Consider the following 117,761-nt stretch of genomic DNA (forward strand, 5'->3'; position numbering starts at 1 on the left):
CCCACCCCCCCGGAACCTGGTGCGCCCCCACTGCCTTATATAAACTTAGCCCCACCCACCGACCAATCAGCAGAGGCTGACGGCCCTTCTCCTGGGCTCTCATTGGCTACCGACCGGGGCTAGGCCACCTCGCCCTCCCCGCCCCCTTCACAGTCCTTCACGCAGTGAGCACGCGGGCGCCCCCTATCTTCCTTTATGCGTCGGGGCTCCGCCCACCGGCCAATTCGCGAAGGCTGGCGGCACGCTCCCGGGCTTTTATTGGCCGTCCCGCGGGAGGCCCCGCCCCGGACGGCGCGTTACGTAGCGCGGCGGTTGGCGGCGGCGGCCTGTCGGTGGAGTAGCGACGCGTTTGGGGACTGGGAGGTGCCGGGCGAGCCCGGTAAGTGCGCGGCTCGCGTTCCTTCTTCCCCCCCCCTCCCCTCCCGGTTCCCACTGCGTCCCTGCATTGCCTTCTGCCTCGGGCCGGAACTGGCTTGGTTGCGCGCTGCCAGCAGGCCCGGGGCGCGGCCCGGCCCGGTCCGGCCCGGCCCACCGGGCCTGGCCTGGTCTCATAGCCGCCTCGCCTCACGGCCCGCGCCTCTGGCCCGCAGGTTCTGCGACGTCAGAATGTCGGAGGGTGATTCCAAGCAGGTGCCGAGTAGCGGCTCCGACTCGAAGCCGGAGTCTTCATCATCTGGCCCAGGACTGACCTCGGTGTCTGCGCCGGTGACTTCTGCCGCGCCGCCGGAGGAGGAGGAGGAGGAGGAAAGTGAGGATGAGTCTGAGATCCTCGAGGAGTCGCCGTGCGGCCGCTGGCAAAAGCGGCGTGAGGAGGTGGGTGCAGGGGGCCCGTTCCCGGGGCTCGGGTGCGCAGGGGAGCCCTGACCAAGCCGGGCCGAGTGTGGGACCTACGCGGCCTCTTGTCCCGCCCCACCGGCTGTCCTCTTTCCACTCGTCCCCGGGCCAGCCCGGGCCTGGGTGGTGAGGGCCCATCTTGCTCCCGGGGTGGGAAGGAGATGAATGGCCCTTTGCAAGCTGCGCGGCCATCGTTCCTCGGACTTGGGAATGTCGAGACCGGAGTGCGGCCTGCTTTTCTCCCTGCACATTCACAATGCTACAGGCTCATCTGTACGGGTGGTGTCAGGGCCAGCTGTTGCTGCTGTGTTGAGCAGGGAGTGTCTCCAGCACTCCTACATGCACCTTGTCTTGCAGATCTTTTGCTCTGGGGATAAAGAAGAGTGGCGACTAGATAGCCCACGGTGGTTGCTTGGGAGCATGGGGTTGAACAGTACCTGCTGCGGAGGCAGCTAGTTACCCACTATTGTCAGCTTTTGTATTATTCCTTAGTTTTGGTTTGCTTTGAAATCTTCAATTAGGATAAAGCGTAGCCAGTTTGTGCAGACTTCTTTCTTGGCTTCTCCTATTCACATCCAATTCTCAGTACATGTATTGGAATTGCCCTTTATGAAAACACAAGTAGGTTAGATCTTATTGTTTGGACCTATCCCTTTTTCCACTCATTGCTGTGCGCTGTTTATCTTGTTGGGGGCTGTCTCCCCAAACTGGTTTCTGCTTCATGTTGGCTTAGTGAAACCTGTTCTGGCTGGGCAAGCTCTATAGCTGTGGTAGTTGCTGAAAGACAGAAAATGTTCACTCCAGTACTGTGGCACAAATGCTGATGCTGCTTTTCTCAGCCAAGTTAGGGCTGAGCATAGAGGTTTGTCTATTTTACCCTTTATTGTAGTCACAGAGTAGTTCAGGCTCTGATGGTGGTGAAAGAATCATTTATTCTGATGTAAATTTGGAGGTCAAAGTAAGGTCAAGGATTCCCTGCTGTTCCTTACCTTTGCTTGCTTGGAAGCTGTCTTGATTTTGTTAATGTAAGCTGAATTCTAGCATGGTGTAGTAACAATGTACTTTCTTTGGTGAAGCTATGTGGTTGGGGTTGCAGTGGGGGAGGGTACCTGTATGAAGCTTTAATTCTGTCCTCCACAACATATTGCTTACGATAACCTGACGTTGGGGAACAAAACTGATGTTCAGTTTGTGTATTCTTTTCAGTATGTTTTAATACTGATCATTCTGACACAGAAAGATAAAATTTGCTTCCAGGCTTTTCTGTACTCTCCTACATAAAAAGTAGGATTTGGTAGGCTCTAGTATTTTCTTTGGATTTCAGTTTCCCCATCTGCAGACAAACTAAGGCCCAAACATAAGTTCCCTAACATTTTGGCACGGCTAAGTTACTGTCTTCTGGCTTCAGAATGAGAGTGGCTGGTTGGTTTGAAGGCAAACTGCCTCTATATGTTAGATGTCTGAGCTTTGTTCCACCTTATAGGTAGAGGAATGACTGTTCAAGGCCACAAAAGAAATTGACTGACCTGGGGTAAACGTGGGGCCTCTGATTCTCAAGCCTTCATCCGTCAAGGTTGCACCACCTCCTCACAGGAACTGCTGATTTGGTGTCTAACTGATACCAGCCGCAGTTGCCTGCATGGGGGCCTTATGACTTGTGCATATGAAAAACACGCAGCTTCTAGTGATCAGGCAGTTAGATTATGTTTTATATCTTAATTTTGCATGTAAATTTGTGGCTTGATTAGACCTGAGCTTGTGTGGAGTGACATTCATTCATTTTAAGTGTATGATCTCACACTCTTTTTGCTGTCTTCAGCTTTTGGACTGATCCATTCCCTGGAGTTAACTTTCCCACTGCAGTTGTTCCAGCATGAAATTTATTTTGGAATAACAGCTTTGCTTTCTGAGCATCTTGGCATACTGAACTGTCTCTTGTGCTAGTGGAGTCACTGTAAAGGGCTGTCAGCATCAGGGCCCAGTCATCACTGGTTATTCCGGTCAGTGCAGCCGCAGGGACAGGCTCATACTTGCTCCCCCTCAGCAGTGAGGAGGTGTTACCCCACGGAAAAGGATGTGCTGCCCTCTGCTGCAGTGATGCAATCCTGATTCTTAATCTCAGCAATATCTTTGGATACTGAATTAGGCAGCCACCTTGGAAGCAACATGAGATGACCTGGGGAGAAAACGGCACATGTGATCGCAGGAGGAGTAGGATTGTGTGCACTGCGTGTAGTCTGGCATTCCCTGGGTGTTATGTTCTTTACTGCTTCCTTTGAGTTGTGTATGTGGATGTACATTTGGAAATGCAATAACCTCACTTTATCTTTTATATTTATTATTTTTGAATAGCTATAGGCTCCTCATAACCCACTTCCTAGAGCAGAGGTGATGTCCTCGTTGTGGTTTAACTCCAGCTGGCACCTAAGCCGGTGAAAGGGACTGTGTGGAGAGGGGCCCCGTGAACCCGAGGGAGCAGGCTCTGTCTCTATGGACGGGAGGGGCGTACGTGCTCAGGCTGTTCACCGTGAGGCAGCAGATTTCAGGGGAACGAGCCGCGGGGGGTCCTTGCGCATCTCTGCCTCTCGCCGGTGCCTCCGCGGCAGGTTCTGGGTACAAAATGGTCGTGGGGCGGTGGAACGGCCTGCGGTGGCTGTGGCAGCTCCCCTGCTGACCCGCCGCCTTCCGCCGGGCGCACAGACGCGTTTCTCCACCGGGGGCAGCCGTCCCGGCACACCCCCCCCTCGCCGAACGCGCCCTTCCCCCGCTGGCTCTTAGCGGGGCTGGGGCGGGCCGCGGCAGCGGTGGGGCGGGGCGGGGCGTCTCTCGAAGTACGGGTGCTCCAGCCAATGGCAGGGGGCGAGAAGCGTTACATCACCAGCGCCGGCTGCCATAGGCTGCTCACCGCCCTGGCCACGCCCAGCACCGCCTTAGCTCCGGCGGCGTTGGGCTCCCGGTGAGGGCAGAGCGCCCCCCGCTGCCCGCCCCTGCCCCCCTCCCCCCCCCACCTCCCGCTGCCCGCTCTGCGCCCTCCTAGTTCCGCCGCAGTGATCCGAGTCACGCAGCAGCCCCGACCCGTGCCCGGGTTCTCTGGTACCCGGGGCCTGCCCGCGCGCATCGGGCTCAGTGCGCTCGGTGTGTGTGCAGGGTGAGGCAGCAAGTCAGCAGGGGCTGTCTTGGGCGGGGGGAGGTTTTGGCTGTTAGCACCATCGAGTTGGTGGGACTGGATGATGAGGGGCTAGAGCACCTCCCTTGTGAGGAAAGGCTGCGGGAGCTGGGGCTGTTCAGCCTGGGCAGGAGAAGGCTGAGAGGGGACCTGAGCGATGCACACAGGTACCTTAAGGGCCAGTGTCAGGGGGCCGGGGCCGGGCTCTTGTCAGCAGTGCCCAGCGACAGGACAAGGGGCAACGGGCACAAACTGCAGCACAGGGAGCTCCGTGGGGAGGGCAGGAAAAACTTCTTTCCCTTGAGGGTGCCGGAGCACGGGGACAGGCTGCCCAGAGAGGCTGTGCAGTCTCCTTCTCTGGGGACGTCCAGAGCCCACCTGGACATGATCCTGTGCAGCTGCTGTAGGAGAGCCTGCTTGAGCAGGGGGTTGAACTAAGTGACCTCCAGGGGTCCCTTCCAACACAAGCCATTCTGTGATTCTATGATTGTGAATTACTTGGCCATATTTTAGCTACAGCAGCCTAGGCTAATCTGTATTGACTAATATAACTTAAAATATATTGGTTCCCAAGGGGTGAATAATGCTGGGCACAAGGCTAAACTGGGAGAGGAGCAGCGGGAGAGCAGCCCTGCAGAAAGAGGCCTGGGGGTGCTGGTGGGCAGCAGCTCTCGAGGAGCTAACAGTGAGCCCTGGCAGTCCAGAGGGCAAACTGCATCCCGGGGGCATCAAACCCAGCCAGTCAGGAGAGGGGCCTGTCCCACTGTGTTCAGCGGTGGTGCGGCCTCACCCAGAGTGCTGTGTGTGGTGCTGGGCTCCACCGTTTGAGCAGGATGCAAAAGACCTTGAATGTGTTTGGAAGAGGACAAGTGAGCTGGTGAAGGGCTGGAAGGCATGTTCTGAGAGGAGCGGCTGAGGACTCTGGGTTTGTCTCATTTGGAGAGAGGCAGGCTGAGGGGCGACCTCATTGCTCTCTGCAGCTTCCCGAGGAGGGGACATGGAGAAGGAGGTGCTGAGCTCTTCTCCCTGGGATCCAGGGATGGGACGCCTGGGAATGGCTCAGAGCTGTGTCAGGGGTGGTTCAGACTGTACACAAGGAAGCATTTCTTCGCCGAGAGGGCGGTCAAACCCAGGGACAGGCTTCCTGGAGAGATGGTTGATGGCCCGAGCCTGTCGGTGTTTAAGAGGTGTTTGGACAATGTCCTTAGTACCGTGCTTTAGCTTTTGGTCAGGCAGTTGGACCAGATGATCCTTTTAGGTCCCTTCCAGCTGAACTATTCTATATTCTACGCGATTCCTGCTTAAACTTCAAATGTAAAAAAGGGTTGAGTTCATTGATTGTAATTTTTCTCAGAGGTAGGGAGCTTCTGTAGTGTAAAGTGTGCAATTGCTGTGACAGCTTAGTCTTTTGCAATTAAATGCTGCTGTGAAATTTTGAACTAAGAACCTATTTTAACTAGTCAGAGAATGTTGACCTTCCCCAAAGTTCATGTCTCTGTAGAACATTCAATGAATAGTGCATGTAGTCATGTTTTTGTATACCTGAAGGGTGAAGGTGCGACCAGGGTGAGATGCTGGGAGGGGAGGGTTGAGGGTAAATGTGGCATGTCCCATTAGGATACTTATTTTCTGTTGGTTGAACAACTTATACAAGAGACTTAGTATCACTCTGCTCTTTCCTGCACTGTATTACCAGTATAGGCATTTTCCAGCGTCTATCTCCTGTCCTTAAGCGCTGCAGAAACCGTGGCAATCTGCTTTCTTATGCTGCTGCTGGGTATGCATTACAAGTGTGGATCTCCTGGTGTGTTGCAAACTGGATTGCTTTCCTACCTGAGCTGAATCCCTCTCTACAATTGTAACCACGCCCCTGCTTACTTTCCTGACATGCACAAAGGTGAGGGTTTAGCCTCTGCAAGGAGCTGAAGATAAACTTTTAACAGGGGAATCTTGTCTTGTGGCAGAGAGGCATAAAGGACCCACAGCATGAGGTTAGGGGAGTCACTGGCAAGCTCTCCAAGCTTGTGCTTACCTCGGTCCCTTTTGGCTTTTATTCCTGATAGAAACCTACTTTCCCCAGGTGACATTCTATTTTCTTCTTTCAATCAGTATGCATGTATAATTTATTTTCCTTCAATTGTCCGAGTACCTTCAGAATTACCTGCTATGCCTCCTAGGAATAGAAACTTCTTAATAGATGGATTGCAGCGACACGCTTGGAGTTCATTTTTAGACTCCTGCCACTGACTGGTATTAAACCTGAAACTGAGGGCTTGGGCTCAGTGCCTGTTGTCCCTGAGAGCTACACAGATGGAACAGAAAACTAGCTTAAACATAACTGTAGGAGAGCTTGTGCTCTGATGCAGCAGAATCTTTTTAGTTTTTAGCCCAGTGTTACTGTGTTGGGCTTGGCAAGCTCTTATTAGTGGGAGAGACTTAACCATTCACAGACTTAGACAGCCCTGTAGTTTGTCATGTGTTTGAGCTATTTATTAACGATATTTCTTTCTATACCTTTTATGGGTAGGAAAAGTGTGATTGCATAAGCCAAGACTTCATAATAATACTTTGACATCTTTGTAACGTGCTTATTTACTAAGCCATTTAGTACTATTGAGTGAATCTGTATCATATTGTGGATGGGGGTACAAGCAGGTTCCCTTGTAGGTATATATATGAGCATCTCTATCATGGTTAAGAAAGAGAAAAGGACTGGGCACACTTGGGTATGCTAGGTTTCCTCTTCTGCAGGCACCTTGTGAGGTACAGTCAGTTGTGGTACAGCATTTGCCAAATGCTGCTTCATTCCATGGTTAACAGAAGGCTTTGTAAGGATGTATAGCCTGGCACTTAAAGGAGAAAAGAGAGATAATGAAAGAAAGAGTACTGGTCTCTGCTTATATACCTTTGTCCTTTCTCTGAGAATATGTCAGGCCACTCAAGATTAGCAGGTGAACCTTGTACCATTCTTGCAGTCCTGCTTGCATCCAGTCCCTTGGCTGGAAACTTGCCCAAGTGCTGACTTGCTCCATCCTGTGTGGGTGGCAGATATAGGGGTTGTACTTTTCTACAGATCCTAAATTTTGGGGGGTGATTTCTGGGGTGGTTGAGTTCTTGCTAGCCATCAACAATGTCCCTTGGAGAAAGAAATGACCTTGTGCTTGTCTGATTGTTGATCTGTGCTTGATGTATTACTAACTTTTTTGCAAGCTCAGCTTCTGGACCACTTTCCACATTATACTCCCACTTCAGTGGCTGCTGAGATTGAAAGGTTCATTTTTGCCTCATCCCTGGAGACAAATCTCTTGTAAGTGTGTCTGTGCGTACAGGGTTGCTATGTTGACAGGGTTGCTATGTTGATTAATTCTTCTTTTCCTATCTCTAGTATTTTCCACTGTGAGGTAAATTAATGAAAGGTGCAGTCCTTCGTAGCTTCCTTTGCTGTGGTGTGCAGACCAAGATAGGATGATGAAATTCCATGTGGACTTGGGTGTCAGGTCAAGTGCGGAACTTCAAGAGCAGTATTTGAGGCAGTATGTGCTGTGCCTGTGAGTATATCAGTGTTCAGTCTTGTCTTGCTGTTCTTCGTTGTATACCATTGCTGGAACTTCAGAACATTGAGTATAGGCAGCACCATTGCCATTAGTTTGATATTCTTCTTCTTACAAAAGAAAATGCTGTCATTTGGATAAATGGTTCCCAGCCATTCAGGGGGCACTTGGTGGCTAGGTGGCTGGATGTTATAGCTGAATTTTAGTGCTCAGGCTAACAGGTGCTCTTGATCCATGCTAGTGCCATGAAATCTTAAGGAAAGAACTGTGGTTTATGAGGAGCTGAACCCAGAAAGACAAGAAGTTACGTGCTGGGTCTACTGCATCTTTTTTTTTTTTTTTTTTTCAAATACTTATTGTTAACTCCTAATGGGCGTCTGTTTCTCGCATGATTTTTAATCTGGAGCCAATTGATGAATTTTGCACCCCTGTATTTATATTTCTTCAAGGAGATGGAGTGCAGGATTCTTGAAGAGAAAATGTCAATAGACTGGGTGTTTGGATTCTGTGATGCTCGAGTCTGATTTCTTAGCCACTGCTGTGACTGGAAAGAAATTTTCTGAGACAGTAAAAGATAAGCATCACTCTGTCTTTTCTTATCACCCATCTGAGTTTCTATATGTGGGCAAGTGAAGCATTGTTCCTTGGAAAAGAATTAAAGGTGCTCTGAGCTTTGGATTCTGCTGCTGGAGAGGACAGGTTGCAGAGATTCTCAGTGCAAACTAGTGGTAGGAGGGCTGCCAGCTTTTTGATAGGCTTTGGCAATGGACCTGGTTTTTTTCTGACTGGTGAAGAAAACTAACACCATGCTGTAATTTTTATGATTTTACTTGACTGTTGGAAAGATACTGAAAAGAAGGAATATGTGCAGCCTTTTAACACTTTTATTGGCTCATCAGAGGGCTTCCTGGAAGGAACAGCCTTTGATATGTGCTTGAATGAGATGAGGGGCACTGCAGGATGTAGAGGGAATTGAGCCTTTGTCTTGGTCCCGTTGTCTACAGAGCCAGTATGTTCTTGCTTATTGACTGTAACAGGCAGCTGGCAGCTTGTTGAGTGCCGCCCCAGCCAGCATCACTTCTCTGCCTTTGTGCTGCCTCAGTGGGGGAGTGGGAGCAGCCAGGGCAGCTGTCTGCTGCTTTTCCAGCTTTCCTGGATGGTTAGAGGTGCTGGTTACACTCCAGCTGCCTGTAACTGAGGGATAGGGTTTACTCTGCATTCTTCGTAGAGCCATTCTAAAAATACCGTGGTCAGTGTAGCTTACTAGCAGCACCAGAGCCTTCCCCTTGTTAGACCTGTGTCTCTTTAGACCCACATTGGGAGGCCCTGGGAAGTGGTCATGGTGTCATGGTTGCTGCTGCCGGTTTGGTGGGGGTCAGGTGTTAGTCAGGCTTACGCTCAGGAAGGAGCTTACTGCTGGGCCAGCAGAGGGGGGAGGCTGCTCACCATCTCTGTTTCTAGGTCCTGCCCTGCCGTGAGGCCGCAGCAAATCCTGATAGACAGAGGCACTGTGAAAGCATGGCCAGCCATAAATAGGTTAGCACAAATGGGAGCATGGTGCTTTTCCAGGCATCCCGTGTTAACATGGGTGATATGAATAGCTATATCCTGTTTCTAAGGATCAGTGCTCAGGGAAAATCCCATTTCATGGGTGTTTCTAGTACCTGTCTTCCAGGCCTTCTGTCTCTGTAAAATCTGTCCCCAAGACCTCTTGTCCTAACTTTCTGGCTAGTCTGCCTGTAGCGCACTAGCAGATCTGTGTGCTTGCATGTGCACGTACACAGATGTGCTGGCTTGACCCTGGCTGGACGCCATGTGCCTACCAAAGCTTCTCTATCACTCCCCTCCTCAACTAGACAGGGGAGAGAAAATAAAATGAAATGTTCGTGGGTTGAGATAAGGACAGGGACATTGCTCAGCGATTACTGTCATGGGCAAAATGACTTGGAAATAAGTTTAGTTTATTACCATTCAAATCACAGTCGGGTAATGACAAATAAAACCAAAACTTAAAACCACCTTTGCTCTCCCCTTCCTTTCTTCCTGGACTCGGCTTCAGTCCCAATTTCTCTACCTCCTGCCCCGCATAGCAGTGCAGGGGAATGGGGGCTGCAGTCAGTTCATCACATGTTGTCTTTAACACTCCTTCCTCCTCCGGGGGAGGACTCCTCACACTCTTCCCCTGCTCCAGCATGGGGTTCCTCCCACAGGAGACAGTCCTTCATGAACTTCTCCAATGTGAGTCCTTCCCATGAGCTGCAGTCCTTTATGAACTGCTGCAGCATGGGTCCTTCCCATGGATGCAGCCCCTCAGGCACAGCCGGCTCCAGTGTGGGTCCCCTGTGGGGTCACAAGTCCTGCCAGCCAGCCTGCTCCAGACCAAGCTTCTCATGGGGTCACCTAGAGCATGCTTGCACAGAAAACAGTTTGAAAAATAATTTAACAAAAAGACAGTACAGGTGACAGTGATCAGGCACAGGGCTGTGGGCTAGCAACTCATCTTGATCCTTCTTTTTCCACACTTTTGGCCCTTCCCTCAAACGTGTTGTTGTGCCCAAATACTCTTGTTTGATCCTGAAATTGCTCATCTCCAACATCCTGTTTTAAGTCCTATGTTCCTTTACACAGCACCTCTACTTGGCTTGCATAATATTGCTGAGGGAGCTTCTCCCGTTGAATTGCCTAGGTGGGTTTTCCTAATAGGGAGAGTGACTTAATTGCTCATCTTTGTGGCCTTGGGAGTCCTTGGTTAAGTGTTTCATCCATCATGGATTAGGCTGTCTGGGTTCCCCACCCTGTTGTAGTTTTTGTGATCACTGATGTGGTTCGTGGTTCTACTTTGAATAGCACTTACCCAGATATCTTTCTACAGCAATTTGGTGAAACATTTTTTGCCTGTTAATTCAGGGAGACTTCTGCAGCTCTGCCTGGAGTCGAGCAAATAATAACAATGCAGAAGATGGAAGAATACAACTTCTTAAACTGTGATTCCAGCAAGGATAAAGAGAAAACATGTAATTACAGTAGTCTCCTCAATAGAAAATTAGTATCTTGTGAAAACATGGAATTCTGCTCTAGCTTTTTCCATGTTTAGTTGGCAGAGCCAGAGCTTCTGCTGTTAAGCCACTAAATAAGAAAGTGAACAGGAGAAGAATGGAAAAAAAGACTAAGGTGTTTTGCTATGACATGTTCTTGGAACTATCAGGAGCTGAGGAAATTTGAGCCAGGTAGTATATTTGGACTATTGTATTCAGTAGTTAAAAATGCACATGCTTCAGATAGCTAGTTTAATTTCAACTTGCAGCCATTTTTACTTCTGATATTTATCCTGTGTTAGTCAGCTTTATGGTTTAATTTATATGTATATAAAAAAATTAATGTCAGGATCAAGTGTTTCCTCATCATTCTCTTTAAAATATGATGTTTGATCCCTTCATTGGTTGCTTTCTCATTCTTGTATTATCAGAAATGTGAAATAATTTATATTCATATTCTGTGTGCCGTGAGCGATTTTTACAAGCCTGTTCAAGGTTCGTACTTACAGCACTATACCAATTTTTATGGCGTTTTATATTCCTTTCCTCATAATTCCTAATATTGATCTTTTAATGCCTCCTAAGACTATGTGGTGTTTTTCAGAGTTATCTGCAGTGGTTTGAAGATCTCTAACAAGTGCAAGTATCACAGCATAACAGAATGGGCTAGTGCAGCATCAAAGTAGCTAACTTGGAGTTTATCTTGTCTGTTTTTCCCCCATTTGTGGTGTTTCGCATTATTGGCGCTCACCTGAGCTTACTGCCCCTGGGTTCAGTACTGGGAACTTCCTGAAGCTTCCACTCAGTTTTATTTCTGACTGTTCTCTGGGATATGAACTGTTGGTGTCATATGTTTGATGAGGATTTTGATAACCGTACAGGAGTGATAATAGTACAGTAAATATAGAGGTACTGGTGAGTTACCTTCCTGATGGACTTCTATCTGAATGGTTTATATTTGTAGGATACTGGGGTTTTTTTCCCCGCTTCCTTATTTGTTTTGCTGTGCTGTTTCTGTTTCCCTTTGGGAGGTAGGGATGGGAAATTTATCATCTCTTCCTAATTCCATAGTTCAGCTCAGTAAGACTGAACTCTCTTTGACTCAGTTGGGTTGCTCATTTATTTTGAAGTGCCAAATGAAACCAAGCATTTGTCCCTTTGGGCTCTTAGTAGACAACTTACGTATTTGTTTCTGTTATCCATTAAATGGATGGGAATGATGCATGTCTCCCTGTGGGATATCAAGAGCAGTGCTTTTTCTGGACAAAGCAAATTGACTCATCATACTTTTTTGTTGCTAATCTACTGACTTGAGAGTTATCTGACATGAATTTTCAGTGAAGCCTGCCCCTCAGTATGTGGTTTAGCTAGAACTGTCAAAAATGCTTTTGGACAGGCTGCATTGGCCTCTGGGCTGCAGTCCGTGTGACAGTGGTATGGTTCAAAACTCACTGCTGCTCTGCAGAACAGTTGTCATTCTCGCTGATGGGGTGGAACTGGGCTCCTTGAACAGTGTCCTGGCTCCAGGCTGTGTTCTGCCCTTCGTGGTCCAGCTGCGTGGGTCAGCACAGAGCAGGAATCTCTGGGAGGTGGCAGGGACACTACTAGGTGTGCTTAAAAACTATGGTTTTGGTTTGTTTCTCAAGATGGCATTTTCTGGGCTGTTGCATGTGAAATTACAAGTGAGGGCAAGCTCCAACTCATGGGAGACTTTTAATTCTGTATTTAAATGGTCAATGTGTTCATTTGGTTACATAGACAAGCTTACTGCTAATGTATTTTATCTTATTACTTGTTCCAGCACATAGCTGTGTGGAAGAACCAACTGTTGCATTGGTGAGGGTCAGATTTGCTTTTTCCTTATACTTCCGATTGCTGTATGAATTGGCTTGTAATAGCCACGGTAATTGATATCTCCCTTTCCTTGAGATTGTTACATTACAGTAGTTATTTTTAATTTTCTTTTTGATTAACCACCTTTCAAGCATTTTACTACCATGAATATAATTGCAAAGGCCAGTGCTGTCAGTTTAACTAAAGTGTGTAGTAGGCTTGCTTCTTTTTGTTGAATTTTTTCCCCCTTTGCCTGCAAGCAGATCTTGCATTCTTTGATTTTGTTTCATTCTGGATTACCTTCAAATTTGCAACACAGATGCTTTTGTTTCCTCTTTCTGTTGGTAAATGTGCTACTTCTTGTTTCACCGCAGCTCAGTGAGAAGTAATGTTCCTCTGTGGTCCCGCTACTGTCTTCTATAGGTGTGTTCTCTCTGTTCTCAAGCTTTTGCCAAGCTGGTTGAGCAGAGCTTTTATCTTTTTCTCTGGCCTTGAACGAGCACCCAGGGTAACTTTTTAACATAAATGTGCTACTTTTAATGAGATTCTGCTCTTCTTGTAAGTGTCTGGCCTAATGTGCTGTCATTCCTGATCTTTTTTCAAAGTGCAGTTTCATTCTGTACTGATATTCTAATTATTGTGGGGTTTTCCAATTTTTATAATATTTTTTCTTGATTGTAAATAATTGCTGTCACTTGTGCCTTAGGCTGGCTGTTTGTTTTTTCTTTTAATTGACAGATCATGTGAACTGCAGAATGCCTCTCCAAAAGTCTGTGTTCTTTCAGTGATAGATATCCAGATGTTTGAGAGCTATGGAAAAAAATATGTATTGGACAATTCAAATAACCTGACTAAGGGAAATATCTTTCAAATATTTTTCTCCTTAGAGCTAAGTCATGCCTTGAAGTAACAACATTTAAATATTTCCCCCACTGCGCTTTAGTTACTTAAATTCACTTGAAATTTTTTCTGAGTTTCCTTACCTCTTGTTTATATGGACAGAGCGCTACATTAGTGTTTCTGCTATAAATTTTTTGTGGTTGTGGAACTACTTTCTCTGTTGTCTTCAGAAAATCATGCTAAACTGAGTTCAGTTAACTTCTTCCTTCATAGTTTAAAACCTACCTAGTCCATGTGGGCTTTCTAGGAAAGGAACACTTCAGCGTAATAAGTTATCTCTAGGAACACAGGGTATTTTATTGGAGCTGGTCATCTTTTGTCATTTCATCAAAACAGTTCATGAGCAGCTTGTTGTTTTTAGTCTGGGTTATAAAAGACTACTGAAAATTAAACAAGCTAAACCAGTCAGTGTTAAATTGCTTGACAAAGCTTGCAGGAAGTTAGGGCAAAGTGAGGAGAGAACCTGTGTCATCTTCATCCTCTGTTCATGCCCGCTCTTCAGGGCGAGAGGAGTATTGCTGTCGTCTCTTCAGGGCACGGGTATACCAGGCTACCTACATTGCTGGTTACACTCCTTGCCCTTCAGGGCAAAGCATGGAAGGCAGCGTTTTCAACATGATATTTTTATTTTGTCTTGCTCTGTAAGGTTCGCTGAGATGTTGAAATTTATATTCCTACAACTACCTCTGTTTGCAATAGTGTTAAGTAAGTTTCATTGCTTCTGAACTGTGAGCTGTTAAGTTTGCCACCATCCGTCAGTCACCAATAGCTGCTTGGAGGCAATGGCTAGGCGTAACCCTTGGAAAGGTACAGGGCAAGTGCTAGAATGTGCTTTCATGAGGGTTTAGGATTCCACTTTGCTGATCACAGAGAGGGATGTGGAACAGTGATTTGGCAATCTGAACAAAGGAGTAATTTGCAGTTGCATTTTCAGTTGTCTGTTTGCATTTTTCCCCTTTTACTCTTCTGCCCAAGTTGTTGAATCTCCTCTTGAGCTGAGAATTACTGTCAGTAATGTCAGATGGGTTTAGTGTCTTGAGTCATATGTGGTGTCCTGGAATATTGCCTATGAGTCATAGAAATTGTGGTAAACTTGCCCAAAAATGGGAGAAGAGATGATAAATCCACATCTGCTGGCTGTATTATCGGGGCAGATTTTGAGTAGTTGTTGTTACTTGATTAATCCAGTAAACCTAGAAGGTCTTTGGATAGTCAGCAGAAGGAAGGGAATATAATAGATGCAGGGGCAGTGGGTGTTGGTAGTCATGGCTTTTATCCTGGCTCTCACTCAATACTAACACATCTGCCTTTCTGTTGGCTCTTGGCTTGTTTATTATTAAATTAAAGCATTTTGGCATTCAGCTTTTAGTTGTATGAGGTGTTCTTATATTACTGTCATTCCTAAGATATTTCTTATACTGAAATTTGAAGGAGTAAATGTTCTGTCCTTAATTATCTTCAGTCTTTCAGCTTTCTTTAATGATGAAACATAACAGACCTTGTCTGGTATTTAGATGTTGATATCTCTGTGTGTGTGTGTGTGTGTATATATATATATATATAAAAAAAAAACACCCAAAACCAAGTTCTTATGGTAAATATGATTAATGTCTCCTTAAATCAAATCTCAGACCTTTCGACCTTCAGTTGTGCAGGAGGCAGGGGGTGGGAAGAGAATGGGATTGTTCATGCTAAGCTGCTTTTCTCTTGTGATTGTTTTCAATAGTTATTTTCTGTAGCTCAGGTTGTCTTTAATTGTGGCCTATATTCCTACCTGTGTCAGTCCATTACATCTGGTTTTATCATAATAATTTACTGCTCAGTTTACTGAGCAATCTATGTCACTCTGGTTGTACTGTTCTTGCAGTCATTTGTCACTGCAGTATGTCATCTGCGATTTCAGAACATTGGATGTCTTTGGGCCTGCTAGAATTCCCTTGGAAGATCATAGAAAAGAGTCCTACCTATATTGATTGGCTTTCAATCTAAGTTGTCAGGCTACTGATGGGGTAGAATAGAATAGTTCAGCTGGAAGGGACCTAAAAGGATCATCTGGTCCAACTGCCTGACCAAAAGCTAAAGCACGGTATTAAGGACATTGTCCAAACACCTCTTAAACACCGACAGGCTCGGGCCATCAACCATCTCTCCAGGAAGCCTGTCCCTGGGTTTGACCGCCCTCTCGGCGAAGAAATGCTTCCTTGTGTACAGTCTGAACCACCCCTGACACAGCTCTGAGCCATTCCCAGGCGTCCCATCCCTGGATCCCAGGGAGAAGAGCTCAGCACCTCCTTCTCCATGTCCCCTCCTCGGGAAGCTGCAGAGAGCAATGAGGTCGCCCCTCAGCCTGCCTCTCTCCAAATGAGACAAACCCAGAGTCCTCAGCCGCTCCTCTCAGAACATGCCTTCCAGCCCTTCACCAGCTCACTTGTCCTCTTCCAAACACATTCAAGGTCTTTTGCATCCTGCTCAAACGGTGGAGCCCAGCACCACACACAGCACTCTGGGTGAGGCCGCACCACCGCTGAACACAGTGGGACAGGCCCCTCTCCTGACTGGCTGGGTTTGATGCCCCCGGGATGCAGTTTGCCCTCTGGACTGCCAGGGCTCACTGTTAGCTCCTCGAGAGCTGCTGCCCACCAGCACCCCCAGGCCCCTTTCTGCAGGGCTGCTCTCCCGCTGCTCCTCTCCCAGTTTAGCCTTGTGCCTGGCGTTACTCCCTCCCAGATGCAGAATCTGGCACTTGAACTTACTTGTTCCATTTCACGCCCTTAATTTCCCAGTATGTCCATCTATGTAGATCCCTCTGCAAAGCCTCTTGTCCATCAAGAGAGTCAATAGCAGTTCCCAGCTTAGTGTCCAAGGAACAGGTATTTATACTGCAAACATTTTTAGTCCATATTATACAACAGTAACCTTATTACCTCAGTGGACTCCTTTCTCTGCTCACAGTTCTCATGTGTGCATGTCCTGTCACTGTTTTAGTCCTTGTTATTATGCATTGTATTAGGAGCTTATGTTCAGCTGATTGTTGAGGTCACCTCAAGTTCTTCTTGGTACCTACCTCCTACAGCAGAGTTTCTTTATACGTACAAGCCCTACGTTTTCTTGCATTTCAGTATGGTCAGCTGGATGCTTTTAGTCTGTACCCAGTCTGCCAGAGTTAAAAGCACTGTCCATTGGAAACTAGTCTCTTTCTCTTATTTAGTTTTATTAGTTAGGAAATTACTGATAACACAATACTATTGTATAGTGTTCAATTCATTTAAGTGTTGTGGGTGGCAGAACATTTGCATCAATTCTCATTAGCATAACACTGTAGATGAAATAGAGTAAATTTGATGATGTAAAAGTGTCTGCCAAGGGGGAAGGGATTTTTGAGGAAGCCCTTATATATGGAAAGAAGCTTCCAGCAAATGGGATGCTGATGGGGTCCCTAGTGAGGGAAGAGTAGGTGAGACAGTACGAATAGGAAAAGCTGTGAAGCCAGGACTTCAAGGTAATACAAGTGGAAGATGGGTCTGGGTTTGCTAGCCAAATCTTTGTATTAGCTTTTACCTCAAGGGGATAATTGGGTCAGCTGAAAGTGGAGTGATCCTGGGTATGTGGCCAGCTGATGGCGAATAGCAATGGTTGATGGTTGACACTTAGAAGGTAAATTCTATTCTTTGTGTTCTCTGATTAGAGATAGGAATCTGGTTTGATCACTGTGCATTGCCTGGTGCAGGACTTTAACTATGACTGTAACTTCTGCATGCCTGTGAAAGAGCTGTAAAAGGCATTGCAGAACAACAGATGCTCTAGATGTTGGAGGAAGGGAACACATGTACATCTTTGGATACTGCTACATGTCTGAGGAAAAACAGTATTATGGTAAACGCTACTTCTGGGAGTGTTGTTTGTCTTGTACCCATGCAGGTCTTTTAGCATTAAGTGCTTCCACAGCCCTAGCCGTTCTCTGCTTTGAACTCTTGCTTTGTCAGGTCCCCTCCTCTCCCCTTGCTGCTTTCTTAGTGTTCATCTATGTCTTTATTAGGTACAGATGTACTTGTGGTGGGTGAACTTTTGCATTTATTAACTAAAGAAATTATTGTAGCAGTTTCAATGTATAATCAGTTCCTAAGTGTTCCCAACTTGCAACTTTCCCTTTGGTTCTCTCTGCTTGGATCAGTTTCCCCTCTTGAGTTTCATGTCTTACCACCGTTCAGAAAATTCCTCCAGAAAGTTATGTCTGAGCTCTTGACTTTTGTTGTATCCCGTTTGTACAGTTGGAGGGTGGTGGGTTTTTTTGTGGTTAAATTAACTACAGATATCACGAAACATAGAAATCTAATGTTTTACTATAAAACAGCCTTTGTGCAGAAGTAGTTTTCCCTCGGATATGCCCAGGGCTTGCTGGTTATGTGGCCTACAATGTACTCATGTTTGGGTGTGTCCCATTCCTGAAATATATGTGCACAGTCCTGTCCTGGAATGCTTGTTTAATTAAAAGTTAATATGCAAAGTTCATAATAATCAAATGAAGGAGGCATGCTAATGATCTGGTCTTGCTGGCTTAGAACTCACATCTCTCTCCATCCTGCTCATACAGGTGAATCAGCGCAATGTCCCAGGGATTGATAGCGCTTACCTGGCCATGGATACAGAGGAAGGTGTGGAAGTTGTTTGGAATGAGGTTCAGTTTTCTGAGCGGAAGAACTTTAAGCTTCAGGAAGTAAGTCAGTTTGTTTCTCAGCAGGATGTGGGAAACATACCTTGCACCAGGGTGGGATTATAGATATTGGTGATCTTTCATGTGGTTTATCAGCTAGATTTGGAGTGCTGTGCTGCTCAAATGTAGCAAATTCAGCTTAAGCCTGGCCTGTGCAGAAAATGTGACAGAAAAAGTGCACAACTGTTGTTGTGCTATTTCCATGGGCTCTTGTGTTGATTTAGTCTTGGTGATCAAACCAAGCTCAGCTAAGTTGCGGTGTAGGATGAAATTACATACTGTTTGTTCTTAGCATAGGGGCTTGAAGTGTACAGTGTTTAAGGGGACCAAGACCCAAGAAAAAAAGTAAGATACAGGCTGATGTGGTCCCTGATGTAACATGTCTTTGTCTTTCTGATGTTAAGGAAAAAGTCAAAGCGGTGTTTGACAACTTAATTCAGCTGGAACATCTGAACATTGTGAAGTTTCACAAATACTGGGCTGATGTGAAGGAGAATAAGGCCAGGGTAAGTAAAGCAAACGGTCTTTTGGGGTTTCTCACTGTATGTCCTGTAGGTAATCGTGAAGCAGAGGATAATGTCTCATACTTCTCTTACAGGTGATCTTCATCACTGAATATATGTCTTCAGGGAGCTTGAAACAGTTCCTGAAAAAGACAAAGAAAAACCACAAAACTATGAATGAAAAGGTAACTACTTTTTTTTTCATGTATGCCTGTGTTTGCTTAGTGCCATCAGTGTCTGGAGAGCTCAGCAGAGGATCCTGATGGATGAGAAGGCAACCTGGTGATAACATGTGGCTGCAATTCCTTTTGATTACTGTAAAGTAGTTTAGTTGCAGGTTCTTCTGGACAGCTGTTCTGTTTGTTTCCAGCAGTTCTGCAGTTTCATATGTATGATGTGACAGGCACATCCCTTTCCATGTATGCATACAGGAAAGAGGGAAGGTGTCTGTGCATGAGAGGAGTTAGGAGGGGAGGTGTATTTCTTAACCTATACAGATATGTAGAAACTAAACTGAGCTTGTGAGTACTGATTGTCTTAAGTTCTTACTTTGCTACACACCTGTACTGGGTGAAGGCTAAGATGCCACAGAATGGAAAATATATTCCTTCACATGAACAGGGTATGAATCGCAGAACTAGGGATTAGTTCTTCTTCCCTGAATGATTTTTATCCTTTTTGCTCCTGTGTCTGTAGGCCTGGAAGCGATGGTGTACCCAGATCCTTTCTGCTCTCAGGTATGCAAGTCACTGATGTTGTGGTGTGGCCTCTTTTGTGCTAGAATATTAAAAGCTGTAAACATACATGCTGCTAAATGTTAGCAAGCTTCATGGAACGGAGCTTGGAGAGCACTTTTAGTCACCCAGCCTGATTCTTATCCCAGTCACGGTCTGCAGAGTGTCAGCGGCACTTCCTATAACAATCCCAGAGTCTTCATTTAGACAATGTTGGAGCCTTTAAAATAGAGACACAGTGCAATGTATGTTTTAGATCCCAGCAGTTGTGACATAGTGAGTGTGGGAGCTGAGCATCAGGGAGCTCTCCAGAGTATCCAGCTTTATAATGTGGATCTAACCGTGGCCAAGAGGATGTTGCGAAGAACTCTCAAAGAAATCAAATTCCACATGAGGGAAGTGAGGAAAATTTTCTTAGTTTTGGCAGGCTGCAGCCCTGTAGCATGCAGTGAATTCATAATTATTGTGGTGTGATTGTTGTTAGAAGCCTGTGTGGATCTATATGTTTCTTGATGTAGATCTTCTGCAGCCATCTTAGTGTGACACAGTTGAATAGCATCTGGGTTTTTTGTTTTGGTTTTAAAGGCTCTTCTCTACCTGAGTCAGATTTGGTGTGTAGCTAGTAATAGCCTCAGAAGAGCAATAACCCAGATGTCAGAGCGCTCCGTAGAGAAAATTCTGTTGCCATTTGGCTAAATGTAGCTGTTGATGAATAGCTGGGGTTCTAATAAGCTTTTGGGAGCTGACAGTCCTTATTTGTGCTGGCTGCCAACATAAAACCAAGCAGAGTGAGGTGCGAAAACAGGTAGCCTCATATATACCTGGGACCCTAGCACTGAAAGGCTTTATTTGTGCCTACTGGAAAACATGACCGATATGTTTGTACGGCACTGAGTGCCTTTTTGATGCCCTATGAGTAGGGTCAGAATAAGGCTGTAATATTTTTGGTATGAAATTTGGAGGCTGTTAGCATCCATCTAGCAGTATTGGGGTGGATGAAATAGTTTCTTTATCCTTGGTATCCTGCATTTCTTGGGAACTGATCAGAGAAAGCTTTCTTTTCCCCCATGTTCTGGAGATTGTCCGTTAGAGACAATTGCTTAATTTTCATGATTCTTTCCTAGCCTAGAGGCTGATGTTAAAGTCACTTAATTGTACCTCCCTGCTACTGTAAATCCCTGGCATGTGTCCTTTACCCTCCTGTTCTCTTCTGATGTTGCTTGAGAGAGGGAAGGGATGAAGGAGTGGGAGATTCCTGGCCTCAGCCTCAGTAGTCTTCTGACCAGTGCTCTTTTCTGAATCTTTAGCTACCTCCACTCCTGTGATCCCCCAATCATCCATGGTAACCTGACCTGCGACACCATCTTCATTCAGCACAACGGATTGATCAAAATTGGGTCAGGTAAGGCTTGTTGGAGGTGACACTTGCCTATGAGACAAACTGTGCAAACAAAGGCACCTAATCCTTTCAAGGTTATCTGTCATGTTAGGCATGTATGTACGTACACATGTTCCTCCACCTCCACATCAGTTTTGCCAGAGATTGGTAGTTGAATTCACTTTTGGTTGGACCACCTTCAGGTGCAGGAGAGACTGCTACTGGATACTATTTCCCTTGTTAGCCCCTTCATCAGTTTTTGATCTCAAGGGACTGACCCGAGAAATGGTGCTGAAACTCTCAAGTTCTGTATGCACATTATCCTTAAATTTATCTCCCCTGCAGTCTTTTTCATGGTAATACACACATGGTTCTCTTCCCAGTGTTGTGAAGCTTTGAGAGCTGTGTCCAGTGAGGCAGTGAGTGTTTCTTGTAGCAACCAACATTTATCATCAAGCTTATAGTCTCTGGCTGCAGGGAGCTGCTTGTCTTGGCATCCCCATCCAGCATCATTCACTTTGGCCTGGACTATAGGATGCTGGTTTGCCTTGAGTTTGTTTGGCAAAGACGTGCCCTGTTCAGGCAGCTATGCTGTGCTGAAATCTTTTATCTCATAAGTAAGAAATGATTTTTCTGGCAGTGCAGTACATCCTTGCATGCTCTGTTCTTTTGCACCTTTGCTGTTCCTATGTCTCTCAAAATCTGTCTGCAGTTGGGATGTTTTATATTGTACCTTGACATAACCTTTCAAGGGACAGATTTGCTATCTGTTTTCCAACTTGTGCAGGTGTTCTCAAACCTGAGGAGTGTGTACTGTAGGCTTTTGTCTGTGTGAATTCTTGGTTTGATGTTGGCAGTGTACAGGAAGGAGTGCTGTGCTTCATCTGTCATCTAAAAGTAGCCTCTCCACAACCTGAAGACCTCTAGCTTTCCTCTCCATCAAAGAATTCTTGTGTTGCCTCTTTTGTTCCAGAATTGGGGTCTCTATTCCCTGTAACAAACCTCTGATATGTGCTTGTACCCAGGGAGACTGCATGACAGAAGGAACACTCGGTTCTCTGCCTTTAAACTTGGTGACTTACTCTTCACACAGACTGATGACATCATGGGGTTCACTTTATTATCTTTCCTTGACTTTGTCCAGGTGGAAGAATTTTCCAAGAGTTGTGTACATCTGATACCTGTATGCTGGCAAACGCAACTGGCTCCCTGGCATTGAATTCAGGCCACTTACAGGAGGTCTATAATAGACTCGAGTACATAAGAGATCCTTCTCTTTCTAGTTTAGTTTAAAAGTATTGAGATGCAGTCTCTCTTATTGGTAGCCAGCACTTTGTCTGTAGAAACAAACCACTCGAAGTTGATATCTAGAGCCATGGCTTTCTCCAAGAGGGAGGCTCTGCTGATGAGCAAACGTGACATTCTCAAGAGCATTCAGACTCCCAGTACTGCTATTCAGAGGCTGTCATGAATAAAGGTGGCTCTTCCAGTGTGTGTCACAAACAGTTGCCTCAAGTAGAGTTACACCTTTGCACCAATTCTGTAGAGCTTTGCTACTGTTAGGCATGGTGGGAGGGACAGAGGCAATTAGAATGGTGTGCTCTTTCGGAGTGCTGGGTGCATATGTGCTGTAACAACTGTATCCTCAGTGAGAAAAGGACATGTGCTGGGAGCGTGACTGTGCAGGAGCAGTGCTGAATTGCAGTTGTTCCTGAAAAAAACTTTCTTCTGCTTTGCAGTTGTAGCCTGCCTTGCTCACCTTGTGTTCAGAAGTGAAGTGATTTATTTAGGAAACTAAACTGGTGCTTTCTTAAAAAAGGGAAGTGAGCACAAGTGGACTTGTGATTAGAAGAGGAATCCTCCAGATGTGAAAGCTATGGCTCCAGTGCAAGCTGGAATTAAAGCTGCTGGTGTTGCAGAATGTACTCTTGTTGCTCTAGTGTCCACCCAACTAGGAAACTCAAAACTACATCATCAGAATTGCTGGCTGTATTTGAGCTTGAGGTTCTCTAGTGGTGCTGCCTGTGCCAGTAGCCAGACAGGCTATTTTCACATTCAGGCCCCAGAGCAATAGTCACTTTGGCCTAACATTGTCAGTGACCCCCATGTTTATTGCTTCATGTAGTTACTTCTTACAGCTGGCTGGTATCTGAAAACTTTTCTGTGTTTACTTAAAATGAGCAGGGCAGTAATTCTCATGGATTTAAGGGGAACAATGATTCGGTGCACTATGATCTGCTCTTTGATACCATATCTGTCCCCAGCACCATTCTGGGCTATGCTCCCGAAAGCTCCTCTTCGCTCTACTTTAAGCAAAAGGGAATACTTGCTTCAGCAAGTGTGGAAGAGATTTGGGGACAGAAAGTTGCTAGTGTGTTCCGCAGAACATCCTCCTGTCTGCTCAGTGAGGAAGTACTGAAAGAGTAGTGCCTGTGACTTGTGTTGCATCGGAAACGGCTGATACGTACTTGTTCCTGTAACACCTGTTTAGGTGTAGAAGCAACCCTTCTGCCCATCACTCCTTGCTGCTACTTCAGATTGCAGAAGCACATGCACTGACAGGACTAACCGCTGTTTTTCTTGTTCTGCATGTAATTCTGGATCAGTCTTTTTTCTTTTTTTTTTTTTTTTTTGTAGAGCCACCTGTGCACTTCAGGGACGAGAGATTAATTTAGTAGTAGGATGTTGCTGTTGCTATTGCACTGAGTTTTGGGAAGAGGGATGAAATCTTTTTTTGCTGGATGTCATCTGTCAAAGAAAAAGGGAGTGGGAAAGAGGGAGGATTTCTCATACTGCTTAAATGCCAAAGCCATCCATAATCCATTAATTTACTTTTTTTTTTTTTTCCCAGTGCCATAAAATGCAGGGTTAATAGATTTCAGGAGGAAAAGTGTCACATGAATGGAGAGCTTTGGAGAACTTGTTATGAGGATAGGAAAGACACCTACAGTTCTTAAACTTGCCACTGGTGTTCCCAGAGACTTAGATGTTCCAGCTGCTTTCTGGAGTTGTGGTCAGATGAAAACATTCCTTGTGAGAGGTCCAAGCTGTTTTCTGTGTAATTTTCCCCAGGATCCCCATGTAACACCTCATTGCATATGTGCGTACCTGTATTGTCTAACAAGTAGACCTGCGAAGGGAGCGTGTTGCAAGATGTTTACTGTGTCAGGTTGAAGGTACTCTGAGTGTGAAGGAGAGCTGTGTGTTTAGACAGGGTGTTCGCTGCTGCTGCTTGCTGGCGTTCAGCAATGTTGAGAGATGTTTCTTGTAATTCTCATTGGAAGTATAAGAGCCAGTCACAGGTGGAAAGAGTTGATGGGTTTGAATTGAAAATCCTTTTGGGCAGCTCTTGGAGTGCCCCAACAGAACTGAGGCCTCATACTGGAGTGTCTTGTAGAGTGTCTTCTGGCGCCCCTGAGACAGGGCAACATGCTAGCATGTGCCGAGTGAGACTTCCAGTAGAGGATAGGGGCAAGCTTAGTGTTGGGGTAGTGTATCTTTGAGTAGTGCCTCCAGGCACTTGGCTGATGCATATGCTTTCCTGTCTCTGACATATCTGACCTCTAGGATTCTTTATATGCTTAACTGCAGTCTGTCCAGAGTCTCTTTTCAGTTCCAGGCCAAGGTGCTGGGAGACTGAGTCTTACTTGGTATTAACTCTGCTATTAAATTATGTGGCTAGGTATGTAAGTATGGGTTCTGCTGCCAAGATCTGTGCCCAGGAGAATCTGCTGGGATGTAGGGGAAGGTAGTAGTTTGCTGAATGGAGTGCTAAGGGACTGTAGAGCACTCGCAGAAAGAACAGAATTTCCAGCTTCTTAACCTCAGAGTTGGCTATAATTGTCTACTTGGTCAGAGGTGTGTGTCTCGTCCCCCTTGCCCCCTCTGGTTCTCAGTTAGAAATACTAATGTTCCTTATGTATATTTTAAAAAGGTGGCTGGAGGCAGGCCAGATTCTCAGTCTTGTCCATGTTTTGCCATGATTCTGACCTAGCTGTCTCTTATCGATGTTAACTGCTTGCTGTTTCATCAACTCATTGACTTCTATCTCGTTTTACTTCCCGCTTACGGGCTGCTCTGTTACCAACAGTCTTTCATAGGATATTTGCTAATGGTGAGCAAACTTCTCCGCTCCTGTGATGTGACTACCACTATATATGTAACGTACATGATTTTATTTTTGTGTGTGTATATATATATTTATATATATGATGTGTGTGTATATCTATTTGTAACACACACAAACATACACACTCTCTTAATTTATTTATACAGTGTTCCCTTGCTATAAGGCTGGTGTGTAAAACTGTTTGGCTTAGGTGCGTCCCACTTTGAGACCTTGTGTTCTGTGCTGGAATGTGAACTGTTCCTTGTGCTGTCAGCCAAAGCCTTACAGAGAGGGAGCACTGCCCTTTGTGAAGTCTCCTGGTTGTTAGCTCTCTTCCTCTCCTTGTTCTTAGTGTGCTAGTCCATGGACCCTAGTGCATGTTGGCTCCTGCATGTCAAGCCAAGCGGATGCGTTGTTCTGAGCTCTTCCCAGCTGAACTTTCCATATACATTAGACTCTTTCCTGCTACTGCTCTGCTAGATTTGGCTGGGCACCAGACCTGGACTAGCCTTTGCTTTGTGCTTGGCTATCCAATTGCTTGCTTGTAGTTTTAACTCCTTAGATGTTTTAAGATAAATGTTCCAGTGAATGTGCCTGGTTCCTGATGGCCAGAGGGACATCCCACCCAAATGAGTCCCTGATTGTGAAGTAAAGGTTTACTGTTTATGTTTCCCCAGTCAAAGCTCTGTATTTGGGGACACTTGTGTATATGAGGAGGGAGTTGGGGTGGCGGGGGCTAGAAGAGGATTTGGGTGCTGCAGTTTGTAAGCCCATTAAATAGAACGCCACATTTACATTTAAAGTAATTACTTACTTTATTTTTTGCCATCAGGGTTGTTCTCCATGGTTAGAGTGTGTTTCTACTGAGTTGAGAACCTGCCATCAGCTGGAAGTGGTGGAAAGGGAAGGGCCTGTCCACATGGGTTCTGTGCCTTCCCAGTGTTTGCAGGAGCAGGATGTGGCACGCTGCTCTGCGTCGCCAGCAGAGCAGAGGCTCTCTTAAAAAGTTAAATCTGGGACCTTACACAGCTGATGGGGAAGTTGGTGCAGTCAGGACATGTAGCATTAGGAGGACAGATTTCCTCGGTGACAACTTGTTGATCAGTGCTGCAAGTTGGGCTGTGGCAGTCGCATGCAGCAGGCTGATTTTATGGGGTGGAAGAGGCAAGGTGCAGCAGCAGCAGCCAGACTGGTCCAGGAACAAACCCAGAGAGCGGGAACGTGACTGAGCCTGGGTGTCAGCATGGCTTCAATCACACTGATGGCAACAAGGCTTAAGATTAGCAAGCCATTCCTCAGAAATCAAGTCACTGCTGCAAGCAGAACAAAATGCCGTCATTCTAGCAAGTCAAGAAGGGCCTCAGCCAGTGGTCTCCAGGCTTAAGAAGATGTTGTGGTTTCTAGCTTGTGCTGAAACAGCATCAGATGGCCTAGAAATACTGAGCTTTCTTGGCTGGTTTCTTGAGAACTTGTTTTAACATTACTGTTGTATTACTAGTTACTGTTCATATGAGAGCTGGAAATGGTTTAATCCTTAGATCTTGAACAGTGATTTGGGTTTGAAAACACTAAATATAGGGTATAAGGCTTCTGTTTTGCTTGAGCATTGAGCTAATAAGGTTGTGAGTGACAAGCTTTCATAACTAACTGATCTTATTTTAGTCATTACTTCACTCTTGGATTTTTGTTACCTGGTATTTAAAGACTTGTCATGGTGGTTTTCATATCCTTAACAGACACCTGAGACACTGAGTAGGTGATGTAGAAATAAAATAGGGGTTACTAGGGTATCTTGGATTTGTGGGGTTTTTTGTTTGTGTGTTTTAACTAAGGTTTGGTTTGGAGAAAAAATAATGGATAGCTGAAATCAGTGGTCAGAAAAATCTAATGTAAAAATGGAAAACTTCTTCACCCATGTTGGCATTCCTTTTGGAAGATTTAACAGGAATTTATGTAGTTTAGCTTCTAGTTGCACAGTTTTATGTGTAGAGCATGTCCTCTACCAAGCCAAGCATTTTCAGTTGTTTAGATACTTGGCAAAACTAAGGCAGGCTTTCACAAGCAGAGGAAAAGGTTTGTGTCTGACTACCAGTGCTGCTGGGAATGAGATCCAGCAGATGAGTAGTTTTGAGTGCAACTCTTTTTGCCCAGAATGGTTCAGAAAGTCTAAAGCGGTATGCAGGTTAGGGTTTTTTTTGTGTGTGTTTTTTTTTTTTTTTTTGAAGGCTTCGTCTCACCTTGGTCTGTATTGTCTTTGAGACTCCCAGCAGTGTAAAAGCCTCTCATAAAGTGAAGATTCTTCACACCTGGATTGTTCTTGAGAAACTGTTCAACAAACTGGATGGAATAGCACAAGGTTAATTTCTAATTGTAATAAAATTGACAGGCATCTCACAATCTAGCTGGTGTTAAGATTGCTAGATTAGCAAAAATGGTTACCAGAGACCTGCCTTGATTTTTGTATATAAGCACACTCCTCAAGGCAGGAAGAGCAGTCATAGGTAAGTGACCTTCAGTGGGCTTCTAATTGCTGTAGTTAGTTTTTGAAATTGCAACTAACACCTGACTGAATGTGTGTGTGTGTTATGATTTAATGTGTGCATTCGAGGGTAGGGTGGTGTTTTGGTTTTTTTTAAGTCAGATTTAGTGATAAGAATTGGTGCCTTTGGTGGCCTCATTGCAAAGTCACCAAGTGGAATGCATACTTAACAGGTTTATCTGCTGCTATGCCTTGATAGTAATAAACTCTCATTTTTATTTTGCAGAAGGTTTAAAAGCTGGCTCTTGCTTCATGTGCTTGCTTTCCTTGCTTAGTATACCTTTTTTGTGCTGCTGTGAGTCATATAATTCATGAAAACACCAGAAAACAACTATCTTCTAGACTGGTTGTAATTTTCAATTAAAGGGGATCTGTTAGAAAGTTTGAATTTCCCATTTTATGCTGCGAGTTATGAGAACTTGCATTTTCTGTGGTCAAACTTACTCTTTTTTTCTGTTGCATTGAAGGAGCCTGCTGCTTTAGCTTAGTTGGATTGTGGGGTTTTTTTCTCTGTCTTTGTGTGCATTTCCAGGATATATCAGGGGACATGTCTTATAGTTATCCAGGTCTTCATTTACCCATTTTAGTGTTAGTATGGCAGTTGCATATGTCCTGTCCTTTTGGGGTCCTTTGACTGACGGCATGTGGAACATTGACATTTTTGAAGACTCCTACATGCCAGTTCTTGAAAGATCACTTGAATACAAACTTAGCAGGTATTTACATCCCTGTGTGCCAGTACATGCTCAGGGCTAACCTCCTGGAAACCAGTTCTGCAGATCAGGATCTTGGGGTCCTGGAGGACAGCAAGCTGACCATGAGCCAGCAACGGACCCTGCTGACAAAGGTGGCCAGCAGCATCTTAGGCTATTTGGGAAGAGCATTGCTGGCAGACTGAGGGACGTGATCCTTCTTTTCAGCACCGGTGATACTATGTCTGGAGTGCTGTGTCTAGATCTGAGCTCCACAGTACAAGAAAGATACAGACCTACTGGAGCAAGTCCTGCACAGGGCCTTGAAGATAGTTAAGGGACTGGAGTGTCTGTCCATGCGAGGGGAGGCAGAAAAAGTTGATACTGTTTGGCCTGGAGAGGAGTAGGTTCGGGGGGGGGGGGGGGATCATTTTAGTATGTATAAATATACATACCTGATGAGAGACAGTGGAGGGAGCCAGTCTCTTCTCTCTAGTGCCCACTGACAGGACAAGAGGCAGTGGGCACAATTTGAAATACCTGAAGTTTCATCTAAAACAAGAATACCCTTTTTTTTTTTTTTTTTTTTTTTTTTTTTACTGAGAGGGTAATCAAACACTGAAACAGGTTGCCCAGAGAGATTCTGGAGTCTTTCTCCCTGGAGATACTCAAAACTGAATTGCACATGGTCCTGGGTGACCTGTTCTAGCTAACCCTGCTTGAGCAGGGGGGTTGACCTGTATTTTCAAGAGGTCCCTTCCAGCCTAGACAATTCTGTGATTTAGGCCTTAAGGCATGTGGGCCAAGTAGTGTGTTCACTCTGGCTTCTGCTTTCATGGGGTGAGCTTTTCGGTTTATTAAGTCTTCCAAGGTCCTTGCACAGCTTCATTTTGGCATGTTGTGAAACAATGGTAATCTGTGATGTGAAGTCTGAAATTTGGGGAAGTTAAACTTGAAATACACAAACTTGTGGACCCCAATTGCATTTTGTTTGAATATGTGTTTATACTGGTTCAATCCAAATTTCTGTTAAGAACTGCTCAAAACATGAAATAATTTTCATAGTCATGTTTGTGGACTATATTTTTCAGTGCACATCTGTCTTCTGGGAGTAAATGACTCCCCCAGAGTAGCTTGCTCCCCAGCATTTCAGTGAATGTCTTTTCTTGTTTTTCTGTTTGAATGTAACTTGCACTGTGATGTGAGGCTACTGCAGTTAGTTAGTGATCTGCTGCTTCAGTTTTGAAAACTGAGGAAGAATGGCAATCCTGCTGCCCCTTCATATTTTTTATGTAAATACTGTATTGCAGTCAGATGATGCAACCCAAGCAGGGGTTTGCCCAGTCCATGGAACCTTCATTCCTCTGGTCTAGAGCTTAGAACTTGGTTTTGTACGCAGATTTCAAATCTCCTACATGCTTTGTTTGGAATGAAGTTGCTTGTATCATGAACTCGTCCAGATAAAATGCTAATAAGCTACTGAGTCCTTGCTTAAGAGTCTGCAGCCAGGATTGACAAGTACTTATCTTACAGGTCCTCTTTGTCTGTTCTTGTGTCTACAGTCTTGCGTTTACTGCTCTGTCTACTCACACTTCCTGCTTCCATGTAGTGGACATGGTCAAACATGTCAGTTTAAAACTGAATGCTTTTTTACTTAAGCATAAAAATATCATCCACCACTTCACAAGAAATGTGATACTGTGTTATCTTCCTTCCATTTATTTCTATGCCCTTGCCACAGAGAAGGCTAATGATATCCTGGGCTGCATTAGGCAAAATATTTCCGTCAGGACTGAGAGAGGGGATCCTTCCCCTCTGCCCAGCCCTGGAGAGGCCACCCCAGGAGCGCTGGCTCAGTGCTGGGCTCCCCAGCCTGAGAGGGGCACGGCCAGGCTGGAGAGGGTCCAGCGAGGGGCCACCAAGATGCTGTGGGACTGGAGCCCCTCTGCTCTGGGGCAAGGCTGCGGGAGCTGGGACTGCTCAGCCTGGCGCAGGGCAGGCTCAGGGGGTTGGATCCGTGTCCATAAACACCTGCGGGAGGGTGCCGAGGGGACGCAGGCAGCTCTGCCAGCGGTGCCCAGTGCCAGGACCGGAGGCGACGGACCCTAAATGGGTGCCAGGAGGGTCTCTCTAAACATCAGGAAATCACACATTTTTGGTGTGAGGGTGACACAGGCCCAGGTTGCCTAGGGAGATGATGGAGCATACATCCTTGGAGCTACTCAGAAGCAGTGTGGAGCAGCCAGCCTTGGATGTCCCTGCTTGAACAGGGGGTTTGGACAGAGTGGCCTCCTGAGGTCCCTTCCAACCTGAGCCACCCTGTGATTTTACGATTCTATATTAATTTCTGTGGAGAAGGATACCTCTCTCAAAGTCCATGAATTTTTTGTATATTGGCTCTCTGTTGCAAGTACCACTGGTTCTGCTTCATCAGTATTTTCTCTGAAGTAAAATCTGGGTAGTGTTTTAAGCCAAGATTAGGTATACTACTCAGAAGTGATGTCAATGGATATGGCAAGAGTGAACATAGATGTAAGCAGCTGGGGGGCTGTTACCTGGCACTGGGAGCTGTATGTAGTGAGCTTGTCATATACTGAACCTCTTTGCCCCTTCATTGCATTAGATATTCAACTGTTAAAAATAATAAAACCCTTTTGCTCCTGGTGACTCAGTGTTGCAAATAACTTTGCAAACACTGTGTACAATCCCTGATACAGATCTGCAGGATGCTTGTATTCTCTGATCAACTTAAACCTGGCACTGCTTTTCCTGATTGACTCTATTTGACGGCTGCATGTTTCTTTTTGTTTCCAGTAACCTCCTAGTTCCTTATTTTCTAGGCTTTGTCCTCCCTCATAAAAATGCATTTACCGTATTTGTGTGCAAAGTGAAATGTCTTGGTTTTGTGTAGTCTTACACTCTTTTAAAACAGTGAAAATGTCTTGAGCATATGAGTGTAAGCAATTAATAATGTGGCCTTATACCTATCCTGGCCCTGTGGCCATCCCTTTATGGTTGCAAACAGATGGTCTTTCATTCCATTGATTATATCTGAGTCCCTGTAGTGCTGGTTCAGTGCAGCATAGGTAAGGTGGTTAATTGTACCCTGTTGCTAGCTTGCGTAGCAAGCCTGGGACTAATCTTAAAGGTTAGCTGCTGATCCTTCCTGTTGTTATCTTGCTTTCTTCTGCTTTTTAAGCCTGCTGAAATCGGGAGTACAGTGTACTTGAACAGTTTACTAGAAGACTGGAGTAATACACTCTTGCTTTGCAGAAAGCTTAGGCACTTGCAAGAGGATGAGTGGCTCAATGGCCACTTCGGGAGGAAAGGAAGGATGTTTGGGCAGAGTGTCCTTCCTACTTGCAAGGAGGAAGTGTTGAATGCAGAACAAAGGTGTGTATGAATCAGACGGAGGATAAGAAGAAACGTCTTCTGCAACATGTAGTGTTTAAAAGGGCAGGTGGCTGTGTGATTGGGCATCTCTGCTAAAACCTGCCAGTGGTGGGAGTTGGGAAGTAATACCATCAAATGTGTTCTTGGCTGACACTCCCACTGACCAATGCATGCTCAGCGTTGTCAGTTTACACTGGCGAGCTCCTGCTCTAGCATGTCCTTGAGGGTTTGAAAAGTTTAGCAAGCTTTGCGTGTTCCTGTAGTAATGCTGATTATTTCTCTTTATGTTTTTATTGTCAGATTGAGTTCGGCTACCAGAATGATCAGTCATGTCGTGCTATGTCTCGTAGTCTGCCCCTTGCTGTTGTCTTCTCTGTGGCTGAGAAAGGCATGTTTGTTGTTAATGTTGGTGATCTGGCTTTCCTTTTTGACCTTCATTGTTTTTGTTGCTTAAGATAACTGTCCTTAGCCTTTATGCATCTGAGCATTCACAGAATTAAGAGCCATCACTAGATGTATGTGTATGGTGGGTAGCAGCTATGTGTGAATCGGTCAGAAGAGCTTGTGTCAGAGGTACCTTAAAGTGTGTGTTCTTATCTTGTGCAGTTAAGAGTTTGCTTTAAAATGTGTGCTCAGGTGAAGCTCCTCTGAAGTTTCTTTCTGTGCTACGTGGCTTGCACACCAAAGTGACAGACCTACAATAGTGATTAGACCAGACCAAACCCGGTTTCTTGTCGCATCTTCTAAAATATTGTCATGAGGTATAGCAGTGGTTTTTGTCTGCCCTGTTTAATGTGCTTACGAGGAGTTTTTCAGTTGCCTTCAGTAGCAGGTTGTTGCTGTCACAGTGATGAATGGAACAGACGTGTGTCTGGTGAGGCTGTCTCTGCTTAGCTCTAAGGCATATAGTGAAGAATCTGGTAGTCTTATGCCATTGCCCTACTGCTGCATTGCTTCAGCTTTGCAGTAACAGAGCAAGGTTATGCATGTGACTTCCAGCCAAGCTGCACATGAGCTGTGATATCAACTGCTAGAACAGGAAAAAGGCTTGTTAAGTGTGGCTAATAAATCCAGCTGCAGAGCCAGCTTCTGCAACAGTGACAGAAAAACATGTTGAGGAATTTCAGTGTGATTCTGCTAGTTTGGAGGCACAAGGACCAGTATATTAGAAAAGCCAGGTTCCTGGATGACCTACAACAGCAAATTCAAAACTGCCTTTGTGTGTGTCTGTGTTGGAAGTTCCCACTGACAGTGCAAGCTCAGCTTTTTCCAGGAATGTGGGTGCCACTGCACAGTGTCCGTAGGACCTGGATGCAGAGAAACATATTGTCAGTGAAGTGCAGACAGCCACTACAGATGGAGACTGGACTAGGATGCCATTGTACTTGCCTTTCTGGTGTGGGAGTGCCTGTGTTATGTCACAGGCTAAGGTTTCTTTGGATAATGCCTTTTTGTGATTGAACACTGCCTCTTCCCTGTTCTTAAACAGGGTCCAGGAGCAAAAGACAGAATGGCTAGATAGTGAATTGGCCCTTGCCATCCAACACGAGGTAGTCACAGTATTTAAAGACACATTGGAAAATTAAGCTAATCAAAACATCATTTGGAAGTTGACTTGGCTGATTCTGCTCCGTATTTGGTGGATTTGTATTGTCCTGGGTAGTACCGTGCCAGAGTTCCTGCCTGAGGACACTGATCCAGCACTTGATGGCATGAGCTGAATTTCTGCAATGCTGTCACTGTTGACACAGTGCCTCTCTCGGGGCAGGCTGTGATGCCTCTGCCCTTCTCCAGGGGTCTGGCCCAGGCCGGACAGCAGTGCTACCCTGGCCGCAGCATCTTGGTGGTGGTTGCCAGACCTCTGAATGTACAGAACTGTGTAGCTGAAGAGGGGTTCCCGTTTACTCTTACCATCTCTTGTACTGATAAGAAAGGCAGAACAAATAGAAGACTTATTTAGTAAGTTTTATTTTACATCCCCAGATTGTCTCACTAGCTCATGGTAGTCAGATTGTCACATATGCAATAGATGTTAGGTTTAGCAAGGTTCACAAAAAAAAATCTGATAGTTCATGTACACTATATGCTGCACAAAGACATTCAGTATTCTATTAAAAAAAATATGAAATTTAGACTTTAGAACAGAAGGGTTTCTGACATCTTAAATACCCTGTTCTGCAAAAACTGGGACAGAGTATTAGTTCATAATAGTTCTTGTAGACAGAAAACAAGCCAGATCCTGTGATTGCGTTACAGCCTAGGCCTCGGGGGAATGCCAAAACCTTAATGGTATGGGACACTGAGGGAAAACTTGTTCTTGATCACAAACTTCACAGTATTCAGGTGGCTGTGCATCTGCAGCAATATTGCATTTCTGGATGTGAACAGTCTCCGGCCCTTCATAGGGCTGTAGCTGTCCTTATCGGGTGGTATATTGTAGGTTTAGGAGGAAGTATTTTTAGGTCCTACAAGTCTCCAGAAGAAGTTCTGAAAGTCATGAATGTGTCTGGGCTTTTTGTTTCTGGGGTTTTTTTTGTTTGTTAAGAAGGCAAACCCTCATTTGACAGTATTGAATTGTTTGTTTTTACAGTGGTGAATTGTTCTTTTGAGTAGAAAAGAATAAATTACTTAAAGTGGGGAGGGGCCAGTACTGTTAAACCTGATCTTGGTTCCTTGGCCAAAACATCTACAGAGAGGAAACAGGAAAGAGCAGTAATGATGAGGAAATCCAGCTGCTGGAGAAGACCTGACACAGACCCTCCTCTCTTAGTAGCCACCTCTAGACCAGACATACACAGTGGGCTGCTGCCCATAGACAAAAGCAAGTTAACAGGATGTCTTCATTGTGGATATTTGGGAACCTCTTCAGAAGGCTCAGTATGAGAACCTGTTTTGCTGGACAAACTTTGTGTGATTTACCCTGTGTGCAGAGTCAGGCACTGGCTGGAGGCATGGGATGGGTAGAAGATCAGAAAGAGCTGCCCCACTGGAGGGGTTTGGAGTCCCTCGGACACTTAACAGCCTCAACATTAATGAGATCATAGAAATATGGGGAATGTGTGAAATTGAGGTAGGTCAGGATATCCTCCAGAAGCACAGGAAGGTGTTAGGGGACTGGACAAATTTCAGTTGTAAGTAACTTAGTAGTGCAAAATACAAAGCTGCACAGGAGTCCAGAGCTCATCATCTGGGAGCTGAGGAGGACCTGGTGTCTGCTAGCTGCTCAAGGGAGGAATTTGATGCACTTGCCTAGTGTGTGATGTTATGATCCATTGGGGCAGGGTCCCTAGCAGAGAGAACTGGTGTGACTGCGTGTAGCCCTGGCCAGAGGTGATCTAAAACTGTTGGTATTACAGGGAAAATGCAGAGCAGGCCTTAAGAGGAAGAAAAGAATTTAGCTTACTTTGCTTTGTGCTGTTTAGCTGAAAGGACCTGGTGGTGTCTGTAAACAGGTAAGCAGTAGGAATGAAGTTATCTTACTGGACTCCAAGGTAAGAGCTAGCAGAGTAACAAAAAGCAGTAAACTACTCATGGATGGTTGGTTGGGAGAGTAGATGCTGGAGCCAGCTGTTTCCAATGCTTGAATATGGTGATATGACTTGGGATGCGCCACACAGTGAGGCTGAGCTGAGTTACCAAGGAAGATCCTTCCTGTCTCACTAGAGCCCAGAGAATGTCTCTTCTCTGAGGCTGAGAACTAGTTCAGTCTCATTCAACTGGGAATCTTCTTTAGTGTGTCCTGCCCTAATCCAGGAATAGCTGGAAAAATACAAGCAGTTTGGCATGTTCCATGTAAGTCCACATTGTAGCAGTACAGGACCAATTGTGGTTGTCCAGGAGGCTGCCAAAGTGGGAGATGGGCCTGAGACTGTGGGAATGGGCATGTTCAAGGGTGGAAGTAGAGCTTCAGGTGGGACGGTGATGCTCTCTCCCTGCCTGCTTCTGTGTTTCTCCCTGGTGGAGCCAGCTGTTCCATTTTGGAGAGTGGCTTGCAGTCTTTTCAGAGGTGGCTGTCCCAAAGGCTCGTCTTTTATGGGACATCCATACTTGTGTTCTGCTTGTTGTTCTTGTGGCTGGGAGTTATTCCCTCCCTGTAGCTCTTGAGTGTGTTGTGGTTGTTGCTATGGAGGTGCTGGCTGCTGGGAGGCCTCTGGGTAGTCTCTCCCCATTCATCAGCTTTGCTTGACCAGTCTTGAGGCAGTTGGACACCAGTGCCTTGCTGGTATGGGGAAGAGTTGCTTTGTAGGTCTATCCCTCTCCTAGAGCCCTGAGGTGGTGACTTAATTGCAGTGGTCTTGGCATCTCTGGCTGTTCCTAGGGCTTCTGTTACAGTTGACTTGCTTTGTGACAAATGCTATGGATCGCATTTAAGTTGGGTGCTTTCAGGACTCTCATTTCAACAGGGAGTCCTTCCCAGCTTGTCTTCCCATTTGACAGAAGTTGTAGTCTCCAGGTTTGCTCTTGGAGAGTAGTGCTAAGCTGCCTTAGTCAATCTGCAGCCAAGGAAACAATGGAGAAATACATCAGGGCAGGTGACCCAAGATGAGGGACTGATGAAGGGCCAACTTCACTCCGCTGTGCTGCCCCTTTGGGTACCACAGGGCCCTGGAGTTGCATGTGTTCCCTGGGATCTGGTTGGGGATGGGCTATGGCTTCCTGTATCCTGAGTATTCATGACTTTCTTCTAGTGGCACCGGACACAATTAACAACCATGTGAAGACCTGTCGGGAGGAGCAGAAGAACCTACACTTCTTTGCCCCGGAATATGGAGGTATGGTGTGGCTACAGCTGCAAGGCTGGTTTTGTTGGCCTTATTAATGCTTACAAGCTGTTCTGCATCTTGTTTTCAGCTATAGACTCATGACAAATGTCACATTAGTGGTTTTGAGTTGCTTGCCTGCTTAAATGCTTCAGCTCCTCTGTCTTTTGATAGTAGAGGCAGGAGAGAAGGCTGCAGGATTATCACAGCCTAATACAGAGGTGGTCCTGCTGGTACTACTAAATGCAGGGATGGACTGATAACAGAGCATTATTTCTGTGTTACAGAAGTTGCCAATGTCACCACTGCTGTGGACATTTACTCCTTTGGGATGTGTGCACTGGAGGTGAGTGTGGAACACTGGCTATGGGACAGAGAGGACAAATTTGAGGGAAGATGCTGTGGTTATGGGTGGGTTAGCTTGGTAACAAGTGCATTTTTTTCTCTGAACCAAATGCACTTTGCCTTGGAGTGATCCCTAGTAAGGTGTTTGGGGAATCCTTGTTAAGAAGTAAATAGCTCAGTAATGTATAGTTCTTTCTGAAATTCCTAATGTGTAATTTATTACTCTGCGGGTCTTGGCCAGTTCTGAAGTCTGACCCACTGGCTGGTGGGAACAGTCACTACTGCAAACTGTACTTAATGTACATAGAGAACAAAACTCCCCTTCTAGGGGGAGTACGTGTTCTTTCTTTGGTATCTGGAGGAGAGGACAGATGTAGTTCATAACTTTCCTGGGTGCTATGGTTTAACCCTAGCCAGCAACTTAAGTACCATGCAGCTGATCACTTGCTCCCCACCCCCACTGGCTTGGGAAAGAGAATCGGAAAAAGGTAAAACCTGTGGGTTGAGATAAGAACAGTTTAAGAGTTGAAATGAAGCAAAAATACTAACAACAAGAATAATTGTGAGAAAAGAAAAGGGAAGAGAGAGGAATAAAATAAAAGCGAAAAACAAACAAAAACCCCAAGAGATGTCCAGTACCATTGCTCATCACCTGCTGACTGATGCCCTGCCAGTCCTCGAGCAGTGACTGGCCCACCCTGGCCAAGTTCCCCCAGTTTATATACTGAGCATGATGCTCTATAGTATGAAATATCCCTTTGGCTAGTTGGGGTCAGCTGTCCTGGCTCTGCTCCCTCCCGGCTTCTTGTGCACCTCCTCACTGGCAGAGCATGGGAAACTGAAAAGTCCTTGATTTAGAGTAAGCACTGCTTAGCCACAACTAAAACATCGGTATGTGATCAGCATTATTCTCATACTAAATCCAAAACACAGCACTGTACCAGCTATTGAGAAGAAAATTAACTCTCTCCCAGCTGAAACCAGGACACTGGGCCAGCCTGTCTCCACCTGATAGAGGGGCTGGTTGCAGTTGGGTGTGAGTCTAACGTACCTGACCTTAGCAGCTTAGTGGTTCCTCTGTCCTTGCAATCACTAAGCCCAAGTCTAGGAAATAGGAGTGGTTGGTAGGAGTATTTTCTGGGAAAAATTGTCAGAAAGAGCCAACACAAGGAATTCTCATCCTATGCTATACATTCTGTAAGTGAAGCCGGAAGAGAGTTGTGGAAATGCAACTTTCGGGAAGCAAAGCTTGAGCTGACTCTTAAGGTGTTCTCGACAATCCTTTACCAGCCTTTCCTAGCTGGGAATTTGTGTATGTGCAGGCTGGAGCCAGTTTTGGATAGCATTGTGTGCTTGCTTTTCTTCCTGTAATACAGAGCTATTCATACAGCCAGGAGGGACACTGTCAGATTCTGGCAGTGGCCCAGTTACTACTTCATTAGAGGATGGGAATTATCAAGCAGTAGTACAGGCCAGTGGACCATGAGATTCAGAATGGAGATACTTACTGTCTGAGGGGATGCTGGCATAGTTTTTGGGTCTTCTGGCAATCTGTTAGGGTGTTAGAAATGAGCTATTACAATGAGGTGGTCATTTTCTCTCTGCCTCCACAAACTGTGACCTTAAGTAGCACTAAACAACTTGGCTGTTGTGATCTCACACTTGGCAGTTGCCTCCTTGAGCTCTGTTCAGTGTAGTCAGTAATTCTCAGCGAAGTCTGATGCGCTGCTTTGTGTTTGTAGATGGCAGTGCTGGAAATACAGGGTAATGGAGAGTCGTCTTACGTGCCCCAGGAGGCCATTAACAGTGCCATCCAGCTGCTGGAGGACCCCTTGCAGAGGGTGAGTGAGGAGGGATCAGCACTCCAGCAGGCGATTGGCCTTGCACATGGTCTCATGCGATTTTTGTCTTTCAGGAGTTCATTCAAAAGTGTTTAGAACAGGACCCTGGCAAGCGTCCTACTGCCCGGGAGCTCCTTTTTCATCAGGCATTGTTTGAGGTGCCGTCACTAAAGCTGCTGGCTGCTCACTGTATCGTTGGACATCAGCGTGAGTATGGAGTCAGTGCGCCACACCTCGCATTCTGCAAAGCTTCGCTAAGTTGTCAGTACAGCTGGCATCCTGGAAACCAAGACCTTCATGCCGCTCTTAACAGGCAGGGACCAGGGCCTTGTGAAACAGAGCTGCGGTTGCTGTAGAGCCTGGAGGACTGTGGTGCCCTGCATGCTCTGAGTGGCATGGGAGTTTAACAGCCTGAAGCCTCTGGGGTTTTATTGCTTTTCTTAGGTTGGAAAGGAATTGCAGTTGTTCTAACTTTTTTTTTTTTTAATAGATATGATTCCTGAAAATGCTTTAGAAGAAATGACCAAAAACCTTGACATGAGTGCAGTGTTGGCAGAGATTAATCATGTGGACAGGGAAGGAGTCAAGATGATGTGAGTATCCTGTGGGATACTTGGAGGGGGGTGCTCAGGTGCATGTGGAACAGATGCCAGGGCACTGGGGCAAGCACTGACAGATCTGCTTGGGACACTTCTCTACAAGTTAGTGTTGGTATTTTGCCACTAACTGGGAAACAAAACGGAGCTGATGGCACTATCAGTGAAGAAGCAGTCACTCTCTGGGCACAGAAAATTCTGTGGAGGGTAACTCCTGGGTGGAAGAAGGCCTTGCACCCGTGTTCTGTGAATGGATTCCATGCAGCTGAGATGTAAATTGTTCCCCACATGGAGGGGTGGGAAGTTAACACACTGTAGTTGGAACAGCCCTTAGCAAAACCTGGCTGAACAGTTTGGGGAAGTGACTCGGACCAATCACAGGCTTGTCAAACGGAGTCTGACATGTTGGAGAAATGGTTCCTCAGCGTTTTCTTAGCAGAGCAGCTTGTTCTGCAATATGCAAAGGGAAAGGCTGTTTAGGGCAGCTATCAGTAACACACAGCAGCCACTTAAACTGTAGAGCTGGCTTCCTCTAAGTAAGTGACAGTAATCTGTATGGAGCAAGTAGAGTGCCAAAAAGTGATGTGAAATTTTGGGTAATGAAACCTCAGCTAGTTGAGGGATTAGCTGAAAAGTCTTAAGATGTGGATACTGTGTTTCCAGAGAAGACCAGGGTGCTTTCAGGGTAGCTCAGCATTCTGGGATGCTCAGGCTACTGAACAAAAGTAATCAAGATGACAAGGAAAAAAAAAAAGCACTGTTCATTTGAGAAGCTCTTTGAGCCTTCCAGTACCTAAAGAGGTCAACAAGAAAGCTGGAGAGGGACTTTGTACAAGGGCCTGTAGTGACAGGGCATAGGGAAATGGCTTTACATGAGAGAGGGGAGATGGAGATGAGAGATGAGGAAGAAATTCTTCCCTGTGAGGGCGGCGAGGCGCTGGCCCAGGCTGCCCAGAGCAGCTGTGGGTGCCCCATCCCTGGCAGGGCTCAAGGCCAGGCTGGACGGGGCTGGGGGCAGCCTGCGCTGGGGGGAGGGGGCCCTGCCCGTGGCGGGGGGGTGGGAACTGGATGGTCTTTAAGGTCCCTTCCCACCCAAACCATTCTGTGGTTCTATGATACAGACCTTTCTAAAACCTGACAATCTGATCTTCCTAGCACTAGTAAATAATAGTATTGAATTCTGTTTGGAATGGGGTTTTTTTTGTTAATTAAAGGTTCAAAATGGAGGAAAAAGAGTGAAGAGCCAAAGCTGTGAGAGAAGTTCTTTACATATATTGGACTTAGCCAATCCCCAGCAGTCTAAATATCTGGCGTATGCCAGCCTAGGACTTGCTTTTTGATAGTGCAGTATCTCAGGGGTGCTGGAAAAGGAAAAAGAAAGCATAGTCATGACTTGAAATGTCAGAGAGCATAATTTCTAGATGATTTATCAGAGTGCCATGCAAACTGAGCTGCTAGAGAAAATCATAAATTTTTGCTGAAAACTGCTGCTGCACCTGGAGGATGGAAAAGTAGCAGATATGTTGTGTGTTGGAAAGAGCTGGAGAGTGGTTCTGGGGAACTGAGGTGGGTGTGCATCCTACACTAGATCTGATGGAACAGCAAAGCAGTGGGAATCATGGCAGGATTCAAGCAGCTTGCAGCCTCTGGCTAATCTCTGAAATTCTTCAAAGCAGTCTTAAGACAGTGAAAGGGGCAAGACTGGCTGTTCAAAGTTTTTGTTGAAACCAGTTGAAGGGAAGATGTGCTCAAGTGGAGGCTAAACAGCTGAATTGACTAAAGTGATGAGGAAAGTGTTTTTCTGGGGAATTGGTAAAGCAGGAGAACCTGCATTGTCTTGTTAGCCAAAACCAGAAAGAAATGAGGTACTTGCTGTGGACTATTCTGGTGCTGGTAACTCTGTGCCATGCAAAAGACAGTAATAGCTTGCTTTAGAGAAAAAAGAACTGCTGCTCTGTCTGAGAAGGCTGTGAAGTAACACCACAGGAAAAGACCTTTTCCAGTTTCTTGATAATGCACTGCTGTGCAGCTGTAGGCGAGAGCTAACATGGTATCAGGGTGCCACATAGCGGGGGGAAGGTTACGGTGGTTGGGTGAAACGTCTAAAGATGTTACCTGTGCAGTGTATGCATACGAAGTGGCAACCTTTGTGAACAGTCCTGGGGCAGGTCAGAGCTGACTTCACCAAGGGGCTGGAAATCATTGTCACCGCACAGAGGAACTGTATGTTCTTGAGGGTGAGAAAGAGGAAGAACAGTGGAGATACAGCAAGTTATGGCGGGGGTGGGGGTGGGTGGGTTGACAGTGCTTACTGTCCTCCATCAGCCACCAGCAAGGAAGATGTTGATGTTCAATGGAATTAGAAGATGGAGAATCAAAAATGAATTGGTAGGAGAACTTCCTCTGGGACACTACATTTAAGAAGCCACCTAAATGAGCAATCTGGGAAAGAAATTACAGAGAGAATGAAAGTATCCCAAGCTCCAGTAAGAAATATTTGGGTGGGGCATTAAATCCTGAGGTGTAGTTTCAAGCTTCTGGTTTGGAGTGATGTAGCTGGTCATACTGTGCCATCAGCTGCTGCAGAGATTCTTGTCTTTGCAGTGCTGAGTGCCCTTGCTCTTCTGGAGATGGGACACAGGTTCATGGGTCTGGTATAACAGATCTCTTTGTAAAGCCTTGCTAGGAACATGGTGTTATTGGGCTGGCGTCCAAATAATCGCTTGCATTGGACAACCCTCTACAGGGAGGTGATACCTGTTCTGCCACAATTAAAACGTTGCCTCATCATTAGCTTCTATGAATAGTTGCTTCCAGTACAGGAAGGTTGGAGTCTCTTTTGCCTTTCGCTGGCTGCCTCTGTCTGTACTTATCTGGCCCACTGGCACAGCCATAGTCTAGGACATAAGGATTTGAAATTGCATCCAAAGAGACTTGAGTGGATGGTTCTGTTAGATGACTTCTCACCATGGTAATTTTTTTCCTTCTTTTATTTTCCAGCTTCTCACAGTCTCCCGCATTGGAGCTGGACAAGTTCCTGGAGGATGTAAGGTAAAAGATTCTTTTTTTTTTTTTTTAAAGGGCAACTTTAACTGTGTGTGAGACTGAAAAAATTTTGGAGAGACATAACCTCAGACTCTGCTCTTCTCTTGTAGGAATGGTATCTACCCACTCACAGCTTTTGGGATGCCGCGACCCCAGCAGCCGCAGCAGGTAGTGGTGAAATCTCCTATTGCTCCACCATCAGTGAAAACCCCAACTCCAGAGCCTGCTGAGGTGGAGACCCGCAAGGTGAGAGATGGGAGCTCCATTCCTCCCCTCCCCAGGCAGCTGTGCTGTGGAGCAGCAGTAAGTCAGGGGGTGTCTCTGCTTTTCTTTCAGGTGGTACTGATGCAGTGCAACATTGAGTCGGTAGAGGAGGGAGTGAAGCACCATGTATGTTCCCATCGGGCGGCTAAGCATGCTTTATGGGGGTGTGCCAGGGCAGCTGTGCAGAGCTCACGGCTCCAGCATGCTGATGTGCTGCTGGTGTGACCCTCTTCTGTCACAGCTGCCCTCTTCAGGGCCCGAAGCCAGGTCAAGGCCTGTGCCCTGTGGCTGACTTTGGCACGTAGCAAATATTTTCAGCCCACCCCCAGGTTCAGGCTTCCTCTGTACAATGGTGCTGCTGGCTGTGGTTTGGAATGGAACTGGATGCGGTTGTCCAGAGCCCCACAGGAGTCTAGCAAGGAGGGGGGTGGTTCCTATCCTGAGGGGGATTTCTGGGGATATTTCTGGTGGGCTGTGGTGGCCACAGCCTGTGGCAGCTTGCAAGATTGCAGTCCCTCATGAGAACTTCTTTACCCTGCAGTTAACACTGCTGCTGAAACTGGAAGACAAGTTGAATCGACACTTGAGCTGTGACCTGCAGCCTAGTAAGTACCTTTCTTCCCTTGCACTGAGGCCAGCAGTGCACTCAGACCTGGGGTTTACACCCTTCCCTGTGTTGCAGATGACAACATCCAGGAGCTGGCAGCTGAACTAGTCCAGCTTGGATTCATCAGTGAGGTAAGCAGGCCTGGGGCTCAGGTAGGGATATAGGTCTGCATTCCTTTCTCAGACTTAACTGGTTTATGCCAGATTGGTCCTTCTCTAGCTGGGGAGGTAGGAGAAATACGATGTGTCCCTGCCCATGTGCCCTGGCAGGCTTCAGCCAAGCTCTGAGTTTTGGGTGGACTGGACTTACCCCTCCCTGTTGCTTTTTCTTCCCAGGCTGACCAGAGCAGACTTACCTGTTTACTTGAAGAGGCATTCAGCAAGTTCTACTACACCCGGAACGGAACCCTTACGGCAGTGACTGTGTCATCTTAGCAGCCCTCGGCTCCAGGCGGCCAGTGCAGCTTTGTTGCCTGTGACTCCTGTGTCAGTCCATCACTGTAGGGCATCAGCAAGACCCCAGCTGCAGTGCTTGGGAAGCTCATCCAGCATGTGCTGTGGCTGGGCTCAGCAACAGTCCTCCCTGGCCGCCTATTAAAGGGGACTTTGTGCATCAGTATTATTTCCAGCCCTGGTTTTGTTGGGATTTTGCCAGGTGGTGCCGTGGAGCTGAGTCCTGGCTTTCGGGGTGTTCTGTAGCCCCATTCATGTGCATGGAGTTTGTTCTGTTTGAATTGTACAAAGTGTCTTTTGCACAGCACAGAAATGGTTGGGATTTTTTTGTTTGTTTGGGTTTTTTTTTTTCGTTTGTTTTTTTTTTTTTTAATTTAAAGGTAAGTCCTGCACCCCACTCTGCACCTGCCTCCGGTGACAGTCACTACCCTCCTTCCCGCGCAGAGGGAGCCGGGGGGGGGGGGGGGGGGGGGGGGGCCGGGCCCCTGCAGCACCTGCCTGCTGCCTTGCCTGCCTCTTTCCCTCCCTCTTCGGCCGCACTTTGTTTACTGGTTTTGCGCAGCCCTGCGCTCCGCCCTGCGCCGCCGGTGCGGGCTGCGCCCCGTGCTCAGCGCGGTCCTGGCCCCCCGTCCCCCGCCGCTGCCAGCGCCCCGGGGGCTGGCGGGGGCGGCCCGGACCCCCTTTTCCCTGCCGGGAAGCTTTGCGGGGCCGAGCCCGCGGTTGTGCGCGCTGCCGGGCCTGGCACCGCTCCTGCATCTCATTTCTATCATTTCCTATTTTTAATAAAGCTGTTTTGTAAATTCGCGAGTGCTGGCTCTTTCCGGGGGGGCGGGGCGGGCGGCCGTGCCCCGGGGCGGTGCCGGACGGCGGGCGGGGCGGCGGCGGCCATGGCGGGCGGGCGGCGGGCGCTGGCGGAGCCGGGGCGGCTGATGGGCGCGGGGCTGGCGCTCATCGTGCTGGGCCACGGCAGCCTGGTGCTGGGCGCCATCGTGCACGGCTCGGTCCTGCGGCACGTCGCCGGCGCCCGCCTCGCCGTCACCCCCGAGTACGCGGTGGCCAACGTGGTGTCCGTGGGCTCCGGGCTGCTGGTGAGAGCGGGCGGGAGCGTGGCGGGGGGTGGGGGGCAGCCGGCGCGGGCGTTGAGCGCGGATCTCTCCCCGCAGAGCATCGCCGTGGGTATCGTCGCCATCCTGGTGTCGCACAACCTGTCCCAGGCGGCCCTGGTGAGTGCGGGGTCGGGGCCCAGCCCCCGCCGGCAGCCGCTCCCCTGGACCTTGTCCCCGGTGCCTCCTTCCGCCTCGGCGGCTCGCCAGGCTGTGGGTGCCGCCGGCAGCGGCGTGGGCAGCGCAGCCGGGGTTAGGCGTCCCTCCCTCCGTGGGCTCAGGCGTCCCGTCCCTCCCTCCGTGGGCTCAGGCATCTCTCCCTCCGTGGAGTCAGGCGTCCATCCCTCCGTTGGCACAGGCAGGGTGGACAAAGGCTGCTGCTGGTGGGGGCTTAACCTGGCAGCGGAGCTGGGCTCTCTGGGCGCAGGAGCCTGTGGAAGGGGCCGGCTGGTAGCCCTGGGCTCACGGGAGGGGGCAAAAGGTGCAAAAACCTCATCTGAGCGTGGGACTGAGCCATGTCAGAAGGGGCAGGAGGTTGCACGTGGTTGCTTGGCATGAAGGTCCGTGGGGTTCCCAGCACCCCCGTTACCCTGCAGAGTGGCTGTGCCCCATACAGTGGCAGTGCCCAGCCCCGGCATTGCCCCAGCTTTGGCCAGCCCCGCTCTCATGTATTCTCTTTGCTGCCTGCAGCATTGGACCCTGCTGAGCATGTCCCTGTTGAACTGCCTCCTGTCCACAGTGTGCAGCGCAGGCCTGGTGCTGGCCATTGCCCTCACCATTCACAGCCGGGGCATGCACCTCATCAGGGGCTGCAACAGCTCTGCGCTGCCTGCTGATGCGCGTGCAGCCATAGTGACCAACGACTGTCCTTTCAACACCACGCGCATCTATGTGAGTGCGTAGGTCTGCCATACGCCACCTCCCACTCTCTGTCTCTTGCTTCCTCTCATCTTTTTCTTTCTCCCTCTCTTGCCCATCCTCTCTCTGCCTGTCTTCCTCTTGCGCCCTTCTCTCCCCCACTTGCCTGCACAGCCTCCGCTCAGCTGCGTGCAGGTCGGCTGGGCGCAGTGGACCTTGCTCCTTGAGGAACCTGCAACCCTCTGCTCTGCAGGACACGGCCCTGGCGCTCTGGTTCCCCTCCATGGTGCTGGCGGCCACAGAAGCTGTGCTGTCCGGCAGGTGCGGTTTGGTGGCCCTGATCTTGCGGGGCATTGGGCCCTGTGCACGCAGCTACGCCAAAGAGCAGGTATGGCCAATCAAGCTGGACAGGTCTCCCTGTCCCACTGTTGCTGCCTTTTTGAAGGTGCTGAGACCTCCTGGGCCCTTGTTCCCATACAAGCAGGCTGTGCAGCAGTGGGAGGCAGGGCATGTCAGGTCTGAACCTCTTCTATCCAGCCTTGGTGACAGACTGGAAGACCTTCATCTTGGGTAGTTGCAGAGGGACCCACCTCTTCATACCTCTGATAGGCCAGTTTGTCCTGGCTGTCCCGAGTGAATGTGGACCCCCGCGCCCCTCCCCCCCCCCCCCAACCTGGTCCAGCCCTTCACACATCCCTGCGACCCTCCACTTTGCTTTTTCTTTTTCCTTTTTAGCTGGCCCAGCCAAGTACAGTGAAGGAGGGGCCACCACATGAGATGCAGCAGCAACTGCTGGCCAGGCTGGCTGACTCCTGTGCCTAGCTGGAGAGGTGTGTGCAGCGCGTGGGCTATGCCTGGGAGATGGGAGGGGGCAGGCTCCACTGTCAAGAGGGCCCCTGCCCACACCAGTCGCCTGAAAACCTCTTTTTCCAAGCACATGCTACAAACTACTGGCCAGCGGCATCAGCATGCCGCCTGGCCCTACAGCACCGCCCTGCACTCATGCGTGCTTTTCTCTTCCAGGTGGTGCTGCAATCCAACAAGGTGAAGTGGCACCTGCTCCATGCTCCTGCCCGAGGTTTAGGTGTGGGTAGGGTGGGATGCAGGGGGTAGGGGTGCACCCCCCGCAGCCCCCCACCCTGCAACAACCCTGCAGGTTCCAGGCACAAGTTACCCAGGGTCACCAGGCAAGTGCCATAAGCCCCTGACACTCTCCTGGGGCTGGGGAGGCACACAAGCCCTTCCCAGCACACTAAAGGCTCCACTGGGTGTTCCACATGCGGTGCTGGGGGGGGGAGGGCAGAGGTGCTGGGGCCTGGCAACAGGCAGGGCTGGCCTGGGGGCTGGCTGGTGGCCCTGCAGCAGAGCAGGCAGGTTCAGTTTGCTGTGCCTGTGCTCAGGCAGGGCAAGGAATGAAAGGTGAAGAATCCTTTTGTCATGAGCCTCTGTTGTTTCTGAGTAAATAAACTTTTCCTTTTCACACTGGCTCCCCAGTGTGGGTATCTGGGAACTGGGCCCACTGGTGGAAGGGCAGTGCAGCTGGTGTGTAAGCCCATCTCTGTGCTCGCCCCCTACCAGGCACAGGGATGTAGACAGATACATGGTCCCAGTGTGACAGTCACCCCTCAGGGTGCAGGGCGCATGTTCAGCACAGCGAGGCTGAGGCTGACACGCATGTGTCCAGGGTTACTGCCCGGTGCCCTGGGACCGGTGCTCCTGGGCTCAGCATCCGCCAGCAGACAGGAGCAGCGCAGGGTTGAGACACACATTTATTGCAAGTGGAAGTGGAGGATGCTGAAGAACGGGATTGAAAACTGCCATGGTCCAGCTCACTGGAAGGAGAAGCTGGTGCTCGGGAGTCCCCCACACCACTGGCTGAGGAACTTGAGCACGTCTTGGCACGCAGGGCTGTGGGATGTCTGCAGAATGAAAGAGCCCTTGGCACTGGCAAAGGGGCAGTGCTGTCACCCCCTGCTCAAGGGTACCCCCGGGGCTTGACAGAGCTGCACAGGCAGGGCTGGGGCTGCCCTACCGCTGTGAGATTAATCCCCACCCAGCAGCACATAGGGAGGGTGCATTAAAACTGCCCTGGTTCGGTGTATCTCCACCCAGTGGGACTGTTTTACTGTCAGCATGAGGGGCTGAACCCCCTGCAGCCTGTCTCCCTGCCCCACGGGGCACCTGGCTCACCTTGACAGCCATCAGAAACTTGTTCCATGTGTCCTTGTTGGCTTCTCGGCCTGGCCGCTTGAACTCTATCTTGTTTCTTAGCACAGGGTACCCTGGTTGTACAATGACACCTTCAGAAACAGAGACCCACAGGAGACCCCTGCTCACACACCCCTTCCCTCTCTGCCGTGGCGGGCTGCTCCCACGGGGGCAATGGGAGTTCCCAGGGAAATAACGTTGCCTCTGGCTTTGAGATGCCTCAGGAAGGGGGTTCCCACAACGGCAGGATCAAAGGAAGGTGAAGGTTGAGCTGCCTGCTCGCAAGGATACCCAAGTGAGTATGTCAAGTGATAGCATGCTGCTCCTGACCTCTGGAGCCAGAGTGCTACTGAGTGCTATTGCTGGTGGCCTGCTCCTGCTCTCCTCTTCTCTGACCCACTCCAAGTCCTACGCCCCAAGCCCTCACTGAAGTTTGCAAGTCGAGGGACTTGCTAGAACAGACAGCAGGGACTGGTTGTGTGCTGGCCTGCCAGGCCAGTCTCCTAGGCGGTGCTGTGTGAGACTAAGCACTCACAGAATCATAGAAACAGAACAGCTGAGGTTAGCAAGGACCTCTGGGGTCTATATGGTCCAACCTCCCTGCTCAGGTGGGGCCACTCACAGCTGGTTGCCCAGGACCATGTCCAGATGACTTTTGACTGTCTCCAGGTATGGAGATACTATGACTTCTGTGCAACCTGTTCCAGTGCTCAGTCATCCTCGCAGTAAAAAATGGGTCCTCCTGTCTCTTCCAGCTGGTACCCCACAGCCACACAGTCTCCCTCCTCCTCTTACAGCGCAGCCTGAACTCCTGCCCAGGCCACCCCCTGCAACACATTCCCACTCCCTGCATGGCACCATGTACACCACTGTGTACGTGTGAGCTGGCCTGGAGCTTACCTGTAAGCACACAGGGCAGGGCACGCAACCCTGTATTTGCTGCCACCAGTGAGGCTTCATAGGTGTCACGCTCATCTTGTGGCAGCACCTGCTCCAGCCGCTGGTCCATGGACATGGTGAGCACCCAGTCCCTGACCTCCTCCCGCTTCTCCTCCTGCAGGGCAGAGGCCAGCGCACCCCTGATACACCATGCCATGCCACTGCCCAGCTGCTGCTCTGCAGCACCAGCGAGCACGCTGGGGAGAGCGGGACACATGAATGTGCGTGTGGGATGTGCACACACACATGCGTGTGTGTGTATCTGGGGGGGCAGGGGGGTGAGCGTACACATGTATTTTTGGGGGGAGCATGAGAAAATGTGCGTGTGTGTCTGGTTGTATGTATGTACAGGGGCTGCATGTGTGTTTGTGTGTGGGGGGAAGGGACACAGGGCAGTGCTGAGTGCATTTCCATCTGCTGTAGTGCCTGCTGTCCCACCCTTGCCCCAGTCCCTGTTCAGGGAGGGCCCTGAAGCAGCACTGATGTTCAAGGTAGCTGAAGAAAGCAGATGACACTCACAGGCACGTGCTGTCGGGCTGGAAGTGGCACTTCAAAAGGAATGTCTGTATTCTGGAAATCAGAGTGGTCCAGAGAATCCAGGTTCCCTTCTTCAATAGCCTGAGAAAGAAGAGGTGGGGCACTAGGCAATGCCATCCTTGGATGGTACAGTCTACATAATGCCCCTGCAAAGGGCATTACTGATGCCCTTATCTATTAACTGGGCCCTCCTGGGAGGTGGCATTTGTGGCCATCCTCTGCAGCGTCAGAGGATGCGTGCCCCTGAAACACTGTGCCACTCAAGCTGTCAGGCGGCCTCAAAGAAGGGAAAGATGAAATGAGGGGAGCCGTTTTCTTCCCAGCAGCTGCTGACAGCACTTGGAAGACTGGTACAGTAAGGTCAGCATCCGAGGGTTTGGTGTTTTCTGGTGAACAACCTGCTAGTCAAGAAAGGAGCTGACTGGCATGGGGGGCTCCTGAGTCTTGTATCACAGTGGCTAAAGCACTGGGCCATGCCCTCCACCCCTCAGGTATTTTCCTTCCCTTGGAACAACTCAGATGAGATCATCCTGAAAGCTGTAATGGCACTCACAGCCGTGAAGACTACAGGCCTAAACTCTTGGGCCAGCTCTCTCTTTGCTGCAACATGCATGCGTGGTGGCATTGGGACACACAGGGTGACATGGTCAGGGCTGCTCAGGTGCCTGTCGGGGCAAGTACTTCCAGCTGGTGCTGGGGTGCTCAGTGCCGTGCACACACACACGCTGAGCAGCGTCCAGGGTCCTCTATCAGCACCAGCTCAAACACGTGCTGCCACATTCAAGCCTCAGGAGTACCCGGGCTAGGCTGAAGGTCTGCTTTGTCCCTACAGCCCATTTGAAGTACGATCGCCCTCCCTCCAGCATATACGTACATCTGAGAGGTCTAGGAAGCGATTCAGGAAGATGAATGCCATGTTCTCCCAGCTGGCTGCCTAGTACAGAGAAGAACCCCAAATGAGACCAGGCAGCTTATCTTCACAGCCACAACTTTCCTGCTTGAGCAACGGGTAGGGAGGATGTGGTTCTGTTTGTGCAACAACATCCTGCTTGCAACACAGGTAATGGAGGAGTACACATCCCGGCTCACCATCCCTGAGGACTGCTTCACAGGCAACCACTGGGACAAGCAGCCTCCTACCCACAGGCTGTCCCACAGGATGGAGTCAGGCATTGCACAGCCAGCATCAGACAGTGAGAACATGCTGCTGTGCTTGCTATACATCTTTATCTCTGGGCAGGCAGTCAGAGCCTGTAGCCTCAGGAGTGAGTTTCACTTAGGTGACCCAGAGCAAAGCAGAGCAGTTAGGAGCCTTGCACCTACACTAACACAGCCATGCAATTTAACATGGCTTCTGGTCTACCCGCTGGGTCTGCAGTTCATGTCCCCTTGCTGGCTGAGGTCCACCCTCCCACCACCTACTGCCAGCCCACAACAAAGTATGGAGGCTGGCAAGCTGCTTGAGGGAAGGCCTCCAGTGCCAGTGTCTGGCTGCTGGTCTACCAGTGCAGCTAGGAGAGGACAGGGGAAGATAGAATTGAGAATCCCTGAGCCTAGGGTCCTCCACCTCCTCAGCTGCTGTGGTGGCAGATAGCTCTTACCTTGGCAGCTATCCCAGCTTCATAGAAAGCCTTGTCTGCAGGGAGAAGCTCAGTGTGGCGCAGCAGGGAAATGGACAGCTTGGCAGCCACAGTGTCCTGCAGACACAAAAGACAGTAAAACCACAACAATCGGTGCAGAAAAATCGGGTCGGAAGGGATCTCATGAGATCATACTGCCCCAGACTCACGGCAGGGACTCTGCACCTACATACTCCTGACATGCAGCAAACAAAGGTTAAAACTTCGGTCATGACCCTAAGTACCCTCACTGTGTGAAGACACAGGAGGACTGTCACCTGAAGATTAAGTTCTGCTTTATAAACCTTGCTATTTTTCACTAGAAGGTGCACCCAAGTCCCCACCATTTGAGTCACAGAATAGCTGAGGTTGGAAGGGATCTCTGGTGATTTCCTAGTCCACGCGCCTGCCCTGTTCAAAGCAGAGTCAGCTGCAGCAGGTTGTTCAGGAATACGTCTGGTTGGGTATCTCAAGGGATGGACACTCTCCAACCTCTCCAAGAATCCTGCTCTGGTGTTTAGCCAGTGTCACAGTGAGTTTTTTCTTGTATTCAATCACATAAGAATTTTGGAGTGGGGGTGAGGAATTGAAGGGAGATTTCACTTTTCTGTTTGCCAGATAGGTTATCATCACACCAGAACTGAGAAGGCCACCCCTCCTTCACGATCCCAAATAGACTACCCAACACCTCAACGTTCCGCAACTGTATGGGTCTGTATAGGTTTCCAAGCCATCAGACATGGCTTTTTCTGTCCGATATGTCTCTGGAACCCCAACACCTACACATGCAGCCAAGGGGAAGCCCCAGTCCCCCCTGTGACTTCTACTGGGGTCCTAGCTGTGGCAACCTTTCTTTTTCACAGCCTGCTCTATCACAGCTCCAGTCCCACACTCATACAGAGCTCTAGAACAATTCCACAATCCCATATGGATCAAGACTTCAGCAGGGACCCTGCTCTGTCTCGTGGCCCGGAACAAATCCCAATGCACATGAGACTCAAAACCACTCGCAGTGCCTTGTGAGGCCTGGTGTCCGGGCCCATGAGTCCCAAAGCCCCATAGCAGGCCCAGCACCCGCTGAAGCCCTGTGTGATGCTGAGCACCCGTGCTCACAAGCTCCCAAAGCCCCCTGAGAGGCCAAGCACACAGGCACACGAGCTCCTGAAGCCAATCTGCTCTCAAGACCATGTGTGAAGCCCAGCAGCTCTCTTGGCCCAGGACAGCTGAAGAGGAAGCAATGCCTCTCCTGGGAAGTCCACAATTTTGTGCAATCCCTAAATTCCTACTGGTGTGTCTGCTCTCACAAGTCATGCCAAGCACACGGATCAGCTTCCCACTGGTTTACATCTCAGCCGCAGTGGCTGGGGGCAGGTGCTACTATAAGAAGACGACCATCTCCAGTTCCACCTGATAGTGGTGAGTTCCCAGATCACTGTAGTCCCATTCTCATGCGTGTGATCCATGAAGTGGAACAGTGAACTGTGAATAGCCTTGAACCTGCACATCCCCACAGGGCTCTCCACTCAGGTTGGTGACCTGGCAAAGGAACTTCAAAAACCTTACCAGTTGCTTCACGCCCTGAGCAGCGGAGCGGGTGGCATAGTAGTGAGAGATCAGCAGCATCGTTTCAAACTCCTCATGTGCTGGAGTGTTTGCCTCACTTGACTTTACTAAGTTTTCACACTGAAGAAGAGAAAAGGAGTAACTGAGAACATGAGAGCACAAAGGCACTCTTCATCCACTTGAGCCCAGGGAAAAGCTGAGAGAGAAGGATCTGAAATATCCAGGCGCCTCTGGGGATGGGAAAAGGGCTGGGCCTTGGGTGCTTTGGGTCCTACAGAGTGCTGAAGGGAGGAGGCTGTGGAAGAAGGGGAAGAGCCAAGAGTACTGCAACAACCAACAGCACTGGAAGCAGGAGTGAGTTTGGATGGACAAAGGGGGATTTGTCGATTTCATTTGTGCTAGAGGTGGGTATTAGTGGGACAGAAACACAGAAAAGGCCATCCTGGGCTCTGGCTGAAGTATCCTGGGAGAGGGAAGAAGGAGCAGGAGGCTCTGAGCATCTCTGGGGAGATGGGGAGGACTCTCTTATTTTCCAGGCTCAGTAGTTCTGTGCTTTCCCCAGGTCCTTGCCCCACCCAGGCTGCTGAACACGGGTGTAGGATGAACAGTGGACATGTTGTGATAGGGTCCCATGTAGCCCTGAAAGTGCCGATGTCCAGACCCACTTCTAGGATTTGGCCTTGAGTGCACAGTCACTTTCTTCCCTGACTTCTCTTGCCCAGCCATGCCCACTTCACAGGATCCTGTTGTTCTGCTGTCCACATCGTCAGCTCTTTTCCCTCTGCTCCTGTTCTACCAATACTGCCCGTGTCACCTGGTTAGAGACTGATTCTTCTTTCTCCCCTGCTAGGAGCCACCAGGGTGTTGGTGTTTAAGAGGCAGTGGTGGCCACAGCCCACACTCACCAGATTGAAGAGAACGTCACGCAGGTCAGCCCAGCTGGAGTAGGCCTCGGCGCAATTCATACCAGATGCGTTCACCATCTCCACAAAGAGACGCTTGTAAATGTTGAAATTCTGCAACAAAAAAGGAGAGAAATCTTAAGGGAGCCAGATGGGAGTCAGCAAATGTCTGGAGCTCTCCTGCTGTCAAGCACAGGCTGAGGGAATGGCAGCTCGGCACACAGGCTGGAGCAGCCCTGCTGCAGATTGCTGGTTGCAAGAAGTGCTGCAAGACAAGGCAGGGAAACAGTGAAGAATGCTTCCTGCAGCTAGCGCTCTCAAAGAGACAAACACAGTTCCTTTTGTTATGGACTTGATGGTTAAGGTGTTCAAAACAAACACAGATACTCAACTTCCCCCTGCTCCTTTCCCTGGAGAACATGCCAGCAGGTTGTCTTTAGTCCCGCTAGCTGAGGAACCTCTAGAACAACCCACAGTAGGGTTGAAGTGGCTTGGACCTGTTTAACACCTGGTAATCCCAGTTCTGGACTGGAAGCCTGACTCATGTAGCAGATCACAGCACATGCTGGCAATTCACACTGTGATATCATGCTGCCTTCATTACCTGTGGGTTGGCAGGTGCTCCATGGTGGACATACAGGCTCAGGGCTTTGTCCCAGCTGCCCTCCCGGATGAGGTGGGTTGCATACAGAGCTACATACTTGTGCAAGACTTTGTAGTTCTGGAGAAGGCACACAGAAAGCAGCAGCATGACAATCATGAACTGAACACTTGTCACTCGGTGGGGACAGTTTCAGATGTGTGTATGCACACCCGCACACTCGAGTCCCAAAGGGCGAGAGACAGACTGCGCACAACAGACCTGGTTTTGGATTTGAGCCCCCCTTGACACCTCTAATCCTGGCTAGCTGATGCCGTGCTGACCCTTCACACATGCAAATAAAGCTGCTTTTCAGCTGTTCACCACTTGCCAAAGGAATACTGCCAAATACCTAAAGGATGCAGTATCTCCACAATGTGGCACCACAGGTAAACCAGCCCTTAGTCTAATGAAAGAATGAATCAAAACACTTTGTGGACTGAAGATGTTCATAATTTGCAAGGCTGCTCTAGTCCTTTATTCAAATTCTGTCAGACCTCTGGGACTGCAGTCCTCCTGGGAGCACTGCTCGTACCTGGGCTGATCACAAACATTTTGCTGAGGACTGACTGTAGTCGGCCTTACAGAAATTCAGCTGAGGAGAGACCTGTTTCACACAGGCTTAAAGAGCATAACGAGGTGAAGAGGACAGTGCAAAATGTGTGATCCTGTTAAAAAATGAGCCATGGAAGCAAGTTTGTTAAGCAGAAGAGAGACCAGTGTCCCAGTGATATGTCTAGAACTTGAACAGGTGTGGATGCCAGTGAAACACTTCAGTACAGGGCAGTTTGGGATAAAGATTAGGTCTGGTATGTGACCTCTTTTGATAAACGTTAACTTTTTACCTGTGTCATCACTGCAGAACAGCTGAGTCAAAAGTAAGGAAATTCTGCACTGGCTATGGAACAAGGCTGTGCTAATGCCCTCTTAGAGGCATAAAGAGACTAACATCTTCTTGGACTAGATGTGGTAGTGTTGTGCCTGGCCAACAATAAAACTGATTAAGCCTTTATCATTAAATTGGGTGCAAAGTTATTCTTTATGGAAGAAGATCAACACTGGTATCTCCTGATAATTAGAACATGAGCACAGAAGTCTCCAAGATAACAACTACTACAACAAAGACCTCTTGTATCACAACAGAAGCCCGAGTCAAAAAAGAAATCAAGTTTACTGTAGTAAAGCCCAAACTCGGGTTACTGGTTACTGCATTAGAAACAGAGGTAAAAAAACACAGTACAACACACTACCAGTGCTTGTCCAAGTTATCGGTGTCTGCCTGAGTGGTAAGCTGTGATGTCTCCACTAACTGCAGACTCCACTGCCAGGGGCTCCCCTGTTATTCTGAATATATCTCAAGTAATACCTCACTTCAGAGAACCCACATCTGCCCTTAGCTGAGCTCGGTTATCAAGAACCACTGAATCCATAACCAGTCAATAACCGACAGCCAATCCATAACCACTGAATGCAAACAAACCCTGGAAGCAGATCCTGGTAATCTAGAGCTATCTCCTCCTGTTACCGCACTGCAATAGCATTGTAAATCAGTTTCATTTTGCTTTTCCCCATTTTTATTAATCTGTTGAGGTAATTTTGTTAGGTTTAGGTCAGTAAAAATGAAACAAATGTCAAGTTTGCTTTCATGACAAGGATGTCTCATTTATGCTGACACCAGGGCTCTAAAGAACATGTAAAGAAGGCTTGCTTTTACAAACCTCTATTTTCACGGTACCAATTACTTGCAGCCTAAACAACTCATTCAGCTTTTCCCAATACGCCATTAATCACAAAATTTAAACCCAATGGGCTTCTGGGTTCTAAGGCTTCCCTGCTAGGACTGACTGGTCAAGCTGGGGACAGTGGAGAGGTGTTTTCTGAGCTGCTGCAGTGACTCCCCATGCTGTTTTGCCCAGCCCACTCATTCCTGCTGTCCCTCCTTCAGAGAGCCAGGACCCCTGTGTCCCTTGCCTGAGTGCTCACACATGCACTCACCTGTTTAGCCGCAACCTCCAGGCACTTCTCCCATTGCTCCTGCTCTGCATACATATCCAAAGCAGCCATGACATCTATTCCCACCAGCTGGGGATGGAAACAACCATAAATTTGCTGTGCAGGCAAGGTTTGCTACCAGCACCAAGGCAGGCATCAGCCCACCTGGATCTTTTCTTCACATACACATTGTCCCTCCCCCTCTATGGTATGCAAGCACAGAGCCAGTGTGACCCATCTGGTATGCAGAAACCATGACTCAAAGACACATACAGACTCCTCACCCTCAGGCATATCCAGGCAAAAGCCCCATGAGAAGGGCCCCAAGGATCTGGAGAGATCCTGACATGACTCTGTAGGGATCCCAAATACGTACCGAATCTACCTTTCCTTGGTTCTTTAAATACTCCTTGTAACGCTGGTCCACATACTCCTCTGACCTACTGGGTAGAAAGAATCTTAACAGGCAGCAAGACTAGTAAGTGTCTTGCATCAGTGCAGAAGGTGGATTCAACTTTGTCTGCTTTGGGAAAAAGAGGACTTGCATCTGTGCTATGCCTTTCCAGCCTGCTGCTGGGAGCATAGGCAGAAGGGGAAAAAAGGGGCTCGAGGCAGCTCTTTGCAATATAATATGTGAGGAGAGAAAGGGATCACAGGATTTTCAGAAGGAAGTGCCTGCACAGGATTATGACAAGGGAAGGGGAGAGAGCAATAGAGATGGGACAGAAGGGGATAACAATTTCCATGGGATGTGTGGCAATAGAAGAGTGTCAGGGCGGTAAATGGCTTAGGAAGGGCAGCCGTGGAGAATGTGTCTTGTCCAGCCTGGGAAGCCCACTGTGGGGAGAACCCAGGGAACCTGGGGGCAGCAGGACAGGACAGAACAAGAGAACATCTGGGGCTGAGTGCGAGCAGGAAGAGTGTAATTTGAGAAGTTCCAGGGTATACCTGGGGTCCAACTCCTTGGCCACGCGCTTGGCTTTGCTCCATTCTTCCCCTTCAATGAAGGCATCAATAGCTTCCCGGATGAGGTCCAAGCTGAGGTAGAGTTCAGCTGCCTGCAGGGCCAGAGAGTCCCATGGGAGGTGAAACCCCAACGGCACCCTGCAGCCCAGGCTGGAGCTGGTGCTGTTGGAAGTGACCAGCACACAGCAACAACAGAAAGTCTTCCAAAAGATAACCCCCTTTCTCTGCTTTCTGTCTCCTCCCAAGGCCTGGCTCTCTCACTGTTCCAGGACTTGATCCCTTTCCCCTCCCTCTTCCTCCCTGAAGACTCTGCACTGCCCAACTCTGGATACAGCCATCCACCCATCACCCCAGGATGTGACCTGACTCCTTCCCTTGGATAGAGCTCTCCCTTCCTATGTCACTGCTTCTTCAGTAGTCTGGGAGCAGGAGTCAACCCTCACCGCACTGTATTTCTTCATGGCCACCAGCTGAGGAGCCACAGTCCGCGTCACCTCCATGCTCTGTGACTGGCCCAAAAATTTAATGGCCAACTCGGCAGCCTGTGAAGAGAAATTGTCAGTGCACAAGTGATAAAAGCTGTTCGAGAGAGGGATGAAGCTGGAAAAAGCTCTGTCCTAGCCTGAAAGTCTGAGAGTTGGTAGTGCTTGAACTATTGGAGAAGGGGAGAAGAAATGACAGCCCACTTCAGCAATTCAGAGAAGCAAAGCCCAGCTACTTCCAGACATGGGAGAAGATCAGGCAAGGACATAATTGTTGTTGAAGTTGGTACGAGAGCCCAAGTATGAGTGAGAAGTATGATCAAGAACATAATCCAAAGGCTGGTGGACACAGACCATGAGAAGAAGGGTGCTCATCTAGCCAAGCACTAAATCATAAAGTTCAGCTCTCCAGTGCAGAGTGATATGGGCACAAAGACATTGGCATGCTGCTGGAAGTGGTGCCAGAGAGGATATCAGTGTAGTGGCAGGATAAGCAGACAGTCCATCACGGCTCAAGACAATGGCCATGAAGGCTTTCCCCTGCAGTCACTGGAGCCTGCAGGTCCTCTCTTGTGCCCTGCAGTGACTTAGACATCTCTAAGATGCACTGCAGGTTGTGGGGGATCTCCTAGACAGCAGAGCAGATGAAGGGAATCATAGCCCCTGACTGTACCTTCAGCAAGCATTTCTCCATCAGGACATCATTGCTGGGATCCTGCACCTTCAGATAGCAGTCCACTGCCCTGGCATGTTCCCCAGCCTGCTCCCACTCCCGTGCCTGCTCCAGCAGCCCTTCTGTTCCTCTGTAAGGAGAAATGCAGGCTGTGACCAAGACTGGGATGCTGTCACAGAGACTCTGTGGACAGTGTGTAGGGCATGGACAGGGAGGTGCACAGCAGAGGTAAACCAGGGACCCCAGAGGGACCTGAGCATGTAACAAGGAATGCACACAGCCGCACACAGCCAACGCTGAGGAGAAAATTGATTAAGGACTCTGGGGAGACGCACTGATGGTACAGGAAGACATCTGGGAGACCTTGGATGGCAATAATAAGCCTGGAGTCTTCCAGAGCAGGGAGGATGGCTGCTAGGAAACCTATGCAGTAAGAAGTTCAGGGTCCTCAAGACAGAAACAACTGGGTGTCAGGGATCCCATCAGGCTACCTCTGTAAGGCATCAGCACAATGGCCTAGGGGAAGAGCTACCTGCCTGTTCCCTGCAGCCTGACCACAGCATTGCTTACCTGGAGCCCTTCTTGGCAGCCTCCCTGCCACACTCCTCCTGTAACTCTTCTAGCCGACTAGGCACGTATTCCTTGCAGATCCGCAGGGCCTCGCTCCACATGCCAGCCTCCTGCACAAGCACAACAGGGAGAAGAAATTGTTCACCAGTTCACCAGGATCCCCCACAGTCCCGGCATCACGTAACACATCTAGCCTCTTGTGTCATCTTGCCAGAGGACCCACTGGAAGAAACAACGACAGCAGCACCATCTAATTCTTTCCTCCCCCAAAACAGTACCTATGTCTATCCACTCACCCAAGGTGCCTCAGGGGAAAGTGCTCATCCATCCTAGCTACCTCTGTGGAATGGGCACTTAAATCCTCAAATGCACCAACTTGTGCTACCTCTGAGGACCATCAATATTCTGGCTTCAGAGAGCCAGGACCCCTGTGCCCCTTGCTTGAGGGCTCACACAGGCACTCACCTCCTCCCAGAGCTGTAAGAGAGCTAAGCTATGCTGTGAAATCTCTACCAGTTCAGTCTTCTAAGAGCAGGCCAGAATTAAGTTCTACTAGGAACCACCTGAGTTTCTCTTTGTTCTGGTTTCTCTTTGGCTACTAAGCTGACAGGGAGAGCTGGGAGATGGATTTCACTCTTCCTCTGTCCTAACTGGGTTCTCATCCAGGGAGGAAAGCATTGATGTTGCTACAGACTACGCTCACCTTGTAGTACTTTATGGCCAGCTCAGGTCTCTCTGCTCGCAGGAGGAAGGCCTCCGCTTTCTGGAACTCTCTCTGCTCAAATGCAAAACGTGCCTGTCCCACAAGCACATCAGCCACGCTGTCTGGGTCATGGGCCTCAGCCACACGCTGTGCAGCATCCCAGTTCTGGTTATGCACAAACCTAGGGGAATCAACATGCAATGTAACAAGAGGGACAGTGAGGAGCAGACCAGTGCTGCAGAAACAACCAGGATGGCATCATACAGGGAGAGGAGATGCAGCAGGCCAGGATGAGGAATGATACATACATCAGCACTGCCTCCTTGGGCTTCCCAGCTTTAATGAATTCTGCTTCAGCCTCTTCAAATTTGCCCTAGGAGACAGGAAGGAATGTGCTTGCATGCCTTCCTGTCCCAATATGATTGCATGACCTCCTCTGCTCACCATGAGGCAGAGAGATTTATGAAACAAAGATGAGTGTGGAAGCTTGGGGCTGTAGTCACGGAGCCTTTTGGGTGAGCAGTGATGCAGCCACAGAAGTGCCTGCTGCAGCAGCCCTTAAGGACAACTGCTCAATTACCTGATTGCCCAGAGAACTCCCACCTATTTCAGGGGGTAAAATTACCTCATCTTCAAGGAACATGGCATACTTTAAGTGGATCTCTGGCATCTTCTGCTTCATGGAGAGGCGGGCCAGTTCAAAAGCAAATTCAAAGACCCTGCAATGAAGGAGAAAATGGGGTGAGAGCAGGACCATATGCTGTGAGGGCATGCTTTCATCAAGAGCAAGACATCAAGTGCAGCACAAGACGCTGGGAGAGGAGAGATGGGAATCCAACTGCCAATTCCTCCTGTTCCTGACCAGAGAACAGGAGCTTTTAGAGCCCCCACTAAGTAAAATCAGCTCCTTCACACCTGCTGTTAGTGCCAGAGGCCCTTGGTTCAACCCTAAGGGGAAGTCACAAGACTCCCAGGAGCCTAGCAATGTGAGAGAACTGGGGGAGAGCAGCAGTGAATGGCAGTGCAGTTGGATGGCTGGCCAGGTGCAGAGTGGGGCCAACATTCTTCTGACGGGTGGTTACCTATGGTGACATGAGTAATACCTCCTCCCAAGTTCAGAGGCTCTCACAAGCCGCCCCGCCCCCCCCCCCCGCTAAAGTTAAAGGGAAAACTGCTTTCACCTGCCCAGATCCCACTTGACATTTGAGAGACTAACAGGTGGACAGGAAAAGGGCTACATCAAGAAAGTGGAACGAACGCCTGTATGAAGATGTACAGGCGGGGTGGAAAGACACGCCATATCTTGAACCCACAGCTATCACGTGCATACAATTATCTTGGGCCACCCTTTTTTTCTCAGGTCAGGCAGATGGGAGAAAAGCACTGGGCTGATAGACCTTGCTTACCCGCTGTCTGCTGCATGGTCAATGGCCATCTCCAGAAGTCCGAATTTACTGAGGAGTTTCACAGCTGCCTCTCCACCCAGGCTCTTTGCCCACATATAGGCCACGTGCTTATAGGAGTTTGCTCCCCCATGTGCCTTGGCCACCTATCCAAAGCAAAGAAAGCAGAAGAGCCCAATGCATCCATTTCATCTTCAGCAGGCTGACCCAGGACTCCCCTCTCACATAATGCCTGTCATCATGAGGGAGCACCAAAAATGACTGTTGTCTCCTGAGGAACCCTTCTGTAGCAATGACTGGACTGGGGAGAGTGATACAAAGGCGTATTTGGCAGAGCACAGAAGAGACTGCTGTCTCCTCAGCATGGCCCACACCACCGTTAGGTCAGCAGAAGTGACCCCTGGCAATCTGTGTCCCCACTGGAGAGGAGCAGTGTTGCAGGGGGGCTGCTACAGAGTGGCTATGGGCAGAGCAATACCTCTGAGGTACAACACGGTGCAGTGGTTCAGAGCAGAGCAGTGCCTGGAGGAAGGCAGTACTGCAAACTGGCTAGGGGTCAAGCCTTGCTTTTGGGGTCCAATGCTGCAGAGCAGTAGGCACAAGGGCTTCCAGTGCTCTGCCACATGCTGAAGCTAGGCAGTATATGCCAAGTGTTCGAATTTTGCAGTGAATAAAGACACAGCAGCTCCTACCAGGATGGTTCTGTCAAAGCTGGATCCCTGCACAGCGGGATAGCTGTGAAATGATAATTACCCTGTAAGCTTCTTCCCACATGTCATTCACTCTGTACATGTTTACTGTGGCCTTCCAGTCTTTAGCTTCTAGGTAGTGGTACTCAGCCTCCTGTAAGCGTCCCTCTGCCTCCAGCTCCTGCAATTAGAGGCAATGAGTTAGTGACACTTGTCCCTGCTTAGCCGAGTCAATCCCCTGCCGTGAGATGTACTCACCTTGCCCAGGTGCAGGTGGGTATCGCTGAGTAAGTCCTTGTGGTACTTGGCAACCAGGCAAACCATCTCATCGTACATCTTACACTTCTTGTACATGGTGATGGCCAAATCAGGTTCATTCACAGTGATATACAGCCTGGGAACACAAGCACATTCAAATGGCTCAGCTGAGGACATGATCAGTCCCCGCAGTCTCTCTGCATCCTGCCCAGCTGGAGCCAGGTCCTGTGCATGCTGCCAAAAGGCATGACTGGTGTGCAGTGTGGCTGCTGTGGGCTGCAAGGCTGAACACTGCTTAGATAGAGCCCTTCTGTCACGCCACCATCAGCTGCAGTAGGGCAAAGGTATTCCCTCCATTCTCAATTGTCAAGCTGAGTTGTGACTTGGGGGGGGCGCCTCTGAGCTTCTGTGACCTGTTCTCATCTTGTCCCCCCAACCTGAGGCTGTCAGTCCTGTTGTAATGGTAACTGACAACGTCAGCTCAACTTATTCATACAGGCTGGCAAAAAGATTAAACCCAATGTGACCTCACCAGCTGTAATGCCCCGTTTCGTGTACTAGGCACCCTTGAGATCAGGTACCATGGCATCAGACACGCAGTCCTTTTTGTTCCTATACCTACTAACCCTGTTGTGTTGTTATTAATCTAGAACTGACAACGTTAGTAACCTGGATGGGAAACACTCTGCTTTTCATATCTTATCCTCAGCTGATGATGACAGATCAAATGCAGCACTCTGCAGTGGGGAAAAGCCTTGCCCCTCTGCTACATGAGACAACTGCACCCCACCTGGACCTCCCTTCTGTCCTAGTGAACAAAGATACATTAACAGTCAGTGACTTCTCTTCCTAAGAACTCTGAAATATCAATTTGAGGTCTCTGTATGTGGATGGAGTACCTCTGCCCTTTCCAAACCCTAGCCCCAGACTCTAGTCCTACACCAGGAAAGGGCTCTTCTACTACTACAGCCATTTTTTCAGGGCTCAGTCTTGGACTAGTACCAAGGAAGATGCTCACCTCTCTGCTTCTTTGTACTTGCCCTGCTTCTCCATTTCTTGGGCCTGGGTTATATAGAGCACAGACACATCTTCCTGACTCATACACTTGATCGCCAGCTGCCGAAAGAAACACATACGGGAGAATCTACAGCACACTGCACAGCAGTTTCTTGACACATGATACTGAAGGAGAAGGGGGAAACCAGTCTCCTTCCCATTACAAACAGGTTTACAAGCTAAATGCTCTGCAGAGAAAGGGTAGACATTTGCCACTGTGATCAAAGCACTCCTTGCAGAGTGCTCTTTGTGTCACAGGTGCACCCACACAGGGCTGCCAAAGTAAAGAAGGGCACAGACAGGATATGAATACCAGGAACCGATTTCTTGCTGGCTACTGGACAGCCCTACACGCATCCTTTGGGAAGAGCGCTTGTTGATCAAGTGTTGGTGCACAAGGCACCACCATCTCCTGAAGAAAGACATTTCACCAAGCAGGGTGAGCTCCCCAGAGCTTTTGCTTTTGACTTTACCTTGTGAGCCTGTTCCCAGAGCCCGGCCTGTGTGTACATGTCAATGGCATCCTTGGTCTGGTCTCCTTTGATGTACAGCTCCTCTGCAACCTGTAGGGAAATCACCAAACTCAGCAGTCCCAAGCGACACACAGAGCAGCAATGATTGTGGTCTGTAGCCTCACCCGATACTCCTGTAAAGCTGCATAGTGTTGGGCAATCTTGAGGTAGTATTTGGCTGCTGTCTGTTTGTCCTGCAAGTCCAAAATGTAGATGGCCTTTTTCCACTGCCGGGCTCCCAAGGCTGACTCAATGGCCTTAATCGAGCACCTAGCATCAAAACCATAACTCTTTACAGCCAGCCCGCAGCCATGTCCTCCAGCTGAATTAAGCCAGGGAGACCAAAGTGCTGCTTGATTCTTATTCCTGGGCTCGAGCACCACAAAGGATCTGAATAACTGGCAAAGCTAAGGGGAAAGAATGAAGAACTAGGACAGCACAGAAGAGTGATCAGGGCTGAAAGACCTTGGGAGAGATGTGGGAAGGCATCCACAGCCAGGGCCAGCAGAGACTGCATATAAGCACCAGGGGCACTGGCGAAGTGGGGTCAAGGGGGCTCATGCAGGCAAAACTCTACTGATTTAAGCAAACCATATCAGCTTCATGGCTTTCCAGGTTATACTGCTGCTGGCTATACAGCCATCATCTGCACCCACCTGGCTTCAATATAATGGTTAATAGCAGCATCCAGCTGTTTCTGCTGCACCAGATGGTCTCCCCAGGCCTCCTCCAGCTTCACAACTTCTGCGGGAAATGCCAGGCGAGCCAGCTCCACTGCTGTAAAGGGACATGATAACTGTTAGGCTGAATCCAGTAAGGAAGCAGAACTGTGAGGTGAACATGGGCTTTGGATGGGGTGCAGAGGGACGGGAATGGTGACTGTCTAACCCACTCCAGCTCCAACGGGCTACCCAGAAATCTGGACCCTGTGGAGAGCTGGACCAAATCCATGCTGCTGCAGTCAGCATGATCAAGGCCTTGGGAACTGGATGCTGGGACTGTGTGTGCAGGTACAACTATATGAAAATACATACACTGAATTAGATGATACATGGAAGCTTCAGAGCACCTAGGCATCTCCAGGCTCCAGGGCAATAGCTCATGTTGCCACCAGGCCAGAGCACCCAGGGTCCTGCCAGGGATGGATGGGGGAAGTAACATATTTAGCACAGTACCTTTCAGGAAGGCACTGCCCTTGCAATAACACTCCAGAGCTTTCCGTGGGTTCCTGACCTTCTCAAACAGGTCTCCAGCCTAATGAAAAATATAAGCTACCAGTCTCCAGAGCCACCATCTCCCCGCACACCATCACGTACCCTACCAGTCCCATGTACCAAACTTGTCAGCCTTGCCACACAGACTTCTCCATCAGCTATGCCCTCCCCACTAACCAAAAGCATGAGGATAAAGGGAACTTCTAGAAAAGACTGCATGTGCTGAGACCATTGTCCTCTCTGCCGATCAACAAACCCCAAGTGTTTTTCTGGGGCACCATCTTCTGACAAGTTAAGAGTTTTTGAGACAACCTCCCTTTTCTGCACAGTGCCCATAGAAAAAAAAAAAAGCTGCAGCAACAGCTTTTCTATGACCACAGCCCCTAGGAGCTCCACTATGCAGATGGTCATACGGGAGCATGGGCATGAGCAGTGAAGAGGGAAGCTCAGCTTCTTGCAGCAGGTTTTTACCCTGTAGGAAAGGGTGGCGGCCAACAGGGTGGGATGAGGATCAAAGCTTGTAATACCTAGAAAATAATATAGGAAAGGCCATCCTGGCAGAGCAAAGATTCATCTCCTTCAGTATCTGAATGGTGGCAAAGCACATGTCTAGAGAAAGACCATGAGAACAGAGCAAGTATACACCAGTCTTTCCTCCATTATATCTATCTGCCTCTGACAATCTGCATCCTGGAAGCTTCCTGAGTTTGTGTCATGATGCCCTCACATCAACGTATTTAATGGCTTTTGACAGACTCTACCTCCATGATTTGTCTAATCACTTTTGAACCATTTATACTTTTGGTAATGAAACATCTGGCAGCAATGAGTTCCACAGTTACTCTTTCAACCGAAGGCTTAAGAAAAGGTGACAGGTTTGGAGAACCACAAAATTCTCTTGGGTCAAAATGAAACAGTCGGAAAACGCCAAAGGTAAAATGAGACTGGAGAAATGTAATTTAAGCAGGGCACATAAAACAGGCCAGTGAGAAGAACTGCTTTTTTTCACATAACACATAACTGAATGGGGTAACTCAGAACCAGCATTATAGATCAAAAAGTACAGACAGTTCTAACAATAACTTGACAAGCTCATGGAACTAAAATCTATCAAGAGCTCTCAAAAATAATAATAAAACTGTTCAGACACACTATACCCTGCAAACTGCTGAAACCCATGAAAGTACACTAGGAGAAGTACCACCCTATATTTGCCTGCCCTGTTCTTTATTTTCTTTTCTTAAACATCTGCAAGAGGCCACTGTTGGCCAGGTTACCGAGCTGTACACTGGTCAGACTCAACACTACTTTCTTACAATAACATGATTATATGAAAAACATCCTTTTGTTTTAAAACTGTCACCTAATAATAAGTAGTTACCATTTTTTTGTGTTATTAGATGCAGAGGATAATCACTTTCCTTCTCTATGATATTCATGGTTCTACAGATAGTCTTCATGACCTTCTTTGTTTTTCTTCCTTAGCTTTTGCACTTAGATTACCCTTATACAAAAGCTGTACCATCATTTTTTATTCTACTATGAGGAAGTACTGTACATTTTCACAGTGATACCAAGTTTTCTGTTTGATTCACAACTCATTTCCTGTTGGTTCCCATCTTCCCAAAGCCCTCCCTGACTATTACTGAACACTCACCTGATGTTTTGGCCACAAGTTGCCAAAGAGTTGTGATCTTTTTCCCCAATAACAGTAATTCTAGACCTCACCTGCGTATAATGGATGCAGTAGGATTTCCTCCCAAACATAAACTGCAAATTTACCAACACAGAATTACACTTGCTACTTTACGTCTCTATCTCCCTGTACCTCACAGGTGCAGAGGACAGGGTAAGAGCTCTGATGCCCTAAGAAGAAAGCCCAGAGGCGGGGAGGCACTCACCTGTTCATACAGTTCCCCTCTGATCAGTGCCGTGGACACCCTATTGATGACATCCTCATTGGTCAGGAGCTCATCCCTGCTCATGGCCAGCCGTGCTGCTTTGGCTGGCAGCCCTGCCCGCAGGTATAAGCTGATGGCTGCTAGGTAGTCACCCTGTTCCTCTTGGACCTCCCCAGCCTTCTCTTCCTGCTGGGTATCCAGCAGCCACTGGTAGTAACCCCGCCGCAACTTATCCAGCATGGGGTGTCCCTGTTGAGAAATGCAGCATTGGTTGACCTGGGTAAGGCAAGATGTTGTCCTGCTCATCCTGCAGGCTCTGAACAGCTAGTTCATGGCACCAGACTTCTTGCTGCCCAGTTAGTAGAAACCACAATGCCAGCCCTGCATAACACTGCATCACCCGTGCTTCTTCTAAGCCCTAGATAATCCTAGACCAATTTTAGTGGGCCTTCTCCCTTCCTATTCAACTGGGTCCATACTTAAGTCAGTGCAACCTTCCCTTCTGCTTGGAGCCCCCTCCAAGTGGGAGTGAGATCCTGATAGGGCAGGTGAAGAGAACCTAGACCTTGAATGGACTCCCAATCAAGAAGGCTTATCAACCAAGCCCAGCCCACAGTCCAGTGCAGTTATATTCTGTACCTTGGCCTCAGCAACTGCAATGCATTCATCCCACATGTGCAGCTCCTGGTACATGTCCATGGCCTCCTCTGTGGCATTCTGTGTCAAGAGAGAAAAGTGTCAATTTGAAGGCTCCATTTAGCAGACACATTGCCATTGAGCTCTCACAGTGGGCATGGCTAGATGTGCAGAAAACACTTGAAAAAGTGTACTGTCCCCTTTACATGGATATACATTCTCCCTCACTCTCTTCATGTGTCTCAGGGCAATCCTAAACCTTGGAACAAGAAATATCTCCTTCTATTTCAGGGCAAAAACTCTTCTCCCCGGAACAAGCAACCTCTTCCTTTTTCACACCAGGGCACAAACCTCCCTGCTCAGAAATAAATGAGACCTTTTCTGCTCCTTGTTCCTTTACTCACTTGTTCCAGGAAGATCATCTCAGCCAGCTTGTAGTTCTTGTCTAACATGGCCAAGCGGGCACGCACCAGATAATGGTCTGTACCATCCCCACCCTGCAGACAACATCAGTTAGCTCAATCAGTTTGTTGAGTGAAAGAACAGGCTCTGGAATGATATATGGGAGGTGAATGCAGGTGGGGTCTGTGTCAGTACAGAAACTAAAGAAGACAGAAGAGAATCACATAAGTGACAAGACAGGAGCAATATGAAAAGGCTCAGCAGAAGAGGAACCTGGCAGGCACGGATGAAGGACTATGTCAGCAGTTTCTACGTGACCAGGTACTGGTCAGTAGGAGGATACTGGTGAGCACAGACACAGAAGATAATGTGCATGCAAACGTTTACAGGAAAGCAGCTGCCCTGCACAGCAGAAAAACAGTTTGACTTACGTGCACTTGAGCTGCCTGGTCAGCAATGGTGTTGGTTTCATGCAGAAATCGAGCCTTTGCCATGTTGCCCAGAGCTGCAAAGCACCTGGAAAGAGCAAAGCAGTTAGTCACTAACTGGGTTTTGCCGCCTGCTTTTGGTCCAAGAAAAGAAGATCAGAACCTGGGCAGCAGACCCAGCTCTGCAAGCTGGAGAGGTAGGGCAGCCCTGCTTCAAGAGAAAGATTTTTGCCAAGATCCATGCTCAGATGTGCCCTCTAGCCTTGCTCTGTGGGAGAAGCCATGGACATGACCCATGCTCATGCTTCACTTCCGCAGGCTTCAGAGATGTGCTGAGCTTGTCCATGTCTGTCAGCTCCCTGAAGCCTTGCTATAGACTGCTTTGGGTTGCCATCGGCAAAAATTTATGCCACAGAATGATGTCCTCCTGTTCCCAGTTCAGGCATTACTGTACAGGAGGAAAGGGCAAAGTCACTGCCTGGAATAGAGAACACTTAATTCTCCAATGCAGTGAATTACCCAAGCCGCACAAAAAGCCGTATTTTCAGTCAGACCCTGGTTTCTGTGAGGGATTCAGCCGAGAGAGTGTTTGAGCAAGAAAGATTTTATAGCTTCTTCCCATACCTCTCTGCAACGTGCAACTGTCTAGCTTCCAAAGCCAGTCTACTTAGAGTCTTCCACATGGCTTCGGTCTCGGTGGACATCTCCAATGTCTCCAAAAATGCGGTAGCCCTTGAGACAGAGATTTGCAGACTTTCAATAAGAGAATAAAGAGCTCTCTGAGGAAAATCCTAGGCTGAGACTGAAACTTCCTAACAAGAGTTGCACTGAAAACAGAACAAGCTGGGTGTGACCAGTTCTGAAGCAGATCGTACGACACAGGGCTTGACAGATCAGGGAAGAGTTCAGAGACCGAGGTGATCCCTGTTAAGGTCCTTAGAGGCATACCATCAGCAGAAGGCTGTAGCACTGTGGGGCAAGTTTGAAGTGTTGTGTCTGAAGCAAGACTCTGGTGCAAAGAAGTCTCTCAAGGGGTAACAGTGCTATGAACATATGACATTTTCTTCCCTGGTCAATTGTAAAGCCCTGTAACAAAATCAGCAGTGTCCACATAGTGGCTACTATGACGGTTTCAGGCAGGCAGTTTTTACTCTGCACAGCTCCTGAATATTTCCATGACACTGTCATCATCCCTGGAGGAGCAGTAGCGAAAGCATCTAAGTAGTACTTCACATCTGGCTGCTACAGAAGACACACTTATTCACTGCAGTTAAGTGAAAACTGCCTTCAGTGAATGTCTTAGTGTCAATGGGACCAGACTTGCCAGTCTCTTGTGCCTCTGAGTTTGAAACCGCACAGCTGTGAGGATGAAAAAGCTGAATATCCACTCATGAAGGACTCTGCTGCGCATTACAGCCAGACCTAGCACCAACATCACGCTCAGAGCCTAAATGTCAACTCTGTACAGGAAGTTGTGCTGCTGTAGTTCATGGATTGCTGACTCTCAGATGCCTGTTACATGAAGTGTGCTACCTGCCATCACCACGTGGTGTATCTAGCACTTACCTGTGATAATCCCCATCATCAATGGCAGTTCCAAACTCTATGAGGTCTTCATCCAGGGTGTAGGACACAGTGTTCACCCCTTCAGATACTATCACTTCAGTCTTTCCATCACTCCGTTCCAAGTCTACAATATCCCCCTGGAAAGAGTACCAGCTATAAACACCCCCAGGTTCTCCTAAAGTATGTGGGGTAGCAGGGATAGATGTGAGGACTGAACTGCGACAGCTCTGCTGATTAAAGTTCTCCTGAATGAGCTCACACTGAGAAGACATCACCCTTGTCTCACCAGAGGAAAGGAAAAGGCCACTAAGCAGTTCCTTGCTGCATTAATTATCTTCACCTTCTGCAAGAAATGCCTGCCACAAAGTTGACAGATGAGGTCATATTTTGTCCAGAAGAAACTAGCAGTTCCTTTCTGCAATACCACCCTATTTCCAAACATGTGAGAAAGAAGTAACAGAAACTGCTGGAGGTAAATCAAAGTCTCCAGAGTTTTACCTTCAGAGGAAACATGGTGACTCGCTCTGGAGCATCAATGTTATACCAAATGCAGAGGCTGCTTCTGTTCTGAGCCACCACCACATCACTGCCCGGGACCCACTGCACGTAGGAGCAATAGTTCAAAATGGTAGTCTTGGTACTGCTTTCAATGTCATAGAGCTGCAACTAGAGAGGGGAAGAAGAGAAAAGGGCTCAGCTGGCATCATGGCTGGGCTGCTAGCTCACGTGAACACTGCAGGAACACCTGAGAAAGTATGTTGTAAACAGATATTGCCAACCAGGAATCAGACTTTTTCCAAGATATCCAGCCCAAACTCCCATGCTGTTATTTACACACGTTACTGTCCAAGACTTAAGACCTTTTTTAATCCTTGCAGTATTTTAAGCTACATGCTCAGATCCTGCCTTCCTTATAGCCAAGCACGTACGCATATAAACCAGAATATGCCTTGTGCTACTTTGGTTCCCTCTCAGCTGCAGAGCTGGAATAGGAGAATGGTCTCTTAAGTCCTTCATGCAAACAAACTGGGGGACCAGGAAGGGTCTTCCTCTGCAGTTCTGGGCTGAATTGTCCATCCTAGGCAGAGTCCTACTGCAAGAATTGTTGCCAATAAGGTAAGAGGAAGTTTGTAGAATACACTGCCCTGAAACAAACCTGACAGTTTGGAAGATGTAACCTGACACATCACATAACAAAGGTGTATGATGCCTTGTAACTTAAAAGTCCTACGCTGTTTCTGCTCATCATAACTGTCCTCACCTAACAAAGATGAGAAAGAGAAAAAGAAGAGAGAATCGTGCTAATCTCATGACATACCAGTCAAAAGAGAACAAGAAAGTCCCTGTTTCAGTCTGTACCAAACTGGTTGGAGAACTATGTAGACGTAACTTAGAAGAATCACAGTCCTGTCTGATTTAGGCTGGTGGCAGTATTTAATGAAGGAGCTGCCCATGCACCCTCTTGAGAGGCCTGAAAAGGAGCCAGAAAAGGTAACAGCAACCTCGATGATGCCACTGTCCCTTGCCAAGACAGCGAATTAGAGGACCCAAATATAAACTGAACAAGACTGCAGAAATAAAAATAAAAATATATATTGCCGAAAGTTCTCACATGATACGACTTATACAGCTTTGTGGAGATGTATGTATCACATAGAAAATAGAAGCCTGTTTCATCTGGTGCAAGCTGCAATCACTGTTTGTACCTTTCTGAAGAGCATCAGTGCAGCAGAGCCCAAACAGAAGCCCTTGCTACTGGCAGTGATTCAGTCTCCTTTGTAGTTAAGGTCTGTCTTTATTGATACGAGTAATGGATATGTGAAAGTAGCGTCCTAAAGAGCTGTAGACACAAACAGTCCTCTTTCTGAGAGTGAAGAGGGTCTTGATTAGAGAGGCACCCTAAAGCAGATGCAGGCATCACATTTTTTGCAAATCCACATTGGGCTGCTCCTTTTGTTTCTCTGGAAACACAAAGTACTTGTTCTGTGATGGCCCAGAACCAGAACTACAGTCTTTGTGCAAGAAGGACTATCTCCAGCACACTCTTGTGAGAGAAATCTGGGGTAAAGAGTTTGTGAGGTGGCAGATGTATGCTCTGCAATCTTTGGCTCCAAAGTTAGACTCTAGTTGCTGGCCAATAAGCTTGGCAGTAATGGGCAAGTGATGTGAATGATGAGACAGCAGTCTGTGTGAGGGATAACAAGCAGACAGATTTAATTGAAGAACTGTCATTCCCAGGCAAGAAGATACCTTTGCAACCCCTACAATCTGTGATGCAATCTTAGGGGTCAAGCTGCCGAAAATGACGAAGGAGGAGCAGCTCAGTGAAGAAGCCTGGGGTTCCTGTCTGAAATGTGAGGGATGAATTCAGTTTCTTCTGAGACGAGGCCGAGAAAGTTCTGAGGGATTTCAACACATATGCATATATGAACATAATACTTCACCCATCCTTGGACTAAGGAGAGAGGTATAGCCAACATGGAAATATTCTACTGCAGACTAACAGCCCCCAATGAGACCTGATCTCTGGAGCTATTAAAACCATCCTGTGATGAGCTGCAGCACTGTAGCTGGAGTCTGCCACAGCATCTGGGACACCTACATAGAAATTCTGGATGTGAATTACACCATTGTCAAGAAGGTCATGTACTCTTCTCAGGGCAGTCTTGTGACAAGAGGAGTAAATGAAGTCAAGCAGTCAAGGAGCCTTATGTTCAAAACAGTGAAGAAAGCTTGATAGTGAACAGAGCGGAACTGTAACACAATTGTCAAATACATCTTGCCTGCTGCAGTGGGCTTCTTCAGCTGTATCTGCACAATTAAACTAAACATGGCTAGGACATGAGGTGAGTGCCTGCACATCGTAATCTGTAGTGTGAAACCATTACCATGATTTTGGACATAGTTTTGTCCTGGGCTTACTAGTACTCTCCCAGGCAACATTCAGTCATGGTCTGGGAATCAGCACAATCCAAGCAATTGGGTTGTGACTATGCTGCATTAGAGAATTAGCGTTCATCTCACAGACATATGCCAAGCTGTTGCAGAGAACATCTTTTTATAATTTACATGGTTTAGAGCAACATTAGGGTCCTCATCCAAAGATTAATCCACCTGATGAAGGTGAGAGGGGAATACACTCTTACAGCAGAAGAGTCTGTGATTTTCACTTTTTAGGTGTGATGAGACGGAGCAAGATGTCTAATAACTAACTTCAGAATTAGCTGTGACTCAAGACCAAACATGCAATGCTGTCAGCTCACACAATCTGAACATGGTCTATCTTTCTCAAAGGAGTGGTCAAAAAATCATGAGTAATTCAGCTGAGTTTCTTGCCTCCCTCCCTCCATTCCGGCATATCTGTCTTTATTTCTCCCCAGGCATACCATCTTGCCACACTCCCCAGATGCCCCCCCATCTCACCCTCATCTTCTTGTCCCTGAAGAGCAGTTTGTGGCCTGTTTCATTCAGCTCCAGCCAATCAATCTTGCTGTCATGGCTGATAGTGCCAGCATGGTAGCCACCAACGAGGTCCACTTGGGAAGGAAAGAAAGGAAAGTGTGTGAGTACCCAACATGCCCCAAACTGCTGAACATTCAGTACTGTCCCGTGGGGACCAGGTGGCTGGGACCTAATTAGGGCAGGATCCCCTGGCAAACACACTGTGACATGAAAAGCAGACTGCAGTGACATTTTATCTTGCTGCCTTATCAAAAACAAGTAACTTCCTCTACCCTTCTGTGATCATGCACAGATCATAGGCAGCGCAGGCAGCAGTATCATCATGCTGAACCGCACAGAATCTCAGGTCCAGGACACAGTCACAGCCACCCCACAGCTATGTCCACACCAGACAGCCAACCTGCCAAAAGCAAGACAGCCTGGTCTCTAGTGGTCTGCTGCCAGGCAGAGTGAATGCAAAGGGGGCCTTCAGGGATATGCTGCCTCACACAGAAAATGCAAAGGAATCAGCAAGGCTGGCAAAATACAGGAGGGGGAGGTTTGCATTCACCTGTTGCTATAGTCTTGATGTCTATCAGATAAGCCAGTCTCTTGTTCTCCTCCACGCCTCTCTGCCGTCTCTCGTTGATACGTACACTATTATTTGAAGGGAATGACGACCATTAACTTTACTACTCTCAGAATCCACAGGACTGAATCACATAGTCCCTCTCAGACTTACTTGAAGTTTCCCCAAGCACGCACAGCCTTTTGCAGTTCTCTGACCTGTGACTCTTGTGCAGCAGCTACAGCTGTCTCAAGTGAGAACAAACCTTTCTGACTCATGGCTTCACTCTGGAAGCTGTCCCTCTGTACCCAGGGTCCCCAGCAGCAAATTAGTTATGCTGCTTCTGTCTCTGAGCAGCCCGCGATCCTCCCTTCTCTCTAATCAGAAAATGGAGTATGGTATTTCAGAGGGACAAGAGGAGGTCCTGCTGGCATCTAGAGTCCCTGATAATGCTGTAGTAGGACCAGCCTGATGCAGAGATGCACAGGAGGTCCCTCTTCAGCAATAGTCAAGTCAGGCTTCAATAACCATGTAGCAGAGGAAAATGGGCTTTTGTACTTCTAAAACTTTACAACCATTAAGTGCAACTGAACAATTAAACCCCAGCAGTAGTCACTATCAGAAGCAGATTACTCAGGTCCACGTGTCTTGGGGCTGCGTTCTACAGAGTGGGACATTTCCAAATATCTATCTACGAGGTCACTCCCACAAAATACCTGTACTAGCCACACAGGCAGCTGTAACACCTACCTGACAAGATGAGGGTTCATGAACTCTGTGCGGACAGACCCCAGGATGTCATTGCTTCCATATTCCACCAGTGTCAGCTCTCCAGCATTAAAGATCATGCAGACCTGATGAATGTGAGAGGGGGATATACTCTTACAGAAAAGCCAGGGTAAGTACACATACTTACCTAACCAGTGAGGTGTGCAGAAAAGAACTCTGCTGCACACAAGTCTAAATTCAATCCCCCTGGGATGAGTAAGGAATTGTCCCTGGCTACCTGTTGTGACTGTCAGCTTTTCCTCAAGGCTGGGGATTTTAGTTCTGGGCCTGTCAGTCCTGTAACAGCCAAGCTGTCACCCTGAAAGCAGTATTCTGTACCTCTAACATCCTCTCTGGCTGTTGCTCTTTTACTACTCCTCTCTCCTACAAGGTTATGACTTGTATAACTTGACAGTCCACACACCAAGTTTGTTCTGTACCTGGCCTATGGAAAAGGCAAGTATGGGGAGGAAGCAGATCAGGATCTACATGGAGAGGGTAAGTCCAGGAAACTGCTGAGAAACAGGGTTTTCCAGAAGTGCAGTTGATGCTTTTTCTGTCAACATTCATGGGTAGTAGCATGTTGTCCCATCCAACTTACATTCTCATTGTCAAAGAAGAACTTCTCATTCCCTCCAGATCCTTGCCAGGCTACCTACAAAGCAATGGCATGGAGTGAGCAAATGCCAGGCTGACAGCTCCTGCAGGGAACCAGACTGCAGGCATTCAGGTCCACTGCCCAGCTCCCAACTCCCACAACAGATAGCAAGAATTATACTGCAGAAGGGATCACGTTCCAGCACTTCAGCTGTCAGCACTATTATTTAGTCATTCCCAGCCTGCAAGTTCCTCATTTCCCTCTTCCTTTTTTAACCTCTGCTTCAGGCTCCTGTTTTCTTTGTGTAGTATTTTATTGCCTTCTGGACGAGAGGCCTTTATGTGACCAATGTACTCCCTCCAGCCTATTCTTTCACTAGCACTTCTTCACCTTCCTCAGATTAACTTTATTATAAAAAGAAGCCTCAACAGCCCCTTTGCCTCTATAAATTTTCTCTACAGAATCAGTGCCACCATCTGTAGGAGGCAAATTTCCCATGTAGCTGAAATCCTTCTTTTTTTGGGTCATGTTAGCAATATATTGATCAGTACAGTGCCAGTGGGGGAGCAACTGATACAGCATTTGTGAAGAGCACTGGATAACACAATAGTTACTGTAATGCCAATAGGCAAGTGGTCAGAGAGGCAGAAAACTGAAAGCTAAGGCTGCAGATGTCCTCTTCCCACCTTGAGCAAGAGCTCCAAGTCACTGCTTCAATAAAATTCCAGTGAGACAGCAAGATGTAAATAGATTACTCGCAACCCCATTCTTTATAAGAAGTGAGTATAGCTGTGCAACTGAAATAAAAACTCTGTGCAGTATGATGTAGAGAAACCTGGGACATGTAGTCTGGCCAGATTTTCAGTTGGGTTACCAAGTATCAGTATCCTCCAACTCAAATCTGTAGTCATGAGGTCGTGCTCCCAACCAGATTGATTATCACACCATTAGCCTGATAAAAAGTATATGATACCTGTGTGAAACAAAGCAAATACATCCTGAAGCCTATTTAATCTTTTTTTTATCAGACACTGACCTACTCCCCACTTTCTCCAGGCTTGGCACATAGGCTCAGCACTTTTGTGTGGACAGTTTTGTATGAATTGTTTGGTACCAGATATGACACTAGCATAAGCTGTGGTACTGCTGTTGTGAATGGAATTTGGGGTTTGGGGGGGTGGTGGTTTGTTTTTTTTTAAATGCACTAAGATCCATACATTCACATCTGGAATGTACATATGTACAAGCACCCAGTTTTGTGCCCCCCAGTACAACAAAGACATTGATAAACTGGAGCAAGTTCACTAGAATGCCATCAAGATGGCTGGGGATGAAGCACTTGCACTGCAAAGAGAGGTTGAAGGAATCTGGCATCTTTAGCCTGGAGAAGGCAAGGCTTAAGAGACCTCTAATAAAATGATGCCAGGCTTTTTTTGGCAGGTGCACAGTGAAAGGGTGAGAAATGGTCATAAATTAAAACAGAGATTACAATGAGACTTGAGAAAAAAGCTCTCCCCCGTGAGGACAGTAAAGCATTGGAACAGGAACCAAAGAAACTGGGATCTGAGCAATGACATCTGAATTTAATATTGACCTTCCTTTGGGTAGGAAGTTTGATAAGAGGCCTCACAAAGTCCCTTCCAACCTGAATTATTCTATGATTCTTTGAAAATAGACGTATTGTTCCCATGCAGAAAACCTATCCTTTGAGTTACAAAGTTAAGCGTTTGACACTCAAGAAATGCCACAGATTTTCCAGTACCTCACTGAGCTTGTTGGAGCTGATGTCACCCAGCAATAACGTCTCTGAGGTATGGGCCACCAGATACCTGTCTTTTCCTAAGATCTTCACCTCGTCAATCTCATAACCATACTGGGATTTCAACACAACTCGAGTTCCTGTTGAGAGGTTCTTCACAATGACCTAGAGAAGTGGGAAAAAGCAGTATGAGGCCAAGCACACAGGAAGAACACAGACTTCTTTGCCCCATGGAAGATTATGCAACAGAGGATTGGGTATTCAGATGTCCCCTCACCTCATTTCACTCTGCTTTTTAAAGAAACCTTAGCATTCCTTTTGTATGGGATGACAACTATTGTAGAAGTGTGGGATTCTCACTTCAGCCATTTAGAAGTTTCCAGACTAACTGGAGGACTACTTAGGCCCTGAGGATGAGCCACCCTCTGAGAGTCCTGCTCTCTCTCCACTGACTACAGAGGGGTGCCTAGACTGCTGGCTTACCATTACCACCTGATTTTGAGCAAGGTAACACTGGATGAAATTAAACCACTTAAAGAGCCTGCATTTGGCATAGAGGTACCCTACACAAATTCACAAGCTAGGAAATAAATTCCACTGTCTTTGTTCCTAGCCGATTTCCACCCAGCCTTGATCCTGTCTCTGGAATATCCCCTATGCCTTTTCTGACAAAGTGGCTATAAACAAACAGTAGGTGCAGAACTCCAAACATGTCTAGTTTTAGCAAACATCCTATTTTCATCAAGAGACTTTACCTCATTGGATATTCTCTTACCTGGCTTGGTCCCACATATGTAATTTCAAATTTATTTTTGTAAATGCTTCTGCGAAGGCAGCAGTCGAATTGTTCAACTCCTCCACACAGAGTGCCCTGAAGAAAAAAACATATTGCACACAGTCAGTGAATTCTGTTAAGGACAGATATTCCAGCCCCTACTTACATGATATGGATCAGAGGTGAGACAGAAATTCACAGGCCCTGGCTGCTCTGGGGAAGAAGGCTCAAGCCCCCAGATGCATGAGAACCAGTCCTATCTTAACTTTCTTGAGAGAACAGAAAGACTGAGAGATTCTCAGAGAAACAGAGAAACAGAGCTTACCAGACACTGGCATGTACACAGCAGAGGAAGAAGAGGGGCAGAGGGGTTAAAAATCACCTTTATCCTCATCTTCCCCACTATCTTTCTCAGTTTCCCACTTCTCCCTCTCCCAGTCTCCCAATGTCCTCCCTTCCAGCAGAATCCTTCCACATTTATCTCTTTCTTTATAAAACCTCCATTCCTTTCACTGATCTCCTATCCCTTAGCCCTTTCCCCTTCTCTGCAAATGTTTGTTCACATTTCAATTAATTCTCTATCTGAAAAAATTTCAAGGATTCTTGATTGTTGAACATAGAAAGATGCAAAACCTATTAAAGTTGTAAATAGCAATCTTCCTAAATAATGTAAATGCTTTAAAGTTATTCAATTTAACACAGAAAGATTTGAAGAAAAATTCAAAAGGTTTTGAAGAATTATTTAACAGAGAAAGGCCGATCAACAGCTGAAAGTAGAAGACAACTCTGAACTGAAAACATAGCACACAAACATAGAGTCTAAATAACAGACTATTTTTTATACTGCTTCTCACCGGTGCTCAGAGGAAAGAGTGCTCATGAGACTGCTTTAGAGAAGCTATGCTGACCTTATTATGCTTCTGTGAAAAAAGGAGGACTGCTGCTGCTAATGGGCCCTTACACAATCATCCATGGTATTTTACAGCTCCATACTCTGCACGCTGCATATCTGACTGCAGCAGTGTCCCTTGCACAAGGTCTCAGCCTAGGCACCTTGCATCACACAGCTAGGTGATGGTGTGACCACTCTCACAAGCCCTCCCTGCATCACACGACTTTGTTCTCAGGAGCACGCATAAGACCATCCCTGGTGTGTGACTCCTGGGCTGAGGGTTGCTGGCTGATGATACAAACCACACAGATGCGTGAACCATCCCTCTTCCACGCTAGAGCTGTGATGGTGTAGAGGTGAGCTATTTCTTTGGGTCTGCCTTCCTCCCAGGCACTGCGGCGCGGGCTCCAGTTTAAAACCCTTAACCTGTGAGCACAGATGAGAAAGCAGACAAGTAAAGAAATGTGTATGGTTGAAGAAGAAAGCACAACAGAGGGGAGACTTTACCATCAGGCACCATACCTATCATAGCTGCCAATCACAACAGACTGACCACCAGGACTGGCAGCTGCTGTGGTGAATTCCTTCTCTGATGAGTCCCGGCTATAGTCAAAGGTTTGAATCACATTGCCCTCCTTCCCATAAGCTACAATCTTCTTATCGCAACCTGCAGCCACAATGCTGTTGGAAGCCCAGGCGAGGGCATAAGGAGGACAGGGATGCGTCACCAACTTACCCTACAATAGACAGGAAAGAACATCCTGAAGACATGACCGGCTCTAGTCCCCAGCTGGTGTCTATATGCAACTGTCACAACAAGACCAGCATGAGCCCTTCTCTAAAGTCCAACTTCGCCTGCCTGCCCCAGGCTGTAGGAAGGTAGACAGAAACCTGAACTGAGAGATGTATCAACTATTCCACTCCCTGAACCAGGAGAGAAGATTCCTGATGCCAGTTAGAAGACCAGTACCATTGACTAGACTGGGATGCACTCTTAACATAGCAGAGTATACATGGGCCTTCAGCGTACCATGGTAGAGAGTAGACATGCTCAAACTGCTTCAGCTGGAGAGAAAAGATCTGACTGAGAATAGCATTCTCTTCACCACAGCCTGAAGCAGAGAGACTACTCTTTTTGGGGAGAAGTGGGAGGCTCAGGAGAAATGCTGGGTGCCTACAGTATCCTCTCCACAGTGTCTGAACTTGGGATTCAGGTTTAACTGGGATAGCTATGCATTGCTTAATGAGAAGACAACAGCAGCTGTTCCCTGGAACCCTTAGCTGTTCAAGCATCATTCTCCTGGACACTCTAAAATCAGATCTTTCCAGACACCTGAAAAGCCATATGTCTCATACACAAAAATATAACTTCCCCTCCTACCACCACACTCAGTGTATTTCAAAGCATCTAACTACCGTCCTGTCTTCATCAGCGCTCCGTAAAACCTACGCTAGCAAGCACAGACTGTAGCTCCTCTCCAGACTTGTACTCCCTCCATAGCCTGATCCCTTTCCAGAGCTCTTGAGCTGGGGAGTGGGTTATACAAACAGGAATTGTGCTCGCTGAAGAAGGATTTTTGATACCTGTGATTCACCTGAGCCCTCATCATCAAAGAAGAAGCGCACTATGGTTCCATCTGCATGGCCAGACAGGATTCCCTTCCCTGACACACTGCAAAGAAACACAGAGAGGATGATGCAATATTACAGTAAGACTTGTACCTCTGTTTTCACATTTCTGCCCAAGGGAGCCAGTTCCAGAGTCGTCGTGGATGCTCTACATCAAAGGAACCTTCTCCAAAGACAAGCTGGGTGATGAACACAAGAATAGCTAGTACCTGTACTGGTGTCTGTAAAAACAAAGCTGACAAAAGTATGGAGAGTGGAGAGCAGCCAATCAAGTATCTTCACCATGTAAAATCACAATAGCCAACTTTCTGTATTACTAAACCACAGTGAGGCTAAGTAACCTTCAGTGCAATAATGACCGTGCACACAATTTCTTATAGCAAGCTATATCAAACAACCTTTCCACTGGAACTGTTCCAGAAGTGAGGCTGGATATTATAATGCCAGGAATCCCTAAAAGCAACACAAAATTTAGAGAAAAAAACATCTGGACAAACACTCCAGGCCTAAGTCCATTATTTGTAGCATTAATGTCTTGTGTACTTCTTGACACAAGCAGGGAGAAGAGAGCAAGGAAGAAGAAATAGGCCTAACGATGTGTCCAGAAAGAACATTTTTTCATGATGATTCAAGCACAAAATACACATTTTATGAACACTGTAACAATCCAGGAATCATACACCTGTACTCTAATGATTGCAGTCCCAGATTTGCCACTGATACCATAGCAATAACAGCATGAGCTGTGCTTAGAAATAAAAGAAGAAGGGAAGAGAGTGTGGGGGGAGGATTAGAGGAGAGGATGAGGAGGACAAAAAGGGGAAGAGGGGGGCAGGAAGAGATAGGAAGAGAGAGAGAGAGGAAACAGAAGCCTTCTGGAATAGAGGCAAAGGCAGACAGACTGGAGGAACTTCTCAGCAGTAGGAAGTCAGTGTCCTAGACTAGCTTTAGGTTTTTCTAATTTTTCTAGCACTCAAAAATCAGAATGACACCAATGACACCATTTAGTGAAAATCCCACTGCTAAGACCATGATGTATCTTAATTTTTTTAGATAAAGGATACTAAAGTAGTTAAAATGAAATCTTAATTAAAATAATTTAAAATTGCACTTTATGATTATTTTCGTAATTATAGCCTTGCCACAGTTTTATCTGGCAGAGTATTTTTACATGATTTTTTTTAGCCCTTAAACTTGACAATGTTAGTAATTAGCTGGATGATGTTGATAAATTTAATCTTGATAAAGTCACAAATTCAAATAAATCCATGTATGTAAGTAATGTCATGGGGACTTGGATCCTGAAGTGTGTTCAAAGGACAACCAAACTGTGTGGGCCAGTGTGGCTGGCACAGGCAGGTATCAGATTTTAGGGAGGAATTCCTTCTGGAAAGCACAGTATTATATTATCTTGACAAGGAACTGACAGCAGAAAGACACTATGGCAACCTCCCATACCGCCACCAGTTATGCCAGGGCCAAAAGCAGGTAGGAGACTGAGCCAAGGCAGTGTAGGCTAAAGCAATGCCATACTCACTTGGAAGTTAGCGAGACCACATAGGAATCTGTCCCATAAATGGTGGAAGACTTGTTGTTCTTTGTATTTGCTAAACGAACCTGAGAAAGAGAGCATGATCAATGTTGCTTCTGTCTGCAGAATGTGGATTTCCCCCAGCGTAACATCCCCAGAGGTCTCCCAGTCCATGACCAGTACAAGAAGTTACAGGAAGCCAATGGCTTTCTGGTAGGTTGGAGTAGCGGCAAAGTTGGAGTCACACTTCCACATTTCTAGAAAGGTCAGGAAAATGACCAAAAGATCCAGTAAAACCTTCAAGGGCTAACCGGGAACCAGACCCAGAAAATTCAAGTCAGGGCTGTAATCCCATTGCCGCTATTCTGTGCCCGGTGCCACAGAGGAATGGCTCCTATCCTACAGCCCAGGTGCTTGCAGGCCCTCACAGCCCCTGCATGGAAAAGAAGATCAGGCAAATAACAAGTTTCTCTACCTTTCCTTCGGCAAGGCCAAAGACAATGATGTTCTCTGCTGGCCACAACAAGCAGGTCACAGCACTCTGTCACGGAGGAGGCAAAAAGAGAGGTGAGAGATCTACCCTATCTAGCTTCTTGCCCCATTGCTACATAAGACAGCTCATGAACAATACGACCACTCAGACCAAGAAAAAGAAGAGATGCGGGCATCTGGACAGATCTCAAAGTAGGATTAAGGTCCTCCATGCTGAAGCTTGAACTAGATAGTAGTGAGCTGGGGCAAAATAGCAGGCTCAGAAAGGCTAAAGCAGGGCATCGAAGTTATACCAGATGTCTTCACTTTGAATGCTCTTCTGAGAGGACTACTTATTGATCAGATGTATGGTTTTCCACATATTACTGTTGAATGTACAAAATCATGGCTGTTTTAAAAGACTTTTTGCAACAAGTATAAAACATAAAAATAATTCAACTCTTGCCAGCGTCTGTAATAGAGATGAGAATATTTGTACATTGAATCTTCATCTGATGAATCAGAAATAGTCTTTAATTTTTATTTATGAGCAAGGTGGTTATCAGATGCTACCAAGGTCAGGTAGAAACAGGTTCATTAAATCCAAACCAAAGGTATTCTTAAGGGTGGGCATCAGGATGAATAAAACTGATCATGAAACCCAAGTGTAAGACAGGGCCAAGAAAATTAACGAACCACTTCACATTTAAACTGAAGAATTTCAGTCAGTAAGAAGGCTGGTGTCTGACACTGTGCCACCAGCACTAGTCTCACTGGCTCATCTGTTCCACGTTAAGCATCTGACCCTGCTTTAGACATATATACACCCTCATTTATTCATCTCCCCTTCTATCCCCCACGCTTACCATCCACATCAGCAAACACAGATACAATCAGATACCAAACTGTCCTTGCATACCTTGGCTGCTCATAATTTCTGTGTCCAACCAATGACCTATTTTTTAATACACTTGTTTCTCAGTCATCTGTCTATTTCCCTCATCATCTGCCAGACCCTTATTTTCATTTCAACACAACCACAAGCCGCCCATTGGCAGCTTAGAAACAAGCCTCACAAAGCAGTAACGTGCTCAGCTACTAGTGCAAAGAAATCAAACTTGCACATACTCATCCTGACCCTCTAGCAGGATGTCTTGCTTGGAGCAGGACAGTGTCACTGTATCCACAAGATGTGTACGAGTGCCCAGCAGGTTTTGCAAATGGCAGGAGAGGGAAAGGACTTGACAAATGATCTCTCATACTGACTGAACACACCAAAAATTTGTAAATAACAATATTTAGCTACAGGAGAAAATTGGACACAGAGGTCAAAACCCACATATACAGTATCAGAAAAAAGAAAGGATTTATTATGATAGAAATGGTAGAAAAGGCGTGGGAAAAATGAGGAATGAGAGAAAAGAGAAATGAACCGCCACATTAAAAATACAAAGAATGGTACACATGCTGTGCACAGCACCTAAGCTTGTGAGAGGCAAGCAGCCTCCCACCAGGCCATTAGCCAGGCTGCTGCAGCAAAGCAGAGCCAGAGGGGCAGGAAGCTAGTCCTGCCTGCAGGCAGGACTCTCCATGAGGCTACAGTTACCCACACCTGGGATAACCACAGTGTTCAGGAAAGGGATAAGTGGACACCAAGCCCCTCTTGCTCTCTCTCCCTCACGACACTCTATTCCAGTGTCATGACGACTCAGCACACCAGCTCAACCACAAAGGCTGACGAACAGCTTTCTTCACTATCACCAGAGCAATAGTTACATGGGTTCCCCTCCTGCAGCCAGGAGGGAGTGTTCAGAAAGGCCAGAGGGCCCTCCTAAGCAGCCCTAAGAGCAGTCACAGTGGTGGGCCACAACGCAACCCTGAGGAGCAGACTTTCAATCCAGAGGCAGAAGCTGCCCTTCACCTGAGAGGCAGCTTGAGAAAGCCTGACACAGAATCTCTAGCAACTCCATCAGAGGCAGCTCTGCCTGCGTCTTCTGGGGATTTGGCCCAGGAGGATGATTCCTCCTAACTGGTACTGGCTACTTCAGGGGCCAAACGAGCAGAGAACTTTGCTAGAGACACAGAGAAAGTGGGGGTCACAGTGTGATGGCAACTGGCTGCAAAGCCTAGGGCGGCTGCTGGACATTTGCTTCTGAAAGTAGAAGACATAGTCAGTATGCTGCATTTTCACATATGGATGGCTTTCTGTGCAAGGAATTTATAACACCTTTGCCTTTTCCAGATACTCACATCACCCTCAGGACAATCCTTGCCACAGACCTACTGAGTAGACTGCTCTCTGACGCGTGCAGGCAGAGCCAAAGCAACAGAACACAAAGGCAGCCAAGGAGATAATCTAACTGAAACTACAAACCTGAGGCCTTTGAACATGTGAAAAGTGTGCAGTTTGACTGAATTCTGCACACTTCACATTGTGGCTAATAAGGAAACTTGGGGCTTAGACATGCCAACCTGTCACAAATAGCTGGGCTCAGAGTCTCTCCTCCTTTTTCCCGTTCAACTCCCTTAAGTCTACTGATGCCTAAAGTAGTCCCCAAAGTTTTTTAATTGACTGCATTGATCATTCAATGATTAATTGCTGTGTTACGAGGCCTCTGAAGCTCGGTGAGTCATGCATGCCTCAAAATTTAGAGATGATCTCAGGATCTACCTGCACCTTTTGGAGATCAAGTACCACTGACAGTTTGGCCAAGTACACCCGTGAGCATCAGCAGAGACACCTCTAATTGTCTTAATCCTACATATGCTGGAAAAAATGGGAGTTGAACAAGGGTCTGGGTCTCACCGTTTGGATGAACTTGTTGCATATCACCTTCTTGTCACCCCTGCAGGAAAAGGTAGACAAAAATGACTATCAGTGAAGCTAGTAATACTGCCTGTTTGAGTTACCCTACTGTTTGTACTCAGCCTGGTTCAGTATTGCCTAACACAGGCCATTTAAGCTTTGCACACTGGTTGTCTTATCACAAGCCAATTTTAGATAGATAATTAAAAAAAAACAAAAAACCCCCAAAAGCAAATTCTGAGCTTCCCAAATTCTGGTGGCCTGCCCTCCCGAGCACCTTCAGCACGGCACATGCCAGCAACGTGTGCGGCAGGTGTGTGCCACCATTCCACACCCAGGGAACAGGGGACAGCAGTACCGGCCTCATGGCTCCGGCTCCATGGGAGCCCAGCTGGTGCACCCTGGCACAGGGCTCCATGAGGGCTGCCATCGAAGCCAGGCAAGAGTCCCGGCGTGTGAAGGGCCAAGCCGGGCCAGCGATGGGGTGGCATCGATGCCCCCTTGGAAAGCACGGTGCCAGGGCTGGCCACTGCCACGCTCACCACTCCTCGCCGATCCTGTAGACGTAGACGATGTTGTCGGTCTGGCCAATGGCGATTTTGGTGGAGTCCGGGGAGAAGGCCATGCCTCTGACCGCGTAGCTTTTCCGGCCGTACTGCGGGGAGGACGTGGGGTGAGCGGCCCCTAGCGCCCCTGCCCGGCCCCCAGCGCCCCTCACCCGGCTCCGGCCCGGCCCCGGCGCAGCAGGCCCCGCCGGCGGCCACCCTTACCCGGGCCCTCACCTTGGCGTCAGCGGGCTTGGTGGAGAACTTGTCGCGCCTCTCGCCCTGCTCGTCGTACAGCAGCACCACCCGCTCCGCTGTGCAGACAGCGAACCGGGCGCTGCTGGCCGACCAGGCCATGCAGGTCACCCGCGCCGTCCCGTCCTGCGGGGCACACGCAGCCTCAGCACCGCCGCTCCCCCCGGCCCGGCCCGGCCCGGCCCGCTGCCCCCCGCCCGGCCCTGCCCCATCCCACCCCACCTGCGGGGCCAGCAGGGTCCGCACATGCCGCAGCCGCATCGCGCCGAGTACCGGCACCGGGATGGGTCCGTGCCGCCGCCGCCGCCGGGCCCGCCGCGTTCCGCCCCCCGTTGCCACGGCAACCCGGCGCCTCCGCCGCTACTGACGTCAGCGCGCCGGGCGCAGCCGGGACACCCCCCCGTCTCCCCCCCCAGTGCCGGTACCGGTACCGGCAGGGCTCGGGCTCGGCTCTGCCATGGAGGCGCTGCGGGCGGCGGGGCGCGCCGTGCTGCGGAGCCCGCGCCTCGCCCGGCACGGCCTGGGGCTCCGCCGGCGGCGCAGTGAGTGCAGGCCGCGGGGCCGGGGGGCGGGCGGGGGCCGCGGGATCGGGGCCGGGCTCGGGCTCCCCTGAGCCGCGTCGCTCCGGGCAGGGATCCGCGTCTCGGTCGGGGAGGGCCCGGGGGGCGGCTGCTGCCCGCCGTGGGGAGCGGTGCTCGCGGGACGCGGCTGTGGCCGTGGGGCCGCGGGGCGAGACGGGCTGGCGGGGGGCCCGGGCGGCGGGCCGTGGGGCAGGCCGTGGCACTGGCCATGGGCAGGCCGCGGGCTGGCAGGCCAGGCTGTGGGGCAGGCCGCAGAGAGGCCGTGGGACTACAGGCCGAGGTGGGCAGCAGCGCACAGGCCGCTTGCCTGGCGCTCCCCCGGCTGCCAGCCTCTTGCCCCGCTATTGAACTGAGGCCACAGACGCCAGCGGGCCGAGGCCTTGGGTGGCTGCGAAGGGCAGTGCCAGCGGTGCCACGGAGCACGCTGTGCCTCATCCCTGGGCACCCTCCCCAGCCTGCGCGGGCCCTGGCCTCCCCGAGGCACTGCATCTGGGCCTGGGCAGGTGTGGGCGTGCACGCAGTGAGTGTGGCAGGCCCACTGGCTGACTGCCACTGGCTGTGGCACAGCCGGATCTGTGATGGACCCCACAGACAGTGCGGGAGCTCTGTGAAGCCGGAGGGCTGTGCCTGGGCTTTCGCAGTCGCGGCTGCCCGAAAGCTTTGTTGGAGCAGGAGAGCTGCTCTGGCAGCCCTGGCACGAGTGGGCTGCTCTCAGAGCTGGGAGCTGGACAGTGCCCCTCTACCCTGGGTAGAGGTCCCTGACACCTGTATGGGACCAGATGCATTCCCCGGTAGTTGTGATTTCTGCAGGAGTATGCTGTGCGAATAAGGTCTCCTGATTTCCCTGTGGGTTCAGCTTATTCCAGTTATGAGTCGGAGCCTTCTGCAAGTGTGCCAGTAATGTTCAGGGAGCTAATCCCAGGAAAGAGATAAAAAATAACCCTGAAAAGTAGTATCTTAGTGTGAACAGTAGATACCTAGGCAATTCCCAGGGAAGTGTACAAACGTGGTATTTGCAGCAGAGCGTGTAACTTCTGTGTTCCTGTTCCTTCCCTCTGTGAACTGCATCCCCAAGGAGAGAGAGCCTGACTTTCTGTGTCTTAGCCCTTCTGCATATCTCCTCTCTCACCATCCCTGTACTCTTTGGGATCTGAGGAAAGTAAATGTGTGCTAATACCTGCTTCAGCTCTCCTTGAAAATTAGCACCAGGAAGTCCTTGGCACAAGAGGATTGTTCTTTGTGTGTGGCACACTAGTCTGATAACTAAAGCTTTTGCCTTCAATGAGGGCGAGCTTTCTGCTGAAGCCAATGGCTTTGTCTTGTGGGAGCAGACGTCAAATGGATGCTTCTGCAGTGCTTGCTTTGTGTGTCCTCTGCCAACAGCAGTGTCAGGACCAATTGTAGGGCCAGGGCTCCTTCTCCCACCAGCACATTTGCTGTGTGGCAGAACATGCTGGTGAAACAGACTGGTTTCTGAAGGAAGCTGGAGATGCAGAGGACTGTCCCTAGGGAACCCTTCTGAGTGAACAGACACTGCCCATTTGTGTGTGGGTTTTTTTGCATTCCCCCACCACCACCACTTGACTGCAACAGGGGTTTGAAAAGAGAGGACATGAGAAATGAGCCAGTGCCTCTTTAATTCTGTGACCTGCAAAGTAATGCACATGGGAGCTCTCTTCCCTCTGCTTGTTGGCGTTCATCCATAAAACATGTTTCCTGGAAGCTAGTTTGCATCCTTGAACCACCAGCCTGAGCTCTTCCTAAACACAGAATCTTTGTGGAGCAGTTGCTTCCCAGTCACCTCAGTTTGGATTGTCAGTGCTGGATGACCTACCCTTTCCCTGGCAGCCTGTTGCTGCACATGATAGCTACCAGAGGGTTTGGCTTTGGTCGCTTTGGACAACTTGGGGATTTTGATCTGACAGAGTGTGGCAGCAAATGCTGCTGTTCGTGAGGTGTGCAGCTTAGATGGGTGAGATGAATACAGTACAGAGAACATCCTGCTGGTAATAACATAGGTGAGACCCAGGAGCGCAAGGTTTCCGCAGATAGCTGTGTACGCTGCAGCATTTGAGGCCCTGTGCAGATAAGCAGGAGCTTACTATCTATGCTGACAGAGCCTGTACCTCTAGGGATGGAGGACTAAAGCTTTGAGGGTGAACTGTCCTCCTGTTCCTCTTCCAAGGAAGTCACAGAGCCAGGAGGGTGCTGAGCTCAGTGCAGGCAGCAGTGTTGCTGCTGGGAGCAGTGAAACTGCAACGAGGTGGGGTGGCTGTGCTGGGATTAGCCCTTTTGCCGCTGGCTTCTAAGATATTTTGTCTTTGCAGAGCTTCCTGAGAGCTGGGCTGACATGCAGGAGCCACTGCTTGAGGGGATGTGCTTCACACTGAAGTATCTAGGCATGACACTGGTAGAAAAACCCAAAGGAGAAGACATGGCTGCTGCTGCCATCCGCAGGATCGTGGCCACGGTGAGAGCTGGCCCAGGGGCCCTGCTGTGCTGGAGTGGAGAAGAGCCAAGTCAGAGCCCAGACCCTGGACTCCGCGAAGTGTCCCATGTCCCAGCCTGGAACCCCAGTGGGGGACTGTGCTGTTCCCAGGAGGAGGGTGGCATGCAAGAGGCTGGCTGGTCTCTGCCTGTGTGCAGTGGAGGAAGCTGTCTTCCTGCAGGACAGCTGCCGCTGCCTGCTTTCACACCAGGAACATGGCTAGGAGCAGAGCTATGCCTGTCACAGCATGGAGAGGAGGGTGAAGTACTGGGGGCGGTGGGGTCTGTCCCTCTGTCTGGGAGGTGTGAATGGATTCCAGAGGTGTTCCATGCAGGGCATGCCTGAGCTCCAGGCTCTCCTTTCCCATCCCTATAGCAGGAGCCTTTGCAGCAAGGGTCCAAGTGGGTGACACTCCCTACGGTTTGGGGGACTCCTGCCAGTGAGGGGGGGCTGAAGACCCTTGCCAGATTTGCAGAGGTGTCTGGTTCTCCCCACTGCCAGGCACGGGTGGGAGCTCGCAAGTTCCAGAAGGTGATTCTGACGGTGTCTCCGAGGGGCATCTCGCTGCAGGATGCAGACACAAAGGAGATGGTTGAGAACATCTCCATCTACAGGTGGGCATGGCGTGTGGAAGGCCTGGGTGTTCCCCAGCAGCCAGCTGGTGACTGATGGTATCTTGAGCAGCCAGGGAGGGCTGGGCCTTCTGTTAGTGGTACCTTCAATCTTAGGTCTTCCTTTGGCTCCCTGAGGCATGTGCCTTCTCCTTGCTGTGCTCCACAGCACTGCCTGGGGCTGAAGGCAGGTAGGGTGCTGGGCAGCCTTGAGTTCTGGGACAGTCCATCTATCTTTTTCCTGGGCCCTGCTTGTCTCTTCTGGCATTCAAGCAGGATGAGGAGGCTGATGGTTGGAACACCCCACAGTTGGGGCAGGACTGCATGTCTGTCTCTCTGTGCTGACACAGGACCACCCTTCTGGCTGCAACGGCACGAGGGTGCCATGGACTGCAGCTTGGGCTGGCTAAAGGCAGTTGCTGTCAGAGCTGATGTGTTGGGTTTTTTACTGTTGCCAGCTGTGCTTTGGCTGGAGTGGGTGTCTGCATGCGCCAGGTGTGAGGGGAGTGTGGCTGCAGGCTGGTGGCTAGATGGGAAGCAGAGACAGGACATCTCTTCGGTGCAGAATTTGGGTATTGGCACCAGAGCAGATGTGCAAGCAGACCATCCTACTGCATGGCCTCCAGTCATGTCCTTGGAGGCAATCACCCACCCTTCAATGCTCCTTTTGTCTCAGTTTTTGAGTTCATACGTGGGGTTGAACTGGGCATCAGAGGACAGAGGAGCACGCTGGGGCAGTGCAGGAGGGAATGCCTGTGGATGCATCCATCTCTTACTAGCTGTAGGTTCCAGGCAGCCTCTGGCCTTTGCTGGGGTTTGGGCTGCCTGATCATCTGGGGCAGATGAAAGCCTCGGTCTGTCAGCACTGCTTGTTGCATGTGCTGGGAGCACAGCAGAAGGCCTGTGCTGGAGTCCCTTGCTGCCCTGAGCAGCTCCTCTCTGCCTGCAGGATCTCCTACTGCACAACAGACAAGCTGCAGAACAAAGTCTTCGCTTATGTCGCCCAGAGCCAGGAGAGTGGGGCACTGGAGTGCCATGCCTTCCTCTCGCCCAAGAAGAAGATCGTAAGCACTACCCTTCTGCTCTTGGCTCCATGAGGTAAGGGTGGGAGCGAGGGTCTTCCTTCTCCCCCTTTTTAGAGAGAGAAGGCCCTTACCTCTGTGCACCTCATCTGGAAATGGAGCCAGGGAACATGTGTGCTCACACACTGCAGAGGCAGATGGTGAGGAAAAGGAGATTCTTCTGTCCTAGCTCCTCTGGGATCTCCTCTCAGTGATAGCTGGCCCACATGGGTAGACAGACACAGCCTTGAGCTCTGGCCTTCTCTGTGTCTGCCCTGCAGAGAAAGGTAGTGAGGGAAGGCCTGGGGGCCCTTGTATTTCATGGCAGTGAGCTTGAAGGCCCATGGAAGCAGATGTTTCCTCTCTTGTACACAGGCCCAGGCTGTGACTCTGACTGTGGCCCAAGCCTTTCAGATGGCACTGGATCTCTGGGAAGCAGCACATGCAGGTAGGAGGAATTTCTCAGACACGTCCCTCTGCTTAGCCCTGGGGTTGGGGTCTCCAGTCTGGGACCATGTCTAGGGCTCTGTGGAGGAGACATGGCTTGCTGCCTGGCTGGTGAAGCATACCAGGCAGGGAGAGAGTTGTCCCTGCTGTTGTGTTCTCTGCCACTGCCCCACACGGGGAGCTTGCTCTGTCTCTGGCTGGGGTGGGGTGGGGGATGTCCCTGCTGTCTACACTGAACTCTCCTGCATTGCTGAGCCGTAGCACAGCTCAGGGTCCTGTGGCTCCTGCCCTGAGCAGTGATCTCTCACCGTTGTTTGCAGGGGGTATCTGTCCCTAGCGCACAGTCCTGCCCGTACATCCCCTGCTGGGCCTTCTGCAGGTTGCAGGCACTAACACTGCTGCTTTTGCCCTGTCCCAGGCTCTAGGCAGGAACAGCCCCTTCACCCTTCATGTGTCTTGGAGAGCAGTGAGCCCGGCAGACCAAGTGAGCCAGCCCCCCCGGGGAGCCCTCCCTTCAGACACCAGTTTGGGGTACAGTATGTGCAAGCCTGGCCCATGCCCAGGGCTGTCTCACATCAGGGCAGGAAAAGAGTAACCCTTATGCAGCTCCCTCCTTCTGGCCTGCCAGGACCCTGTCGATACCTGCTCAGCCTCCCTTGCACTTGGTGGCCTGATGTGAAAAAGGGCACTGTGCTCTGTCTGGCTCACAAGGCAGGTGCGGTTCCTCAGGTGATCTTTGCTCCAGGAGCTCTCCTATCAGGCTCAGCATTGCTGCAGCTCTCAGCCCTGCTCTGCCGGCACTGTCAAAGAGGGAGCTGGGACTGGCTCTGCACACTTGGTGCCGTGGCTAGGGGTGAGACACTGTCTCTGAAGGAGAGGACCCTTTGGTTGTCGTCTTGCCAGCCTGAGCTAAGGCTCAGCCCTGTCCATCTGCACTACACCTACTGCATGGCCAGGGCCAGTCAGAGCATTGCCAGTGTTGCCGGTCTCACTGTGTCCCTGCCCAGGAGCCTCTGGATGCTTGGTCCTTGGCCTCATGCTTCCAGTGCTGGCCCAGCCTGACAGTGCTTAGGGTCACGCTTGCTTGCAGCCTGCTCCTGGGTGCTCCTCTGCCTGGCCCTCCAGCTGCAAGATGCACTTACCTGGCTCCTGTCTCTGGGCACAGGTGTGCTGTGTGCAGCAGCTGTCTGTGCTTGTTCCCTGCTCACAGCCCGTTTGGTGCTCTGTTGGCTGGAGGGGGTGTGAGAATAGCCGTGCTCTGTCTCCCCTTGGTGTGGCTGCGTGCCTGAGCCCTGAAGATTTCAGCAGCCCAGTGCTGCAGGTGCCACCTTTCCCCCTACTGCCTGTAGGCACCCTTTGTCTATGCCATGCCTGGTGGGTGACTGTGTCTTCTGAAGGGACCAGGGACTGCCCTGCTGCTCCAGAATAGGCTCTGGGCTGCCCAGCCTTGCTCCTGGCAGAGACTTGCCAGGCAGTGAGGTGTCATGGTGTTTTTTTTTTCTTTTTGGTTTGGTTTTGTTTTGTTTGTTTACCAGGAGGAGGAAGAGGAGGAGGAAGATGATAACATCACTGAAACCTTATCTGGGTAGGTGATGAACTGCTGGTTGTGTTGAGGGATCCCTCTGACAAACCTTGTTTTGTTTCCTTCTCTGCACCCGGTGCGAGCGGAACTGCTGGTGCCAGGGGTGTGGTGGGGGTGTGGTGGGAGTGTGGAGGAGATCTGCATGGCAGCACGTGGGAGCCTCCTGCTACTTTCTCTGCCTCTGTGCCTGAGAGGTTGAGTGAACAGGGAGCTGAGCTGTGGAGGGGCAGATACTGCAGTTCAGCTTTTGCAGTGGGGCTGTGAGGGGCAGATGATGACCCTCAGGATGTATCCAGAGATGTTACTTGTTCTGTTTCCGCCACTGTGCTGAGGCCAGCCTATCCATGTATGGTTCTCAGGTGGGACTCAGAGTTGTCCCTCTCCTCTCACTGATTTCCCTGGGGCTTGGGCCAGGTTGGAATCCTGGTCATGCTGACTTCTGCGTGGACTAGGGCCTCGGGCTGAGCTTGCTGGTGTCTCTCCTTTGCTTTGGAGGAGCTGATGGTACCAGTCCAGCAGTGGAGGATCAACCTGTAGGTCTTTGCAGAAGTGCCTGTGGTGGTGGTGGTTGCAAGAGGCCTGTTCCATTGTGGCTGTTCTCTGTGTACCTGGCAGCTGGCACCTGGCTGGGGTCTGTCAGCACCGCAGGGCTGAGCCTGGTCTGAGCTGGTGTCAGCCAGGAAACAGTGTGTGCACAGACTAGAGCTATGTGTGTGGCCCTGCGAAGTGGCAGCCCTTTGTGCCTGGAGGCTCCTGATGGGAAGGAGATGTGGCTTTGCAGTCTCAGGAAAGGCTGGCCTGGGTTTGGTAGCAAGCGGACTAGGGAATTCTGCACTTTTGAGTGCCTGATAGTGCTGTGCTGTGCCTGTGTTGTCAGGGTTATGAGCATGCTGTGTCTCTTAGCAGGGCTTGCTTGGGGTATGATGGGTGCTCTGTTCTCTTCCAAAGCAGCATGGAGGAGCTGGGGAAGGGATCCCACAGCCCAACAGGTAAGTTCCTTCCTTCAGTGCTGTTTTACCACATCCCCCAGCATGTCCTCTGCAGGAAGAGGGGGTTGATGGATCACCTGGGAAGGTCTGCTTCCCCTCCCAGGCTGTGCTGGATTCCTAACTGCACGCCTCGTAAACCAGGTCTCCCTCTTGCTTTTCAGAGTCAGCACCTCTTGTGCCCCGAGCAAGCTCTCCTACTGCACAGCTACTGTGCTACCGCCTGGGGCAACCCCCAGACAGCTGGAAGGGGCTAGGAGGGGTTGGAGACCTCCCCACTGCTGGCCCCAGGACTGCTGGCCCCAAGACTCCCCTGGGCTAAGCCAAATCTCTGCAACAATGGACCAGCCACTCAGGATTCACCCTGTGCCTGCACCCAGGCCAGACAGTGCCTGCCCCTGCCTCCGGCACTGCATTCCAGGCATGGGGTCTGCTGGCACCGCTGCCACGAAGTGCACAGACTGCGACACCTGCTCCTTGTCCTGCTCTTTGCCTGCATGAACCGCCTCAAGCTGCAGCTGCTCCCAGCTAGGGCTGGTGGACCAGTGCTCCTTGCTCCGCCCGCTCCCAGTGCATGCAGAGCCACCCCAAGTGCTCTGAGCCTGCAGGGTGCAGCCAGTGCACCTCAGATCGCGCTGCATCTGACCTGTCTCACTTGTTTCTCCTGCTTTGCTCATGGTGGCAGCTGTGGGGACCTGATGAGGCTGAGCAGCCCCCTGGAGATGGTGGAGGACTTGCTCAGCACATGTGACTCTCAGGGAGCGATAGCTCTTGGCTTGGAGGAGTGAGAAAGGCCTTGCCCCTGTGTTTCAGTCCCACACTCACATAAGTGAAATGAGCTGGTTTTTAAAGGAAAGCTCTGTCTTTACAGGGAAATAAACCAATTTTTGGTTTGTTTTTTTGTTTGGTTTTTTTTTTTTTACTGTTGTCATTTGTGTTTGAGTGCTGGATGGGGTGCCTTCCACAAGCATGTGAAGTACTGTGTCTCTGCTGCACTGCCTGCTGTGAGGCTTCCTCACCTGTGTTGAGCGCCTGGGCTGGGGCCTGAGCTCATGGAGCCTGCAGCTGCCCTGGAGCTCCCACGTCTTCCTCAGCTGCTGGCCCCGAGGGAGCTGTTCCCCCTGTGCTGAGGGCTGCCAGGACCCAGGGTGCTCCTTATCTGGGCTGTGGGGGAGCTGGTCCAAGCTGTGCTGGACTGGTGTGTCTTGGGCACCTATGACTGTCGTTGGCACTGGCAAGAGCTGACTGTGCCAAGGCCAGGGAGGACACAATCCCCCTGAATGCCTGCTCTGCTCTGGGGTGCCTTTGCCCTGCTGCATGCCTGGCTGTGGTCTGGAGCCGTGGGCAAACTGTGCACTTGGTTTCCTTCCCCAGATAAAGCTGGAGAGGCTGCAGCAAGCAGGATGTTTGGTTTCGCTGGCAAGTAACAGTTTGCAGCTGCTTTCTGGCTGAGGACGTTGCTGCTGGGTTGCTGTCATTGCAGCACATCTTCCCCTTCTGAGGCTGGTGACACTGACAGCCCTGGCTGAGCAGTATTTGCTGGGTGCAACCTGGGGCAGCAGAGCTGGTGTCGCAGCGAGTGCCATAGGCAGGTGCCATGGGGAAGGCTTGCAGAGGCTTGGGTCCCTGCAGGTCATTGAAGAGCTGCATGCTTTCTCACTTGTGGTCTTACATGTTGAGGTCGTGGTCTCATGCCTTTCCTCCCACAGCTAAGACCACAGAGCAGCCTGTAGGTGTTACTGGGGTGATGAGGGTGAGCGGGTCATTGTCAGGTCCTTGGCTTCTGGTGCCGAGGGATGGCCCAGCTGTTGGTGGGGTGGGTTTAACAGCCCATAATGTGGCTTCCTGCATGGGACCAGGATGCTGGGCATCTACACTGTTCTGCACGTAGTGCTGAGGGGTGCACAGCACTGCTGCTGATGCTGGCATGTGCTGATTGCTCCACTCGCCCTTTCCTCTTGTCCTGTGAATAATTGTTCACCATCTCCTGCCGCTGTGGAGGGCAGTGGGCTCTACAATGCTGCCTGGCAGCTGTCACATCTCCAGACAGAAGTGCTCCAAGCCATTTAACAGCCCCACTCCCTGGGACTCATGATGCTGCGTTGTGCTCTTTGCCGTGACTATGTTGAATGCTGCAGCCCTGTATGGCTTCTTGCAGGGCCTCGTGGGTGCCAGTTCTGCCATTATTCCTGGCTTTAACCAGCTGTTGCTGCAGTGTGTGAACAGCTTCCCTGCTGTGCCCCCATCTCAGCCTTGTGTCTATGAGAGCTTTTGCCAAGCCTTTTCTGTTTTAGCGATGTACAAGCTAGTGGTGGGTTCATCACCCACATGTGCCAATGCTGTCCAGCACCTATCAAACTGGTGTATGAGAATTGCTCTGCATAGGCCACGCAGCCCTTTCCTCATGCCCCCGTAGTGCTGCAGGGCGGGTGGTGTGTGTGTGTCTGTAGGCATGTGCATATCTTGCTCAGTGGCACTGTGCTGGGCATTTGCACTGTCCCGTACTGGTGCTGCCAGACTCATTTGTGGAGTGTGTGCTTGTACATACCTCAGAAAATACCTTTGTTCAACATTGCTGCTGCCTTCTGTGCAGCACCCATCTCTGCAGTTCCCTGCCTTCCTGCACTGCCATGGTCTGAGAAAGGAGTGGTAGCTTCGGTTTTTTTGAGGGGGGGGGGGGGGTTGGGGTGTGTGTGTGTGTGTGTGGTTTTTTAATCAACACTACAACCTGATTTTAGATGTCATTTAATGACTTTTGTGCTCTTTTTTTTTTATTTGGCCACAACCACTTCATTTTGACATACTTTTTTTTTCTTTTATTCTTTTCTTTGGTGCCTACCCCAGGTCTTCGACTCCACTGCACAGTCATGCTCCTTGGTTTCTTTGTGTGTGCCTCAGGTCTGCTTAAAGAACTTACAATAGTAGGCATGTGTCTGTTCTGACCCTCCAGGATAGTACCTCTAAACAAACATTTTCCAATTTTCCAGGGCACCAGAGCTTTATAAAAAAATCTTGTGTTTTACTGATAGCCCTAATTCTTTTTAATATACCTCCCTAAAATACAAAAGTTAGCTGGCAAAACAAGGTGCTTTGGCTCTCTGCAGCTACAGCCTTGCTACCTGCAGCCCAAGTTACAGCACGGCAGCACCTGCACCCCACCACCACGGTGCTTTTGCTCCTCAGGTACCCCTCATCTCACCAGACCAGGGAGCAGCACAGCCCCCTCCCGCCAGCAGCCTGCTGGGATCTGGCCTCATCCTCCTTCCTGGCCCTGCTGCCAGGGTGTCTCTGCCCTCTGCAGCCTGTTGTGCAGTGAAAGCAGCTGTGATGCCACCCTCAGTGGGACAGTCTGTTAACTGCAGCTTGTCCAGCAGCACAACATGGCTCAGCATGCAGCACTGGCACTCCCCCGAGGGCCAGAGGTGTGACAGACGGCCTTAAGAGGACTTGCAGCTCTTGCACGCTGTGCAACAACAGGTCCCCTTCTAAGGGCCGTACACACATGTTCCAGAAGTGCTAGTACCCGTACACACGTGCACACACACACACACAGATCTGCAACTCTGCAGGGACAGTTCTGCCTTTGAGCCAGGATGCTTTTATTGAAAAGACCCTGCCACAGGGAGTCACTTGTTCTGTCCCTTCCCTACCTAGTCCTGCAGCAGGAGCTGAGCAGCACCTGGAAGGATGAGTCCTGAAAGTGCTTTTTACTGGGAGGTTTATTCCTGGAAGACGCTAGATCCTGTGATTGCTTGAGTCCAGGGCTGCAGAGCCAGCATCCTAGCTCAGTGACAGGCTGCAGAGCAGAGCACGGAGAGAGAGCAGCAGCCAGGGCACCAGCTGCCATCTCTGCAGCAGAAAGCCTCCTCACATCACCCCCTTCCCCCTGCCCCTGGCAAGAGGGCATGCCCGGGCCTGGCCTCAGCCTCGGACACCGAGCACTGCAGATGCCCAGCGAGAGATCTCTGCCTGCAGGCTCTGGGGAGCAAACAAGCACAGTCCAGGCACCGCTACTTCACCAGCCCCAGGGTGGTCAGTGACACGAGCAGGTGGACTGGGCACGAAACAGCGAGCCAGTGGTCCACCAGCTCTAAGCATTCAGGACCAGCCTTTTTCCAACATGTCTGTGCTACATCAGCCAACCTGGTGCAGGCCATGGGACTAGCTCCAGGAGTGGGAGCACCAGCAGCGACCACATCCCCGCAAGACAGAAGGAGCCAGGAGTGGGATGTGCTGCTATTGAAGCTAGGGTTGTCCCCAGAGCAGTGATGAGCTCTGCAGCCCACATCCTGCTGAGCCCACCGAGACCCTGTTGGGCCTCACCCCATCATCTCCTCGAGGCAGCACAGGCATCGCGCTGCCTGCAGGGTGCTCACAGCAGCTCCCCCACAAACAGCTTGAATGTGTCAGGACTGAGCCCTACTATGGAAATGGCAAAGCCACAGCCATGCCCTGGCACCGCGTGCTCCCATAGCTCTGGGGGGCTCACGCTAGCCCATAAAACAGCTCCAGCCAGCACTCCCTGCCCCAGCTGCGTGCTCTGCAGGCGGGCTAGACACCGCGGCAGCACTAGATCCTCATGCTCACTTGTGTCTTTGTCCCCTGCAGCAGAGAGAGGCCTTGAAGCCCCTGCATGGCCAGGACGGGGTGCAGCAGAGCCCCCTTATGCAGCAGGGATCCACTCCAGCTGTGCTCACTGGGCCCGGCCCCACAGGTAAACCCTCTTACCACCTGGCTGTGACTTCCCTGGCAGCACTGGGGCAAATGCCTGCACTGCCCCATCCCCTCAGTCTCAGGGCCAGAAGGGGAGCAGCTCCCACCCCCTGCAGGCAGCCCTCTGAGCCCAGACACCAGCGGCTGGGAGCAAGGTCTGCCCCGGGCTGGCTGCCGGGCAGGCGGCGGGTACCATGTGGCTGTACCCAGGCCTTTGGCCAAGCCAGCGCATAGGGACATTGCCTCCCCACAAGCCAGCGCACCAGCCTCTCTGCTCCCCTAGACTTGCCCCCCTGTGCTGGTGGTGTGCCCCCCCCACCCTTTCTCAGCTCCGTGGTCCACAGTGGCAGGGGAGCAGGGCCAGGCATGTGGGATGGGCAGGGCCACGCACTGCATGCACGGCTGGGAGCCGGCTCCATGCACATCCCTGGACAGGTGCCCTCGGGAAAGCGTAAGTTCTGATACGCGGATCTTCGCATGCAGAATTCCAGGCTGGGCACCCGGTGCTGCCTCCTCTTCCAAGGCCTGCTTTGGCTCTGGCAGGACGCCCAGGACCGCAGACACAGAGCTGGCGCTGCACTTACACCTCGATTATATTGACCGAGGGAGACTTCTTCTATGAGAGAAAAAAAAAACAACTGCTTTAAGGCCTTGTTTTGTTAAGTCCCCTGGGATGCAGAGCCCCCAGCCTCCCATGGCAGGTACCACGACCAGCAGTCCTCCTCTGCAAAAACGGCTGCCAGCTGCAGCTGAGCCCTCTGCCCTGAGCTGAGGTATGGGCAAGCTGCAGCAGAGACCTGGCTTCAACACCTCCCTCAGAAGACCAAGTGAGCTAACCCCACACCCCCAGCATTTCGCATGGATGCAGTCTCCTGCCACAAAGGTTCAGGTAGCTAGCTCGGCTGCATCGCCTGGGTGCCTCTCTCCAGGTGAATCCCTTCAACCAGTCACCTCCCCAGGAAGCCTTTCTGCCCACTGCTGTGCCTCAGTGCTCCTGGGTGAACCAGCGCCCCCCCCCCCCCCCCCCATACTCTTCAGCCTCCAGGGCTTGCAGATGGGTGATGACTTCCAGAGGTAGCCATGCTACGCCTGATGCCCTTGCACAGGAGGTAGGTGCAGGGTCAGAACACAAAAGATAAGTGAGGGGGTAGGAGAATGTCTGCCATGGGGCAGAGAACCCAGAAAGCACAGAATGATCAGCATGGAGGGACAGAAAAGGCCTGCTGAGTGCCAGGCACATCTCACTGCCATGCCCCTCATGACAGCTCCGGAGTGTGCCAAGGGAACTAAAGGCTGCAGGTGGCAAGGTGAATTTTTCTTTAAAACCATTGCAAGCACAAGCAGGCACTTTAACTAAAAGCAACGTGCTCACTGAAGAGCACAGCAGATATGTGAATTCAGAGAAGGTGCTGGGAAAGAAGGGCAGGGGTTCTGGTTGCTGCACATCTGTTTTGTAGCTCAGCCCTTTCACACTGGAGCAAGGCACGTGCACACTGAAGCAGGGCACAGGAGGTGAGTGTTCCCGTGACCACGCTTTATAACAGGGCTCAGATGAAGAGCTGCACCATTGCCTGCTACTTTACAGCAGCTTGGCCCTGAAGCCAGGAGGGGAAGCAAATGCAGAACTTTTTCTTTCCTATGCCTCGTTCCCAGCTTTGTAATTAAGGACTGCAAGAATGCAGTGCTGTCACCTTCAAGGATGCCAAAAGTATGGTGAATGCAAAAAAACCAAGCTGAGGTGCATCAGCCCTGTACAGGCGAACTTCACAAGCAGCAGGAACAGGCCTTCGCACCTGCCTTTGCAGCCCAGTATGAGCAGGGTCAGTTTGGAGCAGGGATCCAAGAGGGATCTTTTTGGCAAGGAGTAATCAAGAAGCTGGAAAATCTGGAGAACTGGGGCCTTGAAGTCCTGATAGGAAGTTTCTGCTCCTGACATCCACTGGAAACCAAGATGTGGAAGCAGAGGGGCAATGAGGCAACAGAGTGAGTTCCCACTATGGATAGAGGAGGCAGAAGAGACACAAGGGAAAAACCTAATGCAAGGTCCTGTTAGAGCATGTGCATCACTGTTATAAATTACTGTCTTTTTCAAGTAAAAAAGGGAGATGTGTCAGGTGCTGAGGAAAGAGCGAGATGAAAGTACTGCTCCCTCCCATCCACAGCTCAGCACAGTACCTTTGTTAGGGTGGAGAAGGGGCTCTGGGGTCCTTCCCATGAACAACTTGTGTAGTGATGGCCTGGAGCAGGCCTGAGCAAAGGCAGCCATAGACCAGTGCAGCAACTACAAGAACAGCTGCCCAGCCTGACCACCTCCTGCCTAAACTGGCAGGAGCTAGATCTGTGTATGGGATGAAAAGCTGTGCAGCCTTGGAGGGACATGGTAAAGGGGCCGTTACAGTGACAGGACAGGCACCACCCCACAACGTGGGAGCCACCTCAGCTGATACATCCTGCTGTCTCTTCCAGTGTTCCTCCTGCAATCATCCATGGGGCACACACACTGCCCCAGAGAGACCAGGGCTTACTGCACTCTAAACTCCCTCATTTTTTAGGGAGAGGGCATGAGTTGGGATGTTTCTATTTCTGGAGAGAGCCAGAACCGTCCAGGCAGCAAGGCACAGCAGACATCACATGCCATCCCTCCTGCTAGCCCTCCCCACTCACCTTGCTCCGCAGCAGCCCTCCGCTGGGTCGCTCTGGCGTGCTGTGCTCCGAGGACGGCTTTGTCTTTTCCTTGTTGTTGTTGGAGTCGTTGTCCTTGATGATGTCATACTGTCTGCAGAAGAGGGCGATCACCGCTGCAGAAAGACAGGGGATGAAGGACTCCTTCATGCTGTCTGCATGCTGTCTGCCCCTGTTTTCCCTCCCCACAGCATCCCAGCTGGACAGCAGTCAGGCCCAGGGCACACTGGGGTGCAGGCCACCCACACACTCCACCTGTGTCAGCCTGGACCACCTCAGGCACCTCTGCATGTGTGGCCAGGCCAGTCTCCTTGGGCAGACAAGGCATGGATGCAGCTAAGGCCATCAGGGCACACGTGAGGTGCTTGGTGCCTACAGCTCAGGGCTCTGAGGCCAAAGGCAGATGTTGAAGCACTCACAGAGGGACAGCCCTTGAGGTCCACAAGCAGCTGAGTGGGGTTTTGGCCCAGTGCTTGTGACCCTCACAAAAGCTAGCCCTTGGCTTTGTCCTGTCTTGCCAACTGACTGTGGGGTCAGCCACTCTGTCATGGATTTACGGCACCCATCTCACGCAGCACACATCCTACACCTTGGGACCCTGGATGCAGGACTCTGGAGCAGTGCTTGGAACCGTAATCATTAGATGTGTTGGACCCGTTCCAACCACAGTGCGTTATCACAGCCACCCACAGACTGGACCTGACTTCTCCCTGCTGGCATTCTGACACACCAACCTGCACAAAGCATAAGCTAGCAGCAGACATCTTGTCTTTTCTTCCGGTGCACTAGAAAAGTGGTCAAGGCCAGGGCAAGGAGCAATTCCTGCAAGGTACCACTAGAAAATCCACATTTACCAGGAAGGGAGTAGGGGACAAATGACTTGCCATTCACAGCAGCTGCATGGGGCCAGTCAGGAGCTGACTTACCTCCTAGGTTTTCCTTGCTCCCAGGCAACATGTTGTTTGCTAGAGCACTGGCTTTAATCAGGTGCCGTACAGGAGCGAATCACCCATCTTACACAGCTACTACCGGCCTTGCAGCAATGTTACCGCATGTCGGACAAGCTAGCTAAGGACCAAGTTACACATCAGTTAACATCAGCTGGGATGCTCCCACCCTGTAACTCTGTATTCCTTGGGTCCCACACTGTCTCCTCCTCTTCCAGCACAGCAGCCAGGCTGGCCAGCCCACACGCTTCAGGCCGCTACTGCTGAGCAGTGGCTGTGGTTGCTCCTTTTACCCCACTGGCTCGAGCTCCTACAAAGACTCAATGGACTTACAGGAAAGGATGCCAGACACATACTAATACGCCTCTGCACTCTTTCAAGCCCCATCTTCTTCGTGGACCCTGGATTGCACCACTGCCCCAGCCTGCTGGAACGTTGCTTGTGGCACTCACCTGCCCACATAAGCAGCACAGCCACGATGATGATGATCTCGCCCGTTTGCAGCTGCCTGTCTTTGTCCAGCCCTTCCATGGTGATGTCACCTGCAGAGAAGAGAACCCAGGCAGGGCTGGCAGCAGATACCCTCCCACCAGAACCTACTTCAGGACCAGCAACACCTGAGGATCTCAGAAGGAGCTCCAGAGAAGAGAGACCCACCTCTCCCAAACAAGGATGGGTGTGGGATGACATCTGGGCTCTGGAGAAGACATGCGGCCTGTGGCTTTCCCACATCAGATAAGCCATCCTCACCACCAAAGGCAGTCAGGGATTCTAACTGCTTGTTTGGGTTCAAGTAGGGACTGCACAATGCATGGGAGGAATCACTGAAGTTACTTCCTATGTAGGAAACCAGGGCAAGTTAGGAAGGCCCTGAGCTGAACACAAAAGTTCTGAGGTAAGTAAGCCATTTGCTTGCCCTGTTACACTCTTCTCAAGTCCCCCTCTTATGGCTAGTGCTGGAGACAGACCCCTGTGCCCAGCAGACACCCTCTGGGCATCATTGTTCTTGGATTCTTGGATCATCTCTTCCTCATGGAGCAGTATGTAGGCAACCCCAAGGCAAGAAGGCACAGCATGGATATGAGTCGGAAAAGAGGCTGGGGGGCTCTGTCATTTGTCCTTTGATAGCTTGCAGGATGGGAGATCTGAGAGCCTGTTCAACATCTGCTTCCTATGGGCAGCAGCTGAGCAGGCCACAGCAGTTGTCCTGGCCACAGCCTGTTTAGCTGAATAGGGTGCCAGGACCGGTGACAGGAGGGCTGTAAACTGGGGCTTGGGGACATCATCATGGCCGTAGTGGACACAACAGCAGCCTGTTATGAGCCTGTGCGTCCCAAGCAGCCTGCTGCTCAAGGCAGCGCCTTTCTCACTGGCTGCTGGATCCCTGCCTGTGTGCTGTGGAGACCTTCAGATATGGTCCCACCAGCAGCACCCAGGCAAGCTGGAAGGAGCTGCCTCACCTTGGTTGGAGCTGTTGGAAGGGAGGCGGTCGGTCTCCTTCAGGGTCCGGAAGTGGACACGCTTGCTGGCCTGGCTTTCTCCATACAGGCCGATGCTCTGCACCTGGATGATGTAATCGGCATCCTCTGCCAAGTCCCACAGTACGCAGGCCCGGTTGGTTGTGTTCACCTCCCGGATGAAGCGCTGCATCTGTCCATCTTGCCGCTGCCAGAGTGAAGAGTTGTCATCCCCAGGAGGCTGTTCCCAGCCGCACCAGGCACAGGCCCCTGTCTGCAGGGCTGTGCTGGGCACTCTCCCCTTACTCCTCCCTTCCCAGGCAATCATCCACCCCTGGGGTGGGCCAGGCTGGCCAGCACTTTGCTATGCAGCATCCCTGTGTGGCCTGAGAGCCAGGCGCCTCCCTGGAGAAGCCACCATCATATCTGGGGCTGTGAAGGCAGAGCAAGGCAAGCAAAGAAGGGTTATGCCATGGTTAAAGCACCATCCTTATCCAGACAAATCGCAGGGAAGCCACTGGAGGGACAGCTACCACCAGTACAGCCCATGCTCCGTTGCCTCCCACCAGAATGGATGGCTCAGACAGGGCACCCTGGCAAGGGCAGCTCAACAGCAGAGATGTCCTCAGGCAGGTGCCAGAGGAGCTCCCAACTGCAGCAAAAGGGCTGACATAGGAGCATACTGGCAATCAGTGAAAGAGGTCCCGAGCCCCCTGGGGACAGAGCCTGGGTACCTGCTGTAGGATGGCATAGCCGATGACCACGTCTCCTTCTGGGACGTCCCAGGAGACGGTGGCAGAGTTTGCCTTCAGCTGCGTCACGGTCACGTTGACAGGGGATGGTGGCCTGTCTGGGTGAGCCAGGGACGGACCGAGGCAAGGCACAGGAAAGAGGCAAAAGAAGATGTCTCAGAACAGGCACTCACCCCTGCACACCACGATGGGGACCCTCTCCAACATCTGCCCATGGCAGCACGTTGGGCAGGGCTACAGGGAACAGCTTCTCCAGTGAATCTGTCCCCAGGAGAGGAGTGGCAGAGCAGGTGCACAAGGCTGAGCCCCCACCAGCAGCAACACATATGTGACAGCATGGTGCTTGCTGGGCTAGTGGGCAGCTGCCCACTGTGTGTGGGGGCAGGTGTGCAGGCACAGAGCTACTCCCTGCCTGCGCAGCTATCCCATGGCTTTGGCAGTCTTTGCTCACCGGCCAGGACTCCTCCCTGCCTGGCTGTTGGTGAGAAATGTGCTCACTGCACACCTCACCCTCTGCAGTGTCCTATAGCAGGGAGGGAGGACAAGCTTGCAAGGCATCTGCCGGGCTCTTCTCTAAAGGGCTTGCTTGCAGCGGCAGACATAGCCCATTGCTCATAATACATGTTCCACGTAAAAGGCATTAGCAATGCTGACCACGTGCCCAGGCTGCCAGACCCAGCTAAAGACATGAAGGGGCCCCAGCAGGGTCCTTCTACCTTGCAGACATTGAAATGGGAAATGCATGAAAGCCTGTCATGAGCAAAAAAAAGAATTAAGAGTTAGAGACTGTCATGGCAATTTAACCAGTCCCTGAAGCTCAGAATCACATGAAAAGTCTCTGCAGCCTGTCTCAGAGCACTGCAGAGACCCTGCTATCAGAGAGGAGAATGACATTCAGACCAGTTCTTCACAAGGGCATCTGCTTGCAGATCTGAGGGACCTTCACTGCTGCTCAGATGTTCATCTGTTGGAAAGTTTACTTCATTCAGCTCCAGCACTAGCAGTAGCAGAGCTGCCTGGCATGACATGCTCCTGCTCAGCCTGGGCACAGAGTAGATTCTTGGTAGGGAAGTCCCATGTTTCTGTAGGGTTCAGAAAGTGCAAACACATCCTACATTAATGCAATTCTTCAACCAAGACTGTGATGGTAAAATCAGGCTCCTCTAAGCTGTGGGGCTGCCCCGTGGATATGCACATCATAAATGCCTGGCACACCACCCAGAGCTGTGTAGGAAGCAGCCCAGACACAGTATTTATATATCAACTGTGACAGAAAAATGGGGCAGCTTGGAATAAACACACTATGCAACTCAATCTGGCCATCTCAATCTGCCTGGCATTACTCCTTGCTCTAGAGCGGGGAGGAAAACCCAACGCGGAACGCAGAGCTGACTTCCCCAGCAGTGAAATGCCATCGGCTGCAAAGCTGGCAGCAACACTCAGCCATTGCTATCCTTCAGAAAGCTGGCTTGACTGACCCATGGTCTGCATCATCACCATTTTGAGACTTCACAGCACTAAGAACATGGCAGGAAACTACACAGGTACACAGATCTGCATACAAAGCCAAATCTTGACTGGAAATTAGACACAGAAGAGCATGAAGACAGACGCTGAGGCTGTTGTTCAAGTGTCCTCTCTCCCTGTAAACAAGACAGCGTCCTGCTACAAGCTACCTGTGTAGCACAAGTTCAATGCTGTGATTTATACAAATAGAAAGAGCCCCAGAGGGCACCCAAGAACAAGTCAAAAAGACAACTCTAACACTACCAACCACCACTGTCAGAGTGACAGTGAAAGGTAATTTCTGTAGGTCAGCTATTTAAATGCGTGCATTCACATTTGAATATTCCCAGGTCCAGATCAAACCAGGAAAAGGCTGTGATTCCCACTCTGAGAAATGCAGGGCTGTGGTTTGCCAGAGGCAATAAAGACAGATGGAAGGGTCACCCACAGAGCCCAGGAAATACATTCTCAGAGAGACCCTGGAGCTGAGTGTGTCCTCAGCAGAAGCCTGCCGCATCACCAGGAGATAAAAGTCACTGGAGACAGCATGAACAAGGACATCACAGGATGCTGCACCTTCTCTTTCAGAACAGAAGCTAGACAACTAGAAAGTATTCAAAGGTACGCTGAACATCCTTTATCCTATTAAGAATGTGTCTCCTTAGAGTTTTGCCAGTGGGAAACTGGTTCATCACTCTAACCTGTGAAAGCGGGTCTTTGAGCCATGTCCTTATCTGCACACCCTGGTCTCCCACAAGCCAAGAGCAAAATGGGCTGAATAAAGCTCCAGCCCCAGACCTGGCCACTGACTGGGGCACATGTATACTGCACACCCAGGAGCTGAGCCCCCAGCAGATGCAGTCTGGTTTTCCACTACTGCCATGGCCAGTGTGCAAGTTAGTTGCACAACCAACAGTTGAGCTGTAGACACCACCCCATCAGCTAGCAAATAACCACGGCCTTGCACTGTCCCAGGCAGAAGCATTTCAAAGTGTGTGGGGAGGAAGGGCTGCAATGTTTTTGTTAGCCTTCAGGCATAAGAAGAACAACTGCCTAAGGCTACCACTATGTCAGCAAATGCAGTGAGGTCAGGAACAGCCTGGGAATCCAGTGGTGGAGACTGGTCCCGGGAACTGCTCTGGTCTGAACCAGCCAGTGTGTGCCCAAACCACTCCTGGGCACAGCTCAGGAGTTAGCATGAGCCACGAACCATTCCTAGTAGGTAGCAGATGTGCTCCCCGCTTTGGAACTCATCAGCCTAGTGCTATGGACATGACCAGATGGTGCCAGCTAGCCTCAGGACAAGAAGAGGACCTGGTGCTTCACAGGATACATCTACAGTAATAAATCAGGTAGCTTTTTACAGCTATCCGAGCGAGAAGAGGTCTGAACATGCCCAAAGGGGATACCTGGACTTTCCGACCTTTAAGTGTACGTGAGGAAATTAAAGGAGGGTCGGCAGGGTCTGACATCTCTGCAACACAGAGTCTGTGGAGGGAGCTTGTAGCAGGCTCCTTGCTCTGCAAAAGAATTTTCTAGGCTTCTGCAGGGACCCCAGCCTGGCCCAGCCCATGTTTTCAGGCAGAGGATGCTGAGACATGGCCCTGAGGCTGAGTCACTCTATGATTTGAGAACAAGGGCAATGCACTGATCCACAAGCCATGCTGCTGGGTCTGCACAGGGCTTGACAGTATTGCTTCAACTGTACTTAGCCAGAGCTTACACAGGCCCTGTGCAGGGACCTTCACTCACTGGCAATGGAAGGGCATCCCTGGGGGGATACCACCCCGGTAACAGACTGCAAAGACATACACCCAAAGCCAGCATGATCTGCTGTTACACCTGGAGACATTTCACAAATGGAGAGAAGAGAGGGCAAGAGCACAGTGCGCGTGGCTAGTCAGTGCTTCAGACCTCATGCATTGTAAACACACTTTGTGCAGCTCCAGGCAAGCAGACCTGAACCTGTGTGACAGCGAGACCTGAAGGTGTCCAGGCTTTAGCTCTTCGTTGGAAAAATGACTGGTCAGTTTGCAGTTCAGCAAACTGGAGCAAATATGTTTCTGGGCACACGGGATTTGCACACCTAGCAGAAAGAGACAAGACAAGAAGTTTCAGAAGTCAAAACCAGAGAAGTTCACCCTAGAAACACAGGGCAATGTTTAATCCCAAGGATATTCCAAAGGAGACCTCACTGGAAGTTGTTACTGCAAGACCTTCAAAGAACAGCTCACACCATAGACAGCTTCGCGTATGATCCCCACGTTAAGCATAACATTCTCCAGCCTGCTCTGCCGCTGAGGTCAGAGTGGTTTCATGCCAGAGCTGTCACCATAAAGATCTGTGAGTGCAAGGGCTCCAAAAAAATGTACTCTCTGAAGCCAACTACTAAAAACATTCCTGCAAAGCCAAGATGCTCCAACACCCTGCTGGACTCTCTGGGGAAAAGCATGCCACAGCTAAGCTCTGCCCAATGCATTAATCACTAATGGTTCTGCATCATTTGTAAGTTATCCAGCTTCACTTTTTATTAAAGCCATGTCAAGACACAAGCACCACCACAGAAAGCAATCACTTACTCAAGGCCTGGCGCACCCTTTTGTCCTGCCAGTACAGCAGCACGTTCGTTTCAGGCCTGCTGAAGGGGTGGGAAGGGTTGGTCCTGAGTGCTGGAGCCAGCAGCGTTGCAGCCCAAGGTGGGGCAGCCAAGCACTGGGCTATATCTGCCACGCAGCCTGGCTTCCCAGGTTAGAGAAGAGGCCAGGCAGGTGCGCTTCACCAGTGATGCTGGCAGATGTGGTGCCGCATAGGGACAGGGCACAGCCCCGCTGGCACCCTCCCCACCCTGCTGTGACTCTGGGGGAGGGGACCCCACCTGCACATCGGCCTGTGCCCTTGGGACCGCTGCTCAAGGGCACCCAGATGTTTGCCCAACTTATCCCTGCAGCAGGGAAGTAAGCACCAGGCCGCACAGCTAAAAATAAGTGGCCCCTTTTTAACAACCCTGACTGCATTTCTTCCCGAACCCTTTAAGCCCCGGAGCATCTGTTTTGCAAGGAGACCCAAAACACGGCAGAAAATGTCTGATAATCGCAATTCGGCTTAATCAGGAACCTGACAAGGGCCAAGTAAGACAGCAGGAGGCTGCCGCTGACACAGGGCCATGCGGACGAGTCAAGGGAAGAAAGGACGGCGGCGCCCTGCGTGCCCACAGACCTCGGCATCTCAGCAGACACCAGCCCAGCGCAAGCAAGGCAGGCAGGCAGCGTCCCCCTGCAGCCCAGCCCGCAGCCCGGGAGCATCCCTGCCCAGCGGCATCGACTCTCTCAGGACTCGCTGCTCACTGCTGGGGGGCAAGGACGGGAGCGGGGGGCCGCCCCCCGCGAGGGCGCAAGGAGGGCACAGGCGGGAGGCACAAGCGGGCGGCTGCCCGTGCCCCCGGGAGAGCCGGGAGCCCTCCGCGGCCGGCAGCCACGGCCAGACGGTGGCACCCCGTCCCGCGGCACGGCCGGCCTGGGGGCCGGGCGCAGCCCCCGGGGGGTGCCCGGGGGCCCGAGGAGGCCGGGCCGGGCCCCAGGTCGCAGCGGCCGAGGCCGCGCCGGGGACGGGGCGAGGCCGGCGGGAGCGGCCGGCGGGGGAGGCCCGGCCCGCAGAAGAGGCCGGCGCACGGCGGGGCACGCCGCCCCCTCGCCTGGGGAGAGCCGGCCCCGCGCCCTCGCCCGGTCCCGCCGCAGGCAGCAGCGCGGGCCGACCCGCCGGGCCCCGCGGCAGCGAGCAGGGCCACCGCGGCCCCCGGTCCCGGCCTGGCCGCACTTACTGGCTCGCACGAGGCAGAGGTCGCAGCTGAAGAGCAGCAGGACGGGGTTGAGGAACGCCGAGAAGCGGGACATGGCGGCGGGGCCGGCGCAGGGGCGCCCCCGGACTGCGGCCCCGGCCCGGGCGGCAGCCCTGGCACCGGCCCGGCTCCCTGCGCCGCGGGACGGAGCGGGGCCGAGCCCCGGCCGCAGCGCCCGGGGCGGGGGGTGTGTGGTGGAACGGCCGCCCGGCCCTCCCCCGGCCCCGCTCCGCCCTGCTCCGCCCCCCGAGCGGCACCGCAGCGGCTCCGGCGCCGCCTCCCACCTGCCCCGGTGCCGCCCCCGAGCCGTACCCGGCCCCGCCCCACCCTGCCGTACCCCCGCAGCCGCCGGCGCTGCTCTCGGTGCCCTCCCCCGGTAAGCACGGGTGCCCCACCGCATGCCGCGCCCCCGCCGGTGCCGGCTCTCCCCACGCACTGTGCTCACGCGTCGTGCCCGGCTCAGCCGCCCCCCTCGCCCGGTCCCGGTGTGGCGCGTCGCACGCTCCCGCCCCGCGGGTGTTGGCTCAGGCTGCCCGGCGCTCCCTCGGGTGTCCTGCGGGGGCTGGCGGCAGCGATGGCACCCGCGCGTGGAAGGGTGGCCGGCCACTGTGCACGACGACAGCGTCAGTCTCCAGGATACTGGAGGGCTTCTGTGCCAGGCGGGCCTCGGGCAGGGCCAACGCTGGCTGTCACCTTGCGGTGCTCACAGCAGAAGGCTTCGTGGCGGAGGGCAGGGCCGTCCCACGCAGCCCCTGCCCAGGCTCCTGCACACGGCTGTGACAGGCCGAGGGGGCCCTCAGTCACCTTCGTACCCTGCACAGGGTTCTTGTGCACCTCTTGGTTCTGCTGCAGGAGGCTCCTAAAAGGCACATGGGAGAAACCTGTCCCATCCTCCCCGGGTTTCATTGCTCCTTGATGTGGACACTGTAGCATGGACCCATTTAGCACAGGTGGAGGTGGTGCTGGCCAAAACCTTGACCCATGGAGCTGCGGATGCAGAGCGATTGCTCACCAACCTGATCCTTGCAGTGCAGCTCTAATGGTCCCTGCTTGTGTGTGTTGTCATCAATTAACGAGTTTACGCTTGCAAAATTCCCCTGACCCGTGGCCACCCAGGAGCTTATCCGGGCCTTTGGCAAGAGCTGGCCGCAGCAGAGCTCTGCTTGCTCCCCAGGGGTTGTGCCTGGGCTCAGGGTTCTTGCCAGGTGCACAGTTGGAGATGCACCTGCATTATGGCACTGAATATCTGATGATTGGGACAGCCTCCCTTCCGCCCCACCGTGCTGCAGAGCTACACCCAACCACGGGCTCTTGCTCACCTGCTAGAAGCAGTGACACTTTGCAGTATTGCTGAGAGCAATCTTCACTAATTTGTGGGATGCTGGCTATTGGGGACGTAACTCCATCCTCTCCTGTCATAGTCTAGGCTGTTGCTCCCTCAGGCTTAGGCGCAGTCCTTTCTGCAGGGCCAGCCGCGCTGCACTGCAGCCCACAGGCAGTGGTTAACTGTAAATGCCTATGTTCAGGTGCCCCTTCTTGCCTTCAGTCTGACCAAACAGGTATGGCATGGGACTGCAGGATGCTGGGCAAAATGGGTTTTACTTGTGGGACCTTCCCTGCCCTTTAGCACTTTGCTGCTGGGGGCAAACTGACAGGCATGCAGAGCTGCTGGGGCACTATGACCAAGAACTGCCAAGGCTGAGCACAGCATGGCTTGACATGCACAGCAAAGCATGGCACAGCAGGGCATAGCCAGGCACAGCAGGGGAGGGGGAGGGCATGGCATGGCCCGTCATTGCATAGCACAGATAGCTCAGCATGGCAGGGGATGATATGGCGTGGTATGGTACAGAAGGGCACAGCACGGTGTGACATGGTGCAGGAGGGAAGAGTGTGGTGGTGTGTGGCATGATATGGCATGGCACAGCACAGGCCACTGGGCATATCACGGTACAGCAGGGCACAGCGCTGCAGGACAGGGCCTTAAGATGTGGCATGGCAGGGCACAAAACAACACAGCAAGGGAGGCATAGTGCAGCATGGCATGGCATGACAGGACACAGCACAGCATGGAAGGCTGCCAGAGCTGCTCAGCAGAAGGCAAAAGCAAGACATCGGGGCTGCTGGAAGACCAGAGAGAAGCCTGGGGCTGTTGAAGTTGCTGGAGGCTTCAGTGCTAGGTATTGGTGCTTGCTGCTGCAGCACCAGGCAAGGAATTGGACCCAAACCATCCTCTACTGCCTTACAGGCAGTAAGGTACCGTATTCTGTGGGCAAGAGGGACTAGAATGAGGAGTCAAGCCAAGTGGGAATCTATGAGCTCCCTTGGTTCCAAGGGGCTGCTAAGATGGCTCAGCCTAGCTGTGACTTTGGGCAGACTTGGGGACTCCTGAGGCTCCTCGCTGTCCAGCTGATGTCCTTTGCTGCCGCCTGTGTTGTCCTGGCTATGGAGCACAGCTGGAGCTTCATAGCAACTAGACCAAGGCCTGGATGTGGTCAGCCTGCCTCAAAGGTACATTGATGTGTATGTGTGCTTGTGTGTGCACTTGTGGGCACATGCATGCATACTTCAATGCACTAGGGCCCCTGAAATTCCTTCCCGGTCTCTTTAGAAGATCTTTCCTAGTTATAGGAGAACTGGTCTGTGCTTTGGGGGGAGCTATGGAAGATCAGGGTAGTGCTGTTGCCATGGGAAGAATTTAATCTGCAGTATCAGTGTGCAAGGGACAAATTCCAGCCAAGTGGAAACTGAAGCCTGGCAGAACCTAGGTTAACTTTGCAGCTGTATTGATACTGTCAAGTCGGTCACAGGGAAAAACCCTCTAAGCCTTGATTTGAAGTTTGAGAAGATGGACATTCTTTATTACAGTGCTGAGAGCACGGGGGAATGTTTCCTCCAAGTGTGCTCACCAAGTTACTCAAGGGTATGCATTATATACAGCAGAGCACTTGCACACTCATAGTGTGTTTCACATTCATTTTCATTCACGTACAGGTTTGGTTACAAGTTTCTCACTTCTAATGCAAACTAGTACGCATCCTCAGACAGCACTACCGAAATTTTTTACTGACTACTCACGCTCCCCAAGTGGGGGTTTGCCCTCTTTTGGCAGACGGGGAGGGGGCTATTTGAGTCGGAGGTCACGGTCTCCTACGGCCACAGTTACCTTTGTCCTACTTTCAACCATCTTTCTGTGGATTGCAGCACATTATCAACTCGTCTCCTCTTGTGGCCAGAACTTCCTCACTTGGAGGCTTTTTCCTGCATAACTTATTGATGTTCTTTTCACCATCCATTCTTTGTTTCCCATCTTTCCCAAGGCTGACTCCCTTGATTAAAAATCCCTTCATTTGTCACTTTTAACAACTTTAGAGAGTCAGCTTGGCTTAAACTTTGTGCACAGATTTGTTTAATGTACAGTTAAACACTAAATCAGAGTTTGGTAATTTGGGAGTTTAGACATCTTGTCCCTTATATGGCAAAAGTCTTTCAACATAGTCTGGGACAGATCAAAAGGTTAAGGCCTTTTGCTGAGCCAGCAACCTTCCCTTAACAGAATACTTTGACATAAATGCATATATGGTAGTAGCTATACAGTGGCATCAGTATGGCATATCGGGTGGTGTTTTGGCCCTGTCTAGGTTGTTCAGTGCTGTTTTTCAGGTGCTCTGGATAGATCAGGAGATTACCTCCTTCCCATGCTGAGCTTCATTGTTGCTGCAGTCAACAGTGGCTAGGACAAAGGTGAGTCTTGCAGGAGCAAAAATCATGGACTCAACGACATATCAATATGGTCCTAGTTGAAGCCCCTTTACTTAAGTTTCTGCAAGCTTATATACAGTTTTAATATTCATACACACGTCACATTAATTCTATTGTTTTCATACACTGTTCACATGCTGCTATACAGATACTAATTGGTTAAAAGCATACAAGTGGTTAGTCCCATCATTAAAATTGTTGACATTCTTGTGGTCATCAGTTCCCAGCTCAGCTCCTGTTTTTCTGCCTGCTTAACTGCCAAAGATCCTGTTTAATTTGTTCCAGGTGGCTTTCTCACTCAACCTTGTGGCCTTGCTGAGCAGATAAAGCTTTTAATCATATCAAGCTGCTAAAGCACCAGTGACTTTTGATAGGCCAGATGTCCCTTTTCTTCCAAATACGTTGCCACAGTGAGTCTGATCTTGCTTTTCCAGCACAGTCCTGCTGGAAGGCTCCTTTTCTCTCGATATGTATGTTGGGGAGGGAACTTCAATGAAAGCCAAGGGTAGAGCTGGCAACTGTGAGAATGTGACTGCATGAGGTTTTAGAGGAACAGATTAGTTGTCTCATCTCTGCAAGACCAGTTCTCACTTGATCACTGTCATCGTGGCTTGATCCACACTTGGCTATTGCAGAGCTGGTTGTTAACCTGATGGTTGGTGTTAATATTGACCACTCCACAGCTTGTCTTTGCCACCAAAGCCAAGGACTCTTTGTCACTGGCTATTCTGTAGCATAGGTTCCTCTGTTCAGGCAGCTCAGAGAGTAGCTGGAATAAATGTGTGCACTGATGTCAAACAGCTTCTGGTCATACTGCAGCTGTAACCCAAATAACCTAGGTCAAGCTCTTCCTCCTGTATCCTCCTGTACACTGAATCATTGGCTTAACTTCATACCATGATTTTTTCTATTTGTAATTGACCTCTTTTATTTGTTTTATTTGCATTTTAGTGGATTAGTTATTTTACATGCATACTAAGCTGTTACATCAGCCCCTCCCATTGTTACCAGCACCATGTAGCTCCCTGCTACACATGCTACACGTGCTCTACTGGACATTTCTCAGTATGTTCTTGCTACACATAAGCAGCATGTCTCACAGCCTTTGGAGCACAATCTTGAACACTGACATGTTGTCTAGTTGCTTATCAGTTGCATGGTTTGAATCCCTTCAGTTCAGACTTTAGAGCTGCAGTAGTTACTCATTTTCTCCCTGGCTTGCCCAACTTTACCCTAGCCTGCATATGTGTGGTCAGGTGAAGATGACATGGCAACTTTTAAAAGACATTATTTGGAAAGCTCAGCACTGTAGGCATTAGGTAGCTGTGGCTAATGCTGTTCTTTGATAGCAGACCCAGGTGTCCATTAGCACTGTGGGACAGTTTATTCTGCATCCTCCATCCCCTACCCCCCACCCCCCCAAGCCACTTTCAAGGCATTAGGTTTCTTGTCTCCTTTCCCCATGCTCCGGGCTGCAACTCTATTGCTCATGCAGGAGGAGAATCATGCTGTGGTCAGTGGAAATTTATATCTGACCATCCTTGGTCACCACTGTTGGCTGAGCGGCATTCCCAGGCTTCATACACCCACCAGACCAGTTGTCCTGGACACAGGAAAGGACATGCCGTGCCTCTCAGGGCAATTCTGTGAGCGTAGCAACCATCTCTCTCCAGAGCTACACCATCCCCTTGTGTGCTGCACTGGGGAAGGGCTCTGTGACTGTGCATGGGGAGAAGCACAGTTTGCTTTGGGAGCAGAGGAGAGCATTTGTATCTGTGGGTTTAGTCTATAAATTATAAATACTTAGAGTGCAAACTCTCCACACATATTTTATTATCATTTCAGTGTTTGGGTTTTTGGCCAGGCAAAATTAAATTTGCAATCACAAATCAAGACCTAATACATCCAAATTGTATTATATGCCTTGCGGTGCCTTGTACTTGGAATTCAGTGGGGAAATCCAGAAGCAGGCTTGAGATCCCATCCTCCTCACCTCTGCAGCCTGGGCTGCAGACACCACAGCCCCAGTTCCCTTCAGTTTCGCTCCCTGCCTGCCAGAGGAGGCATTGTAAGTCCCACTGGACCAGCTGACTCACCCCTGGCCACCCCCCACAGAGTGCTCTGCTCACCAACCATCCCTCCTGCCTGTCTGCATTTTGGCATGTGCTGTTGTGCTGCTCTCCTCTCCACTAGTACCAGCTGGCCCATGAGCAAAAGCCACGTGTGGGCAAGGAGCACATGTGCCACATTATGGCAATGTGTCGCATTGGCTGTGACTGCTGCTCAGTGCGGTGGTGCAGAAGGCTTCAATGCCTCTGTGCTGTCTCCCTCCTGTGTCCCATGCGCCCTGCCTCACGCACAGGCATGCAGGCTGTAGGAGGCTCTTTCAGCAGAGAGAATTTCCCAGAGGCTGCCGGTATCTGGAAGGCTTTAAATACACTCATTACTAGTCTTTAGTTTTGGCAGTCACTGAGGCAAATGTGAGGAGAGTTGCTAGCAGCAATTGAATGCCCTGACCATGGTGCAGAAGTCTCCTGTACCTGCATGGCATCACCCTGCTGTCGTCTTTCTCTGCCCAATACTGAACACACCAGCAAGGGTTCCTAGCGCATCAGGAATTTGCCTCTGTGTGTTTATGTCCATGACCCTTGGGAGCTGGGAAAGTTTTACATTTATCATATACCTGTGCAGAAACTGCCCATCCTTTGTAGCATGTAAATGTTACTGATAAATGAAACACACAATGGATGCATGTCTAACCTAAGCCTTAGTCAGCTTTTAACTAGCACAAGGTGAGCATTCACAGATTTATGAAAGGAATTAATATGACATGACCTCCAATAGCTGGCTCCTGACCTGGGGCTCCTGGACCTCTGTGACTATTCCCTTCCTGGGACACCACGCTTGTGCAATTATTTCCCCAAGAAACACCAAGTTTATGAACATCTGTGCAAGTCTCCATGTCCTCCATCCTCCCTCTGATGTAGCAAGTCTTTGCGGGTCCTATTCTGCCCGTGTCGGGTTCCAGAGAGTGGCAGCATAGTGCTGCCCAGATCGCAGTCCTGGCTCTTCCAGATCCCTGCTGTAGAGCCTCCCACGGCCAGCTGTGACCTGATTATGCCTATGGAAACAGCCAGCAGCTGCTGCTGTGACCCGGGATGGCCTTTTCCAGGTGAGCATCACCCTTCAGCCAGCTGCAGGCTGGCCTAGAGGAGGGCTGGGAGGGCACAAATGTAGATCTACCCCTGCACTCCCAGACTCTGTGTCACAACTGGTCCCATGACTGCCTACCATGAGCTCTCACCAAAGCTGCTGTGGCTGCTGTTCTGCATTGGCTGTTGTTTTGCCCCATTCACTGGAAGATAATGTCCAGGGTATGTTGTGAGGGTTCATTCACGTTCATTCAGCCATGTCCATGTGCTGGCTGCTGTATCTTACTTCCCTCCCATGAGGTGGAATTAATTCATTGATCCCTTGTGATAATAACAACGGAGGGCAAAGGTACAGCAAATCACAGATATTTTCTGTAAAGCTACTACAGAAATCCCCCCATTGTCTTCAGCCAAGGAAGGGCTCAGATCCATCACCGGGTTGTGGATATCAACCCTTTGAGACTTTATGAACACTATGAAATGTGGAAAGCCCTTCTGCTAATCATTAATTATTACCAATCCTCCTTTTTTGTTCATTTGGTGATGGCATTTTTTTACCATCTGCTGCATAACTGGTTTTGAGGAATCCAGTACCGCCCAAGAACAGACATTTATACTTTTGATTATCACAGGTTATTGTGAAGTCAGGAGTTCTGCTATGTAATTATGTGCAATGTGAAAAGTAATTTATTCTTTTGGGTTTAGACCAGCTACCCAATTATCTCTTCTGGCACTTCCTAGTTTCTATTGTAAGAAACAGTTAATAATTGTCTGCTATGTATATGCACTGCACCACTTGTGACACTGCAGATCCTTATCATCTTTCCCATCTGGTGATCTGTTCTACCCTTTTAAGATGGGACAACTAGACAGCATATGGTGTTTGGGATGTGGGTGTATTAATATGTTGATAATAACATTACCACACAGCCCTTTCCCAGATCATTCATAACACATGAATGCATCGAAGCCAAGAGCCTAGTAAAGCTAAAAAGGGATGTGGCAGGTGTGTTGATAGCAAAAGCATCCAGTATTACCATGGTCATTAAGGCCAATAAAATCAGCCTCTATCAAAGCCAAGTGGTACCTCTGGGGAAGTTTATTTGTTGTTGCTTGTTGTACAAATGAGGGTGCAGATGAGCAGAGAAATGTAGAAAGCACTGCTGGGGCAGGGAAGCTAACCCCAGTGAGAAGATGAATGAGGAGCAAATGCTGCATCTGAAGCTGAAGACTGCTTTTTAGTGACCAGCTGCCATGCAAAAGGAGCTGTCATGCAGCTGTATAAATGGGAATATAGCCTGCGAGAAGCCTGATGTGGCTCAGATCCCTAATCTTTTGCCTGGTAGTGCTGTTATCTCTTCTGGGGCTTGGCGTCCAGCCAGGGCTTGGGCTCCAATGAGGGAGAAAAATCACCTGAGAGCCTGTGGTGGTTTACCCTGGCTGGATGCCACGTGCCCACCAAAGCGGCTTATGGTGAGTCTAAGTTAGCCTGGGTTGTTTAGCCTAGAAACTATGAAACTGAGGGGGATGTGCTGACTGCTTCTTTTTATATACCTGACAGCTGCCAAGTATATACGAGGCTGCTGCAGAGACTGGAATGGTCTGTTCTGTGTCTGGGGGTAGGGCGTGAGCCTGTGTGCATCGGTGACAAACTCCTTCATTGAAAATCTTTCTGTATCTCAAAACACAATGGCAAAGCAGAAAACCTGGAGATTTGATTCATTGGCATACATGATCTCCCAAATCTTTGATTTTATGAAAAAAATATTGCCACATCCAGATTCAGGCAACTGATTTGAAGAAAAATATTTGCTTTTTTAAGAGATCATAAATATCACTGGAAGAATGAAGCTGACATAAGCTGGTGAGGATACAAATTACTGCATGAAGAATAATGTATAACAAATTAGGAAGTTCAGTGTGGGCGCATACTTTGGGAGACTTTTATAAAAGCATTAGATCCCACTGTGTCTTAGAATACTAATTTTCTCAAATTCTAAATTGTACGCAATGTATTTTGTCTTATGCTGCCTCAAATGCAGCTGTAGAAAGAA

General features: G+C 49.8%; 5 protein-coding genes across 19 annotated transcripts; 3 read left to right on the top strand and 2 right to left on the bottom strand.

The window, feature by feature from the left end:
- The first annotated feature begins 234 nt into the window (after positions 1-234).
- Positions 235-44,087, top strand: NRBP1 (nuclear receptor binding protein 1). Of its 2 annotated transcripts, XM_055810013.1 has the most exons (19): positions 235-379; positions 591-813; positions 17,911-18,033; positions 18,435-18,536; positions 18,629-18,718; positions 19,230-19,270; positions 20,575-20,669; positions 24,736-24,759; positions 36,066-36,149; positions 36,425-36,483; positions 38,225-38,323; positions 38,398-38,530; positions 38,814-38,916; positions 41,920-41,970; positions 42,075-42,210; positions 42,301-42,354; positions 42,770-42,833; positions 42,911-42,966; positions 43,171-44,087. In XM_055810013.1, the coding sequence occupies exons 2-19, from the start codon at positions 607-609 to the stop codon at positions 43,267-43,269; spliced, it is 1,620 nt and encodes a 539-aa protein (XP_055665988.1). In that variant the 5' UTR covers positions 235-379; positions 591-606; the 3' UTR covers positions 43,270-44,087. The 2 variants fall into 2 exon arrangements, with proteins under 2 accessions (XP_055665988.1, XP_055665989.1); XM_055810014.1 differs by lacking the exon at positions 24,736-24,759.
- Positions 44,088-44,162: 75 nt separating this feature from the next.
- On the top strand, positions 44,163-46,728 carry KRTCAP3 (keratinocyte associated protein 3). Of its 2 annotated transcripts, none has more exons than XR_008748125.1 (6): positions 44,163-44,375; positions 44,451-44,510; positions 45,081-45,281; positions 45,502-45,818; positions 45,984-46,078; positions 46,272-46,728. XR_008748125.1 is itself a non-coding variant. In XM_055810725.1 (6 exons), the coding sequence occupies exons 1-5, from the start codon at positions 44,175-44,177 to the stop codon at positions 46,068-46,070; spliced, it is 684 nt and encodes a 227-aa protein (XP_055666700.1). In that variant the 5' UTR covers positions 44,163-44,174; the 3' UTR covers positions 46,071-46,078; positions 46,272-46,728. The 2 variants fall into 2 exon arrangements, 1 of the variants encoding a protein (XP_055666700.1); XM_055810725.1 differs by having other exon boundaries at positions 45,502-45,636.
- A 271-nt stretch (positions 46,729-46,999) lies between these two features.
- IFT172 (intraflagellar transport 172) lies at positions 47,000-85,507 on the bottom strand. Of its 2 annotated transcripts, none has more exons than XM_055810720.1 (48): positions 85,368-85,507; positions 85,128-85,271; positions 84,888-85,000; positions 84,346-84,385; positions 81,544-81,609; positions 81,075-81,154; positions 79,493-79,580; positions 78,431-78,645; positions 78,211-78,334; positions 77,017-77,112; positions 76,245-76,406; positions 74,486-74,539; positions 73,867-73,970; positions 73,120-73,205; positions 72,531-72,643; positions 69,606-69,773; positions 69,108-69,244; positions 68,166-68,273; positions 67,545-67,629; positions 67,116-67,208; positions 66,715-66,792; positions 66,076-66,324; positions 64,136-64,214; positions 63,617-63,737; positions 63,086-63,230; positions 62,922-63,011; positions 62,411-62,508; positions 61,393-61,528; positions 61,199-61,315; positions 60,449-60,591; positions 59,668-59,761; positions 59,351-59,415; positions 59,043-59,223; positions 58,340-58,449; positions 57,770-57,899; positions 57,058-57,156; positions 56,597-56,706; positions 56,025-56,088; positions 55,652-55,738; positions 53,621-53,737; positions 53,020-53,130; positions 52,115-52,234; positions 50,534-50,629; positions 49,807-49,866; positions 48,915-49,013; positions 48,357-48,510; positions 47,439-47,530; positions 47,000-47,167 (listed from the first exon to the last, which is right to left on the bottom strand). In XM_055810720.1, the coding sequence occupies exons 1-48, from the start codon at positions 85,404-85,406 to the stop codon at positions 47,078-47,080; spliced, it is 5,250 nt and encodes a 1,749-aa protein (XP_055666695.1). In that variant the 5' UTR covers positions 85,407-85,507; the 3' UTR covers positions 47,000-47,077. The 2 variants fall into 2 exon arrangements, with proteins under 2 accessions (XP_055666695.1, XP_055666694.1); XM_055810719.1 differs by having other exon boundaries at positions 56,025-56,091.
- On the top strand, positions 85,490-93,800 carry LOC101913016 (low density lipoprotein receptor adapter protein 1-like). 8 transcript variants are annotated; one of them, XM_055810721.1, is made up of 9 exons: positions 85,490-85,687; positions 88,054-88,196; positions 88,716-88,828; positions 89,775-89,889; positions 90,262-90,334; positions 90,752-90,864; positions 91,869-91,918; positions 92,819-92,904; positions 93,066-93,800. In XM_055810721.1, exons 1-9 carry the CDS (start codon positions 85,603-85,605, stop codon positions 93,221-93,223), a joined length of 936 nt encoding a protein of 311 aa, XP_055666696.1. In that variant the 5' UTR covers positions 85,490-85,602; the 3' UTR covers positions 93,224-93,800. The 8 variants fall into 8 exon arrangements, 4 of the variants coding, with proteins under 4 accessions (XP_055666696.1, XP_055666697.1, XP_055666698.1 ...); XM_055810722.1 differs by having other exon boundaries at positions 92,822-92,904; XM_055810723.1 differs by having other exon boundaries at positions 92,864-92,904.
- Positions 93,801-96,476: 2,676 nt separating this feature from the next.
- Positions 96,477-109,006, bottom strand: FNDC4 (fibronectin type III domain containing 4). Of its 5 annotated transcripts, none has more exons than XM_055810896.1 (6): positions 108,776-109,006; positions 103,435-103,550; positions 102,704-102,908; positions 101,696-101,785; positions 100,279-100,412; positions 96,477-98,227 (listed from the first exon to the last, which is right to left on the bottom strand). In XM_055810896.1, exons 1-6 carry the CDS (start codon positions 108,846-108,848, stop codon positions 98,195-98,197), a joined length of 651 nt encoding a protein of 216 aa, XP_055666871.1. In that variant the 5' UTR covers positions 108,849-109,006; the 3' UTR covers positions 96,477-98,194. The 5 variants fall into 5 exon arrangements, 2 of the variants coding, with proteins under 2 accessions (XP_055666871.1, XP_055666870.1); XM_055810895.1 differs by having other exon boundaries at positions 96,477-98,230; XR_008748155.1 differs by lacking the exon at positions 96,477-98,227 and having other exon boundaries at positions 100,365-100,412; positions 101,031-101,785.
- Between the last annotated feature and the right edge of the window lie 8,755 nt (positions 109,007-117,761).

The sequence above is a fragment of the Falco peregrinus genome, chromosome 7 (assembly GCF_023634155.1).
Source record: "Falco peregrinus isolate bFalPer1 chromosome 7, bFalPer1.pri, whole genome shotgun sequence".
NCBI lineage: Eukaryota > Metazoa > Chordata > Aves > Falconiformes > Falconidae > Falco > Falco peregrinus.

Excerpts from the sequence above, each read along its gene's own strand:
- NRBP1 (XM_055810013.1), top strand. The coding sequence starts at position 607 with ATGTCGGAGGGTGATTCCAAGCAGGTGCCGAGTAGCGGCTCCGACTCG. Across the intron at positions 20,670-24,735 it reads ATTGATCAAAATTGGGTCAG|TCTTTCATAGGATATTTGCT; the intron begins GTAAGGCTTGTT and ends TGTTACCAACAG. Across the intron at positions 42,834-42,910 it reads GAGCTGTGACCTGCAGCCTA|ATGACAACATCCAGGAGCTG; the intron begins GTAAGTACCTTT and ends CCTGTGTTGCAG.
- KRTCAP3 (XM_055810725.1), top strand. The coding sequence starts at position 44,175 with ATGGCGGGCGGGCGGCGGGCGCTGGCGGAGCCGGGGCGGCTGATGGGC. Across the intron at positions 45,282-45,501 it reads TCAACACCACGCGCATCTAT|GACACGGCCCTGGCGCTCTG; the intron begins GTGAGTGCGTAG and ends TCTGCTCTGCAG. Across the intron at positions 45,637-45,983 it reads GCAGCTACGCCAAAGAGCAG|CTGGCCCAGCCAAGTACAGT; the intron begins GTATGGCCAATC and ends TTTCCTTTTTAG.
- IFT172 (XM_055810719.1), bottom strand. The coding sequence starts at position 85,406 with ATGCGGCTGCGGCATGTGCGGACCCTGCTGGCCCCGCAG. Across the intron at positions 78,646-79,492 it reads AGGGCTCAGGTGAATCACAG|GGTAAGTTGGTGACGCATCC; the intron begins GTATCAAAAATC and ends TGTCTATTGTAG. Across the intron at positions 47,168-47,438 it reads AGTTTCTGATGGCTGTCAAG|ACATCCCACAGCCCTGCGTG; the intron begins GTGAGCCAGGTG and ends TTCATTCTGCAG.
- LOC101913016 (XM_055810721.1), top strand. The coding sequence starts at position 85,603 with ATGGAGGCGCTGCGGGCGGCGGGGCGCGCCGTGCTGCGGAGCCCGCGC. Across the intron at positions 88,197-88,715 it reads TCCGCAGGATCGTGGCCACG|GCACGGGTGGGAGCTCGCAA; the intron begins GTGAGAGCTGGC and ends CCCCACTGCCAG. Across the intron at positions 90,335-90,751 it reads CTGGGAAGCAGCACATGCAG|GCTCTAGGCAGGAACAGCCC; the intron begins GTAGGAGGAATT and ends GCCCTGTCCCAG.
- FNDC4 (XM_055810895.1), bottom strand. The coding sequence starts at position 108,848 with ATGTCCCGCTTCTCGGCGTTCCTCAACCCCGTCCTGCTGCTCTTCAGC. Across the intron at positions 103,551-108,775 it reads CCTCTGCCTCGTGCGAGCCA|ACAGGCCACCATCCCCTGTC; the intron begins GTAAGTGCGGCC and ends TGGCTCACCCAG. Across the intron at positions 100,413-101,695 it reads TGTGCTGCTTATGTGGGCAG|CGGTGATCGCCCTCTTCTGC; the intron begins GTGAGTGCCACA and ends GTCTTTCTGCAG.